Source organism: Gossypium hirsutum, chromosome A04 (assembly GCF_007990345.1).
Source record: "Gossypium hirsutum isolate 1008001.06 chromosome A04, Gossypium_hirsutum_v2.1, whole genome shotgun sequence".
Lineage (NCBI taxonomy): Eukaryota > Viridiplantae > Streptophyta > Magnoliopsida > Malvales > Malvaceae > Gossypium > Gossypium hirsutum.
The window spans coordinates 14,014,304-14,158,482 of record NC_053427.1 but is presented as its reverse complement, the minus strand read 5'-3'; the positions used below and the strand labels follow the sequence as shown (position 1 = coordinate 14,158,482).

At 35.3% G+C, this 144,179-nt stretch overlaps 5 protein-coding genes, 1 long non-coding RNA gene, 1 other non-coding gene and 1 pseudogene across 8 annotated transcripts; 1 reads left to right on the top strand and 7 right to left on the bottom strand.

Moving 5' to 3' along the window:
* Positions 1–13,001: 13,001 nt before the first annotated feature.
* On the bottom strand, positions 13,002–13,108 carry LOC121228505 (small nucleolar RNA R71). The gene has a single exon (XR_005926081.1). It is a non-coding gene; the product is annotated as a small nucleolar RNA R71 (small nucleolar RNA).
* A 74,913-nt stretch (positions 13,109–88,021) lies between these two features.
* Positions 88,022–88,802, bottom strand: LOC107948436 (ethylene-responsive transcription factor ERF070). The gene has a single exon (XM_041110987.1). It carries the CDS (start codon positions 88,624–88,626, stop codon positions 88,198–88,200), a length of 429 nt encoding a protein of 142 aa, XP_040966921.1. The 5' UTR covers positions 88,627–88,802; the 3' UTR covers positions 88,022–88,197.
* A 12,930-nt stretch (positions 88,803–101,732) lies between these two features.
* Positions 101,733–105,480, bottom strand: LOC107948435 (CMP-sialic acid transporter 2). 2 transcript variants are annotated; one of them, XM_041110985.1, is made up of 6 exons: positions 105,033–105,479; positions 104,339–104,386; positions 104,005–104,130; positions 103,107–103,155; positions 102,376–102,470; positions 101,733–102,064 (listed from the first exon to the last, which is right to left on the bottom strand). In XM_041110985.1, exons 3-6 carry the CDS (start codon positions 104,037–104,039, stop codon positions 102,010–102,012), a joined length of 234 nt encoding a protein of 77 aa, XP_040966919.1. In that variant the 5' UTR covers positions 104,040–104,130; positions 104,339–104,386; positions 105,033–105,479; the 3' UTR covers positions 101,733–102,009. The 2 variants fall into 2 exon arrangements, with proteins under 2 accessions (XP_040966919.1, XP_040966920.1); XM_041110986.1 differs by lacking the exon at positions 104,339–104,386 and having other exon boundaries at positions 101,779–102,064; positions 105,033–105,480.
* Positions 105,481–108,582: 3,102 nt separating this feature from the next.
* LOC107947843 (serum response factor) lies at positions 108,583–109,176 on the bottom strand. The gene has a single exon (XM_016882354.1). The coding sequence runs from the start codon at positions 109,174–109,176 to the stop codon at positions 108,583–108,585; it is 594 nt and encodes a 197-aa protein (XP_016737843.1).
* Positions 109,177–111,258: 2,082 nt separating this feature from the next.
* LOC121228050 (protein SEED AND ROOT HAIR PROTECTIVE PROTEIN-like) lies at positions 111,259–112,547 on the top strand (annotated as a pseudogene).
* A 22-nt stretch (positions 112,548–112,569) lies between these two features.
* On the bottom strand, positions 112,570–114,428 carry LOC107947842 (pheromone receptor transcription factor). The gene is made up of 2 exons (XM_016882353.2): positions 113,403–114,428; positions 112,570–113,306 (listed from the first exon to the last, which is right to left on the bottom strand). The coding sequence occupies exon 2, from the start codon at positions 113,302–113,304 to the stop codon at positions 112,714–112,716; it is 591 nt and encodes a 196-aa protein (XP_016737842.2). The 5' UTR covers positions 113,305–113,306; positions 113,403–114,428; the 3' UTR covers positions 112,570–112,713.
* Positions 114,429–114,851: 423 nt separating this feature from the next.
* Positions 114,852–115,572, bottom strand: LOC121227977 (uncharacterized). Its single transcript, XR_005925493.1, has 2 exons — positions 115,448–115,572; positions 114,852–115,117 (listed from the first exon to the last, which is right to left on the bottom strand). It is a non-coding gene; the product is annotated as an uncharacterized lncRNA (long non-coding RNA).
* Positions 115,573–118,532: 2,960 nt separating this feature from the next.
* Positions 118,533–122,367, bottom strand: LOC107948434 (elongation factor 2). Its single transcript, XM_016882976.2, is given in 5 exon segments — positions 118,533–120,556; positions 120,559–121,209; positions 121,558–121,645; positions 121,760–121,799; positions 122,170–122,367. Coding segments are annotated over 4 exon segments (2,529 nt in total). The 5' UTR covers positions 121,763–121,799; positions 122,170–122,367; the 3' UTR covers positions 118,533–118,769.
* Between the last annotated feature and the right edge of the window lie 21,812 nt (positions 122,368–144,179).

Below are 144,179 nucleotides of genomic sequence, written 5' to 3'. Positions count from 1 at the left end.
TTGGGGATCCTAGTTTATCATTATCATATTTTATTTTATTATTTTTAGGTTGTTGCTCCGACAACTATCCTCACAATTTATCTTGTTTCTATCTAGTTATTGCACCGACATTAATAGACAAAAGACAACCATCCATGTGGGATATATATCTAGCAGACTCACATCTATTTACTATACTTGTATCAACAATGTATGCTTGCACATTATTGCTGTGACGTTAAACAACCGACCAAGTTTTGGCGCCATTTCTGGGTATGGCATTTGTTTGATTTTTTTTTTGTTTTTGTGTGTTTTGCACTTTATTTTCCTTATATAATATTTAGTATTCACTAACTAGTTTTTCTTTATTTTTATTTCTTCAACTTCATTCTAAGTGTTTTATGACCTGAAGAAAGTCAGATTTTCTTGCCGGTTTTGATCCAAAAATTGAAAAATTTGTTCGGAGTAGACTTCAAGAACAAATAAATATGGCTCTACCAGGGGACAATGCAGCCATACCCCCGATGCAATAGCAAAATGTTAATAACCCATTGTTGCCGCAAGATGCTCACATACAAAATAGGACTATAAGAGATTTTGTAGTTCCTGTCTTGGATGGTTGACATTTGGGAGTTGTTAGGCTAGCAATCCAAGCTTGGAATTTTGAACTCAAGCCATTAATGCTTCAAATGTTGAATTCTAATGCAAATTTTGTTGGACTGCCACATGAAGATGCGAGAGAACATCTTAAATCATTTTTATTGATCTATATTTCCTTTAGTCAACAAGGCGTTCCTGATGATGCCTCGAAGATGCAGTTATTTCCTTATTCCTTACAGGGAAGAGCCCGTACTTGGTTTTTTAGGCTACTTGCCAGATCAATTACTTCTTGGAATGCACTAGCAACATAGTTTGTTTTGCAATTTAACCCGCCAACAATGAATGCTCATCTTCAAAATGATATTATAACTTATTATCAACTGGATGATGAGAATCTTCACACTACCTGGGAGCGTTATAAATCTTTGCTTGGACGTTTCCCCATGCACGGCATTTAACAGGAAATACAAATTGAGATTTTTTATAATGGGTTGAATTCACACATAAGGAATCTTGTCGGCACATCAGCCAATGGACCTTTATTGAATTGTACTTATAATGAAGCAATTGAAATTCTTGAGAGAATAGCTTAAAATAATTATCAATAACCAATTTCTAGAGCTACACAAGCAAAAGCAACTCCAGGAGTTATTGAATTGGATGCAATAATCGCACTAAGTGCTCAAGTTTCTTCTCACACAAACATGATTAAAAATATGCAAGGGACTAGTGGCGTTGCACCTATACAAGTCGCTCAGCACGTTGATGCCCCTACTTTTTGTTATAAGATTTGTAGTGACAACCGTAGCTATGAAGATTGTCCACAACATGCAGAGGATGCCTATTATATTAGTAACATCTGCAATAATTCTTATGGTAACTCTGACAACAACTCTGTACACAACCAACCATTTTAGGGAACTCAGAATACTGGACAAAATGTTGCGACATTCAGATATGGGAATACATCTACTTAAGGCAATTATAATTCAAGACAAGGGAATTATAATTCCCATTAGCAGAACTACAATCAGCATACTCAGATGTATCCACAACAAGGTCAGACACATCCACACCAAAATCTTATTCAGCCACAACACTCTTCAATACTGAATAAGCATGTTCAAGGACATCTACAGTAACTATACACTTAAACTTCTACTTCTGACCCATTAGCAACTCTTGAGACGTTAATGCGGGAGCATATTACTCACACAGAAGCTATCGTACAAGGGAATTCATCTTCCATTCGAGAATTAGAGGCACAATTAGGACAACTTGCTTCAAATCTAAATACTCGACTACCAGGCTCACTACCTAGTGACACGAAAAATCCTAGTCCGAGGGGAAAAGAACATTGTAAGGCTATCACTCTTAGAAGTGGTAAACAAACTGGCAAGCCAATTATAGAATCTACTATAACACCTCAAGATACTGGTGAAGTGATCCCTAGTGAAAAGGTTGAATCTGATAAGCTTGTCCATGCACCAGACAAAGAAGTTTCACAAATTGTCATTCATATGCCTAATGTTCAACCCTTAAAATTGTTGACGCAATCAAAGATGTCGGCACAATCAGATGTATCAATGCCTTTACCTTTCCCACAAAGATTCAAGGAAAATGAGCATAAGAAACAATACCAACAGTTACTGAAACAAATTCAGGTCAATATTCCTTTAGTTGACACTCTTGTGCAAGTTCTAAATTATGGAAAATTTATGAAGGAGCTCTTGTCTAAGAAGAAGAAGCTTAGTGACATGGAAATTATTGCACTCACAGAGGGCTATAGTGCTCTTTTGACAAATAAGTTGCCCCCTCAAAATGAAAGATCCTAGGAGCTTTACTATCTCATGTTTAATGGGCAATCATATTTAGGCAAGGCTTTATGCGACTTAGGGGCTAGTATTAACCTAATACCGCTATCAACTTTCAGAAAGTTAGGAATTGGTTACATAAAACCAATTGCAGTGATATTACAACTAGCTGATCAATCTTTGGCTTAACTTGAAAGGCAAATCAAAGATGTCTTATTGATATTTACAAAGGTGAATTAACCATGCGACTTAATGACAAGCAAGTCACTTTCAGTGTTTTTGAATCTATTCAATGCAAGGACAAAAAAGAATGCCATACTGTCGATGTGCTGGATGATCTAATGGAGGAAGAATTCAATGACCAAAGTACAATACTTTTTGAAGAGTTTGCAGTGACATTTGATGCCTAGTCCTTAGATGATTGTGACAGCATGGTTAAAGCTACTAATCTTAAACTTAAGCATGGGTAGCTGATTGAATCCTTAGACCTAGCCAATAGAACAACCCCAATTTTTAAACCATCTATTGAAGGAGCTTCTACTCTATAATTGAAACCACTACCTCCTCATCTTATGTCTTTTTAGGTGATCACAATACTCTCCCAGTTATTATCTCTGCAACACTGGATGTAACTCAAGAAGAGAAATTGGTTCATATTCTCAAGCAACATAAATGATCTATTTCTTGGAGTATTGTTGAGATCTGAGGCATTACTCCATCTTTTGGCATGCACAAGATCAAGTTGGAAGATGAAGGCAAGCAATCGATTGAGCAACAAAAAAGATTAAACGAGAAGATGAAGGAAGTTATTAAGAAAGAAATTATAAAATGGCTTGATGCTGGAATTATTTACCCTATTGTTGATAGCACTTGGGTAAGTCCAGTTCAATGCGTTGCTAAGAAAAGTGGCATCACTATGTTTAGCAACGACAAGGATGAATTAATTCCTACACACATTCCTACGGGATGTTGAGTCTATATAGATTATCGCAAACTTAATGCTGCCACAAGGAAGGACCACTTCCCACTTCCTTTCATTGACCAAATGTTGGATAAGCTTGTTAAAAAAGCCTATTACTGCTTCTTAGACAGCTATTCTAGGTACAATCAAATCACTATTGCACCAAAGGATAGAGAGAAAACAACTTTCATCTGTCATTTTAGTACTTTTGCTTTTAGTCATATGCCTTTTGGTCTTTACAATAACCAGCCACATTTCAAAGGTGCATGATGGCAATATTCTCGGACATGATTGAAGACTCTTTAGAGGTTTTTATAGATGATTTCTCAGTCTATGGGAATGATTTTGATCATTGCGCTAACAATTTCGATAAATTATTGCAGCGATGTGAAGACACACATCTTGTTTTAAATTAGGAAAAATGTCATTTCATGACAACTGAAGGCATTGTGTTAGGCCATCGTATCTCTCGTCAAGGAATTGAAGTCGACAAAACTAAAGTGGAAATTATTGAAAAATTACCTGCACCAACAAACATGAAAGGTATTCGCAGTTTTCTTGGGCATGAAGGTTTTTACCGAAGACTTATTAGAGATTTCTCGGAAATTCTTCTTTGATGATGCATGTCTAAATGCATTTATTCAATTGAAGACGCAGCTAGTAAATGCACCCATTGTTGTTGCACTTGATTGGTCTCAACCTTTTGAATTTATGTGCGATGCAAGTGACTTTACTATGGGTGCTATTCTAGGACAATGTAAGGGAAAAACATTTCACGCCATTTATTATGCTAGCAAAACTATTACAAAGGCTCAAATCAACTATACCACTACAGAGAAAGAGTTGTTGGCTATAGTCTTTGCTTTCGATAAGTTTCGCTCTTACCTTTTCGGTGCAAAGGTTACTGTATTTACTGATCACTCGGTGTTGAGGTATCTTTCTGCCAAGAAGGTTACAAAACCAAGACTGATACACTGGATCTTATTGTTGCAAGAATTCAACATCGAGATAAAAGACCGTAAGGGTTCAAAAAATCAAGTTACAGGCCATCTGTCTCAATTGGAAGTTGGCAACGAAGATGGAAACATACTTCAAATTATCAACGCATTCCTAGATGAGAAGTTATTTGCTGTAGCTACAACCTCTTGGTATGTAGATCTGGTTAATTATTTAGTATGTGGAAAACTCCCATTGGGTGCACAGGACATAAAAAAGGATTTCTTCGTGATGTAGTGAAGTATCATTGGAATGTGTCGTATTTATTCAAGGTATGCAATGACAACATCATTGGACGTTGTGTTTCAGAACAAGAGATGCTTTCAATCTTGAAACATTTCCATGATGCTCCTTATGGAGGTCATTTCGGTGGTATGAGCACTGTTGCTAAAGTTCTGCAATTAGGATTCTACTGGCCGTCATTATTCAAAGATGCCCACAATTTTGTAAATCAATGCGATAGGTGTCAGTGCACTTGTTATATATCTCGATGCAATGAAATGTTGCAGCAGCCAATTATGGAGGTTGAATTATTCGATGTTTGGGGTATGGCTTTGATGGGACCGTTTCTAAGTTCATTTGGAAATCTTTATATATTATTAGTTGTTGACTACGTCTCGAAGTAGGTTGAAGCTGTTGCAGTCCCAAAGGATGATATAAAGACAGTGCTAAAATTTTTTCACAGGCATATATTCACCTGCTTCGGTACACTAAAGGCATTAATTAATGATCAGGGTACACACTTTCATTACAACCAAGTGGCAATCGCACTGAAGAGATATGGAGTTAATCATAGAATGGCTACTACTTATTATCCGCAAACTAATGGACAAGTTGAAGTATCGAATTGACAAATTAAGAACATTCTTGTGAAGGTTGTAGACCCTTCGAGAAAAGATTGGTCTTTCCGATTGGATGACGCATTATGGGCATTGCAAACAGTATACAAAACTCCATTAGGGATGTTTCCATATCAATTGGTTTTTGGGAAAGCATGTCACTTGCCAATCAAACTGGAACACAAAGCAATATGGGCAATTAAGCAAGTGAACAGGGACTATGAAGCAGCTGGAAAGAAAAGGCTGTTGGATATCACTCAACTAGAGGAGATTAGGTGAAATGCCTATGAAAACGCTGCAATTTACAAGGAAAAAATGAAACGATGGCATGATAGGATAGAATCATTTTGCACTGACAATTTATTGTGGGTCAAAAAGTTTTATTATTCAATTCTAGACTAAAACTACACCTGGGTAAACTGCATTCTCGTTGGTATGGGCCTTTCAAAGTTATCGAAGTATTTCCCTCATGGTGTGGTCATAATCAGAGGTTTATATGATGGACACCAGTTTAAAGTGAATGGCCAGTGATTGAAACATTATTTTGGGAATATTGATCAAGAGCAGGCAGTGACCATTAAATTGGTCGAAAAATTTTAATTTTTATGGAATTTATCATTATGTAATTTTATTTTATTTTTGTTTCTATTCAAGTTTGTTTTACTCTTTTTTATTTTATCAGAATAATTAGGTACCATTGTCGATGCACTTGGGATTTATTGATAAGTCATTGGTGATAGTGATCTATACTAGACCACTAAAGGTAACCCCTCCTATACAAGAAGCAACTAATGCTGGGGCAGCGCCAGAAACTAAGGACCGACTCGAGGACCGTGCGAAGCCCAAAGAAAAGAAGAGAAAACACTTCAGAGACAAAAAGCACAAGAAGGAGAAGAAAAAGAGGAGGAAGAAGAAATATCATGCAACCACATTGCTGGCCGAGGAAAACTGAGTTAGTTTATTTTAACTTTTAGCTTTAGTATTCATGCATTGCATGCAGTTGTAATTTTCATTTTGTTAGTACACATTGTCATTGCATTCTTATTGTCATTACATTTTCATGTTATTGCATTAGGGACAATGCAAACTTTAAGTTTGGGAGAATGCACATGGAGCTTGGAAATGCACCCACATTTCAATTTTTTCCGGTAATAAAGCATGCAAGTTTTAATTATAGTTAATGAAAATTGTTCGAAAATTTTTGTTGCATTCGATGCTTAATTCTTGAATAATGTGAATTATCAATGAATGAGTTGGATAATTTTGACAGAAGGTAGTAGCTTCAATTCTTTGATGAATGGATTAGGTTGCACTAGTAATGGATGACTGCTATCATTCCTTAAATCTTGAATGAATCTAATTTTTCCAGCTACTTAAATATAAATAGTTATCAATTAGAGACACTCCAAAGTGGGTGTAGTATGGAATGTTCAAGAGGGAACACTCCAAAACAAGCATTAGAAAAATCAATCTAGCCAAAGGCTGTCGCTGCATGAGTATGTGTCGGCGCAATTATGTTGTAATGGTCCATTTTTGGTCAAATCAGAACAATGGTTTCGGGACCACAAATCTAAAGTAAAAATAATTATTTTATTATTTTAAGCTCTACAGCATGATAGTATGTTTGTGTGAGATTTTCGTTAAGAAATTTTGTCATTTGAATGCTTAATTTGAAAAAAAGGACTAAATCACGTAAAGTGGAAAACTTATGTTCTTTTGGCTAATGGTATCTAATAGCTATGAAATTAAATAGTGGAGCTCCATATTTGGTAAATATACCATTGTTAATATGAGTGGACAATTATGGACATGCATTAAGTGATTATAATGTTTTATACCTAAGGTTAATTAAGTAAATATGTAAATAAACAAAAAATAAATAAAACAAAACCACATTTTATTAGTTATCATCCTCCCTATCCAAATTTGAGAAGAATAAAACATCCATGAAAAGCCATTTAGGGTTCGATCATTGCATTGCTTAATTGGTAAGTGATTTTGACTCGGTTTTTAATGATTTCTATGTTTTTAAGATCGTTGCAGCTTAGTCTAGCTCGCCCAGGGACTATTTTGCAAAACTGTTAAAGATTTAGGATGTTTTCATTGATGAATAAACATGTATTTTAATGATTGATGATAGATTATAAATGTTTGATGATAGTTATACAAGTTTTGTTAAGTGATTTTTAATGAAAATGCAAATTAGGGATTTAATTGAGAAATATGAAAAGTTTGTGGGTAAATTGTGAAATAAATGAAAAATATGGGCTGATATGTGTATTAGGAAAATTCGGCTATCATGGGTTAGTATCAAATTGTATTAATTGGTGTTTTTATGAAATAATGACTAAATTGTAATAGTTTTGAAATATTTGGGGTAAAAGTGTAAATGTGATTAATAAGTGTTTTTGGATTAAATTGAATAGAGTGATAATTAAATAAGCTAAATTTGATATTATATAGATCAAGTAAAGTGAAATTCGAATCTAGATCTGGGGAAAAACAAAGTACTCGACTAATCGACCTATTTCATCGTTTTTGTGAACCGAGATAAGTTTGTATGATTAATAAGCTTAATGTTATATGTGTTATATGCTTAAATATTATAATTGTGATATTATAACACTACAGAATCTATTGACAAAGCATTGACACAGTAAGAATATCAATTGAACCTTAGGAATAGATAGGATACTAGTGATGTAACACCCCTTACTCGAGTCTAAGGCCGGGACTAGGCACGAGGCATTTCTAACACCCCAGATTTGTACCCTATACTGGGACAGAATACGAGATGTTATCTAGCTCAGTCGCATACAACATCCTTTTCTTAGTCATCATAATTTAGTCAAATTTAAAACTTTTCCGATTCTATATCAAGGACTTCATAACAAAGGCCTATGAGGTTCCAACTGTCATTTAAAACCATTCGGGAATGATTCGGATCTTTCCACAGACTCTGAAAAACATTACTAGATACAGGGGCACACGCCCGTGTGGAAGGGGCAACACACCTATGTGACTAATTCAACATGGTCATGCTGATGGTCCATGTGGTTCACACGGCCCAGGCAATTCATGGACATGCCTCTATCCTCCACCCGTGTTTAATAAATTCTAAATGCAGACCTACAAGGGTTTTCGCACGGCCTGGCACACGCGCGTGTCCCTGGCCTGTGTCCTTCACACGGCTATGACACGCCCGTTTGCAAAAACATGGACATCCTATTTCTGACGTCAGCATCCCCAAAATGTCACACAGCCAAGGCACACGCCAGTGTGCTGAGCTGTGTCCATCACACCGTTGAGACACACGACCGTGTCACTGCCCGTCTGTTTACTATCATGCATACTGACTTGAAATCTTTACATGCAGGGCATACATGGTCGGACCACACAGCCTAGACACGCGCCCGTGTGCCTACCCGTGTGGACAATATAAGGCTATTTACCAAGCCTCTTTGCCACCCTTATTTACACAGCCTACACATTAGGAACCAAAACCAATACAAGGCTATCTCGTGCAACCAATTCAGCCACAATAAACAACATTCCATGTGTGCATTTTACTCATCTATGAAAATAACATCTTTGTATATAAATCAAAATGAATATTAGCCATCATTCAAGGATTAATACAAATGAGGGATTTATCCCAAACAAACACATTTGGCCAAACTTATAAAGACACAAAACATAAGTCTAGTTCCCTATACATGCCATATTCAAAAATATAAATCAAACTATACCAAAAGCTTCGATTGATAGCGTGATTGATATCTCTGACTTTTGTTGATCCTTGAGCTAGATAGGCGGCTCTATAAGAAAATGAAAAAGGAGAGGGAGTAAGCATAAAGCTTAGTAAGTTGCACATAAATAAATATAAAACATAACTTTACCATTCATCAACAAGTATCATAATACACAAGTGGCATAAGAAAAACTTACTAATCAATAGTCAATACACCTTATATAGCATATATTGAGCTCACATTTTCTACATACCATATAAATACCTGTGTCATTCACAACACAGTTATACTTTCCTTGTTAACTTGAAATCATACTTTTACTGTTGGACCATTTGGAACATTATCGGATACTCATTTAGCCTCTAACATTGGTACAGATGCCGATGCCATGTCCCAGACATGGTCTTACACAAGCTCTAGCATATCTGCACCGATGCCATATCCCAGACAAGGTCTTATACTGACACATCTCGTAGCCGATGCATGTTCCAGACATGTCTTACACTGGCTTACGTCTCGAGCCCGATGCATGTCCCAGACATGTCTTACACTAGCACTCGCCTCAATGCCGATGTCATGCCCCAGACATGGTCTTACACTGGCTCTCATAATATGGTCGATGCATGTCCCAGACATGTCTTGCACTAGCTCACAATAACTCATATGTATGACATGAATATTCGATTTATTTCCTAGGTTCAAACGGGAACTCTACTATCTCTATTACCATCATGCTTTCTCAATTCCACAATCAAGAAATTCATGCTATATTAATCTCAAGTACAATTCACCACATACATTAACATTGTAGTTGTATTTTTTACATACAACTTACCTCGGATTACAAAATGTAGCGACTAGTCGATTTAGTCGATTTGCTTGGCTTTCCCCCGGTCTAGATTCGGATTCAATATTTCTTGATCTATAATAGCAACATGTACTTATTTAAAATTAGGCAAATAAAAATTTATAACTTTGGTAAAATTACCATTTTGCCCCTAGGCTTTGACAAAATGACCATTTTACCCCTAGTCCCGAATATCAATTTTTATCGAATTTCTTCACACCTTAATCCTGGCCGAACCTTTTCTACTCTTATAGAAGCTCCAAATTCCTGTTATTTCACACACTTATCATCTATTTTACAACTTATACAATATAGTCCTTTTAGGTGTTTTCATATTAACACATTTCACAAAAGTTGGTCATAAGACACCCAAGACACATTTTCTTCCATAAAAACTCAACAAAAATTACAAATCCTTTCATGGCAAAACCCTAAACTCTTAATCATTTTGTAAAATAGTACCCTCATTTGAAAGCTCATACTTCAAGTGTCTCAAAAGTACAAAAATATTCAAGAAAAGTCATAAAAATCACTTACTTGTGAAGGCTTAAAGCTGCTAAAATTTCAAGGTCTTAAAACCCCATTTCTTGCTAAAAATTTTGGTTAATAAGAAAGAATAGATGAAAAAGATGAAGGCTATGCACTTGGAGTATTATTATATTACATCTTATGTCATCAACATACCTAATGTTGACTTTTCAACATTTTTACCTCCCATGGCTGGCCAAACTATTACAATAGGGTCTAATTGCCCTTTAAAAACCTCCAATTTTTATTTTCTAGCTATTTGACACATTTAGCTATCAATTTAGGGCTTTTTCATTTTATGCGATTTAGTCCTTTTTTCCCAATTGAATTCACAAACGTCAAATTTAACTTACCAAATTTCTCATGCACTAATATAACATGCTATGACTCCAAAATAAAAAAATAAAATAATTTTCCCAACTTCGGATTTGTGGTCCCAATACCACTATTTCGGCTAGGCCCAAAATCGGGCTGTTACAACATTACTTGACTTAAACTCATGCATACAATCATTTCAAATCATAAAATTTGATCGAATTTAAAACTTTTCAATCTTAGTCTAGAAATTCTTAATATGGGTCTACGAGGCCAAAATTGAGTGATAAACCGTAATTTATACATATTTTTACCCCATGCTTAACACATTTATGGATGGTTTCTCCTTAGATTTGGTGAATTCGATGCTCATAATCCTTTAATTTCATGTTTTATACTTAGGAGAGAATAGGAGAGTAAAAAGAGCGAGAAACGGGTCGAAAATGGAGAAAATAGACCCACATGGGAAAACAACACGACCTGGACTTCCTTACATAGGCATGTCACACGGTCGTGTCAATTTGGCAGGATCGAAGCATGACTTACACGGTGGATCACACGCCCGTGCCCATTTAACAGCCTTGACCATGGCCTTCAGTAATCGCACACGGGCGTGTCCCTGCCAAACCCAAGTTTAGTCCAATTCGGAAAAGGCCAATTTTGAGGGCTCTTAGGCATTCCAAAGCCTATTTAAACACTTGAGGAGGCACTTAGGAAGGGGGACGCAAAGTAGGAAGCAAGGAATTACTCAAGGAAAGCCAACTGATCCATCTCAGGAGCCGAATTCATCATCAAGACTGGAGATCTCCCTTAAGTTCCTTCAGGAGTTTTAGGTTTTCTTATGCTTTGTTATCTTTATGCTTTTGAGATGTTTTCTTTCATAAGTATGAACTAAACCCTTAAATACCTAAGGGGAATGAAACCTAAGACAGATCTTGTTATTATTATCTGAATTGTATGATAAATATTTGACTTGTTCTTAATTATGTGTTCTTAATTCTTGTTTTGATATTCCAGGATATTGATTCAAGTTAAGCTCTTATTTAGAGGAGGAATAGACCCTGTCTAAGAGTAAATTTGCCATAATTAAGAGGATTTGATTGCGCCCCTAGAGATAAGACGACAAGATTTTGCCGGATTAGGGAGAAACCTAATAAGGGAATCCATAGATCGAGTTAATGCAATTGTAGGGTGTTAATTAGAAAGAGATTTCAATTATTCAACCTAGGGTTAGACGTTATTAGTCTCAATAGAGATAATAATATAACTTAGGGATTTTTGTAGATCAAGTCAAATGAATAAATCGTCTGATTCAGAGTCAAATAACAAGTGAAGTCTAGGTGGATTTGTCCTTAGGTATTGTCTCAATCAATCGAATTTTCCCAAAAGTATTTTCCCAAGTTTTTCTTTCTGTGCATTCTTAGTTAGTAATTAGTTTAGGCAACCAGACCTCTTAAATTTTAGGATAGATAATAAAAAGGAAGTAAATACTAGTACTCATAGTTCCTTTGGGTTCGACAATCCGGTCTTGCTCAACTATACTACTGTTCGATAGGTACACTTGCCTTAATCGTGATAATAAGTTAGCCTTAAGAACGTTTCATTCATAAATCTTTAAAACCTGTTACGAATATCGCGCATCAAGTTTTTGGTGTCGTTGCCGGGGAACTAGGATATTAGGAAAACTCGATTTTTATTACTTTAGCCACTTTAATTTTAATTATAATTTAAATTTTTATTTTATTTTCTAATTTTTCTCTTATTTCCTTCTGACAAGTTTTTCTAGTTTATGACCAGAAGAAACCCGTCAGGACCACTACTTTTTGATAGTGAGATCGACCGCATAGTTTGCAGAAACCGGAGAGAAATAAGGCAAAGCCTAAGATACACAGAGGACGACCAAGAGGACGATACTTCAACCACAACCGAGGAGATGGCTGAAACCCAAGAAAATCTGCTACTTCCTGCGATTGCTACTGATCTAGTAAATCAGAATCCTGCTCCACGCACTATGTATGATTATGCTAAACCTATTTGAATAGGAACTGAAACAACATAGTTAGACCTGCTATTGCTGCAAATAATTTTGAGCTGAAACCTAACACAATTCAAATGATACAACAGTTTTTTCAGTTTGATGGTGTGCAGGACGAGGATTCCAACGCTCACTTGGCAAATTTCCTAGAATTTTGTGATACCTTTAAAATTAATGGCGTTTCTGATGACGGTATTCGCCTTCGGTTGTTTCCCTTTTCGTTAAGAAATAAGGCTAAACAATGGTTGAACTCGTTACCACGAGGGTCAATCACTAGTTGAGAACAAATGACTGAAAAGTTTTTATTAAAACATTTTCCGCCTGCTAAAATAGCTAAATTATGTAATGATATCTCTTCTTTTGTGCAGATGGATTTAGAAACACTCTACGATGCATGGGAGAGATACAAGGACGTTTTGAGAAGGTGCCCTCACCATGGGTTACTGCTTTGGCTGCAGGTTCAAACGTTTCATAATGACCTGAATCCTTCGACTCGACAGATGATTGATGCAGCCGCTGGAAGAACTATCAATAATAAGACACTTGAGGCGGCTTACGAATTTATGGAGGAGATGTCACTAAATAACTATCAGTGGCAAGTCATGAGGACAAAGCCAATGAAAACAGTCGGCATTTATAACATCGATACTATCACCATGCTCTCTAATCAAGTAGAACTCTTGAATAAGAAAATTGATGGGTTCCTTAGTTCTTCACAGGTTCACCCAGTAATGCAATGCGAAGCAAGTGGAGGCGGATCAAGCAATTCAGAATACCCACCTTATGGCAACAACATGGAGAACGAACAGTTAAATTACATAGGTAACAATCCTCGATCTCAAAACAATCCTTATAGCAATACTTACAATGCAGGTTGGATGAACCACCCTAATTTTTTATGGGGAGGCCAAGGGAATCAGAGACCACCACCTCCAGGCTTCCAACAACCACCCTAACAACAAGAGAAAAAAACCAAACCTTGAGGAGATGCTAACAAAATTCATCTTAGTGTCAGAAACTCGTTTTCAGAATACCGAGACAGCACTCAAAAATCAACAAACATCAATCCAGGGGCTCGAAACTCAAATTGGATAGCTTGCCAAGTTGATTTCCGAATGACCACAAGGTAGCGCAACATTGAATCTAACCCAATGGAGCAACTCAACGCGATTTCCATTCAAGATGAGGAAGGGCTAGTTGCAGAACCAAGGCCAGAAACAGTGGTAAGCATAGGTAAGGATGAGGTCGGCCACAATGAGCCAAAGCCGGTGATTACAGAATATAAACCTCGCGTGCCATACCCCAATGCCACAAAGAAAGACCGCTCAGATGAACAATTTGGTAAATTCTTTAAACTTCTAAAGAAACTACATATTAACTTACCGTTTATTGAAGCCCTTTCGTAGATACCAAACGCAATCAAGTTTTTAAAAGAGTTTCTGGCAAATAAACGGAAGTTAGATGAAGCATCGTATGTGGAGCTGAATGTGGTCTGCTCAACCATTCTACAAAATAAGCTGCCTAACAAACTAAAAGATCCAGGGAGTTTTACAATTCCTTATTTAATTGCTAATTTAGATTTTAATAATGCGTTGGCTGATTTAGGGGCTAGTATCAATGTTATGCCTTACAAATTGTTTAAGCAACTTGGTTTGGGGAAACCCAAACAAACTAGGATGAGCATTCAATTAGCAGATAAAACTATGAGATTTCCTAGGGGTATTATTGAATATGTACTCGTTAAAATCGATAAATTTTTATTCTCAGTTGATTTCATTGTTCAAAGCATAGAGGAGGATAGCAACGTCCCCTTAAATTTATGAAGGCCCTTTTTAGCAACTGCCAAAACAATTATTGACGTTGGCACAGGTGAACTCACACTTCATGTGGGAGACGAAAAACTCACCCTTCAAGCCCGTAATTCGAATAACACATCAAAAATCGATGGTGACTGTACAAATCATTTAGCTAAAACTAACCATATAGTGCAACCTTCTTTGCAGAAAACAGGTTCGAAGAACATACATAAGCCAAGCAACATCAAAGAACCCATCCATGAAGAACGAAGGTTGCAAATCGAGGAGCTAGATGAATGGCAGACACATAAACTAAAAAAACACGATAAACCAAAACCACGCCATGAGGAGCCTAATTCCTCTAAAAATCAACTTAAAGTTGGAGATAAAGTACTACTAGATGCAGCAGATCCTCGAATCACCACTTCTGAACCAAATGGAGAAACCCCTCTTACGGTAATTAGTATTTTTCCATACGGTATGATCGAGGTAAATCACTCCAAATTTGGCACGTTTCAGGTAAATAGTACTCGTCTTAAACCTTATGTTGATAAAACTGATAGTAGGGATGAGGAGTGTAAACTCATTGATTCACCATGATCGTACACTAGAAAGGTAAGTCGAGCTTAGACTATGAATAAGCGCTTCTTGATAGGCAACCCGAGCACTAGCAGTATTAATTTCTTTAAAATTTAGTTTTTAACATCTAACATACTAACTGAATCATGATACACAGACTCTCTAAATTTCACATGGCCAAGCACACGGGCGTTCCTTAGGCCATGCAAAAATAGGGGAAAAATTTTTCCAACACGGGAAGCAATAAGTCGCCACGGTCGTCCGACATGGCCGTGGGTGAACCTGCCAAAACAACACTGGCTTTCGACACGCCCGTGCCTAGAAACTATGGGCGAACCTGTCAAATTAGCACGGGTGTATGACACGCCCGTGCCCATCATCCGTGGGCAAACTTGTCAAGTTAACACGGGCGTGGGAGAAGCGAACGAAGTAAGACACAGCTGTGCGACACGACCGTGTGCACTCACGCGCCAGAGCAACACGGGCGTGGGCCGAATGTCAAACGCGCCCAAATCCAAAATTCACAAAACATACGGGCAAAAATTAGGGCACACAGCCGTGGGACGGCAAAAATTAGGGCACACAGGCGTGTCCCACGGCTGTGTGCCCCAAAATCTATAAAAACCCCTCACTATTCATCATCTCCCTCCCCAAAAATCCCTAACCCTAGTCACTGTAACTCCACACGCCCTACCCCCCACGCCCGTGCGCCGCCTACAACACCGATTCTGATGCCCAAGCTCCTTCCTTTTGTGTTTGTTTACTCTTTTCTCTCTATCTCCTTTAAATATTTTGTTTATTCCATGATTTCTCTACTCTATTTGCCCATTTTAAATGAATTCTCATAGTTAGAACAATTGAATACTTTTGCTTGTTTATAAGAATTTTGTCATTTTAGTACTCCATTATGCTCTGCATTTTCATTTTTTCCTAGTTTCATGAAATTTATGCTTCCCACATACATTCATTCATATTCCTGTTACATTTTTCCAATAATACTATAACTTGATACATTTAGTAGTTTTGTTTACTTCATCCACTACGTAAGTCTCATGAAATCTTCATATTTAGTTTTGTGCCTCTGTGCTATTTTTTGGACGTATTGGTTGAGTTTCGATTTTTCAACGCAGGTACAATGTCATCATCACATGGAAAGAAGACTGCTGTTCCCGCCTCGAAGAAGCAAAAAGGAGCAACATCATCATCGGGTCCCATCTCGGAAAACTAACACCCTTTCCTCCAGTTTCCACCAAGAAATCAGGAGGAACTATTTTAGATACTTTGGGCCCGACCTTTAGGTGTGGGCCATTGCATTAACTGGACCATGCTTGAACAAGTTCAATTGGCTGATGATGTCCGAGTCCTCCTGACAACCGATCCATGGGAACTCTTCTTTGTGATCATTGAGCTGACGTACCTTGAGCTTACACTTGAACTTTGCTCGACCTTTCATGTTCAAGATGTCATGACCAACCTCAATAACCCTGGAATAGTCCTGTGATAGCCCTAAAGTGACCCTAGTCGGAAAGTGGTTTCGGAACCGCTAAACCGAGTCACCAAATTACTTGAATATGATATTTATTGTCTAAAATATGTGATTATGAATGTGTGAAAGTTTTAAGCTTCGATTTAGTAAATTGCATGTGAAATTAGTCAATAGGACTTATGTGTGACACTTTTGAAATGTGATAGGTTAATCTATAAGGATCTATTAGTGCATGTAATCAAAGGGGTGGACTTGTATGTCAATTTCCCCCATTTAATTACTAGTGGCCGGCCATGACAAAGGGTGATGGGCAAAACATGTCATAAAACATGTTGTTATAATGGTTTATGTTAGAAAAAAATAAAATAAGGAGTATGGGCAATAAAATAATAATGGGAAGGTAAATGATGATGAAAAAAGGAAAAGAAAGAAAAAAAAAAGCTCTCATGTTGTTCTTGGCCGAATAGAAGAAAGAAAAAGAAGGAAAAAGAGCTTTGAGGAAATTGGCTATGGTGGTTTGCTAGACTAAGGTATGTTTGATGATGTTCCATGAGATGCATGCATGTTTTAGTTGTTAGCTTGAGTTCTACCTAGCCCATGGTCTAAATCTTGCTATGTGATGGAGATGACACTCGGCCATGGATGTATCATTCTTGCTTGGTGTTGATGTTGTGTTGGTGAGATATCAAGTTATTTTTGTGACCCAAGTTGAGATTTGGATTTTGGAATGAGTAAGGTTTTCGGCTATGGTAATTATAAGGGTGATGGATGTTGTTTCATGCTAAATCTAGATGAACAATGTTAGTGCTTATATCTCGATATTTATGAGTTTCTTTCTTGGTTTTACCTCAAACCCATGAAGTATTCTCAATTGGTGTTGTTAGAGGTTTCGGTCATGGGATTATAAGCTTGTTAGTTTTGATGGTAAAAGTTATGCCTTGTAAGGGTAAATGGTTCAAAGGAACATTCGGCCATGATGTAAAAATTATGGTGGAGTGATGTTAAATGCTTTGAATATTGAATATTTATATTGTTATAAGTTGAATTTAAGGTTTGCTAAATTGTCTTTGTCATTGCCGAATGTGTGTATAGTTAAAGAGAATTTGTTTAAGTGCTTAATTAATTGATATTGAGTTAATGATATGTGTATTCGGTCATAAAGTTGCACATGAGGAAATGTTAGATTAATGGTATTAAATTGCTTAATGTGATTAAAAATGCGTACGACCATTTTGTATTTGAGCTAAAGGTGGCCATATGACCTATCAAATTCATTGTCATATTCGGCCATAAGCTAGCATAATGAGACTTTAATAAGTTAAATTTGTTTGAATTAGCTCAAGAGCTTAGAGGACCAAAGTTGGATAAGGGAAAGGAAAAAGTGATCGAATAGCCATCGAAATCGTTCGACAACATCCGAGGTAAGTTTTCGAGCAATGAGACTTAGTTTATGATTTGATTAAGTCATGATGTATGAGCATAACAAATATACGGTGATATGATGATTCTACTTGAATTATATGATGAGTTAATTAGTCTATACGTATGACGGGTAGCCGTATGTGCATAGAGATCGTGTCATAAAGCAAACTAAACCATGCTGTTTGTATGTGGCTAGTGAGACGAAAATGGGAGTGCTTAATACGTGACTTGTGTTTGAACTCTAATTATGAAAATGAGATATAAATGTGTCATGATTTATTGATATGTGCATGAATATTCGGATGATAACCGGGCTAAGTCCCGAAGGCATTTACGCTAGTGACTAGTTCCGGGCTAAGTCCCGAAGGCATTTGTGCGAGTTATTACATCCGGGCTAAGTCCCGAAGGCATTTGTGCGAGCTACCATATCCGGGCTAAGTCCCGAAGGCATTGGTGCGAGTTACTATATCCGGGCTACGTCCCGAAGGCATTGAGCGAGTAGCTATATCCGGTTAAATCCCGAAGGTACTTGGCTTGGGAATGAGCGACCTTGCTGTAATAGTTTCAATTAATATGCTCGTAAAATCCCAGCAATGAGGTATGTCACGTATATGCATTGATTTAGTTGATCCCTTACAATTAGTATTCGCTCAGTCGATAAATGAGCTACCGGCCTTTGGCTAAGTTGATCTTTTGTGTATGAATATAAGGGTTGGTAATGTCAAGTAAGTATGATATTGAGAATTTGTGCATATGAAATTATCTGTTTAGCCATATGAATGCTACACTTTAGTTGTGTCAAATTTTATGGCTCAAACTTACTAAGCATTAAATGCTTACTCCGTTCTTTGAATCTCTGTTTTATAGATTTTGGTTCGTCAGCTATCGGACTCGGGATTATTGAAGTCGAAGTCGCCCACACTATCAAAGCCCCTTTGGTACACTTTTGGTTGAACTTTGAAATGGCATGTATAGGACTACCCTTTTTGTTGTGGGTCATGTACCCTTTGGTTTTGTATAAATTTAGATAGCCATGCGAAAATGGCTTATATACACTTTGAGCGTAGTATTATAATCGTTTTGTATGTTGTTCATTAAGAGGTATGGAAATGTTTGGAAACGATTAGCCATTGGAATGGTTAATCATAATCATATTTTGTGCTATATATGCTAAAAGGGCTAGTTGAATCATGGAAACTATGAAATAGGTAAAGTCTACCTTAAGGGCAGATGCTGACAGCAGCAGTGATGTAAATTTGAAAATCACTAAAATTAGTAGGAATGGAATTAAATAGTTAATAAATTATTTAATCTAACCTTGATGAATCTACTTTCATATGGAAGAAACGAAACGGTCATATGATTCGGATTTTAAGAGATATGTAAGTTTTCGTGGAACAGGACCAGAGCGATTTCTGGATCCCCTGATCTGACTTTGGAAATTCATTATAAATTAACCAGAGATAATTATAAGTCATGTCATATATGTATAGATTCCTTTTCGAGTCTATTTTCTATAGAAACAAACGGTATCAGCATTGAAGCCCTGTACAGGGAGATATCCAAGTCGTAGTGCGTGAAGATCAGAGTAGTAGAACCCTGAAACAGGGGAGACTTTAACTAATAAACTGTACTAATTGGCTTGACCAAAAATTCTATAAAAAAATTTTTAGATGGATATATGAGTCTAGTTTCAGGAAAAATTTACAAAACTGGTTTTCGAGTTTTGAAACTCAAGATATGATTTTTAAGGTGACAGTGACGCAGTTAGCCAGCTCGTCTGGAAATTTAAAATTGACTGTGCAAATAAGTGATTTAAGTCTGCGAACCCCTCGTGTCTGACTCCGGCAACGGTCTCGGGTACGGGGTGTTACAAGTCCAGTTCCGTCTTGTTGGTTTAGTCTACCAGTTAAGTGTGCCCGAGTTCGGTATCACTTTGGGCCTTTATACAGAAGAATTCATGGAAGACAACGAGCTCAACACCCTCCATCGCCACATCCACTACTCCCATTCAAAGTGTTAGGATGCTTTGGTCCCTGGCTCAACTTTCTAGGATCCCAGCCACTCCAAGGCATCGTCTCTCTGTCCCTCCTTGAGGCACCTACACGCCATCTTGGCACACACTTTGACAGGTCGGTGAGAGAGCACATGCGTCGTCAACACTCACGACTCCTACTTTTTATGGAGTATGGGGAATGGGCACATCTTCGACCTCGCCTACTTCATTGCCCTTTCCATTCGCCACCAGACGGAGTGGCATCGGAGGGGGGTCATCTCCATTGGCCCCTACGTAACTCAATTGGCTCGACACTTCGGGCTCCTCAACACAGCGGCCTAATCATCCTCCCTCACTCTCATCGGCCAGATGTCTCCATAGGGCATCTCGAGCATGTTACATATGAGGATGATCGAGAAGCACCAAGGAACCCACCCTCCTCAGTACCGCCTTGCCCAGTCCAACGACGAGGAGAGCCCAGAGGACATTCCTGATGATGTCTCTCCACGTCACAAGGATCCACCAACTCAGCCACCACCCCCATCTCATCCAGTGCATGCGGCAGCTTCATACGCTGTCATCTTTGAGCGCCTTACTCGATTCGAGCAACAATGTTTTCGGCGCTTCGATGACATTGATACTACTCTCCAGCAGATTTTTCACTTCCACATCTCATCGCCACCCCCACCTCGAGAACCATCTGGCGATGAAGACGTTTAAAAACTTTTATTTATTATTTTATGTTGTTCCTTTTATTTTCATTTAAGACTACTTTTAATTTTTCTTTCACCTTATTTTTATTAGGTTTTATAATTATTATTTTACAATTTTTAATTTCAGCTAATTCATTACGAATACCTATTCTTCCTTATATATTTCCTAAAAGAGTTCCTGCCTCTATCACAGTTATAAAGAGCTCCAAAGCTCACTATTACTCAGGAACTTGAAACTCCACTGGGAAAGGTTCTCCACGACTGCCATGCCCTGTTCGACCACGACCATAGCCAACTTGAGAGATAATATTCTTTTGGCACAGCATTTGTGGAACCCAACCTCTACCACCACCGAAGTATCCTCCTTCACCCTCATCATTTCTTTGGTTGATTATTCTCCATAACCCCAATTCAAGGAGTTCATTCATCATTCAGGAAGTTTCACTTCTCTCAATATCTTATGATTATAAATCTATCTTTTTCAATATATCTATCTTTGTACATTGAGGGAAATGTACATCTTCAGTGTGGGGGTCTTTTATATGATCATTAGAAATCCCTAAATTATGTCTTATTCTCACGTAAATCACTCATATCACTATTAGAATAAATTTTTGTTAACTTATGATTTTTATTGATATGTCTTGAATTAAAACATAGGTATTTATGCATTGATTGTTTAAACTTTAAGACATTAGGGAATCAAGCATGATAAGTTGATTTTTGAAGAATTAAAAACTTTTAGGTTGTTTCCCCAAGTTTAGGTATTATCTTGAGTTGGAATTCACAGTTTTAAACATCAAAAAGCCATAATTTTTGTGAGATTTTGAGCCTTTAGAGCATCTATCATTTCTTTCATGCTCACTTTTATTGTTGCTTTAAGTGCGTCAGTATTGAATTGTTATTCTAGAACTTGCTTGATTATGCATGTCAAGACCACACCATTTGATTTCATATGTCAAAATGATAAAGGCACTTAGGTTTAACCCACTCACTCCACAAAAAGCCTACCTTCATAATTAACCCTTAGTAACCCCTTTGAGCCTAACAAGCCATTAATTGATTTACCCTTAATATTAACCCATAAATCATTATTGTTGAAATCCCCTAATTTGATCCCTATTTTTGTCGAGATTCAATTTGAACTAATTGCTTAGCTATGTTTTGCTCTTCTAGGCAGCTAACTTGTTCTTTAAAAAAAACATTCATCCTTACATATTAGTAGTAATTCGGTAGTGTTGAGCCGCAGTATCTAAATTCCATCTTCTGAGAAGAAGCTCACTTGTATTCAATTGATGTTTAATTACTTTTTCTAGTTAGGCAATTTTTCAATTCAATTTTGATTCTAACTTTTTCTTTTAGCTTGTGACCACACCCCCTAACCAAAGCCACGTTACAACCCTTTAAAGACCTTTTGATTGATGTTCATCACAATATATAGTGGTGGAGAATTGATTTTCATGCAAGCCTATGGTAATGACTTTTTATTGTTGAATATTGAGTGCTTCATGTATTGTCCTTAAACACCTCGAGTGATTTGAGTGAATCTTTAGTGAGGATGTGAAACTCTGTGATATTTTAAGTCGAAGGTAATTACTTAGATGAGGGGAGACACCTATGCTTTCATGATAAAATACTCAACTTGGAATGTTTTGAAACTTTGATTTTTTTCAGTCAAATTCTCAATGTATGATTACTTATGTATTATTTTGAGATATTATTAATAGGAATTATAAGTTAAGAAGAATTTATTTTGATTGTGAGTTGAGGGTTTTGCTTGAGGACAAGCAAATGCTTAAGGGTGGGGGTATTTGATAAACCGTAATTTATACATATTTTTACCCCATGCTTAACGCATTTATGGATGGTTTCTCCTTAGATTTGGAGAATTCGATGCTCCTAATCCTTTAATTTCATGTTTTATACTTAGGAGAGCATAGGAGACTAAAAAGAGCGAGAAACGGGCTGAAAACGGAGAAAATAGACCCCCATGGGAAAACAACACGGCCTGGACTTCCTCACACGGGCGTGTCACATGGCTGTGTCAATTTCACAGAATTAAAGTACGACTTAAACGGGTGGATCACATGCCCGTACCCATTTAACAGCCTTGACCATGGCCTTCAGTAATTGCACACGGGCGTGTCACACAAGCGTGTCCCTGCCGAACCAAAGTTTAGTCCAATTCAGAAAAGGCCAATTTTGAGGGCTCTTAGGCATTCCAAAACCTATTTAAACACCTGAGGAGACACTTAGAAAGGGGGACGCAGAGTAGGAAGCAAGGAATTACTCAAAGAAAGCTGATTGATCCATCTCAAGAGCCGGATTCATCATCAAGACTGGAGATCTCCCTTCAAGTTCCTTCAGGAGTTTTGGGTTTTCTTATGTTTTGTTATCTTTATACTTTTGAGATGTTTTCTTTCATAAGTATGAAATAAACCTCGAAATACCTAAGGGGAATGAAACCTAAGACATATCTTGTTATTATTATCTGAATTGTATGATAAATATTTGACTTGTTCTTAATTATGTGTTCTTAATTCTTGTTTTGATATTCCAGGATATTGATTCAAGTTAAGCTCTTATTTAGAAGAGGAATAAACCCTGTCTAAGAGTAAATTTTTCAGAATTAAGTGGAGTTGATTGTGCACCTAGAGATAGGGTGACAAGATTTTTCGGATTAGGGTGAAACCTAATAAGGGGATCCATAGATCGAGTTAATGCAATTGTAGGGTGTCAATTAGAAAGAGATTTCAATTATTCAACCTAGGGTTAGACGTTATTAGTCTCGAGAGAGATAATAATATAACTTAGGGATTTCTATGGATCAAGTCAAATGAATAAATCATCTGATTCAGAGTCAAATAACAAGTGAAGCCCAGGTGGATTTGTCCTTAGGTATTGTCTCAATCAATCGAATTTTACCAAAAGTATTTTCCCAAGTTTTTCTTTCTGTGCATTCTTAGTTATTAATTAGTTTAGACAACAAAACCTCTTAAATTTTAGGCTAGATAATAAAAAGGAAGTAAATACTAGTACTCATACATTCGGTCTTGCTGAACTATACTACTGTTCGATAGGTACACTTGCCTTAAGCGTGATAATAAATAGTCTCAATAACATTTCATTTATAAATCTTTAAAACCTATTATGAATATCACGCATCATTGAGCTTTTGAAACTATCTAGAATTAATTCAAACACTTTTGAAAACTTTGAAAAATGTCACTTAAAACATGGCACACGCCCGTGTGGAAGGGCAACACACCCGTGTGGCCCTGTTGACCTGGTTGTGCCACATAAAGGGACACGCCCGTGCCCCGAGCCCATGTGAATTAAATTCCAAATTTGAACCTACAGGGGTTTTCACACGGCCTGACACACGCCAGTTTCCAAAGCCCGTGTCCCTCACACGTCCATGACACGCTCGTGTCTTAGCCCGTGTCTAAAAACCTCGACATTCTGTTTCTGACATCAGCAGCCATTTAAGGGCACACGGACAAGGCACACACCTGTGGCCATAGGCCGTGTCCTCCACACGGTAAAGACACACGGTCGTGTCTCTGCCCGTGTGTTTACTACCATGCATATTGACTTGCGAATTCGAGGTACAAGGGACACACCGTCGAACAACATGCCCATGGTGCTGACCTTGTATCATACATGGATTAGACACACGCCTGTATGTCTACCCGTATGGACGATATAAGGCTATCTACCAAGCCCCTTGCCACCTTGAATCACAATCTATCATACCAAGTCTATCACTACAAGATTTCTCAACCAAGCCACCATAACTAAGGCTAATATACCTTTCATACATATTCAACCATAACAACAATTTTGCATTCACGAAAGTTTTTCTTGCATTCACATAATAACTTTCACTATCGGCCATTTTTCATGGCCTTATACAAAATGAGTCAAGTATTAAATTAAGCCAAAACATTTGGCCAATTAACAATCACACAAAACTTAAAAGTCAAGATCCTATACATGTCATAATCAAAATAAAAGAACTAACTATACCGAGTGCTTCAAGTGATTGTGTGACTGGCTTCTCCGACGTAGGCAATGATCCTGGAGCTACTTTGGCGGCTTTATAAGAAAATGGAAAAGAAAAAGGGTAAGCATAAAGTTTAGTAAGTTGCATGAAAATAAACATCAACTAATTATCATACAACAATATGCTCATAACATTTCATAGCTTGTCCATGTATACAACAAATAGACATAAGTACAATTTACTCATCACCATCCAATACAATTCATATGGCATATATTGAGCCCACATCTCATACATTTCAATTAGGTACCTGAATTACTCACCACATGGTCATAACTTTTCTCATTTCGATATAAATCATAAATCTTTCGTTTCACCGTTTGAAATATTACTAGATACTCAATGCCCCGAACATGGGATAAGATGTCGATGCCATGTTCCAGACATGGTCTTACACTGGCTAGAACATTAAAGTCAATACCGTGTCCCAGACAGGTTTTACACTGACTTTCATATATCGAGGTCGATGCCATGTCCCAGATAGGTCTTACACTGGCTCTCATCTATCGGTGTCGATGCCATGTCCCAACCAGGTCTTACACTGACACACAACAAGCTGACACCATGTCCTAGATAGGTCTTACACTAGCTTGTATATCCGAAGGCCGATGCATGTCCCAGACATATCTTACATTGGCTCTCATAACGTGGCCAATGCATGTCCCAGACATGTCTTACAGTGGCTCACATACCACCCAATGTCATGGTACAAATATCTAAGTCTATTCCAAATGTTCAACCGGAAGTCTTTACTACATTAATTTCTCGATATGCATTCTCATAATTACAATCAAATGATTTATACGATATCAATTCAATCATACATCATAGCAATATAGTTGCATTATTTACATACAACTTACCTCAGATTACAGAATGTAGGCGACTAGATGATTTAATCTACTTGCTTGGCCTTCCCTCAGTCTAGGTTCGAATTTTGTATTTCTTGATCTAAAATAATAAGAATTCACTCATTTAATCACTAAATGAATTTATACAATCAAAAACTCACATTTTTGGCAAAATAACCATTTTTCCCCTAGACTTTCACAAAATAACCATTTTACCCCTAGGCTCAAAAATTGATTTTTATCGAATTTCTTCATGCCTTAAGCCTAGCCAAACCCTTTTTTACTCTTATAGTGACCCAAAATTCCCTTTATTTCACCACATTACTATCTATTTTACAATCTTTACAAAATGATCATATTATGGTTTTCATGAGAAGTTCTTTCACAAAAGTTGTTCATTTCACAACTAAGATTTGTTTTCTTCCATCAAAGCTAGAAAACATCATATATCCTTTCATGGAAAATCCCTAGACTATCAATAATTTTGCAAAATGGTCTCTCCATTAGCTAGCTCACGCCATAAGGGTTCTAAAAGTACAAAAAATCATCAAAAATAAACATCTTAATCACTTACTTGCAAGAGGATAACCTAGATGATTTTAAAGCTTCAAAACCCTTCCCTTTTGTGAAAATTTTGGTGGTGGTGAAGAAGATGAGAGGGTGATATCATCTTCCCTTTATTTTATTTCCATTTTAATCAATTTAGCTACCTACTCACCTAATATTTGACAATTTGACCTCCCTTGTCTCCTATGGCCGGTCATGTCTCTCTAAAGGGTCTAATTTCTCTTTAAAGACCTCCAATTATGGTTCTATAGCTATGTGGTACATCTACCAAGTAAAATGGAACTTTTACCCCTTATGCGATTTAGTCCTTTTTCAAAATTAAGCTCACAAATGCTAAAATTACCTCACCAAATTTTTCATGCACTAATATAATCATGTATAACATCAAAATAATAATAAAAATAATTTCTCTAACTTCGAATTAGTGGTCTCAAAACCACTGTTCTAACTAAGCCCAAAATCAGGCTATTACAATTCTCCCCCTTAGGGATTTTCGTCCCTGAAAATCTTATTGGTGAATAGGTTCGGGTATTGATCTCTCATGGTCTCTTCGGGTTCCCATGTGGCTTCCTCGACTCCATGTCTATGCCAAAAAACTTTAACAAGTGTTATACTCTTATTCCTCAATTGTTTAACATCCTGAGCTAAAATCTTAACCGGCTCTTCACCAAAAGTCATATCCGACTGAATCTCAACCTCAGTTGGCGCGATCACATGCAAAGGATCCGATCTATATCGACACAACATGGACACATAGAACATGTCGTGAATCTTTTCCAACTGTAAAGGCAAGGTCAACCAATAGGCAATAGGCCCTACTCTCTCGGTAATTTCATAAGGTCCTATAAAACAAGGACTCAACTTGCCCTTTCTACCAAATTTGAGAACCTTCCTCCATGGGGATACTTTCAAAAACACCTTTTACAGACTTGAAACTCGATCTCTTTTCACTTCAAATCTACATAGGATTTCTGTCTATCTGAAGCGTCTCTCAAGCAATCACGAATTACCTTAACCTTCTCTTCGGTCTCTTTGACCAAATCGATCTCGTGAATCTGATTCTCTCTAAGTTCCGTTCAATACAAGGGCGTTCGACACTTGCATCCATATAAAGCCTCATAAGGCACCATTTTTAGACCTGACTGATAACTATTATTGTAGGCAAACTCTTCCAACGGTAGGTACTTTTCCCAACTACTCTGAAACCCGAGAACACAACACTGTAACATGTCTTCTAAGATCTGAATCACCCTTTCTGACTGACCGTCGGTTTGCAGGTGAAATGTCGTACTAAAATTCAGTTTTGTTCCCATTGCCTCTTGCAACTTCTTCCAAAACCGTGAGGTAAGCCTCAGATCTCTATCCAAAATAATCGACAAGGGTACTCCATGAAGTCTCACGATCTCAGAAAAATACAATTCAGCCAATTTCTCAAGGGAATAATTGGTATGCACTGGTATAAAATGTGCCGACTTGTTAATCTATCAACAACGGCCCAAACGGAATTCTTTTTCCTTGGCGTCAAAGGCAATCTTGACACAAAGTCCATGGTTACACGGTCCCATTTCCACTCGGGAACCATTACGGGTTGAAGTAAAATCGAGGCTACTTGATGTTCGGCCTTCACTTGCTGGCAAACTAGGCACTTAGAAACAAACTCTGAAATATCTCTTTTCATTCCCGACCACCAGTAATTTTCTTCAAGTCGTTATACATTTTCACACTACCCGATGGATAGACAAGCAACCACTATGTGCCTCTCTTAAAATCTTTTGAACAAGCTCATCGTCCTTAGGCACACAAATCCTGTCTCGGTACATTATACAATTGTCGGTACCAATACAAAATTCTAATTCGTTTCCCGTCTCACATTGAGTTATCTTAGCTTGCAAATTCTTATCACCTTTCTGAGCCTCACAAATCTTTTGAAGGAACATAGATTTAGCTCTCATCTCAGGTAGAATCGAACCATCATCAATCACGGTCAATTGAGTATTCACAGCCCTCAAGGCAAACAATGATTTTCTACTCAACGTATCAGCTACTAGATTTCCCTTCCCAGGGTGGTAGTTAATCACCAACTCGTAATCCTTTATCAACTCCAACTATCTTCGTTGTCTTAAATTTAGCTCATTTTGAGTCATCAAATATTTTAAACTCTTATGATTAATAAATACCCGGCATCTCTTTCCATATAAATGGTGTCTCTAAATTTTCAACATGAACACAATGGCGGCCAACTCTAAATCATGGGTCGGGTAGTTTTTCTTATGTGGCTTATGTTTTCTCAAAGCGTAAGCTATGACCTTACCTTCTTGCATAAGTATGCACCCCAATCCATTCAAAGAAGGACCGCTATATACGACAAACTCTTTTCCTGATTCTGGTTGCACTAAAACTAGGGCTTCAATTAACAAGGTCTTTAGTTTTTTGAAACTCTACTGGCATATCTCCGTCCATTCAAACTTGACACCTTTCTGTAACAACCTTGTCATCAGAGTAGCTATCATCGAGAATCCATTTACAAATCTTTGTAATACCCAGTCAAACCTAAAAGCTTCGTATCTCTGACACACTCCTCAGCGGTTTCTACTCAACGATAGCCAAGATCTTACTCAGGTCAACTTTGATCCCGTCACCTGACACAATGTGTCTCAAGAATCCGACCTCTCGTAGCAAAAATTCACTTTTACTAAACTTGGCATAAAACTGCTTATCTTTTAAGGTTTGTAAAATAGTCCTCAAATGTTCCGTGTGCTCATTCTCTTCACGAGAATAAACCAATATGTCATCGATAAAAATGACGATGAACTTATCCAAATATCGTTGGAAAATGCAGTTCATTAAGTCCATAAATATTGCAGGGGCATTTGTTAAACCAAAGGGCATGACAAGGAACTCATAATGCCCATACATTTTCCTAAACGCGGTTTTTGGTACATCTTGCTCCTTTACTTTGAGCTGGTAATAACCGGACCTCAAGTTTATCTTAGAAAACATGGTGGCTCCTTTCAATTGGTCAAACAGATCATCTACCCTTAGCTAGGGATACTTGTTCTTTACAGTCACCTTGTTAAGTTGTTTGTAGTCTATAGATAACCTCATCGACCCGTCTTTCTTTTTCACAAAAGTACTGAAGCACCCCATGGAGAGAAGCTCAGTCTTGCAAAACCTTTATCGTAAACTCTTGTAGCTGGAGTTTCAACTCCTTTAACTTCGTCAGAACCATCCTATATGGGGCAATTGAGATAGTTGTCGTGCCAAGGACTAATTTGATTCCAAATTCAACTTCCCTTACCGGAGGAAATCTGAGTAATTCCTCTGGAAACTCATTTAAGAACTCACATATCACTGGTACTGACTCGATCTTCAATTCAAATGTTTGAGTATTCAACACAAAGGCGAGGTAAGATTTGCACTCTTTCTCAATATCTCTCTACATGTAACACCCCGAACCCGAAACCGACACCGGAGTCGAACACGAGGTGTTAACTGACTTAACCCCTTATAAAATTTATTTCCAGACACTGCCAATCTGTGTACTAGTCGTTTAAAATCATATCTTGAGTTTCGTAACTCGAAATCAGTTTCGTATTTTCCCAGAAACTAGACTCATGTGCCCATCTATGTATTTTTTCTAGAATTTTGGTGGGGCCAATTAGTACAGTTTATTAGTCAAAGTCTCCCATGTTGCAGGGGTCGACTACACTGACCTTTGCCCATTACGACTTGGATATCTCCCTGCACGGGGCTTCAATACTGATGTCGTTTGTTTCTATGAAAACTAGACTCAGAGAGGAATCTATACATATATGGTACGACCCCTAATTATCTCTGGTTAATTTATAATGAATTTCCAAAGTCGGAGCAGGGAATCCAGAAACCGTTCTGGCCCTGTCCACAAAAATCTGATTATCTCTTAATATACTGCCCATATGATCTTTTCGTTACTTCCTCATGAAAACAGACTCATCGGGCTTCGATTACATAATTTATTCATCAATTAATTCCACTCCTACTATTTTTAGTGATTTTCAATCTCATGACACTGCTGCTGCCAGCATCTGTTACGAAAGTAACTAGGTCCATTTCATGCCTACCCTTGATCCAACTCAATCGAACATTCGTGCCATTTTCGCATGGCTTAAAGTTTACATGCCAAAGTTCAAACACAACGTAATAGCTTATACATGCCAAAATGTTCTTCTAAGCCAACTAAGAAGAAAGTACCAAAACTTGCTATCCGGTGTGATGACTTCGATGACGGCCCGATCACGCAAAAAGAGATGTGTCCAAGAAACCTAGAATAGGTGACAAGGAAACACCGAGTGAGTTTATAACTCAGTAAGTCATAAGCTATGCACTACCATCCATCAATAACATTATCACAAGAGAAAACAAAATGGAACGAGGCTAATTACTCCATCCATTCCGAACCATACCATAGTTCCTCCAACCTATCGATTCAATTTCATATCAATTCATGCATTCACGTTCCATATACTCATCAATAGGACATTGAAGCATTTTCATAAATCAATTTATTTTCGTTACAATCAAACGACTAAACGGCCTTTCACCCATCCTACGATAAATTTATGTACGTGACTTCAAGTATAGTTGTCACATAGGTTCAACTTACCGAGCTCAACACCAAGTATAAGCATAGCACCTATTAGCCATGTACTCAAGACACTTACCTGATCCGCTGTCCGCGATCGACTCAATAGTGTCGCACACATAGTGTCCATAATGATTCACGAATGCATATTGAGTCCGCACACTCAGTGCTATATAATCAACTCGCACACTTAGTGCTACGTAATCAAATCGCACACTTAGTGCTACATAGTCAAACTCGCACACTTAGTGCGCATGGTCAATTCGCACACTTAGTGCATCATATTCATTTCGCACACTTAGTGCAACATAGTCAAATCGCACACTTAGTGCTGTACAATTTAATCCCGCGCACTTAGCGCCAATCTCATGGTCATAAATGGTTATACCCGCACGTTTAGTGCCGAGATCAACAACTCAGTACATCTTACCTCTTTTCTTTTCATTCACAATTTCATCATCACATACGTACATGCATATATATATATATGTATATTATTCATTCCATTCAGCATCAATACATAAACATTATGACCATTTGAAATAATACCAACTACATGCTTAATGACTTACCTTGTGTTGGGTAAGACGGTTCCAACTCGACTACTCAGTGATCTTTTCTTTGCCTTTATCGGATCTAGTTCCCTTTTGCTCTTGAGCTAAGTTCAACAAAATTTAAAATAGTCATTAATCGACTATTCAAGTATTACTTTCAGAATAATATATATTGATTTGACCTTCACACACATAGATTATAGTAAGCTTTATAATAGTCAATAAATAACTCATTGGCAAATTTCATTAATGTTTACAACAAAATCACATATTCACTACGAGCTGTTTTCCTGAGCAGTAGTTGCTAAATTGTTTATAACTGGAGCTACAAAACTCCAAATCACTAGCCGTTAATTTTCCCTGAATATAGACTCGTATATCTTCCATCCATAAATTTTCAGAATTTTGGCTTGGCCAATCAATACCAGATTTTCTTAAAGTTTCCCTGTTTCACTGTTTGACTATTTAGCTAAAATCTTAACCGGCTCTTCACCAAAAGTCATATCCGACTGAATCTCAACCTCAGTTGGCGCGATCACATGCAAAGGATCCGATCTATATCGACACAACATGGACACATAGAACATGTCGTGAATCTTTTCCAACTGTAAAGGCAAGGTCAACCAATAGGCAATAGGCCCTACTCTCTCGGTAATTTCATAAGGTCCTATAAAACAAGGACTCAACTTGCCCTTTCTACCAAATTTGAGAACCTTCCTCCATGGGGATACTTTCAAAAACACCTTTTACAGACTTGAAACTCGATCTCTTTTCACTTCAAATCTACATAGGATTTCTGTCTATCTGAAGCGTCTCTCAAGCAATCACGAATTACCTTAACCTTCTCTTCGGTCTCTTTGACCAAATCGATCTCGTGAATCTGATTCTCTCTAAGTTCCGTTCAATACAAGGGCGTTCGACACTTGCATCCATATAAAGCCTCATAAGGCACCATTTTTAGACCTGACTGATAACTATTATTGTAGGCAAACTCTTCCAACGGTAGGTACTTTTCCCAACTACTCTGAAACCCGAGAACACAACACTGTAACATGTCTTCTAAGATCTGAATCACCCTTTCTGACTGACCGTCGGTTTGCAGGTGAAATGTCGTACTAAAATTCAGTTTTGTTCCCATTGCCTCTTGCAACTTCTTCCAAAACCGTGAGGTAAGCCTCAGATCTCTATCCAAAATAATCGACAAGGGTACTCCATGAAGTCTCACGATCTCAGAAAAATACAATTCAGCCAATTTCTCAAGGGAATAATTGGTATGCACTGGTATAAAATGTGCCGACTTTGTTAATCTATCAACAACGGCCCAAACGGAATTCTTTTTCCTTGGCGTCAAAGGCAATCTTGACACAAAGTCCATGGTTACACGGTCCCATTTCCACTCGGGAACCATTACGGGTTGAAGTAAAATCGAGGCTACTTGATGTTCGGCCTTCACTTGCTGGCAAACTAGGCACTTAGAAACAAACTCTGAAATATCTCTTTTCATTCCCGACCACCAGTAATTTTCTTCAAGTCGTTATACATTTTCACACTACCCGATGGATAGACAAGCAACCACTATGTGCCTCTCTTAAAATCTTTTGAACAAGCTCATCGTCCTTAGGCACACAAATCCTGTCTCGGTACATTATACAATTGTCGGTACCAATACAAAATTCTAATTCGTTTCCCGTCTCACATTGAGTTATCTTAGCTTGCAAATTCTTATCACCTTTCTGAGCCTCACAAATCTTTTGAAGGAACATAGATTTAGCTCTCATCTCAGGTAGAATCGAACCATCATCAATCACGGTCAATTGAGTATTCACAGCCCTCAAGGCAAACAATGATTTTCTACTCAACGTATCAGCTACTAGATTTCCCTTCCCAGGGTGGTAGTTAATCACCAACTCGTAATCCTTTATCAACTCCAACTATCTTCGTTGTCTTAAATTTAGCTCATTTTGAGTCATCAAATATTTTAAACTCTTATGATTAATAAATACCCGGCATCTCTTTCCATATAAATGGTGTCTCTAAATTTTCAACATGAACACAATGGCGGCCAACTCTAAATCATGGGTCGGGTAGTTTTTCTTATGTGGCTTATGTTTTCTCAAAGCGTAAGCTATGACCTTACCTTCTTGCATAAGTATGCACCCCAATCCATTCAAAGAAGGACCGCTATATACGACAAACTCTTTTCCTGATTCTGGTTGCACTAAAACTAGGGCTTCAATTAACAAGGTCTTTAGTTTTTTGAAACTCTACTGGCATATCTCCGTCCATTCAAACTTGACACCTTTCTGTAACAACCTTGTCATCAGAGTAGCTATCATCGAGAATCCATTTACAAATCTTTTGTAATACCCAGTCAAACCTAAAAAGCTTCGTATCTCTGACACACTCCTCAGCGGTTTCTACTCAACGATAGCCAAGATCTTACTCAGGTCAACTTTGATCCCGTCACCTGACACAATGTGTCTCAAGAATCCGACCTCTCGTAGCAAAAATTCACTTTTACTAAACTTGGCATAAAACTGCTTATCTTTTAAGGTTTGTAAAATAGTCCTCAAATGTTCCGTGTGCTCATTCTCTTCACGAGAATAAACCAATATGTCATCGATAAAAATGACGATGAACTTATCCAAATATCGTTGGAAAATGCAGTTCATTAAGTCCATAAATATTGCAGGGGCATTTGTTAAACCAAAGGGCATGACAAGGAACTCATAATGCCCATACATTTTCCTAAACGCGGTTTTTGGTACATCTTGCTCCTTTACTTTGAGCTGGTAATAACCGGACCTCAAGTTTATCTTAGAAAACATGGTGGCTCCTTTCAATTGGTCAAACAGATCATCTACCCTTAGCTAGGGATACTTGTTCTTTACAGTCACCTTGTTAAGTTGTTTGTAGTCTATAGATAACCTCATCGACCCGTCTTTCTTTTTCACAAAAAGTACTGAAGCACCCCATGGAGAGAAGCTCAGTCTTGCAAAACCTTTATCGTAAACTCTTGTAGCTGGAGTTTCAACTCCTTTAACTTCGTCAGAACCATCCTATATGGGGCAATTGAGATAGTTGTCGTGCCAAGGACTAATTTGATTCCAAATTCAACTTCCCTTACCGGAGGAAATCTGAGTAATTCCTCTGGAAACTCATTTAAGAACTCACATATCACTGGTACTGACTCGATCTTCAATTCAAATGTTTGAGTATTCAACACAAAGGCGAGGTAAGATTTGCACTCTTTTCTCAAATATCTCTCTACATGTAACACCCCGAACCCGAAACCGACACCGGAGTCGAACACGAGGTGTTAACTGACTTTAACCCCTTATAAAATTTATTTTCCAGACACTGCCCAATCTGTGTACTAGTCGTTTTAAAAATCATATCTTGAGTTTCGTAACTCGAAAATCAGTTTCGTAATTTTCCCAGAAACTAGACTCATGTGCCCATCTATGTATTTTTTTCTAGAATTTTTGGTGGGGCCAATTAGTACAGTTTATTAGTCAAAGTCTCCCATGTTGCAGGGGTCGACTACACTGACCTTTGCCCATTACGACTTGGATATCTCCCTGCACGGGGCTTCAATACTGATGTCGTTTGTTTCTATGAAAACTAGACTCAGAGAGGAATCTATACATATATGGTACGACCCCTAATTATCTCTGGTTAATTTATAATGAATTTCCAAAGTCGGAGCAGGGAATCCAGAAACCGTTCTGGCCCTGTCCCACAAAAATCTGATTATCTCTTAATATACTGCCCATATGATCTTTTCGTTACTTCCTCATGAAAACAGACTCATCGGGCTTCGATTACATAATTTATTCATCAATTAATTCCACTCCTACTATTTTTAGTGATTTTTCAATCTCATGACACTGCTGCTGCCAGCATCTGTTACGAAAGTAACTAGGTCCATTTCATGCCTACCCTTGATCCAACTCAATCGAACATTCGTGCCATTTTCGCATGGCTTAAAGTTTACATGCCAAAGTTCAAACACAACGTAATAGCTTATACATGCCAAAATGTTCTTCTAAGCCAACTAAGAAGAAAGTACCAAAACTTGCTATCCGGTGTGATGACTTCGATGACGGCCCGATCACGCAAAAAGAGATGTGTCCAAGAAACCTAGAATAGGTGACAAGGAAACACCGAGTGAGTTTATAACTCAGTAAGTCATAAGCTATGCACTACCATCCATCAATAACATTATCACAAGAGAAAACAAAATGGAACGAGGCTAATTACTCCATCCATTCCGAACCATACCATAGTTCCTCCAACCTATCGATTCAATTTCATATCAATTCATGCATTCACGTTCCATATACTCATCAATAGGACATTGAAGCATTTTCATAAATCAATTTATTTTCGTTACAATCAAACGACTAAACGGCCTTTCACCCATCCTACGATAAATTTTATGTACGTGACTTCAAGTATAGTTGTCACATAGGTTCAAACTTACCGAGCTCAACACCAAGTATAAGCATAGCACCTATTAGCCATGTACTCAAGACACTTACCTGATCCGCTGTCCGCGATCGACTCAATAGTGTCGCACACATAGTGTCCATAATGATTCACGAATGCATATTGAGTCCGCACACTCAGTGCTATATAATCAACTCGCACACTTAGTGCTACGTAATCAAATCGCACACTTAGTGCTACATAGTCAAACTCGCACACTTAGTGCCGCATGGTCAATTCGCACACTTAGTGCATCATATTCATTTCGCACACTTAGTGCAACATAGTCAAATCGCACACTTAGTGCTGTACAATTTAATCCCGCGCACTTAGCGCCAATCTCATGGTCATAAATGGTTATACCCGCACGTTTAGTGCCGAGATCAACAACTCAGTACATCTTACCTCTTTTCTTTTCATTCAACAATTTCATCATCACATACGTACATGCATATATATATATATGTATATTTATTCATTCCATTCAGCATCAATACATAAACATTATGACCATTTGAAATAATACCAACTACATGCTTAATGACTTACCTTGTGTTGGGTAAGACGGTTCCAACTCGACTACTCAGTGATCTTTTCTTTGCCTTTATCGGATCTAGTTCCCTTTTGCTCTTGAGCTTAAGTTCAACAAAATTTAAAATAGTCATTAATCGACTATTCAAGTATTACTTTCAGAATAATATATATTGATTTGACCTTCACACACATAGATTATAGTAAGCTTTATAATAGTCAATAAATAACTCATTGGCAAATTTTCATTAATGTTTACAACAAAATCACATATTCACTACGAGCTGTTTTCCTGAGCAGTAGTTGCTAAATTGTTTATAACTGGAGCTACAAAACTCCAAATCACTAGCCGTTAATTTTCCCTGAATATAGACTCGTATATCTTCCATCCATAAAATTTTCAGAATTTTTGGCTTGGCCAATCAATACCAGATTTTTCTTAAAGTTTCCCCTGTTTCACTGTTTGACTATTCTGACCACTCTTCACTACGAATCAAATTTCTCATTTTACAGAATTCAAAATGTGTTGTATTTGATCTCATTTGAAACTAGACTCATTAAGGAGTCTAAGAATATAAATTTTATCTTATAATCATTTTTGTACAATTTATAATGATTTCCTAAAAACAGAACAGGGAATCTAGTAGTCATTTTGACTCAGCCCCACAATACTTCAAATATCTCAAGATCGGTAACTCTTTTGTTTTTATAGTTTCTTTTGTAAGAAAATAGACTCTTCAAGCTTTAATGGCATAATTCACTCAGCTTCTAATTCAACTCCTACAAATTATGGCGATTTTCCAAAATCACCTTACTGCTGCTGTCCCCAAACAGATTATTACCAAATCAAATACTAACATTAGCATTTCACCTTAATAGCTAGCTTACCAAGCCTTAATTTAACATATTAATCTTTAACATATCTTTCACTTTTCATCAACAACTATCAAAAAGCTCAAGCACTCATCAATGGCAAAACACAAAATCATCATCAATCCACAAAATTGAACCATGGGTTTTTAGAACTCAAGTCAACTACTAAAACATGCATGCATCTCAAGAACAACATCAAACATACCTTAGTCTAGCAAACCACCATAGCCGATTTTCTCAAGCTCTTCCCCTTCCTTTCTTTCCTCTATTCGGCCAAAGGTGTTCAAGAATGAACACATTTTTTTTTGTTTTCTTTCCTCAACTCACGGCAACAAGGGGGGTATGGATGAGACCATTTTTTTTTCATCACCCTTCCTTTTCATTGTTTAATTACCATGCTCTTTATTTTATTTTTCTTAGCATACATCACTAGCATAACATGTTGGTGACATGTTTCCACCCATAGCATGGCCAGCCACTATGCTTTAATTTGGCTAATTTGACATGCAAGGACAAACACTTTCCCACATATATTAATGGGCCACTTGAACACTTGCCTAGCATATTTCTAAATTGTCTCACATAAGTCCCTACTAATAAATTCCATATACACTGACCAAATTAAAGTATGGAACTATCACACAAGCATTTACGCACATCATAAACACAGAATATAATCTTTAATTATTTATAAGACTCGGTTTTGTGGTCCCGAAACCACTTCCCGACTAGGGTCAATTTTGGGCTGTCACAACTCTCCCCCACTTAAGAAATTTTCGTCCCCGAAAATCTTACCGGTAAATAGGTTTGGATATCGTTCTTTCATCGAGCTCTCGGTTTCCCAAGTAGCTTCCTCGATCCCGTGTTTGAGCCATAACACCTTTACTAGCGGAACTCTTTTGTTTCGTAACTCCTTCACTTCACGAGCTAGGATACGCATCGGTTCTTCTTCATAACTCATATCGGCTTGAATTTCAACCTCTGATGGGCTAATTATGTGCGATGGATCAGATCTATAGCGTCGAAGCATCGAAACATGAAAGACGTCATGGATCTTTTCAAGCTCAGGGGGCAAAATCAATCTATACGCAACTGGCCCCACTCGTTCGGAGATTTCGTACGGCCCAATGAATCTCGGGCTCAACTTGCCCTTACGGCCAAACCTAAGTACCTTTTTCCAAGGCGAAACTTTAAGAAACACTTTATCTCCCACCTGATATTCAATGTCTTTTCGTTTCAAATCCGCATACGATTTCTGACGATCTGTGGCTGCTTTCAGACTTTCACGGATTACCTTTACTTTCTGTTCGGCATCTTTAATCAAATCAACTCCGAAAATTTTACTTTCACCGAGCTCGGTCCAAAACAATGGTGTACGGCATTTACGACCGTACAAAGCCTCGTAAGGTGCCATCTTAATACTTGATTGAAAACTATTGTTGTAAGCGAATTCAATCAAAGGTACATACCGTTCCCATGAACCACTAAACTCAAGGATGCAGCATCTCAGCATATCCTCGAGCATCTGAATTATCCGCTCGGATTGACCATCGGTTTGGGGATGAAAAGCGGTGCTAAAATGCAGCTCGGTACCCAAAGCTTCTTGCAATTTCTTCCAAAATCGCGAGGTGAATCTCGGATCTCTATCCGACACGATAGAAATAGGTACTCCATGTAATCTCACAATCTGAGAAACATACAATTCGGCTAGTTTATCCAATGAAAAATCCGTACGCACGGGGATAAAGTGAGCCGACTTAGTCAGCCTATCAACAACAACCCAAATCGCATCCTTCTTACTTGCGGACAATGGCAGTCCGGACACAAAGTCCATTGTGACTCGGTCCCATTTCCACTCAGGTATCATGATCGGCTGAAGTAACCCTGAAGGCACTTGATGTTCCGCTTTCACTTGTTGACATATTAAACATCTCAAAACAAAGTCGGAGATGTCTCGTTTCATACCATGCCACCAAAACCGACGTTTCAAGTCGTTGTACATTTTCGTGCTCCCCGGGTGAATTGACATTCGGCTACAATGGGCTTCGTTCAGAATCATCGGAATGAGTTCCGAATTCCTTGGAACACACAAACGAATTCTAAACCTCAAACAACCATCATCATCAATCTGAAACTCCGATTCCTTGTTCGGAATACACTCAGCTCGTTTTGCAACCAATTCATCATCGACTTCCTGAGCTTCAAGAATTTGATGAGTCAATAATGGTTTGGCTTTTAATTCAGCTACTAACACATTGTCAGGTAGAACAGACAAGTGTACATTCATCGCTCGCAAAGCAAACAGTGATTTCCGGCTTAAGGCATCCGCAACCACATTAGCCTTTCCCGGGTGGTAATCAATGACATGCTCGTAATCTTTCAACAACTCAAGCCAACGTCTTTGTCGCAGATTCAAGTCTCGTTGAGTCATCAAATATTTGAGACTTTTGTGATCCGAAAACACATGGCACTTCTCACCAAACAAATAATGTCGCCATATTTTCAATGCAAACACAATGGCGGCTAGTTCGAGATCATGGGTCGGATAATTTCTCTCGTGTGGCTTCAATTGTCTTGACGCATAGGCCACAACTCGACCTTCTTGCATCAATACGCAACCCAACCCAAGTAGGGATGCGTCACTATAAATGACAAACTCTTTACCCGATTCGGGTTGCACCAAAATTGGAGCTTCAGTCAAATGAGTTTTCAGTTGATCGAAGCTTTTCTGACATTTCTCCGTCCATTCGAACTTAACATCCTTTTGAAGTAGCTTCGTCATTGGTGTGGCTATCATCGAGAAACCTTTGACAAATCGTCGGTAATAACCGGCGAGCCCTAGAAAGCTCCGGACTTCGATAACATTTCTCGGAGGCTTCCAGTTAAGTATGGCTGAAATTTTGCTCGGGTCAACTCGAATACCCGATGCGGATACCACATGACCCAAGAAGCTAACCTCTCTTAACCAGAACTCACACTTACTGAACTTAGCATATAACTGCTTATCCCGCAAAATTTGCAACACTTGCCTCAGATGCTCAGCATGTTCGGTCTCATCTCTTAAATAGACCAAGATGTCATCAATAAACACAACTACGAACCGATCCAAATACGGCCTGAAGATCCGATTCATCAAATCCATAAACACCGCAGGGGCATTAGTGAGCCCGAACGGCATCACTAAGAACTCGTAGTGACCGTACCTCGTTCTGAAAGCAGTTTTGGGTACGTCTGAATCTCGAATCCGCAACTGATAATAACCCGATCTCAAATCTATCTTTGAAAACACCGATGCTCCATTTAATTGATCGAACAGATCATCAATACGCGGTAACGGATACTTATTCTTTATCGTCACTTTATTCAGTTGACGATAGTCAATGCACAACCTCATGGTTCCGTCCTTCTTTTTCACGAACAATACTGGTGCACCCCAAGGTGAGAAACTCGGTCGAGCGAAACCTCTATCCGTCAATTCTTGCAACTGAGCTTTCAACTCTTTTAACTCGGTTAGTGCCATACGATACGGAGTGATCAAAATTGGCGTAGTTCCAGGTACAAGCTCAATACCAAACTCTACCTCCCGAACAGGTGGCAAACCCGGTAACTCTTCAGGAAAAACATCCGGGTATTCACAAACCACCGGCACCGATTCGGGTTTCTTTTCTAACTCCTTGTCATCAAGTACATACGCGAGGTATGCTTCGCACCCTTTCCTTACATATTTCTGGGCCAACATTGCTGATATTACAGCTGGCAACCCCCTTAAGTCCGCAGACTCAACTCGGATTATTTCGTTATTTGCGCACCTCAAATCGATAGTCTTGCTTTTGCAATTCACAACCGCATCATGCGCGGTTAACCAATCCAAACCAAGAATAACATCAAACTCGTCGAACGGCAAAAGCATCAAATCGGCCGGAAAACAGGATTCTCGGATTATTAGAGGGCATCTCTTACACACTTTATCAACAAGTACGCATTGACCCAAAGGGTTTGATACTCGAATTACGAGCTCAGTAGACTCAACAGGTAGAGTCTTACTGGTTGCTAAGGTTTCGCATACATATGAATGAGTAGAACCAGGGTCAATCAATGCAATCACATTAGTATCAAAGAGAGTGAAGGTACCAGTGATGACGTCGGGGGAGGATGCCTCCTCTCGTGCGCGAATGGCATATGCTCTAGCAGGAGTACGGTTCTCGGCTCGATCGGCCGTATCAGAGGCCCCCCTCTGACTACCACCCCTGCCTCCTAAAATTCTCGGTGGTCTACCTCTAGATGTCACTCCACTAGGTCTTGCACCTTGAATCTTATTCTTCTCATCCAGCTCCGTGCAATCTCTAATGAAGTGGTCCTTCGAACCGCATCCGTAACAGGCCCTGCTAGTAGACTTGCCCCAACATTTACCTAGGTGTCGTCTTCCACATTGGGGATATTCAGGTTTCTCGTGACGATTATTGCCCACACTAGCTACCGAAGTAGCTCGGGAGCCCATCGATGGTCTTGCCCTGATGGAAATTCCCGCAGTCGCCCTCGACTTATTAATGTCCTCCCTGAACTTCTTTACAGCTGAGAACGGAGCTTTACCCGTCGATCTTTTACGATAATCTCTAGCTTCAAATTCAGCCTTCCTCTTCTCCTTTCCAAGTTCTTCCGCCTTGCAGGCTCGTTCGACTAGTGTTACGAATTCTTTTATTTCCAAAATACCCATTAGTAGCTTTAAATCTTCATTCAATCCTTCCTCGAATCTTTTGCACATAGCAACCTCATCAGCTACACACTCCCGGGCATACCTACTGAGTCTTACGAATTCATGTTCGTATTCAGATACAGTCATACGGCCTTGCTTGAGTTCCAAGAACTCCTTACGCTTCTGATCAATGAACCGTTGGCTAATAAATTTCTTTCGGAATTCCGTTTGAAAGAAGTCCCAAGTTACTCGCTCGTTCGGGACTATGGAAATCAAGGTCCTCCACCAATAGTAGGCTGAGTCTCGCAACAAAGATACAGCACATTTTAGACATTCGTCAGGTGTGCATGACAATTCATCGAACACCCGAATGGTGTTATCAAGCCAGAACTCGGCCCTTTCGGCATCATCAGTTACTATGGCCTTGAACTCCTCGGCCCCACGCTTCCTAATCAAGTCTACAGGTGGCTTACTCAGCCTCACAGGATCAGCGACTGATGGCATTACAGACTCTTGGGGTGGATTATTCAAATTTGGGAATTGTTGGACAGCCGGGTTGGTTCGGGCATATTGCGCGACCCACTCATTCATCATGGTAAAGAAGGCTTGTTTAGCCCCCTCACCTTGATTATTCGCAGATGACTGAGGTTCAACAGGCGGCGTCCCTTGTGCAGGAGCAGCCGCTACGCTCTCAACGTCATCCGCTAGGGTTCTTTCTACACCGGGATCCATTTACTAATCAAAACAAAAACATTTCAACCGTCAGAGGTCATCACCCTTTTAAACATTAACATTACGGCATGTTTAGCTAGACTCATACGTGCTATGGTAGTCCTAGAACCGACTAAACCATAGCTCTGATACCAATCAAATGTAACACCCCGAACCCGAAACCGACACCAGAGTCAAACACGAGGTGTTAACTGACTTTAACCCCTTATAAAATTTATTTTCCAGACACTGCCCAATCTGTGTACTAGTCGTTTTAAAAATCATATCTTGAGTTTCGTAACTCGAAAATCAGTTTCGTAATTTTTCCCAGAAACTAGACTCATGTGCCCATCTACGTATTTTTTTCTAGAATTTTTGGTCGGGCCAATTAGTACAGTTTATTAGTCAAAGTCTCCCATGTTGCAGGGGTCGACTACACTGACCTTTGCCCATTACGACTTGGATATCTCCCTGCACGCAGCTTCAATACTGATGCCGTTTGTTTCTATGAAAACTAGACTCAGAGAGGAATCTATACATATATGGTACGACCCCTAATTATCTCTGGTTAATTTATAATGAATTTCCAAAGTCGGAGCAGGGAATCCACAAACCGTTATGGCCCTGTCCCACAAAAATCTGATTATCTCTTAATATACTGCCCATATGATCTTTTCGTTACTTCCTCATGAAAACAGACTCATCGAGCTTCGATTACATAATTTATTCATCAATTAATTCCACTCCTACTATTTTTAGTGATTTTTCAATCTCATGACACTGCTGCTGCCAGCATCTGTTACGAAAGTAACTAGGTCCATTTCATGCCTACCCTTGATCCAACTCAATCGAACATTCGTGCCATTTTCGCATGGCTTAAAGTTTACATGCCAAAGTTCAAACACAACGTAATAGCTTATACATGCCAAAATGTTCTTCTAAGCCAACTAAGAAGAAAGTACCAAAACTTGCTATCCGGTGTGATGACTTCGATGACGGCCCGATCACGCAAAAAGAGATGTGTCCAAGAAACCTAGAATAGGTGACAAGGAAACACCGAGTGAGTTTATAACTCAGTAAGTCATAAGCTATGCACTACCATCCATCAATAACATTATCACAAGAGAAAACAAAATGGAACGAGGCTAATTACTCCATCCATTCCGAACCATACCATAGTTCCTCCAACCTATCGATTCAATTTCATATCAATTCATGCATTCACATTCCATATACTCATCAATAGGACATTGAAGCATTTTCATAAATCAATTTATTTTCGTTACAATCAAACGACTAAACGGCCTTTCACCCATCCTACGATAAATTTTATGTACGTGACTTCAAGTATAGTTGTCACATAGGTTCAAACTTACCGAGCTCAACACCAAGTATAAGCATAGCATCTATTAGCCATGTACTCAAGACACTTACCCGATCCGCTGTCCGCGATCGACTCAATAGTGTCGCACACATAGTGTCCATAATGATTCACGAATGCATATTGAGTCAGCACACTCAGTGCTATATAATCAACTTGCACACTTAGTGCTACGTAATCAAATCGCACACTTAGTGCTACATAGTCAAACTCGCAACTTAGTGCCGCATGGTCAATTCGCACACTTAGTGCATCATATTCATTTCGCACACTTAGTGCAACATAGTCAAATCGCACACTTAGTGCTGTACAATTTAATCCCGCGCACTTAGCGCCAATCTCATGGTCATAAATGGTTATACCCGCACGTTTAGTGCCGAGATCAACAACTCAGTACATCTTACCTCTTTTCTTTTCATTCAACAATTTCATCATCACATACGTACATGCATATATATATATATATGTATATTTATTCATTCCATTCAGCATCAATACATAAACATTATGACCATTTGAAATAATACCAACTACATGCTTAATGACTTACCTTGTGTTGGGTAAGACGGTTCCAACTCGACTACTCAGTGATCTTTTCTTTGCCTTTATCGGATCTAGTTCCCTTTTGCTCTTGAGCTTAAGTTCAACAAAATTTAAAATAGTCATTAATCGACTATTCAAGTATTACTTTCAGAATAATATATATATTGATTTGACCGTCACACACATAGATTATAGTAAGCTTTATAATAGTCAATAAATAACTCATTGGCAAATTTTCATTAATGTTTACAACAAAATCACATATTCACTACGAGCTGTTTTCCTGAGCAGTAGTTGCTAAATTGTTTATAACTGGAGCTACAAAACTCCAAATCACTAGCCGTTAATTTTCCCTGAATATAGACTCGTATATCTTCCATCCATAAAATTTTCAGAATTTTTTGCTTGGCCAATCAATACCATATTTTTCTTAAAGTTTCCCCTGTTTCACTGTTTGACTATTCTGACCACTCTTCGCTACGAATCAAATTTCTCATTTTACAGAATTCAAAATGTGTTGTATTTGATCTCATTTGAAACTAGACTCATTAAGGATTCTAAGAATATAAATTTTATCTTATAATCATTTTTGTACAATTTATAATGATTTCCTAAAAACAGAACAGGGAATCTAGTAGTCATTTTGACTCAGCCCCACAATACTTCAAATATCTCAAGATCGGTAACTCTTTTGTTTTTATAGTTTCTTTTGTAAGAAAATAGACTCTTCAAGCTTTAATGGCATAATTCACTCAGCTTCTAATTCAACTCCTACAAATTATGGCGATTTTCCAAAATCACCTTACTGCTGCTGTCCCCAAACAGATTATTACCAAATCAAATACTAACATTAGCATTTCACCTTAATAGCTAGCTTACCAAGCCTTAATTTAACATATTAATCTTTAACATATCTTTCACTTTTCATCAACAACTATCAAAAAGCTCAAGCACTCATCAATGGCAAAACACAAAATCATCATCAATCCACAAAATTGAACCATGGGTTTTTAGAACTCAAGTCAACTACTAAAACATGCATGCATCTCAAGAACAACATCAAACATACCTTAATCTAGCAAACCACCATAGCCGATTTTCTCAAGCTCTTCCCCTTCCTTTCTTTCCTCTATTCGGCCAAAGGTGTTCAAGAATGAACACATTTTTTTTTTGTTTTCTTTCCTCAACTCACGGCAACAAGGGGGGGTATGGATGAGACCATTTTTTTTCATCACCCTTCCTTTTCATTGTTTAATTACCATGCTCTTTATTTTATTTTTCTTAGCATACATCACTAGCATAACATGTTGGTGACATGTTTCCACCCATAGCATGGCCAGCCACTATGCTTTAATTTGGCTAATTTGACATGCAAGGACAAACACTTTCCCACATATATTAATGGGCCACTTGAACACTTGCCTAGCATATTTCTAAATTGTCTCACATAAGTCCCTACTAATAAATTCCACATACACTGACCAAATTAAAGTATGGAACTATCACACAAGCATTTACGCACATCATAAACACAGAATATAATCTTTAATTATTTATAAGACTCGGTTTTGTGGTCCCGAAACCACTTCCCGACTAGGGTCAATTTTGGGCTGTCACACTACAGTCATAGACGATATTACTACAGGTGAATTGTCTAATTCATTCATTTCAAACCAAATAACATCCCCACTCCTACATTTCAACTTGATAACTTTTCGTCCACAGTCCACTACAACACCATGAGAAGTTAGCCAATCCATCCCAAGGATTACATCAAACTCATTAAACGGCAATAACATGAGGTTAGCCAGAAAACAATGACCTTTAATCACCAAGGGACAATTTCTACACACTTGGTCCACCAACACATGTTTGCCTAAAAGGTTGGACACTTTTAGCACAAATTCAGTAGACTCGACTATCACATTCATATGGGGTGTCAATTTCATACAAATATAGGAACGGGTAGACCTCGGGTCAATCAAAGTAACAACAGATATATCATAGATAGAAAAGGTACCCGTAATCACATCGGGAGACTCTGCCTCTTAACGGGAACGTATAGCATAAGTCCTTGCAGGCGCTCTGCCCTCGAACCTCACAGTACCATCTCTAGGTGCACCTCTACTACTAGCCCCACTTCCCGGGTTCTTATGTGGTCTAACCCTTGAAGGAGCATTACCCGATCTCACGCTTTGATCCTTATCTTTCTCGACCATTTCGGGACAACTACAAATAAAATGGTCCAACGACCCATATTTAAAACAGCCTTTTTCATTTCCTTGGCACTGACCGAAATGACATCTGCCGCACTGTCAACATTCTGGTCTATTCGATCAAGTACTACCCACGCTTGCCACAGAAGTGGTTTGAGCTTTAGACGTGATGTATTGTTTGTTCTTGTTTCTGGTCGAGATTCCTACTAATGCATTTGATCGAACAGAAAACTCTCTCGATCTCTTGGATGAGGTCTGGTGTGATTTCCCCATCTGTCTTTTCTTTGAGTCACGAGACTCAATGTCAGCTTCTCTCTTCTCTTTGGTTAATTCTTCGGCCTTGGAAGCTCTCTCAACAAGTACCACAAACTCCCTCAACTCTAAAATACCAACTAATAAACGGATGTCTTCGATTAGACCATCTTCAAACCTCTTGCACATAATGGCTTCTGTAGATACGCACTCTCGCGCATATTTGCTGAGCTTCATAAATTCACGCTCGTACTCAATCACCGTCATACGGCCTTGCTTCAGCTCAAGGAATTCTTTCCTCTTTTGATCTATGAACCTTTAACTAATATACTTTTTACGGAACTTCTCCTAGAAGAAATCCCAAGTTACTCTCTCTCTTGGTACCACTGACACAACGGTATTCCACCATTGATAGGCCGAATCTCATAGTAGTGACACTACATACTTCGTGCACTCCTCTGGCTTGCACGATAATTCGTCAAATACCCTAATGGTATTTTCCAACCAAAACTCAGCCCTCTCAGGATCATCATTGATATTTTCCCGAAATTCATCGACCCCATACTTACAAATTCTGTCTACTGGAGGTTTTTCTTTTCTAGCCATTTCTGCTCCTTTAAGAGTTATATGAATGGGTTGAAGAATTGGGGGAGGTGGGAGAGGTGGAGTATTCGGATTCGCACGAATAAACTCTAAGTGCCATGAATCCACTATGTGGAGGTAAGCTTCTCTAGCCCCTCTGCCCTGACTCATCGCCACGGGCCTACTGTCTACTGGCGCGGTCCCTTCAGCGGGAGCCGACGTATTACTTTTCATGTCATCTGCCGTAGCCATGTCAAGATCCATTTACTATATATAAAAACACAATTTATTTTATCAGGAGTCGTCACACTATTAATATACAATTATAGCATCTATAGCTAGACTCATACTCACGCTAGGTTAGTTCTAGAATTGACTAAACTATAGCTCTGATACCACTAAATGTAACACCCTTTACCCAAGTCTGAGGCCGGGACTGGGCACGAGGCATTACTTGACTTAAACTCATGCATACAATCATTTCAAATCATAAAATTTGATCGAATTTAAAACTTTTCAATCTTAGTCTAGAAATTCTTAATATGGGTCTACGAGGCCCAAATTGAGTTTTTGAAATTATTTAGAATTAGTTTGAACACCTTTGAAAACTTTGGAAAATTTCACTTAAAATAGGGCACACACCCGTGTGGAAGGCCAACACACTCGTGTGGCCCTGTTGACCTGGCCGTGCCAGTGGCCCGTGTCGTTCATATGGCTTAAACATAAGGGGACACACCTGTGCCTCGAGCCTGTGTCAATTAAATTCCAAATTTGAATCTATAGGCATTTTCACACGGCCTAATACACGCTCGTGTCCATAACCCGTGTCCCTTACACAGCCATGACACGCTCGTGTCTTAGCCCGTGTCTAAAAACCTTGGCATTCCGTTTCTAACGTCAGCAACCATTTATGGGCACACAGCCAAGGCACACACTCGTGGCCATAGGTAATGTCTTCCACACGGTCGTGTCTCTGCCCGTGTGTTTACTACTATGCATACTAACTTGCGAATTCGAGGTGCAGAAGACACACGGTCGAACAACACGCCAATGGTGCTGACCTTGTATCATACTCGGCTTAGACACACACCTATGTGTTTACCCATGTGGATGATATAAGGCTATCTACCAAGCCCCTTGCCACCCTGAAACACAATCTATCACACCAAGTCTAGCACAACAAGATTTCTTAACCAAGCAACCATAACTAAGGCCTATATACCTTTCATACATATTTAACCATGCCAACAATTTTACATTCATGAAAGGTTTTCTTGCATTCACATAATAACTTTCAATATCAGTCATTTTTCATGGCCTTATACAAAATGAGTCAAGTATTAAATTAAGAGAACATATTTGGCAAATTAATAGTGCACAAAACTCAAAAGTTAAGATCCTATACATGCCATAATCAAAACAAAAGTACTAACTATACCGAGTGCTTCAAGTGATTGTGTGACTGGCTTCTCCGACGTAGGTAATGGTCCTCGAGCTACTTTGGCAGCTCTATAAGAAAATGGAAAGGAAAAGGGGTAAGCATAAATCTTAGTAAGTTGCATGAAAATAAAAATCAACTAATTATCACAAAAATATGCTCATAACATTTCATAGCTTGTCCATGTATACAATAAATAGACATAAGTACAACTTACTCATCACCATCCAATACAATTCATATGGCATATATTGAGCCCACATCTTATACATTTCAATTAGGTACCTGAATCTCTCACCACATGGTCATAACTTTTCTCATTTCGATAGAAATCATAAATCTTTCGTTGAACTGTTTGAAAAATTACCGGATACTCAATGACCCCGAACATGGGATAAGATGTCGATGCCATGTCCCACACATGGTCTTACACTGGCTAGCACATTAAATTCGATGCCGTGTCCCAGACAGGTCTTACACTGACTTTCATATATCGAGTTTGATGCAATGTCCCAGACAGGTCTTACACTGGCTCTCATCTATCAGCGTCGATGCCATGTCCCAGACAGGTCTTACACTGACACACAACAAGCTGACACCATGTCCCAAATAGGTCTTACACTAGCTTATATATCCCGAGGCAGACATGTCTTACACTGGCTCTCATACCGTGGCCATTGCATGTCCCAGACATGTCTTACACTGGCTCACATACCACCCAATGTCATGGTACAAACATCCAAGCCTATCCCAAATATTCAACCGGAAGTCTTTACTACATTAATTTCTCGATATGCATTCTCATAATTACAATCAAACGATTTATGTGATATCAATTCAATCATACATCATAGCAATATAGTTGCATTATTTACATACAACTTACCTCGGATTACAAAATGTAGGCGACTAGACGATTTAATCTATTTGTTTGGCTTTCCCACGGTCTAGGTTCGAATTTTGTATTTCTTGATCTAAAATAATAAGAATTTACTCATTTAATCACTGAATAAATTTATACAATCAAAAATTCACTTTTTTTTGCAAAATGACCATTTTGCCCCTAGACTTTCACAAAATGACCATTTTACCCCTAGGCTCAAAAATCAATTTTTATCGAATTTCTTCATGCCTTAAGCCTAGCCGAACCCTTTTTACTCTTATAGTGACCCAAAATTCCCCTTATTTCACCACATTACTAACTATTTTACAATCATTACAAAATGGTCATATTAGGGTTTTCAAGAGAAGTTCTTTCACAAAAGTTGTTTATTTCACAACTAAGATTCATTTTCTTCCATAAAAACTCAGAAAACATCATAAAGCCTTTCATGACAAATTTCTAAACTATCAACCATTTTGCAAAATGGTCCCCGCATTAGCTAGCTCATGCCATAAGGGTTCCAAAAGTACAAAAATTATCAAAAATAAGCATCTTAATCACTTACTTGCAAGAGGATAACCAAGCTAAAATTTCAAAGCTTTAAAACCCTTCCCTTTGCTAAAAATTTTGGTGGTGATGAAGAAGATGAGAAGGTGATATCATCTTCCCTTTATTTTCTTTCCATTTTAATCAATTTAGCTACATACTCGCCTAACATTTGACAATTTGACCTCCTTGCCTCCTATGGTTGGTCATGCCTCCCTAAAGGGTCTAATTGCTCTTTAAAAACCTCCAATTATGGTTCTCTATCTATGTGGTACATCTATATGGAACTTTTACCCCTTATGCAATTTAGTCCTTTTTCAAAATTAAGCTCACAAATGCTAAAATTTCCTCACCAAATTTTTCATACACTAATATAATCATGTATAACATCAAAATAATAATAAAAATAATTTCTCTGACTTTGTATTCGTGGTCTCAAAACCACTATTTTGAGTAAGCCCAAAACCGGGCAGTTACAAGTGACATGTCATTAGGGGTTTTTGTGATTATATTATCCGGGTGCTGGTCCTGTACAACCTATCGGTGGTTGAGTATACTGCCATGTGTTGTTGTTACTTGACAGTTTGTGTGAGCAGCACCCTGTAGCTACGTCTTAACTGACAACTTGTGTGAGCAGGCCCGTTGATAGCTCGAGAGGTAGCATATATGTGATATAAGATTAAGATAGCAGTGGCTATGTATGTGGAACTTTGGTACGAGATTCCTGAGTATCTAATATTATTCCAAATGGTTCAACGGGAAAAGATGCAGGTACGAGGATATAAGTAATGTTACAGATCAGTTCAGGTACTCGTGATAAGTTTGGTAAGTAAGTGAAAGTTGATGAATTTATACATGATTCATAGAAATATGAAAATGTGCAAATTTTTTAATTGAATGTGTTTCTTATATTTATTCAAGTTCTTTAAGTTGTGAATGAGTTGGCAAGTATACTTGTTAATCATATGAGCTTACCAAGCTATAAAGCTTACTCTGTTTATTTTTCTGTGTTTTATAGTGAGTTCAAAGCTAGCTCAGATTCGGGGATCGTCAAAGACTTCATCACACTATCAAGCTATCATTTTCGTACTTTTGAATCTATGTTTTTGGAATATATAGCATGTATAGGAACTTTGATCATTTTGGTATATAAGTTGATGATGAATTTAGCAATTTGAATTGGCTTGTAAATATTTAATGTTTTGTTTTATAAATAGCCATGTGAGTTGGCTTATCTTGGTGAATTTGGTGATGTATATAAGTGTTCAAATATCCTCTATTTTGAGTTTGGTAATGGTTTTATAAATGCTTATTGAGATGGGTTGTTTTTGAATTAGTAATTGGAGTATGAAGTAGTCCATGTTTGTGGAATAATATGCTTAGTAATTTAGGTAAAATAATGCATATTTGGATGTGCCCATATTGATGATTCAAGATTTTGAGTTTTGGTATGAAATTGATTGGCATGTGGTGGTTTATGTTTGCCTTGATGTTGTTGGTATTAAAATGGTATGATATATGTTTGGATGAGATTAGATGAATGCTTATAAATGTTATGCTGTGGTACCAATTGGTTTGGTGTAGGTTTGTGCAAATTGGGTGCAAAATGTCTTGGTAAATAGCCTATTTTTGTCCACACAAGCAAAGACATGGGCGTGTGTCTCAGCTGTGTGTGACACACGGTCAGGTTGCACGACCGTGTGTCCTCTGGTGTTGGATTTAATATCAAGTTAGTATGCTCCACACGGCCCAGCATACGGGCTTATGACTTGGCCATGTGGCATAAGTCAGTTTACCATACAGGTTTGGCACGGCCTGGCACATAGGCGTGTGTGGCCATTTTTAGGGCACACAGGCTTATGTGTTGGCCGTGTGACCCAAGTCAGAGAGTTACATGGGGCTGGACACGGGCTGGGACACGGCCATGTGATCCCATTTTGAATGTCCACACGGCCTGTGAACACAAGCATGTCTTTGGCCATGTGCCTCACACGGCCAGGCCACAGGGCCTTGTGTCCCCTGTTTTTTGGAAAAAAAATTTTAAGTGTTCTAAAAGTTTTCAAAGTTATCGGTTTAGTCTCGAGCCACCCCGAATGCATGTTTTGGGCCTCGTAGCTCGTATTAGGGATGATATGAATGTTATTGATTAATGATTAAATGAAATTTGAAAATATATGTGAAATGTATGTGTAATTGTATAATATGTTCAGTAATGCTCAGTAACCCTATCCCGGCATTGAATACGGGTGAGGGGTGTTACATAGTACTCCCTAGGTGTTTGTTGCACTCCATTGTTACTTCTCAAGAACAAGGGTATAGTAATGCAACCATATCCCTTATTCCAAAAATATATATACATATATATAATATATAAATACTTAGTATTGTACAATAAATGTTGTATTGGTGGATAGAACTTAAGATTTGAAGCATGATGCTAGCATTGATGAAGTTGCAACCTTATTTGTTCATGCTTATGTATTGTCGATGCAATATTCTTTCATCTGAATGTGATTCATTCATTGGGAATTTAGAGGGTACAAGTTGCTAGAATGATCATTTGCCTTGGTAAAATTTTTGTAGCCTTGCTAGTTTCTGTTTTACGTGAGGACAAGTAAAAACTAAAGTTTGGGGGTGTGATAGCACTAGAAAGAACATAGGTTTTCCTCCTTACTTATTGGTTGAAGTGTTCCCATTTAGTTATCCTTAGCATATATTTTAGCATTTTCAGTTTAGTAAATTGCATTTTATAACTCAGTGAATCCTAGCCTATTTTATCTTTAATTTTGCTAACCCTTTGTATTAATGTCACTGCATAAGTTAATTCCAAATTGCGCCCAGAATTGTCGCCACACCTGACAGATGTCTGGATAAGAACTAAAAATGCATGAGTTGTCCAGTCTAGTATAACCTACCTATACGTACAAGGACAGGAAATTCTGAGGAAATGACACTGGTACTATTGGAGGAGGACATAAAAGGTTGACGTAAGAAGAAAAATAGAGGGAGAGAGTTTTTGGATCATCTTCTTCAACCTACCTCGTGAAGCTTTCGGCTATGACAGCTTAAGCTCCGACGGGTGAACCGACGTGAAAAGGATGCAGACCAGCCCTTGACGAGGAGCCCTGAGTGTGGCACAAGAGGGAATAAATAGATTCAATTCGAGTTGTCTAGGAATAGTATTCTCCACTTGTTTCTTTTATTTTTTTTTCTTTTCTAATGCTGGTGATTACTTTTGATTTCATGTTAGTATGGAAGTACACATGATTTCTGGGTTTAATGTTATTTTATTCAATCTTACTTCTACAATTTAATCTTTGGGTTTGAATGTTTTTAGTATAGAAGTGTTATTGAAGTCACTGATACTCGAAGGTGCAGTGACAGTTCAAGCTAACAAGCATAACAACAGAAGTTGCTTGAGGATTAGAGGAATTTAATCCACTTGTTCTTAATAGTTTCATATTGCCATCATCGGAAGGTAGGGTTAAGTCTCAAATTAAATAGAGGAGTGACGCTTGGTAAATATACATTGAAATTTATTGCCTCAACAACCACCTATCCTTTTATACCTTGTGAGCACTTAGTATTCTACTGAAGATTCATGTTGCGGATCCCAGCTTGTCATTATCATATTTTATTTTATTATTTTCAAGTTTTTGCTCCAACAACTATCCTCACAATTTATCTCGTTTCTATCTAGTGATTGCACTGACATTAAAAGAAAAAAGACAACCATCCCTATGGGATCAATATCCAACAGACTCACATCTATCTACTATACTTGCATCGACAGTGTACGCTTGCACATTATTGCTGTAACATTAAATAGCCGACCAATGTGCTTGGTAATTAAGTATTATAAAATAAATTTGTATAAGAACGAAATCTTAATAGATAGAGTACGAATAAAGCTTAAAATTCCATTTAACTAATTTGGTTTAACATTAACATTTATAACCCGAACCTAATGCCCCGGTCAGGAGAAGGGTGTTACAGAAGTGTCCCAATGTCAAAGTGCCAAGGAGATTTGGGACAAGCTTGCCACAACTCATGAAGGAACAAGCCAAGTAAAGGAATCCAAGATTTGTTTACTTACACTTGGCTGTAAGTTTTTCAAGCTGAAGTTGAAAGAGAGCATCAAAGAAATGTTTGATAGATTCACCGACATCGCCAATAGGTTGAAGGCACTTGGGAAGTCTTACTCCAATAAAAAATGGCGAGTAAAGTGCTCAATAGTCTACCAAATTAATGAGAAGCTGCAATGATGACTATTGAGGAATCAAAAGACTTGGATAAGCTATCCTTTGATGAGCTTATAGGTTCACTCCTCACATATGAGATAAAGTTGGAACAAGATAAAGAAAAATCAAGACAAGTAAGAGTTGCTCTAAAGTCTTCCATCCATGAAAAAAGCAATGATGATAATGATGAGGATAATGAAGAGGTAATCATAATTCTCAATAAATTCAAAAGGTTCATGAAAATACACAAAACTAAGAGGCTTTAAAAAAATAAAATAGTTTGCTACATTTGCAAGAAGCTTGGGTACAACAAGTATGATTGCCTTTTAAGGAAAAAGCAAAAAGAAAATAAGAAACTTATAATAGTCCCTTGGAGTATAGTGATGCCTCCAATGATGATGACTCTAATGATGAGGTTTTAACAATCTTTACTTCATGAATCTTGAAAAGCAAGAGGTTTCTTCTAACTCTTTTGATTTAAATTCTTATAATTTTATGCTATATTTAGTAGGAGTATTATTTTTTACATATATTTTAGTATATGAGTTATAAATAAACTAATTCAATTAGTAATATGTAGTTAATAACTCTTTTATAATTAATGCATTTAGACTAGGTCAATTGTCTATACTTAAGTGAACTTAGTCGCATTTTAGGATATTAATTTAGCATTTTTATAACATTGCATAAGAAGCTTGGACGGTGCTTAAATATTATTATTTTTTAATTTTAATTGCATGTGGAAGGGTTGTGTTTGGTGTTTTGGCAGGTGCAGGTTGATGAACAATAAATAAAGGAATGAAGGTTTGCCGGGGCAAAAGGTTACACATTTTTTAGTACAAATGCCATCGCAATTCCAGGAAGACCGAGTCAACATTCAACGTATAACAGTTTTAGCCCAACTATACTTGTACTAGAAAAATCAGCCTAAAAAGTTGGAGAAGATAATCTTGGGCTATTGGTTTTATCCTAGAAAAAAAGAATTTAAAAAGAAGATAATCTTAGATTGTAGAAAAAAGTATTTAAAAAGAGGAGAAGATAATCTTGGATTGTTGAAAAAAGAATTTAAAAATGGAGATGATAAACTTGGGTTGTTGGATTTACAATAGGGAAAAGCCTATAAAAAGCCAAATGAGGAAACCCAAAAAGGATGAACAAAGAGGGAGAGATCTTTAGGAAAGAATAGAGGGTAGCGGCTGAGTAGAAACGGAAAGAGGAAGATGAAAGTATTCCCTCTTAGCCATCAGAGGACACTGTACTGCTGGAATGTGAACTGGACACGTGAAAGCTCTCTTCCTGAAGTCTTCTATATTTCTTACTTTGTTCTTCCATGAATTGAATGATGAAAATGGTGTTGGATATTATTTTAGTTTTGAATTTTATTTTTCAACCCATAAGCTAAATCTCACAGGGTTGGATTACATGATGAAACATTTATTTTCTTTAATGGTTGAAGCATAGATTTTAATCAATTTACTGTTTCATTCAATTATTTTATTCTTAATTGTATGCGTTCAATCCTTAGACATAGATGATTGTTCAACATGCCCGTAAACTAATTTAATTCTAAAAATGTTGGGTTAGTTGGATCGATATTGAATGATATGAGCAAGTACATGACCAATACTTGCAGTAGACTCTAGACATAGAGCAGCGTTCATACAGAAGGAAAATAGTGTTGGGTACCATATTAAAAGCTCACAGACACATGCAAGGTAACTTGAGGTTTTTGCTCTCGAAAAAAATGACCATTTTATAACTCTTCTGCGTAGTAATCTGAGTATGATTTTGCTGAGGCATTATTAACAATAAGGATAGATTCTTAGTAATCCTGACCTTCCAAATCAACATCATATATCATTTATTCTTTGCTGTCGTATCTTTACAATATCATACTTAGCTATTTATTTGTTCATTTACATAATATTCTCGTAGTAATTCTCATAATTGCCATTACATTTTTACTCTCGTTTTGCCATAGCATTCCCAAGTATTCATTAATTCCACATATTGCACACATTATTATTCCTTTAATTTCCACTATATACTTATCATTGACTTTGTAATAGCATTAATCGCATTTTATTATAATAACTTGATCACTTTTGTGCCTTAATCCAATCCTCGTAGGAACGATACTCACTCATCACTTTATTATTTGATCCGATGTGTATACTTGCACAATTTGCATATCATTTCACATGTGACAGTAGCCAATCCCATGGCTTATTTTTAGTAAAGAGAAGGAAATTTTTTTACTTATTTTGAAGATGTCTTATTTTTTACAAGAGTTTTTATTCATCTTTATAATTTCAAGTTTAAATTTGTACTAGTTATTCTTTATTTTATGTCCAACTGTTATAATACATATGTAAGAAGTAAGGTTTTTTTCATGTCATTACACTAATAATCAAATGACACATTAATGAGTTACAAGATGATTTTTATGATTCTTTTAATGAAACCCTTTTAATGAGTTACAATACGCTTTTGATGATTCTTTTAAATTTTTATTTTAAAATACTTCTTTTAATGGAACCTTTTTAATTTTAAATTTAATTTTTAAGATAAACATCTTTAATATAAATTAAAATTAAATATTTTTTATATCTTTAATTTGAAATTTCATTAAATATTTAAAAGGTTAAGTAATTAGATGAGATTTGTACGCGTAAACTTTTTAAAATATTAGATCTTATGTTTTTAAAAAAATTAATTTTAAAAGAATAAATAAATTTTTTTCTTATCCTATCTTAATTAGATAAATAAAAAATTAAATAAATTTTTATTTTTTAATTATATATTATCTATAACAATTTGTTAAGTGAATATTTTAAAAGTTTTATGTTTAAAATAAATAGTTAATTAAATTAAAATTTGAAAAGGTTAGTTTATCCATTGAATTTAACTTATATGAATAAATTATTTATTTAATTTCCTTTAAAAAAAAGAATAATAGAAGAAACATGATGTGGCACTTGTTGCAGTATTTTGCTTTTGTACCTTGTTGTATTAAATATAATATATATGATAATATGAGAACTAAAAAATTAATTACTTTTAAAATAATAATTATTTTTATCAAATAGCAGAATTATATTCAATACTTATATTTTACTTGTAACATCCCTTGCCCGTATCCGACGTCAGGACAGGGTTCGGGGTGTTACCTGACTTAAACTCAATCAACTATATAAAATCGGGCCATAAATTTTTGATCAATTTAAAACTTTTTGTTTCACAAACATTTTGTCCCTTAAACGGGTTCACGAGACCCAAAACATACATTAGAGACGGTTCAGGACTAAACCGAGAACTTAAGAAAAACTTGGAAAATTCATGCTTTAAGGCTTCACATGCCCGTGTGAATATAGACCGTATGGTCACACACGCCCATGTGGCTTGGGACACGCCCGTGCATTTAGCCCGTGTACAACACTGACTTTAAAACACGGCCATGACACACGCCCGTGTGCCTACCCGTGTGGACAAATACAAGGCATTTTCCAAGCCATTTTGTCACACTCACAACGCATGCACGCATACTTATACAATAACATACAACATGGCAAAATTAGGTACTTAAACATTCCTAACATGTCATGATTATGGTAATTTCACATGCAATAGATATCATAGATTTTACTCACATCTTTATAACATTCATGCTATAATCATTATAAACTCATCACGTAATACCATAGCACATGCATGCATAATTAAAATGGATTTACAACCCCATAATCAAAATAGGCCAACACATATGGTTAAAGCCATATCACATACTCTAATATTTAAACTCCTATACATGTCATAGACTCAAAGTACTTGAAATCACTACACCAATAGCGTTAGCTTGACAGTGTGATAATATCTCCGATGAACTCTAACCCGAGCAAACCTAGAAACCCTAGAGAACATGGGAAAGGAAGGGGGAGTAAGCTTTACACTTAATAAGTTCATATGAAAATAATAAGCAACTCATTAACAGATTTTATCAATGCTCCCAACATATTCTCAAGTTCAGATAAGTTGTCTTCTTGAACAACAGTCAATAAAATATTTATATCTGGAGCTACGAAACTCCAAATTAAGTTCTGTTAATTTTCCCTGAAATTAGACTCATATACTTTCTACCATAAAATTTCCATAACTTTTGGCTTAGCCAATTAGTACAGTTTATTCCTCAAAATTACCCCTGATTCACTATATGACAGTTTTGACCCTTCTACACTAAAGTTCAATTATCTCATAGCACAGGACTCGAATAATATTCTTGTATATTTCTCTTGAAAATAGACTCATTAATAATTCTAAACATATAAATTATAACTTATAACTATTTTTTTACAATTTATAATGATTTTATCAAATCAGAACAGGGGATTTTCGAAGTCATACTGACTCTGTCTCACACAACTTCAAATATCTCATTATAGGATGTTCTTTTGCTTACATGGTTTCTTTCGTAAGAAACTAGACTCAATAGGCTTTAACTCCATATTTTATTCAGCCTCTAATTCACTTTCTACTATTTTTGATGTATTTTCAAATTTACACCACTGCAGTAGCCCACAACTATCCAGGCTAATTTACTCCTTAACAATTATTGTTCACCAAATACTATATACATCATGAGCATGGACCCATAACCACAAGGTCATTACAAAGTCATTCTCATAAACCTGGCTTAGAAAGTTGTCGAAACCATTTTTTAAAGGGATGTTTGAAAAATGGGGATCAACTTTTGAAAAACGAAAACGGAAGTCGCCACCAACCTTTTTAGGTGTGATTGGATCACCTTATAAAACGTTTTGGTCTACAAAAATTAAGAAAATAGGTTCGGGAGTCAGTTACGTACGAGGAAGGATTAGCACCCTCGCAACACCCAAAATTGGTACCAAATTGAATAGTTTTCTGTCTTAATGTCAAAATTTTGAAAGGATTTAAAAATAGGATCCCTTTTTTAAAACCGGAATTATTTAAGTTGAAAAATCAAGATTCCTTAGCTCCGAAAGAATACAAACATCACATCCAGCATAATAGGACACGATATTCTTAAACTCTCGTAACTGAAATCATCTCGTGATTTACAAAATCTATTTAGAATGATACTTTAGGCATTTAGACAAACGGGAAATCGCAACCCAGCATGTTAGGGCACTATTTCTCGAATTCCTAAATACAAAAAACATTGCCTCATTTTAGAAAAACTTTTGGATAAAATATGACAATTAAATGAAATTTTTTTAAAATAATGATTTGAATAAAATTTAGAAAAAATAATTTACTAAGAGTAATACTAAAAAAATTATTAAAAAATGAAAGAGTTTGATATGATTCTAAAATTATTTAAAAAAATTTAAATATATAAAAAAATATCAGGGAAACATGGATTAAATCAAAATAAAAAGGGTTGAAAAACGAAGATGAACAAAGAATAAAATAAGAACGTAAGAGGGAGAGAAATTTGAGTGAAAGCTGTCAAAAAATTTTATTGTTTCCCAAAACTCCAGTGTGTTTACAATGAAGGGAGAGGCTCTATTTATAATTGAACCTCCTCAAATCCAACGGTACAGATCAATTACATCAACAGTTAAGATTAAAAGGTATCTAGAAATTAAATCTCTAAGATTACAAAATCATATCTTCTAAGATTGCATATCATATCTAATATTGCAATCATATCTAAGATTGTATCATATCTAAGATTGTATATCATATCTAAGATTGCATATCATTGAAGATTATATTTCCATATGAGTCAAGCTTGTAGATGGACCTTAAATCTTTTCAAGTAATGGACCATTCCGATCGGGCCAAATTATATTTGTAATTCTGGACTGAACTTGGACTTCATTTCTTTTTTGGGTTTATTATTTTTGGTTTTAGACTTATTTCTGGGCCCGGGCAAAATTGAGTGTCTACAGCTGCCCCTCTTTGCTCATTGTTGTGTAACAAGAATAGAGCAAAGACTATAAAAGGACCAATTTTGCCCGGGCTCGCCAAGTCTTGAGTTCTTGATCCTTGATCTTCTTTAAATGGCCTCTTGACGGCTTCAATCTGTTTCACTGCAACTCAGGAAGCCGATATCTGCTATCTTTGATCTGCTCCCCGTCTAATACAGAGACGCCAAATTTGTTATCTTCGATCTGCTCCCCGTCTAATACAGAGACACCAAATCTACTTCTTCAATCTGCTCTCCGTCTAATACAGAGATGCCAAATTTGTTATCTCTGATTTGCTCCCCGTCTAATACAGAGATGCCAAATCTGTCATCTTGGATCTGCTTCGATGTAAACACATGAAGGTCAGGTCTGCTATGTCTTCGATCTGCTCCCCATCTAATACAGAGATGCCAAATCATCTTGGATCTGCTTCAATGAAGGTCCAATCTGTTATGTCTTCGATTTACTCCCCGTCTAATACAGAGATGCCAAATCATCTTAGATTTGCTTCAATTAAGGTCAGATCTGCTGTGTCTTCAATCTACTCCCCATCTAATACAGAGATGCCAAATCATCTTGGATCTGCTGCAATGAAGGTCAGATCTGCTATGTCTTCGATATGCTCTCCGTCGAATATGGAGATGCCAAATCTGTTTCTTCGATTTGTTTTTTGACAATACAGAGATGCCAAATCATCTTAGATCTGCTTCAGCGTAAACACGTGAAAGCCAAATCTACTATGTCTTCGATTTTCTCTTGTCAACCCAAGGATGCCAAATCATCTTGGATCTACTTCGATGTGAAAACATTCGAAGGTTAGATCTACTATGTCTTCAATCTACTTTCCGTCGAATATGGAGATGCCAAATCTGTTTCTTCGATTTGTTCTCTGACAGTACAGAGATGTCAATTCATCTTAGATCTGCTTCAGCGTAAACACGTGAAACCCAAATATGATATGTCTTCGATCTGCTCCTTGTCAACGCAAGGATGCCAAATCATCTTGGATCTACTTCGATGTGAAAACATCCGAAGGTTAGATCTGCTATGTCTTCGATCTGCTCTCCGTCGAATATGGAGATGCCAAATATGTTTCTTCGATTTGTTCTCTGACAATACAGAAATGTTAAATCATCTTGGATCTGCTTCAGCGTAAACACCTGAAGGTCAAATCTACTATGCTTTAGCCTGTTACCCTACTGCTTAAGGGGTTAAGGTGCATCAATCTTCATTGTCCCTTGAAGGACATAACCTGTATAATGTGTATGAGTTCATGCCTAATGATTAGGATGCTATGATCGAAGTGAGTCAAATGCTCCTAATTAAACCTGTTATAATGCAAAATGTTTATGAATATGACCCCTATTCCAGACATCACCACTCATTCTTTTGTCGAAGTTTATCCTTATTTCTCTCGAAGTATCATTCCTACTCAGCCTGTGGGTTTGTACCATTTTTCAAACGCTATGACCCACCAAAAATGTCTGTAAGATGATCCTCTCTTAGGATCGAATCGTTTGATTTGTCCAATCATCATTTTGGACTAAAGAAAGAATTTCCTTAAGTTCTTTCAAACCTCACTTACGTGAATTCTTCGAACAATTGTTCTGTTTAGTTTCTTGTATTTTCTAGAAATTTCCAGAGTAATGAGCAAAACTTCATTTGTGAAAATTATTTAGTTCATCTATCATTATTTTAATGCAACATACTTTAAGAATAATGGAAGATGAATTTAATCTTGAGAATAATTAGATTTGAATAAATTTGTCAAAAATACAAAGGAAATTAATCTGAAAGCCTATCTTTGAGAAGAAAAAGAATCTAAAGATAGCAAACAGGACAAAATTTAGATGCCCTAGATATCGCCGCTTGAGCGTTTATATGCCAACTCCATGAAGACTTTCTTGGATTCAACATGTGTTTAAAAGATCCAAAGTACTTTGTCGATGCCCCGATATGCAACGTGCTTCACTCTTCGTTGAATCAGATATAGCAAGATTATCGTGTGCTCTTCAAAATTTGAGCTACCCTTTCGGGTTTTAACTCAAAACCCCTTTGGTCACAAGGCGCCCTTTGCGGGTTTTCACCTCGGCCTCTCCATTTTTTTTTTTGAAAACTCAAGGCGCCATTTGCAAGTTTTCACCCTGAATTCTTCTCTCCTTTAGACAAAGTACTTTTTGATTGAGTCTAAATTCACTGGATTGGGCAAACTCTTCCCATCCATTTCCGTTAAGATCAATGCACCCCCAAAGAAGGCCTTCTTCACGACGTACGGCCCTTCCCAATTTGGCATCCATTTTCCTCTAAAGTCCTTCTAAATAGGGAAGATCTTTTTTAGCACAAGATCCCCCTCATGGAATTCTCTTGGTCGCACTTTCTTGTCGTAAGCTCGCATCATTTGCTTCTGATACATCTGACCATGACGAATGGCCTTTAGCCTCTTTTCCTCAATCAAGTTCAACTAATCATATCGCGATTGTATCCATTCAACTTCATTCAGCTTCATTAAACTTTATCTCTGACAAGACTCAAAGAGACGGTATTTCCACTTCAATAGGTAACACTGCTTCCATCCCATAAACCAACAAGAAAGGAGTTGCCCCGGTAGAGGTTCTGACAGACATTCGGTAAGCTAAGAGTGCAAATGGTAACTTCTCATGCCAGTCTCTGTAGGTTTCAGTCATTTTCCCCACTATCTTCTTGATGTTTTTGTTAGCAACTTCCACTACCCCATTCATCTTTGGGCGATACGGCAAAGAGTTATGATGCTTAATCTTGAACTGACTGCAAATTTCTGCTATCGTTTTGTTGATCAAGTTCAGTGCATTGTCCGATATGATCCTTTCAGGCATCCCATACCGACAAATAATCTTTTTCTTCAAGAAACGACTTACAGTCAACTTAGTAACATTCGCATCAGAAGCAGCCTCTACCCACTTCGTGAAGTAATCAATGACCACAAAAATAAAGCGATGCCCATTTGAAGCTTTTGGTGATATTAGCCCAATGACATCCATGCCCCACATAGAAAAAGGCCATGGAGAAGTCATAACGTGTAGAGGTGAAGGTGGTACATGAATCTTGTCTCCATAAATCTGACATTTATGGCATTTTTTGGCGTAGTTGATACAATCCCCTTCCAAAGTAGACCAATAATATCCAAACATCATGATTTGTCTAGCCATTGTGAAACCATTAGCGTGGGTCCCACAAACACCCTCGTGAATTTCTTCCAAGATTAACTTAGCTTCCACGGCATCAACACATCTCAACAGTACTTGGTCCTTTCTTCTTTTGTACAAGATGTCCCCATCCAAAACGTAGTTGCAGGCTAATCTCCTTAAAGGTCGCTTATCATTTTCAGTTGTCTGTTTTGGGTATTTATGATCTCTCACATATCGCAATATATCCTGATACCAAGGGTTATCATCCTTTTCTTCTTCCTTAATGTTACAATGTGAGCTGGAGCCTTAAAGATACTCATCTGAATAGGTCTCATCTCCTCCTCTTTATTCACTTTAATCATTGAAGCCAATGTTGCTAGAGCATCTGCCATCTAGTTTTCATCTCGTGGGATATAATTGAAAGCGATGTCATCGAACTCCTCAAGTAACCCCAAAACTACCTTTCTACAATTGATCAATTTAGGATCCCTTGTCTCCCATTCACCTTTAAGCTGGTAAATTACCAACGCGGAGTCTCCATAAACTTCAAGGGTTCTTATTCTTCGCTCTATAGCTACTCGGAGTCCCATGATGCACGCTTCATACTCGGCCATATTATTTTTGCAATCAAAATCCAACTTGCACGTGAATGGATAATAATTACCATTTGGGGATACCAAGACTACCCCAATTCCATTTCCCACTGCATTGGATGCCCCAACAAAGCTCAACTTCCAAGGATATTCCTTTGTAGCTGCTACACACATCAACTCCTCATTTAGGAAATCAAAATTCAACGGCTCATAGTCTTCTAGAGCTCTACTAGCCAGAAATTCCGCTATCACACTTCCTTTTATAGCCTTCTGGCTCACATAAACTATGTCAAACTCTGAAAGTAGAATTTGCCACCTCGCCATTCTTCCATTCAAAGCTGTTGACTCCATCATATACTTCAGAGGATCAAGTTTTGAAATAAGCCAAGTAGTATGATACAACATATATTACCTCAACCTTTGAGTCGTTCAGATTAAAGCACAGCACAATTTCTCAATTGGAGAATATCTCATCTCACACTCTGTGAATTTCTTGCTGAGGTAGTATATCGCCTTCTCCTTTCTTCTCGACTCGTCATGTTGGCCAAGCACACATCCCATAGAATTGCTAAACACTGATAATTACAGAATAAATGGTCTACCTGAATTAGGTAGAGATAATACAGGAGCATTTAACAATTATTGCTTAACCTTATCGAAAGCACTCTGGCATTCCTCATCCCAAGTACCTTGGTTGTGTTTTCTAAGGAGGCGAAATATAGGGTCACATTTCTCAGCTAATTATGAAATAAACTGAGCAATACAATTCAACCTTCCAAGAAAACCCCGAACTTCTTTCTGAGTACGCGGTGAAGGCAAATCATGTTTGGCTCTAACTTTGTCTGAATCAACTTCTATTCCTTTTTCACTGACCACAAAACCTAGTAACTTCCTCGACCTGGCTCCGAAAGTGCATTTTGCTGGATTAAGTTTTAACTAAAACTTTCTTAATCTCAAGAATAATTTCTTTAAAGCCTTAATATGTTCTTCCTCTGTTCGAGATTTGGCAATCATATCATCAACATACACCTCAATTTCCTTGTGCATCATATCGTGAAATAAGGTCACCATAGCCCTTTAGTATGTTGCCCCTGCATTCTTTAGCCCAAAAGGAATTACTTGTAACAGAAAGTCCCCCACAAGGTTATGAAGGTGGTTTTGTCCATGTCTTCAGGATGCATCTTTATCTGATTGTACCCTGAAAAACCATCCATGAAGGAGAACAACGAATATCCCGCTGTGTTGTCTACCAAAGTGTCTATGTGAGGCAGAGGGAAATTATCTTTTGGGCTAGCCTTGTTCAGATCCCAGTAATCAACGCACATTCGTACCTTCCCATCCTTGTTAGGAACTGGTACAATGTTAGCTACCCATTCAGAATACTTCACCTCTTGTAAGAATCCTGCATCGAACTGTTTCTTGACTTCATCCTTTATTTTTAATACGATATCTGGTCTCATTCTTCGCAACTTCTGTTGAACAGGTTTACAATCCTATCTTATTGGAAGATGATGTACCACAATATCAGTCTTTAACCCTGGCATATCTTGATAGGACCATGCGAAGATATCCTTGAACTCACGTAACAACTCAATCAGTCATTGCCTTATATCATCAGCAATATGCGCGCCAATTTTCACCTATTTCCCTTCCTCCAGGACTACATTCTCTACTGCCTCTTTCTCATGTTACATGATTTGTTTCTCCTCCTGTTTTACCATCCTCAAAAGATATAGAGACACATCACAATCCTGGACATCTTTAAAATCCTGTGATTCCTCTAAACACATGTCTTGCTCACGAGAGAAATCAGGATTTGTAATATCAATGCTCATGTCATTGATATCTAGGGATCTGTGAAGTATAAAGAATGAATGAATTTAAGAATGATTATTTATGTGCTATGAATGAAAGAATAAGAATTGCCAAAATTTAACGGAATATTGGTTGATAAAAATGAAACAATACTCGTTGAAATTGATAAAAGTTATGCTTTATTAAAAAATAATAGATGATTGTAAGCCCATTTCACAAATAAAATCCTATTACTCCTAGGCTCTAAAATAACAAGAATGTTTCGAGAATTACTCTGAAAAATTCCTAAAGAATACAGGAAGTTCCTCCACAGTCCAATTGTTCAGAGAGCTTCCCGGTTCGTAAAGGCGAATGCCCTCAAGGTTTCCTTGCTCCGATCCTTTGTCGTGTATAGCATTAATCTGATGACCTTCTTCTAAAAGTAACCCTCCTGATATAAAGGTTTGGGATATTAGAGGGAATTTCATCAGCTCCCACTCCACTTCTCTTCTATTAAGGCGCGCCCTTATTCCTTCTTAGCGCTTCTCATCTTCCTTCCTTCTTTGCTTATAGTCTGGCTTGAAGGCCAGACCAAATCGATCTCTCTTCTCTTTTAGTTTTGGGATTTGAGTCCCTCCTTGCAGGTATTTTCCTAACCCCCTTCCTGGCAAGGCTCCCGTTCCCACTATCATTTGTAGAGCCATCCTCGTGGCTCTTGCTATCTTTAGCGCCTGTGGCTCACTCCCTTTTGAAATGAAGGTTGCATTCACAAATTCTAAAGAGCGAAAGGAACACTCAATAGACTCTTCGTTCATCTCGACATAAGGGGCCTTGCTAGTGGCTGATGGCCTCTTAGGAAGTGTCTCGGTTTGTGTAGGCACATGGGGTGGGGTGAAACCTGGAGGATGATCCTCACCCTCCTTGCCAGTAATTGCCATGGGAGCCTTTCCCTTATCAGTGGCCCTCAAAAGTTGGGCCATCTCAGTCATCATGTTCCTTTGTGCCTCCAACATTTGCTCCCTCATGTCATTTTGTATCTTTGCCAATTACTCTTGCAATTGGTCCTGCATGTCCTTCTGTAACTGTTCAAATCTTTGGTCCATGTTCTTAGTTTTTACATGAGTTCCGTAGTGATGTGTTGCTTCCAGATTTTCTTTCTCTTACTCTCTTTCTCCCTATTAATTTTAACTAATTAGGGTCTTTCTATAAACTGGAATATGCATATGATACAATGAGATGCTATGAAATGCAAATGCATGAATACAAAAAGATGTCGATTCTGATTCAATTTCATTTTAGAAAACGTTATTTAAGGAACAAAAATCTTTTCATAAAACGGATTGCAAATACGCTTTCGTTCGTAGACCTAGAGTATTAACCCTATCTAATAACAATGTTAACTCTCGTCCTCTGTCTGACGATGACTCATACATTATACTCAGCGTTCTAGCTTGTATTGCCAAATCTTGCAAGTGTTCAACAACCTCTCGAATCTGAACTAAGGCTTCTCCCATGAGATAATCCCTATTTCTAACTTGATCCTGAAGATGGTGAAGTTTTCCCTTCCACTGTTCTTCTCTTGCCTCGAGCTGCTCAATCCGTAGCTCATAGCCTTGTAATGCTGCTTCCAACCTTCCGATATCATGTTTCATTTCCTCGATCTTATTCAAGCTTGCCTTTAACTTGATTGCAAGGTTACGACTTCGAAGATGATGAAGAGATCGTCCAAGTTCAGCCACCTTAGTTTTTAATCCTTTATTTTCCTTCCTAGGGCCTGCTTACGCGACTGCATCTCTTGGAACTTCTTCTCCCAATACTTGGCTTCGGCTCTTTCTTCCTGAATCTCTTGCTACCACTGCTTTGGAGATCTCACTAATCCGACCCTTTTCAACGTTACCTGGGCCTTTTTGTAATGCGTCTTTAAATCATCTCGATCTTTCTCGATCTTTCTTTTTTTTGTTTTTCACCTTCTCGACTTCCATCTTTTGAACATCGACGTCGAGACTTAAGCACATTTTTTCCTCTTCGAGCTTCTCAATCCTCTTTTCAATCTCTGAATTCTTTCTCTCGAACTCTTGCTTCATAACCTCCAACTCTGATGGAATCACTCGTAAGCTCTCCTCTAATGATCGAACCACTCCCAAAATTGGCCTAGGGACATTATCATTGACTCTCCTACTAAACCACCCTTTATACTCAAGGATTAACGTCGAGCCTTCGGTCAAGATCTTCATACAGAAAGGCTTCTTCCAAGCCTCAGAAATCTCTCGCATCTTCTTCTTATAGTGATCTCCTTTATAAGAGAAATCACTTTGAGCTAGACCTTGTGTAACCGGTATGAACTACCTCGCTCTATATTGCCTTAGAACAAGCAATGGTGCATATCCAACAACTCCCCAAATTCCTGGCAAAGGGACCCAATCAAAACTACCACAGCGGTAAAAGACTTCACTAGGAACCAACCAAGGAGCCTTCCACATAGCATCTTCCTCTCGAAGATTCTGAAGAATGTCTATCCACCTCTCCTCTGAAATGTCATCTCTCATCGGCATGTCTACTGCTTCTTTTAAGGGAGAATAACCCTCAAAGAATACTCGGCAAGGAACCTTATCAAGCTTCCAAAAATGACTGTGGAACCAAACCAACAGCAACTGTGTACATCCAATGAATCTACCTTCACCGGCTCTCCGACATGCACTCAAAGATCTAAATGTCTCAGCTAGGATTGCTAGTACCGGTGTATTTTGCTTACCAACGCGATCGAACAAATCCGCAACTGCCTCATCTATGTGCCCCGACGCCTTTGGGAAAATCACCATGCCGTAAATACTCAAAGCCAGGACGTCGACCCTTTTCTTTACATCTGGATGCGTCAATATCAAATCCCTCAAAACGGCCCATTGAACGCACTTACTATCACCCTTTTTACCGTATACGAGCTACAGCCCACTACTCACTCATCCCAGTAATCATCACCAACTTCTTTGCAAAAGTTGGAAGACTAGCAGGCCTAACATAAAACTTGTGACCTGAATCCTCGAGCAATGTAGTAAAGTCGTATACTCCTCCAAAGTTGGTGCAAGATCAACATCACCAAATGTAAAGCAACTATAAGCAGCGTTCCAGAACTGTACCACAGCTCGAAACAAGTGCCTATCTACTTTGATGCCTACCAAATAGGGAAGGTCTCCATAATTCTGATAGAAAAGCTGCTCAGCCTCGTCATCCCATTGGGCCCAAATGTTTCTCAGCTCCTGAAACTCATTCTGCATCGAATTAATACGGGTGAAGTCCCATAACTCTGACGTATATCCCTCAGTGACACTATCTCCTTTCTCTAACTGGGTTTTCTCTGACCAGGTACAGACAAAAGCATTGTCCTCCACTCTATCAAGGTATTCATTCCTCATTACAAAACACCTTTAAATGCCAAATGACATGCAATAACAGCAAAATAAAAATAGGTCAGTATCATAAAAAAATGATAAACAAGTACTTACAAGGGTAGCTTACTAAAGGCTATAACTATCTTTCCTAAACTCTTTAAAGTTCACTATATGAGTTTTGGCTCTAAAGCCAGGGTACCTGAACTAGTAGATTCCTTGGTCTTCACCCATTATAGACTCATATAGACCAAGTTCAGTTCAAGGGGACACATTTCCCTATGGTCATACGGAGATGAAAATCTCACGAAGACATAGGTACAGTATCCCAGAAGCAATCCACTAGCTCATACGAAGGTGAAAACCTTACGAAAGCATAGCTTCTCACTCCCACTTAAGGGTGTGACCACAACGGTCATGCAAATGCAATGTACAACAATAAGGTAACGAACATATGCAGCAAACACATGTAAAAAGGATCTAATTTTAATTTTTCAAACTTCTGACATTAAGACAGAAAATACTCAATTTCTTGGCTTGACTCTCTTAAGTCCCCAGCGGAGTCGCCAAGCTGTCGAAACCATTTTTTAAAGGAATGTTTGAAAAATGGGGATCGACTTTTGAAAAATGAAAATGGGAATCGCCACCAACCTTTTTAGGTGTGATTGGATCACCTTATAAAATGTTTTTGTCTACGAAAATTAAGAAAATAGGTTCGGGAGTCGGTTACGTACGAGGAAGGATTAGCACCCTCGCAACACCCAAAATTGGTACCAAATTGAATAGTTTTCTGTCTTAATGTCAAAATTTTGAAAGGATTTAAAAATAGGATCCCTTTTTTAAAACCGGAATTATTTAAGTTGAAAAATCGAGATTCCTTAGCTCCGAAAGAATACAAACATCATATCAAGCATGATAGGACACGATATTCTTAAACTCTTGTAACTGAAATCATCTCGTAATTTACAAATTCTATTTAGAAGGATACTTTAGGCATTTACACAAACGGGAAATCGCAACCCAGCATGTTAGGGCACTATTTCTCGAATTCCTAAATACAAAAAACATTGCCTCATTTTAGAAAAACTTTTGGATAAAATATGACAATTAAATGAATTTTTTTTAAAATAATGATTTGAATAAAATTTTAAAAAAAGAATTTATTAAGAGTAATACTAAAAAAATTATTAAAAAATGAAAGAGTTTGATATGATTCTAAAATTATTAAAAAATTTAAATATATAAAAAAAATATCAGGGAAACATGGATTAAATCAAAATAAAAAGGGTTCAAAAACGAAGATGAACAAAGAATAAAATAAGAACAAACCGTAGAAAATAAGAATGTAAGAGGGAGAGTAATTTGAGTGAAAGCTCTCAAAAATTTTTATTGTTTCCCAAAACTCCAGTGTGTTTACAATGAAGGGAGAGGCCTCTATTTATAGTTGAACCTCCTCAAATCTAACGGTACAGATCAATTACATCAACAGTTAAGATTAAAAGGTATCTACAAATTAAATCTCTAAGATTACAAAATCATATCTTCTAAGATTGCATATCATATCTAAGATTGCATATCATATCTAAGATTGCATATCATTGAAGATTATACTTCCATATGAGTCAAGCTTGTAGATGGACCTTAAATCTTTTCAAGTAATGGGCCATTCCGATCGGGCCAAATTATATTTGTAATTCTGGACTGAACTTGGACTTCGTTTTTTCTTTTGGTTTATTATTTTTGTTTTTGGACTTATTTCTAGGCCCGGGCAAAATTGAGTGTCTACAAAAGTCATTCTCATAAACCTGGCTTACTTACTTGCAACCTTACCATAGATGCATCATAGACCGAATCATTTCTCATTCATACCAAATAGGCACCTGCACCACTCACAATATTATTATACTTTCTCTATTAACTCTCTTTCGTAACCTGTAACATTGAACCTTTCGGAACACTATCGGATATTCTATAAGCCTCGAGCATGGGATAAGTTGCTGACGCCATGTCCCAGACATGGTCTTACACTAGCTCTCGTATATACGTGCTGATGCATGTCCTAGACATGTCTTACACTAGCACTAATAATGTGGCTGATGCATGTCCCAGACATGTCTTACACTAGCCCTCGTCTCAACACCGATGCCATGTCCCAGACATGGTCTTACACTAGCTATCATAATGTGGCCGATGCATGTCCCAGACATGTCTTACACTGGCGCACAAATCGCCCAAATGTCTTGGCATGATTATCCAGTTTGTTTCCTAGGGTTTCAACAGGGTCTTTCTACTATCTCAATTATTACTAAGCATTCTCAATTCATAATCTAACAATTCATACTATGTCAAATCATTGAAAAATCAAATACATGCATTAACAATGAAATCATATTATTTACATACAACTTACTCATTTTCAGGGAATATCGTATTCCGTTGAATTTCTAATGTATTTTACCATTACGTGGATGTTATTAACTTTTGGCATCACTTTCATCATACTAAACAATATCAACATATAATAAATACAACCGAGGTAAGATAGATTCAAATATATTATCAATAACATGCTTATTTTATCATACGAACTTACCTTGACACCAAATTGGTAATAGAGGCCTAAACATCAATTTTTTGTTTTTCCTCGTTCTAAGCCCGAATCTCATTTTTCATCATCTATAATATCATATTGAACTTATTAACACAATATACTAATCAAATTAGTCCAATGACACATTTTGGCAAAATCCTGTACTTTGCCAAAATTACCAAATTACCCTTAGACTGGTAAAATGATTTTTATCACATTTCTTTTCTCCTTAAGCCTAGATGAACCATTTTCATAACTATAGAAACTCATAATTTCAACTATTTCACACATTTACAACCTGTTTTACAACTTTGCAAAATACCCCATTTTAAGTGTTTTCATGCAAACTTCTTTCATATAAGTTGTTTATAACACTACCAAGACTCATATTCTTCCATAAAAACTCAGAAAACAACACATATGGTTTCATGGAAAAACCCTAGACTCTTAATCATTTTGCAAAATAGTCCCCTCTTTTGAAAGCTCATGTTTTAGGGGTTCCAAAAATGTAAAATCATCAAGAAAGACATTAAAAATCACTTACTAGGATGGGAGTTTCTTTGCTGAAATTTTCCAGCTTCTAAACCCTTTTCTTGGCTGGAAAAATCACTGGAGAGAAGATGAAGAAAAGATTATATTTTCTTTTCTTTATTTTATTACTTATTTGTCAAATAAGTCACCCAACACTTACCTAACATGTTTGATCATTTAATTCCTTGTCTCATGGCCGGCCATCACTCTTTCAATGGCCTAATTTCACATTAAAAACCCCCAATTTAAGATACAAGGCAATTTAACACCTTTAGGTATTAAAATAAAACTTTTACTTTTTACGCGATTTAGTCCTTTTTCGAAATTGGACTAGAAATCGCTAAAATTAATATACCAAAATTAACATGCACTTATAAAATCACATTATAACACATAAATTAACATGAAAATACTTTTATCCAGCCTCGAAATAGTGGTTCTGAAACCACTGTTCCAACTAGGCCCAAAATCAGGCTGTTACATTTCTTCCCTCCTTTAGGGATTTTCGTCCCCGAAAATATTACCAGAAGAAGTTGCTTTCACTTTCAAGAGTCACTTTCACCTTTTCCTCACAACTTATAGTTCAACTCAGTCTCATACTCAAGATTTCCTATAGCTTTTCCATAATTGAGGTATAAACCTCGGAGCTCAATTTGAAACAGTGGAGACTGACATTCTTGGAACTATAAACTCAGAAACATGCAACTCAGTCACATCTGTCGAATAGTATATATTTACATACTAAAATAATCATGCGGACTTCCATCATCAATCTATCACAATTCAAGTTGCATCCTTCCTTTTTCCCGGGAATGAGAGATATCCCGATACGAAATTCATAACAGTCCTTTCTCATTTTCTTCCCACTGTCATCACTGACAATAATAATCTCGAATACATTTGATATTCGGCTTTACCCTATAGACAATTCGACATCCTTTGGATGAATAGACAAGATACTACTATGAACTCTATACTCAATTCTCTGTATACCCAGAGTTTCTCAGTACTGAAATCTTACTCTGAAATAATAGTAATAGAAACCAGAAATCAAATCCTCTCTGCAATTCCAAATTAAAAGTCGAATCATGTTGTACTTGTTTAATCTATCACTTATAGCCATATTTCTATACTCTGGTCATCAACTATTTAAAAATTTTACTAACATGAATCCAATGATTCCAACTTCATAGATGTGGTCTCTTTATTAATTAGGACAACTTTACTTATACAACATCTCTCGAATGAGAGAAATCCAACTAATATGTTTTCGTATCATATTTTCAAAAATACAATTTCTTCATTTTAGACTGCATGTTTACTTACCCGTAATTGCACAACATTATTCCCGAACCAGAGAATAAACTTAATGCACATGAATCAGATTTTAAATAAATCTCGACATTAAATCCCCGTACTTCTATAGTCGAGCCAGAAGTGTAATCATAACAGATTCTAATATCGCAAGTCAAAGGTTACTCTTAAAGATAAGTCAAGCCCGATAATTCTCGAAACAAGAACGAGAGAAAAACCAATATAAGAAATTCCAAGATATAAGAATATACCAGAAATTCGAGAATATAATCCAGAAGAAAAAAATAAAGATGATCCGGAAAATCCCTCAGAGAAAAACCAGAAGGAAACTACTATCTGTATGCTCTAGAATTCCTCATAACAGAGATAATATAATTCCCGCATATATAAACCATAATCAATAGAACATCATAATAATCTCACATAGATTTCTACTATCAACTTCATTCCAATATATCAGAATAGAAATCTGAAGAGATGGAGAAATGCCGATCATAACTAACTGGACCCATAGAGCTTTTCATCTAATATCATAGTCACTAGCATCTTCATGCGATAGAATTCCCACTCGAAAGGGATAATCATACATATTCCCCAGAATAGAGGAAAACATAGAATACTTAGAAGAGAAATATAGCCATAACTTTTATTTAATTGATTCCGTCATTCTCAGACATCTGTGCAAGTCCGACATTATTCCTTTAACTAATTCAATCTTCATCAATCCCATACTATTCCATTATTTTACTCTTTAGTTTCACTTTTGCAAGCTTATGCAACATATCTCTCGAGAATCTTATCGTATAACTCTATTCTGGTAAGGGAACGAAGCTTGTAAAGCCTCTAAACTTTCAACTCTCACACATATACACATTTAACAACAACATAGTATCATGCACATCAATTCAAACATTTCAAGTTTCCAACTTGTTATGAACACACTCTCACATATCTTAGTAATGCATGCAACTTTATTTCATATGAATACTAGCCAAACATCAGTGAACTTATCACAATATAAATTTTCATTTCTTTTACTTGAATCATCATTAATGTCTAATCAAGCTTCAACATTTAGCCTTATTTTACTTACCAACATTTACCAAATTAGAGAACATCTTACGGTTTTTAGTACATCATTCAATTGATGCCATAGTCCAACTATGGTCTTGTCCATCAATTTATAATCGAACGATCATACTTAATTCCAGCGTTCTACTCAATTTGATCTTTCATTTCAGCTCTCATGCTATTATAACATTTATGACATCTTTAATTCAGAGATTTAAACATAAATGTCAATCACATGTACATATTGATTACACATCATTCAATAGAAGACTCATACACACATTCTGCCATTTCGAGTAAATTTTCTTTTCATAATCACTTGGCCAAAAGAGTTAGGCACTTAACATCGTATGAATACTAATATGTATGAAAGAGCTTATCACAACTTAACTTTCACTTCATTCCACGATTCCACATTCTTTAACTTATGATTATCACATATTGAATATTAATTCATGTAAAAATCAAGAATTTCTTTTCATACCTTTCCCATTTTCAGCATATCACAAGCATGATTCAATAATCTCAACTTTACTCTTATCTCTATCAAGATTTGCTCGGTTGGAACTCTTTTCTGTCTTAACCAACAATTTTGTTAGGGCCGAAAGATATCACACTATCACGAATAATACTATGGCATGTATAGCTAGACTCTCTTACGCTAGGTTAGTCTGAGAATCAACTAAACCATGCTCTGATACCACTAAATGTAACACCTCTTGCCCGTATCTGACGTCGGGACAGGGTTCGAGGTGTTACCTGACTTAAACTTAATCAACTATATAAAATCGGGCCATAAAATTTTGATCAATTTAAAACTTTTCGTTTCACAAACATTTTGCCCCTTAAACGGGCTCACGATACCCAAAACATACATTAGAGACGGTTCGGGACTAAACCGAGAACTTAAGAAAAACTTGAAAATTCATGCTTTAATGCTCCACACGCTCGTGTGAATATAGACCATATGGTCACACATGCCCGTGTGACTTGGGACACGCCTGTGCATTTAACCCGTGTACAATAATGACTTTAAAACACGGCCATGACACACGCCTCTGTGCCTACTCGTGTGGACAAATACAAGGCTATTTTCCAAGCCATTTTGTCACACTCACAACACATGCACACATACTTATACAATAACATACAACATGGCAAAATTAGGTACTTAAACATTCCTAACATGTCATGATTATGGCAATTTCACATGCAATAGATATCATAGATTTTATTCACATCTTTACCACATTCAGGCTATAATCATTATAAACTCATCACGTAATACCATAGCACATGCATGCATAATTAAAATGGATTTAAAACCCCATAATCAAAATAGGCCAACACATATGGTTAAATTCATATCACATACTCTAATATTTAAACTCCTATACATGCCATAAACTCAAAGTACTTAAAATCACTACACCAATAGCGTTAGCTTGACAGTGTGATAATATCTCCGATGAACTCCAACCCGAGCAAACCTGGCAACCCTAGCGAACATGGGAAAGGAAGGGGGAGTAAGCTCTACGCTTAGTAAGTTCATATAAAAACAATAAGCAACTCATTAACAGATTTTATCAATGCTCCCAACATATTCTCAAGTTCAGATAAGCTATCTTCTTGAACAATAGTCAATAAAATATTTATATCTGGAGCTACAAAACTCTAAATTAAGTTCTGTTAATTTTTCCTGAAATTAGACTCATATACCTTTCTACCATAAAATTTCCAAAATTTTTGGCTTAGCCAATTAGTACAGTTTATTCCTCAAAGTTACCCCTGATTCACTGTATGACAGTTTTGACCCTTCTACACTAAAGTTCAATTATCTCATAGCACAGGGCTCGAATAATGTTCTCGTCTATTTCTCTTGAAAATAGACTCATTAATAATTCTAAACATATAAATTATAACTCATAAATATTTTTTTACTATTTATAATGATTTTATCAAATAAGAATAGGGGATTTTCGAAGTCATACTGACTCTGTCTCACACAACTTCAAATATATCATTATAGGATGTTCTTTTGCTTACATGGTTTCTTTTGTAAGAAACTAGACTCAATAGGCTTTAACTCCATATTGTATTTAGCCTCTAATTCACTTTCTACTATTTTTGATGTATTTTCAAAGTTACACCACTGTAGTAGCCTACAACTATCCAGGCTAATTTACTCCTTAACAATTATTGTTCACCAAATACTATATACATCGTGAGCATAGACCCATAACCACAAGGTCATTACAAAGTCATTCTCATAAACCTGGCTTACTTACTTGCAACCTTACCATAGATGCATCATAGACCGAATCATTTCTCATTCATACCAAATAGGCACCTGCACCACTCATAATATTATTATACTTTCTTTATTAACTCTCTTTCGTAACCTTTAACATTGAACCTTTCAGAACACTATCGGATATTCTATAAGCCTCGAACATGGGATAAGTTGCCGACGCCATGTCCCAGACATGGTCTTACACTGGCTATCATCTTCGAGTCCGATGCCATGTCTCAAACATGGTCTTACACTAGCTCTCGTATATACGTGCTGATGCATGTCCCAGACATGTCTTACACTAGCACTAATAATGTGGCTGATGAATGTCCCAGACATGTCTTACACTAGCCCTCGTCTCAACGCCGATGCCATGTCCCAGACATGGTCTTACACTGGCTATCATAATGTGGCCGATGCATGTCCCAGACATGTCTTACACTGGCGCACAAATCGCCCAAATATCTTGGCACGAATATCCAGTTTGTTTCCTAGGGTTTCAACAGGGTCTTTCTACTATCTCAATCATTACTAAGCATTCTCAATTCATAATCTAGCAATTCATACTATGTCAAATCATTGAAAAATCAAATACATGCATTAACAATGAAATCATATTATTTACGTACAACTTACTCATTTCCAGGGAATATCGTATTCCGTTGAATTTCTAATGTATTCTACCATTACGTGGATGTTATTAACTTTTGGCATCACTTTCATCATACTAAACAATATCAACATATAATAAATACAACCGAGGTAAGATAGATTCAAATATATTATCAATAACATGCTTATTTTATCATACGAACTTACCTTGACACCAAATTGGTAATAGAGGCCTAAACATCAATTTTTTGTTTTTCCTCGTTCTAAGCCCGAATCTCATTTTTCATCATCTATAATATCATATTGAACTTATTAACACAATATACTAATCAAATTAGTCCAATGACACATTTTGGCAAAATCCTGTACTTTGCCAAAATTACCAAATTACCCTTAGACTCGTAAAATGATTTTTATCACATTTCTTTTCTCCTTAAGCCTAGATGAACCATTTTCATAACTATGGAAACTCATAATTTCAACTATTTCACACATTTACAACTTGTTTTACATCTTTGCAAAATACCCCATTTTAGGTATTTTCATGCAAACTTCTTTCATAAAAGTTGTTTATAACACTACCAAGACTCATATTCTTCCATAAAAACTCAGCAAACAACACATATGGTTTCATGGAAAAACCCTAGACTCTTAATCATTTTGCAAAATAGTCCCCTCTTTTGAAAGCTCATGCTTTAGGGGTTCCGAAAATGTAAAAATCATCAAGAAAGACATTCAAAATCACTTACTAGGATGGGAGTTTCTTTGCTGAAATTTTCCAGCTTCTAAACCCTTTTCTTGGCTGGAAAAATCGCTGGAGAGAAGATGAAGAAAAGATTATATTTTCTTTTCTTTATTTTATTACTTATTTGTCAAATAAGTCACCCAACACTTACCTAACATGTTTGACCATTTAATTCCTTGTCTCATGGCCGGCCATCACTCTTTCAATGGCCTAATTTCACATTAAAAACCCCCCAATTTAAGATACAAGGCAATTTAACATCTTTAGGTATTAAAACACAACTTTTATTTTTTACGCTATTTAGTCCTTTTTCAAAATTGGACTAGAAATCGCTAAAATTAATATACCAAAATTAACATGCACTTATAAAATCACATTATAATACATAAATTAACATCAAATTAATTTTATCCAGCCTCGGAATAGTGGTTCTGAAACCACTGTTCCGACTAGGCCCAAAATCGGGCTGTTACATTACTAATTTATTGCACACTTTTTTAATATAATTCAACGGTGGCATCTACCTAAAGATCCCATTATAGTGGGATCCCATGGGATCCTTTTAAACTAACGGTTAAAATAAAAATGAAGAAAAAAAAGGAACTGGTCCACCGTTGATAATGTCATATAGGATTTGCATTGAGAAACATGTTGGGATATGATGCCTTTAGTGTAATTGTTTCGTCATTAATGCTTGTAATTTTTCAAATAGATTGGTTAATAAAATTTCATTTTTTTAAATTATTATCTTTTGTATAACTGTCCTCAATGGTTTTTTCATGAAAATAAAAATGTATAAGAAAATATTGGCTCACTAATTACTTAATGTTAAACTAATATCAAGTTGCACCATGTGGTCGGATCGTGATACAATAAGACAACTTATATTAGTAGGTAATCTAAATGGTTCATAATATGAAGAATCAAAATTGAGAAAAATGATTCAAGAGACTATTATGTTGTCTATCAAGTCTAATTAGGAGATACATTGTCTTGTGTATCGAAGTAGATGCCAAGAGGATAGAGAAAAATATGCGATAGGATTGACTATACATCAAACAAAATCCAAATTGAATTCATCCTAGATTCATTTATAAATTTTTTCACTTATAATGTTCATGGTGTTATGTACCTTAGTCTTGAATGAGTGACTAACCATGTGTATGTAACTCGTATATTTTGATATATTGAAAGCCTAAGCTCAATTGGTATCATAGCTGAATGCTGATATGTTAGGTATATAACCTATGTATGGTTTGGGTTCACTTACAATAGTGGAAATCATAGTTCAATAAAGAGTAAATTGTATCCTCTCACTAGCATTGCATGATTTATAGAAAAGGAATGTGGTCACGGGTCATTAGTCTAAGATAAATGATTTTATCACTATGTGTTAGCAATAATCTTTTTTTATTGTGGAAGATGCAATGGTTACCATGAGATAAATTAGAATCATATTAGATGAACGAATTTATAACACCTGGATTTCTAGTAACCCAAAATTAAGAATACTTAATGGACTAAATTGAAAGAAACTACAAGGTAGCAGCCTATATTAGAATAAAAAGGAAAGCTAGAAACCGAATTGTACATGGTTGAGATTCAATTCTAGTTTGGTTAGGGTGGAACCAACCGATTCTTTAGTGTGAGGCATAATAATTAGTGATGCACGACTCTCATGAGGTTGGAAGAAGCATGGGAAAGGTTATATATAGTTGGGAGATTGCTCCTAGGGATAATTTTCTTCCCAACCTTGTCTCAATTTCTCCCATTCTTCATCTTCTTTGGAAGCTCGAAAAAGGAGCAGCCATGGAAGGTTCTGCATGGAGTAAACTTCATCAGGATGAAGCTGGAAAAGGTGGGAAAATAGTAAGCGGGTAAGGTTTTTAACCTTTCTGTGTATGTAAGAGTTAAGAGATGAAGTTATGGATTTCCAAAATTGTCTTAAGGGTTCTGCATGTTTCTGGAAAATGAGTTTAAGTTGAGATATTGAGTATAACTTATGGTTTTTGGTTTGAATGCTTATCTTTTTCCAGGGGAATGGAAGCTCTGGTGTTCAAGGCTTAACTCGAGGAAGTTAAGCTATGTGGACAATAAAGGATTTAGTTGAGTTCCTAAAACTCTAAACATGTTGTTATGGTCACGTTGTTAAGTATGTCATGTTTGTATGAGCATGATAATATGATGATATGAGCATGCATTGCATTGCATGTCTATGGGAAAAACCTTCCTGGGATAAATGAAGTTAGGAAGGGAAATAGAAAGAGAACCTTTAGTTACCGTCTCGAGTAAATCTCCGGACCTTACGAAGGGAACACTGTGGTGTTCGAGCATCAAGGTTAGGTGGTGTAAAAGAGATAATGACAAGAGGATTTGGAAAAAGAAATTATAGAATGGTACTTAGCACGACGATGGTATCGATTAGTCCTTTGGGGCGACAATGTGATAATGGTGTATAGCGTAAGACCATAAATAAAAGAGGCTATGGCAGTCTAGTATAAGGTATATGGCGTAAGACCAAAAATGAAAGATGCTATGGCAGTCTGGTATGAAGTATGTAGCCTAAGGCCATAGATGAAAGATGACATGGCGGCATGATACATGATAATGATAATAGCATAAGACCATGGATGAAAGACGTCATGGAAGCAAGGTAAATGGTATGAGGTACACGGTCTAAGACCGTTGATGAAAGATGTTATGGCAGCTAGTTATGATGAGTAAGACCATGGATGAAAGGCTCCATGGCATCATGAGATAGTACGCCAGGATAACGGGTAGGTGTAAGACCATAGATGAAAGACTCTATGGCATCTATAGAGAGATAGTCCGTCGGGACATTAAACACAAAACAGAGATAGTCTGTCGAGACATTAAAGACGGAATAGAATAAGTCCATTGGGATAATAAAAACGGGTAAGTTCGTTAGGACAATAGAAAAAAAGGAAAGAGGGTATAAGACTAAAACTCAGCTACGGCACCCCATAAAGTCCACCAATAAATAGATGTGGGAAGTCTGTCAGGACCTCAAGTAAAGAGTATAGGGTCTGTGCGTCAAGTATGGGAAAACCACATAGGTGCGGGAAGAGTTTAAGAAAAGCATAAGTATGGTAAGCAGACTTTTAAGAATCCACCAAAAGTGATGGAAGCTAATAAGGCATGGCAAAAACCCAACGAGAATTAGAGAAAGTAGGCTCGTGTAAAAGTTGGTCTAGTTATGGAAATATAGGAAGTGAAATTATTCAAGGTTCATGAGCAAGGATTTGAAAAGAAGTGCCACCAGAGAAAGCTCAATAAATTTTCACGTGAGTAGCATATCTCATAGAAAGATTAGGGGATGTAATCCCAAGATAAAGGATCTATCCAAAAGACAGAATGTCTATCAAGACTATTCCTCTTTGAGGAAAGTCTAGTATGGATACATCGCAAAAAGAATAACTCTATATGAAGGAAACAAGTAAGTAATATGGCATAATCGCATAGCCGCTGGAATAATAAACTATGGGTTCTCTAGAGGGGCAAGACCTGTTGAAGGTCAGCACAAAATTGAGATGTCAACAAGTCCTTCAAGCCTACAGTATGGATAGAAAGAATCTGCCAAGGACTAGCACGATCAAGTCTGTTGATGAAAGTATGCTCTAAGAATCCTTGGTCGGATAGTTGAAAGGCTACTATAAGGGTTCCTAATAGGAAGTTGGTAAACAGCCAAGTCAGTTTAAGGTCGACAAACACCCTGTGTAAGGAAAGGCAAGACGTGAAGCATGGATAGAACTCGCTAATATGGTAAGGTATTTGGGTTATGGTCGAGTGGAGATCCTACCCAAAGGAATGCTTCAAGACGAGCTGCGTAGCTCGAATGATCAGGTAAAGTCCGCCACCCTGATGTCAAATATTCACCTTGGGTGAGCAGGAGTATTTATATTTAATTTATTTACGTTGTTTTCCCTCGTGCAATAAGGTTTATTTATGACGTAATGAAGGAATTTTCACTAAGTTCATTCGAACTTACAGAGTTGAATTATGTTCATAGGACTTGCAAGGTTGGACGAGGACTTCGAGGATGGACTAAACCAAATAGTTGAAATTAAAGGTCGCAGACAGATGAAGTCATGCACATAGGAAGGGGGTACTAATAGAGGCTTCTCCCGGGAGGTAATTGATTGTATCTAGATAACGCCCTTAGGATTTGGGCCATGGAGTTAGCCTAATAAGAGTTTTAAGTGACACATCGTAAACAAACAGTCTGATTAGCAATAGAAACAATTTGAAGGATTGAACATTCAATGGCTTAATACTTTAGTTGTAAGAACTATTATTTTAACTTTCATTATTAGATAGTTTTCATTTTTAGACTGTTTATTAGCAACTAAATTAGCCGAATTTAAGTATATTTCACTTGTAACACTCCACAAACCGGAGGACGGGTCGGGCGTGGGGTGTTACAGAATTTAACTCAAAGAGATTAATGATATCCTATGAAGATAATACTCTAATGACATGATCACTGGAGAAGAATAATTATAAGTTGCTTTTGTAATGATATATAATAAGGGAGAGTTCAATCATGGTACTTTTTGGGGATTGACTTAATGACTAAATAATATTGTAATTAATAGACGAAGAGCCAAAACTTAATTACAAATTATTTGAGTCATAATTATATATGTTTAATCTATTAATCTGCTAGCTCAACTCAACTCTGTTCAGATTGCAATTAGAACTGATATGTTGAATGAATAAAAACGAAAAAAATAGAAATAAATTGCATTATTACTATCCATAGTAAATGCACTTTCTTTGAATTATTTTTTATTTGATTATAAATAAATAATTGAGGAAAGTGAAAATTAAATTAAGTAGTCAACGCAGTTGTACAAAATGAAACAATTAAATTTATTTACTCATAAATTTTAGTACAGTAAAATCGTCATAACTTTAATGGAATTTGAAATAGGTTGAGAAAATAATTTAATTGATATAATTAATTAAATAAATAATATTTTGATAATAGAAAATTGGTTATTGGGTTGGATAAAATATATGAGTTAGTTTAAAAATAAAAAAACTCATAAAATTGTACTCAACACAAGAAAGGCCTAATAAGCCCTCTTGTATATGGGGTTGGTAGCACATTGGGTATTTTCAGTGTGTATACTGCCCACCATAAGAAATCTCAAAGGGACTCCGTATTTTCTATTAAAATATTATTATTTTATTTCTTGTTATAGTAGAATTGTTGTAGTTTTCCCTATAAATAAGGACTATGGGTTAAGTCAAATAGACACATCATCGAGCGTAGCTAGTTTGCTAAAATATAGTGACATTATTTCTTAAATAAATTCTATCTTGATATTTGATTTCTTTATCTATAGATAGAATTAACTTTTCATTGTGTGATCAATTCAAGAAATTAGAGCCCACTCTCTGAGCAACTAAGGTTTTGAGTATAAGGAAAAAGACCATGTTAGTTGAAAGTCAAGAACTAGTAAGATTTGCTATGTGAACAACACATACTAAATTTGGTAAAATTTATTTTCATAAACAACACAATGACTCGATTTTAAGAGTAATTTTAAAATTTCGCTATGCAAACATTCTTGTTTTCTATATTGAGTTTTCCAAAACATATATTTACCTTTTAACCAGTTCAACCAGTTTCAACACTAAAAAAAGAAAGAAAATGATTTCCAAATAGTAGCAACATATTCGATAACTAATTTCTAGAGAATAGCAACATATTTGATAATCAATTTAACAAGTTCTAGTCACCACCACAATTTTTTAGTTTTTGACATGGCTTTATCAGATGGCTACAATCTCTTCATTTTTATCTTTTAACCATATCCGTTGAATTAAAAAAAATATGCGACGAGATCTTACTTTAAACATGACCTAATTCAACACTTATAAATTTTACTTGGGTTTTTATCATTTAAATTCAAACCTACTAGAGCATATATTTTCCTCCCTTTCAAGGGTTTTGGGATAGCATAAAAAAGTTTTAAACCTTAATTTATATTTAAACAATCTATTATATATAAATATGCATAAAATATCTAGGTATAAAAGAATATAAGAACTTAAAAATAGTTCAAATTCAAATATATTTTAAATATTTTAGCCTTCTGAATGGATTTTAAATTGGAATACTGAACATGTTTTTAAAGTGGATGCCAAGTTGACTATCGATCTGGTAACTAATGTTAAATGTTTTAAGCAATTGTTTGTTGTCTACACTGGAGATTGACTGTAGGACTCTGCTTGAGGAGTTTGATCCGATCATCCAAAGGCTGTCAAGCATAATCTGTAGGGAGAGCAATATGCTAGTTGAAGCCAATCTTCACCGACTTAGTATGTAAGTAATCCACCCTCCAAACTGTGTTATTTCCCTTCTTTTGACTTATTTTGTAATGATCTCAGGTCTTGTAATGTCACTGGTGTTATACCTTTGAGTATGGGCAATTTGACAAAGTTTAGTATATACTTGTTGGGCAAATTCCTTCCACTCTGGATCAATTGCTCAGCCTTCTTAAATTTTTTAATTTTTTAAACAGATTGCAAGATAGAAAATTTTCAAAGAGAAGAAAAAAAAAATTCATAACTTTGATTCAAACTTCTTTTTTTTTCAAAAATCAGAATAAATCATCATCTAAATAACCAAGCAATCAAAAATCGAATAAACTAATGCATGGAATTAGAGAAAAAAGAAATTGTAAATTTAAAGAAATACCTCAAATAGAGTGCTATATTGAAACGAAAAACACCATTGGAATTTTGGTTTTTGAGAAAGAGATTGGCTGAGGTGGATGAGGTATAGATTGAGGGAATTTGCTTTTCTTCTATTCCTTGTTATATCCTGAAGGAAATTCATGAATTGCATTTATCACCTTACTTGTAATAGAAACTTAAACGACCCTTATTATAAAGGATCGCGAATTTGGACTGAATAAATGAGTAACGCATAGTCCAATCCATTACCCTCAATTGTTCTGAACACTCTTGTTTTACTTCAGTTGCCTAATAAAGCATGCTTAATTACTTAATAAAAGATGAGTATATATATTAACAGAACTCTATTCATCTTGCAATCAAACATTAAGCTTGATAATCAACATAGACGTCTCATTACTACCCAAAAACTACTATATAAAAAACTTGATTAAAATGGTAATTAAAGCCTTTATTAGGCAACTGTGTTCAAACCATCCCACCCAATTAAGAAAAATACTTGATTTAAGATATCTGCTTTAATCATGTATTGGCTCTTGAAGAACATTAGTTGCACTATTTGCGTAAATCTTCCTACCATAATTTCTTCAATAGTTTTCACTTTCCAAAGATGATGTTTAAGCATTCATTAAACATGGGAGGAGCACCGGAAATACATGAGATACTTAAATAAGAAAATATTTGCTTACACCATTATTTCAAGTATTATGAGTGAACGTATTCACCCCTTGAGAATTACATAAACACCATATCGACCTGTTTCAGTCAACCTAATTACAATTACTTGGGCACCCATTTCCATTCTGCTACAAAACAAGGCCTAACAGAGGTTTATCAAGTTATCAAATTGGTACCAACAGAGTGATCAACACGCCATATTATTGCTTCCTCGTTCAAAATTTGCATGTCTCATATTTTCTCACTCAGCTCAACTCAAAGTTACGTATCAGAGTCATACCAGATTACTCGGAATGAAGTCTGAATTGAATTCCCCTGTAAGATTTTGATTCTGATAGCCTCGGATGTTATAACTGTGCACCCAGGGATTATTAGTAGAGCTTGTTGCCACCATTTCAAGTCACTTGGATCCACAACTCTGTATCCTTGATGGTACTATCCATGAGGAGGCAGCAGAACTAGAGATTTGCCTTGATCTACAGATCATAATAAGCAAGTAAAACTCACAACATTGTCAAGATGAGCAAACCAACAACACAGAGAGCCGTAACGAGATTTAGGTGAATTCAGAAACTAGATCTCTTAATTCTCACTCAGACCAAATATATACATGAATATTTGATAATCTGTTTCTAGTAACACTTATCACGAGGATAAACCCTTGTAAGTGGTAGGTAGACAAGGTTCGATCAAAACTGCTTGTGGGGAATTCTAGATCACTTTCTTCCCCATTTGAGCCGAAAGGTTGAATGATGGCTAGTTTGTAAACAAGACTCTCCTCCAGCAGACCCTAGTTTTACAAATATGTATATATTCCACTCTATATGAGATTCTATATGTATGTTAAAAGTTATATTACATCAGAATCCATCATTAATAGTGCCTAAGGGCTTCAGCATGAGAAAACTAATATGATCAATGTGGGCATGCTGCATCCAAGAGAAATCTAAATAAACAGAATCATTACAAACACATTGCACAACATCTCAAGACATTATTAACCAACAATACTCAATCATCAATGAACGTAACCAACCTTTTGGAAGAAATGAAGACATAAGGTGTCAGGAAACAGCAGAAGTGGTATATTTACTTAGCTGAGGATGCTGTGCCCTTTGTACTACCACTTTGGCATACCTGCTCCTTTCAAAAGCACCTTAACCAAAAATGAGAACACAAGTTACAAACATCACATTTACATAAACTCCATCCATAGATCCACTCGACCAATTAAGCTTCTTGCTTTGAAATTTAACCATTTTATATCCTATAAAATTACTTCTGGTCTAAATTTCAAAAACATTCGCTGTACTCTATTAGTAATGGGGAAAGTGCATAATTACCTTAAACATCTATATTTGATAAGTACTAAGAATCCCAATTGCTTCAACTTTCACTCATTCACAAATCAATAACTATTCATTCACCTCTATATTTGAAGACAAAAATTTCCTTAAAAATCCACCGACTTTAGAAATTTAACACAAATTGATCGGTGATAGAATAAAAATTCCCAACAACAAGAGTCAAAATATGTACAAGAAAACAACTGACGTGATGGCTACCTCCAAGAACTCAAAGTAACATAAAAGAAAATAAAAACAAAAATGGTAAAGAAAATTTCAAAGAAACAAAAACCAAGTCAAAGCAAGGACATATGTACCTTTAGCAGATTGGTTTTCTTTGCTTTACATTCTTCCACCTGAGAAAAAACAAAATATGAACTAATCGCGTTGCTCGTGGCAGTTCAATTTCTGACACCATTTTTAAGGTTTACAAGAGGAGAAAGGATGGTGAAATTACCTTGGAACTTTGAACGCTTCTTCAAATTTAGTTAACAAAAATCGTTAGTTCTAGTTTACAAAGTAGGAAATGGTGTTAAAAAAGATGTACAATATCATGATCCGATGAAGGAGAAAACAAGAGGAACAAATGTTCGCAGGTTATTACATGCATAAAGTCAAAGATACAAAAACTAAAAAGCCCTAATAACATAAACATCGAGAACACCAAAGGGCAAAAGGGGATAAAGAAGGTTAATATTTACAGAAAATTCAGGACTGAACAGCGTTGCAATCAAGCAACTTAAAGTTAGTAGGAGCGTTAGGTCCACGCAGCTTAACCGCCGCTTGATCATAAGCAACGGCAGCTTCTTCCGCTGTATCGAAAGTCCCCAGCCAAAGCCTCATCCTCCTTCCGTCCCTAATCTCCGCCGCCCATCTCCCCCACGGCCTTTGTCTAACCCCTCTGTACCTCTTCACCTTGCTCTGGCTCGACCCAGCCATTACGTCGTTCTCTTTTGTCGAAACTCCGATAGTGATTTCGTTGACAAGCTTTTTCTTCGGTCGCTTTTGGATTTTCTTCGGAGAGGCCGCTTCTTCGTCGCTGGAAGAGTCGGTAGCATCGGCGTCGGTAACGGTAATTCGGACAATTCGCCGGGAAATCGGTTGTTGGGGTTTTCCGTTCGGCTGCGGCGGCGACATAATTTTAGGGTTGTTTTTTTATAATTTTTTAAATGAGAGAGAAGGTGAAATTATTTGGTTCATATTTAAATTTATTTTTTGTGTTGGAATATTCTTTTGAATTAAACCGTGCAGCGAGCCATTCCGGCACTTCCACCATACGCTCCTACATAAAAAGTGTACAAAATGCTTATAGGTTGCCGGTTAAAATAGAGTTTTTAAGAATTTTGATACAATGTTTGAGGTTTGATTATATTGATAATAAAAAAATAAAAAATAAAAAGTTTTAGGTATTTTGATAAATTAATTGTTTTGGTAAAATGTTAGATATTTTTGTAAATTTGTATAAAAATTGATAAATTGATAGAAATATTGATAAAATCTTAGATAATTTGGTAAATCTAAAAAAAATATGGGTAAATTCATACAAATTATGATAAAACCATTAGAAATATTGATAATTGTTAAGATTTGGTATACCGCTAGAAATTTTAAAAATATTAGTAAAATCTTTAAAATTTTGGTAAATCATCAAATATAATGATAAATCCTTAGAAATATTGGTAAATATTTAGAAATATTGGGAAATCATTAGACATATTGATAAGTCATTGGATATTTTGGTAAAGTTATAGAAAGTTTGGTACTTGTTGAGACTTGGTATAAGGTTTAGAAAATTTGGAAGTATTTGTAAAATTTTAGAAATTTTGGCAAATCGTTACATATTTTAGTAAAACATTAAAAATTTTGGTAAATCATTAGATGTTCAGTAAAACCTTAAAAATTTTGGTAAACCGTTAGATATATTGGTAAATCGCCAAATATTTTAGTAAATTCTTAGAAATATTGGTAAAGTTTCATAAATATTGGTAAATCGATAGAAATTTTGATATATTGTTAGATATTTTGGTAAATCCTTGGAAATATTGGTAAATTGTTAGACATATTGGTAATTCCTTATATATTTTGGTAAATCCTTAGATATTTTGGTAATTGTTAAGACTTCACATGGTGTTTAGAAAATTTTAAAATATTGGTGAAGTCTCATAAATATTGATAAAAAGATAGAAATTTTGATAAATAGTTAGATATATTGGTAAGTTCTTAGAAATATTGGTAAATCATTAGATACATTAATAAATGCTTAGAAATATTGGTAAAGTTATAGAAATTTTGGTAATTGTTAAGACTTGATGTAGAATTTAGAAAATTTGGAAATATTAGTAAAATCTTAGAAAGTATTGGTAAAATGATAGAAAATTTGGTAAATTGTTAGATATTTTAGAAAATGTAACACCTCAAACCTTGCCTAGGAGTTCAAGCCGATCTGGGCGAGTTACACCAACGTTTTGAAAATTGATTTCAGTAATTATTCAAAAAAATTCAAAACTTTACTTGACTTGTGGTGGAAACCCTTTTCAGAGTTTCACGTTTGATTTTGTAGTTTAACATTAGAAATTATCAAGTACTGATGAATTTAGCAAAAACTAAGACGAGCTTAGAAACAGATTACAAACTCAAAAGACCAAAAACGTTTTTACATTATTGCAAAATAATCTGAGCTCCCACACACCATCTGGTCTTAAGTTAGAGACTTACCTGAACACACAAAAACAAAACCAAAATGTGAGCTATAAAGCCGAGTGCATAACCAACATCAATTATAGTTAACAAAACATAGTATATAAATCAGAATAAACACAACGAATCTAATAGCAAGTGCAATATAATAGAACAACACAACCCAACCAAAACACGACAAAGCAGAACATAACAGAATAGAACAAAACAGAGCAGAGCAGAATAGGATAGAACAGAGCTACGCAGAGGATGTGTGTTATGCAGATACGATATTTTTCAAATAGATCAGAATAAAGATTTATCAGAAAACATCCTACCCAACTCCGCTACATACCAAAATAGAGTTCCTCTAGAACTCGTCCAGTCGAATCACACCAATAGATAATTATGTTCAGTGCTACTAGAATTTTGCAGTTAAAATTACCAAATCGAATACATGTGGTCCAGCCACTATAGTGTAGCCAAGCTGCTAGAACAGAATTGTGGATAAATCACCAGATAATACAGATCATTAAACTACCAAAAACTTTCTCCTTTCACATCATCCCAAATCCCGTGCAGTATGTCATGATATGCACATACAGAGTCAGTGTAATAAATATGTAGGTCATGCTATCAAACCATAATAGAATTAGTAGGCATGAGAATCCATGCTTTGTAAAACAGATTTATCAAACCTCAACAGATCACATTAGATTGTCATGAAGTCACATGCATGGTTATATATAATGAATCAATACCAATCGATTCAACATATTCAGATATCACATTTTCTTAATCAACATAGTGACGTAGAAGCATACCATCAAACTTATGTACCTAGATAGTTCGCATGCATTAAGTAAGAACACATTACGTTTTGACAGACTCTACTTATTTAGGTTCAAACATAGCAGATGTAGCGACGAAAAAAATTTCTCTTTCGGTTGGTCGCTAATTGGGGCGATTTATTAAACATTTGAAAACCAACTTTCGATTTTATTAACAAAGGGAGTCGCCACCGATCCTTTTTTGTAGGTGTGATCGGACACCTAATAAAATTATTTTAAAACAAAAAGAAGGCCAAATTTAGGTCTACGTGAAAGTCAGAGAAAAATTAGGGTTCGGGAGTCAGTTACGCGCGAGGAAGGCATTAGCACCCTCGCGACGCCCAAAATTGGTATCTCATAAACATGTGTTGACTTGATTTTCAAAAATACGAATTCAATTTGACATTTACTCATGATCCAATTGAAAAATGAGAATTTTTAGTTTTCGATTTTTTTATTAGAAAGGGTGTCCCGTTTTTTAACACAAGCCGACAAATTTCACCCAACATAGCGATGAAATCGATGGCTTAATATTAAATCGGTACATTGCCTTATTTTTGAAATTAATTAAAACATGAGAAAAAAATATTCCTAAAGTGAGAAATTAAAAATGGATAAAGGACGCAAAAAAAATGATATCATTAATGAAAAATATTAACACGGAATACTAGAATATTAGAATAACAATAATAATGATATTTGCAATAAAAATAAAAATAAAAACAAATCATGTACTAATAATAAAATAGGAAAAATGATATATTTGGTAATAATAATATAAAATAATAATATGTACAAAAAAATACATATATATATATGCATATAATAAAAGTATGTGATAATAATAATAATATCTACAATAAAAGAAAATATTAGGAAACGTACATAAAAAATATATACATAAAAAGTTTACTACAATAATATAAAATAATGATATGTACAAAAAAATATATATATACATATGTACATAAAATATATACTAATATAATAATAGTTGTAATAATACTAGCAATAGTAATAATTTGTAATAATAATATATACACAATATGGTATTTTAAAAATATATATATGTATATATAATAGTACTTGAGAATATATACATAAGATGATATAAAATACATACATGGAATAGTATAAGAAATATATAACGAATGGCATTAAAAAAAATATATACATAATATATATAAAATACATATAGTATATATATACGTATTAGAAATGATAAAAAATTATTAACACACTACATAAGTAAATAAAATATGATAATAATACTAAAATAATTAATTTAAATACTAAAGTAACTAAAAAGAATTAAATTGAACTAAAAACAAAATATTTGGGGCAAAATTGAAATAAAAATAAAAGGAAAGGATTATATTGAACATGCGTGGAAATAGTGGGGGGCCAAAACAACAAATATTCCTTCCCATCAAAACTCAGCACATCAGCGGGGACTAAATTGAAAATCGCAACAAATTTCGGGGCCAAATTAAAAAAATGAATAATGACTTAATTGCAAAACAATAAAAAGCGGAAGGGCTAAAAGCACAATTAGCCCTTCCTTAAAAAAAAGCGGATCCTAGGCGGGTCGGGTTGGGTCGAACTGGACCAAGTCAAAACGACGTCGTTTTGGGGCTTAAGTGTAGCCCCCAAAACGACGTCGTTTTGGAGGGCTATATAAGGCCTAAAATAACCAAAAAAATTCATTTGGTGAGAGGGAAAGAAAAAAGAGAAGAGAGAGGGAAGAGAGAAGGGAAGGGGAATTCGGCCAGGGGCCGGTCACCAGCCGACCGTCGGCCGCCATCCGTCGCCGGCGCAGGCCACCGCACGCGGTGGCCGGAAAAGGTAATTTTTTTATATTTGTTTTGTATATATATATTTTATTATATATTTTTATTATGATGTATATATATAGATTAATAGATTCGAAAAAGGGAAAAAATAAAATAAAAGTAAAAATAAGAGTAAAATAATAAAGAAGATAAAATCACCTTTAGATATTTTTTAGCTTTCGATTTCTGAGATTTTTGGTTTGTATTCTACGCTATCCACTTTCTTTCTTGGTTTTAATCTGCTAATATTGATGCAAAAATGAAGATAAATTCTTTGTATTGATCCAAAATTCCCCCCCTTACATGATTTTTGAATAGCTTTTTATAGCCATCTTTTACATGATTTTCTATTATCTTTTTTTTATTTTGTAGGTGATGGTGGCAGACAATGGATATCAAAAATGGGAGGAAAAATAGGGCAAGTGGGAAAGTGGCTAGGTGGCTAGGGTTTCTTGGTTTTTTTTGGGGGTTAGGTTTTTTTGGGGGGGCTTAATGGGCTTTTGAATTGGGTTTAATATTTGGGTTTTGTAATGGGTTTGGGTAGATGTAAATGGGTCATGGGTTAAGGGTTTTAGTGGGTTTAGAGGTTTGGTTGGGTTTTGATGTAATCGGGCCCGGGCAATTTGGGCTTCTACAGCAGATATATGTACAGATCACAAGTTGTTCATCATCAGTGTAACAGTTTATTTTCAGTGAAATCAGAACAGTGGTTTTGGGACCACAAATTCGAAATTGATAAATTTAGTTCAATATTATTTTATGATCTACAGTATGATAGAAATATTGTATAAAAATTTCGTTTAGAAATTTTACCGTTTATATGCCTAAATTGATAAAAAGGACTAAATTGCATAAAGTGCCCCTGTATCTTTTAAATTGCGTAAGTTAACATGCTCACACGGCCTAGCACACGGGCGTGTGGCTTGGCCGTGTGATCCAAGCCAGGGAGTTACAAGAACACGGGCTGAGACACGACTGTATTTCCCTATTTCGAATACCCACACGGCCTAAGACACGAGTGTGTCTCTTGACCCTGTAATTAACACGGCCTGGCCACACAGCCGTGTGATCCCTGCACCTTTGAAAATTTTTAATATTTTCTGAAAAATTCTTTGAGTACCCGATTTAGTCCCGACATTTTTTTAATGCATATTTTGGGCCTCGAAGACTCATATAAGGAACAGTATGTTTGATTTTGATTGGTTTTTAATATGAATATTATATGATGTGAAATATTTGAAATTTCTGTCTATTTGTTCTGTAAACTCTAGTAATGCTCTGTAACCTTGTTTCGACGATGGATACGGGTTAGGGGTGTTACAAACAGATTATCAGATATCAAGTTATATAGCCTAATTCAGATCATACGGAACCTATAGTAGGCCTGTGTTCACTTCGAACGACATTTGTAGCCTGAGGGAAAATTTCTAAATATTGGTCCACACACCCGTGTGGTTTCACACGGCTTGGATAGTTGGCCCGTGTGCCTCCACAAGTCTAGCACATGCCCGTGTACTTGCCCTTGTCACCTACTCGTGTGGTCCTAATTCGCAATTAGTGAGTTACACGACCTGAACACACGCCCGTGTCATTGGCCTGTATGAACCCTGCATAACACATAACCACACACGGCCTAGGCATATGCTTGTGTCACCTGCCTGTGTGGTCCTAATCCGCAAACAGTGAGTTACATGGTATGCCACATGGCCTGGTACACGACCGTGTGGTTCATACGGCCTGCTACACTGCTTAGCACACGATTGTGTGGTTCACACGGCCTACCACACAACCTGGCACATGGCCATATGACTTCAAAAATTTTATTTTTTGATGACTAAAACTCGAAGAAGAAGGGGTTTTTGGTACCCACCTAATAACAAATCATTAAGATTAGCATCCAATCCTGAAATTATGTAGAAAAAGTTCAACATGAAATCTCAAAACGAAAACCAACGCTTACCCTCGCACGAAATCAACAGTACAAACTTAGAATGTTAAAGAACATTTCTCTTGAGAACTTCGTCTAACAAAGACTTACAGAAATCAGAAATCCATTCCAGACGAAAAGAATATAACTTCAACCATCATCAACTCAAGCAAAGAAAATTGAATCAAGATCACTTACAATTTGCCTGAAAACTAAAAGCATGGAGGGACTTGACATAATGAATATGGAAAGAGTCAATGACAAAATGTCGAAGCAAAAGAAAAGAAAAGTATAGTTGGTTGGAACAAAAGCAAAAACAAAAAGAGAACTTGAATGGAGAAGAACATCCCAGGAAAAAAATGAAAAAGAAATTGCTTAACTTACCTTCTTTTAAAGCAACCAAACAAACTAAATTGCAGAATAGCACGAAGTATTTCCTTATTGCTTACGCAGAGACTCAAACACAAGACCAAATGGTATACTAAAGCTTAACATTGAACCAACAGGCTTATTATTGTCATCAGTTGATCGGAAATAGAACTTATGCCAGATGGTCAATAATAGGGGTTTGATCAAATAGAAAATTTTAAATAAACATGATTCAAACCTAGAACCTCACACACATAACTAGAACTTTTAACCACTGATCCAAATCAATTTTCTTATTCAAAATTTCTAAAATCTTAACTCAAAATCGAGGGATGACTACTCTTGGCTTCACAACTCAATTTCTTCTACAGTTTATAGTATATTATAGTAAATCATTAGAAATTTTGTTAAGTTGTTAGATATATTGGTAAAACTGTAATATCTTGATTTTGGGCCTAGTCGGAATAGTGGTTTCGTGACCACAAAATCTGAGATAGAAATAATTATTTTATGATTATTTTGAGGTCTATGATATGATTTCATGATTGTGTGAAAATTTCGTGAAGAAATTTTATGCATAAAGTGCTTAAATTGAAATTAAGGACTAAATCGAATAATTTGCAAAACTTGCATTCTAGAAGTTTCTAGTATGAATTTGTTTTGAAATATTAATTAGGAGGTCTTAAATAGCAATTTTACCAATTTCTAAGTCTATGGACAAAAATTGGACATGGATGGAATTTTGGAAAGTTTAGTAGTAAGGGCATTTTGGTCATTTAGGGGTAAAATGAATTAAAATACAAAATTAAAAGCCAATTTTGCTCATCTTCAACCCCATGGCCGAATGTAGCAAGGAGAAACCATGGCTAGGGTTTTTCAAGCTTCCAAGCTCGATTTTAAGTCCGTTCTAGCCTCGTTTTTAATGATTTTTACGTTTTTAGAGTCCGGTAGCTCGATTTAGCTTATGCTAGCAATAATTCAACCTAGGGTTCATATTTGGAAAAATACCCATAGGTGAAATTTGTGTATTTTGGTGTTTTATGACAGAATATGAGGTTTTAAATTATGTTAGACAACTTGTGCTACTCGGTTTTAAGTGAAAACGAGCAAAAGGGCTTAATCGGTAAAAATACCTAATAGTCATAAGTACATGTTAGAGTGAGAATTTGATGTTTCCATAGAAGGGAAAAATGATCAGCATGTCATAAAACATAAGAAAATAGGCTGAAGTTTAATTTACGAGCTTTGGGACAAAAGTGTAGATACGCAAAAGTTTAGGGGCAAAATTGTAATTTTTCCAAAATATGATTTTGGGTCAATTTGAATAATGTGAGTTCTAATTAGACTATATTTTAAATGATAGAGCAAGGAAAACTGAAATTTGGGCTAAAATGGGGAAAATACCAAGTTGTGGACGAAATGGTAAAAGTAGCCATTTTCGCATACGATGTAAGTTTATATGTAAATGTTGGTGACATAGTTATTATTTTAAATGTTTTAATGTTATTTAAATGATATGATAATTATTATGAAATATTATACTGTGATAATTGTTTGTTAATATGTCAAATTATGTGATATACATGAAAAATGTGAAATACTACCAAGTATCGGTAACAGCATTCCGTAGAAGATGGTTGAGACACATGATTGGGAAAAAGGCCCCGTTGAACCTTAGGAATGGATTAGGATACAAGTGACATATCACTGGGATATTTGGGCATCCGAACTCGTTGAGTTGAGTCCGAGTTCACATATGGATGCGAATGTCCGAACTCGTTAAGTTGAGTCCGAGTTCGAGAGATGTAACTAGGCATCCGAGCTCGTTGAGTTGAGTCTGAGTTCACTTATGGATGCGAACGCCCGAGCTCGTTGGGTTGAGTCCGAGTTCACTTATGGGCGGGTTACATGGTAGCTTGGCTACATATGTGGCACTTATGTGCAAACTTTCCATGTATCCGAATTATATTCCGATGTGTTCAACGGGTAAAGTTCTACTCAAATGGAGGAATACTCGAGATGAAAGGGACGTATTGGTAAGTGTTGTGAAATGAATACTTTGAACAGGTATGTACTTAACCCTCGGGTTGAAAACTCGATATAACAACAATATGGTAAGATGATAAATGAAAATATGATATGAATGTCTTGGTGATGATTATGCAAATGATGTTTTATGTTTGCTTATATGGTTATGTTACTTGCTATTTGCATGTGAACTTATTAAGCATTTATGCTTACTCCCTCCTTTTCATTCCTTGTATTTTGACAAGCCAGCTCAGAAATCGGGAACGGTCGGAGGCTCGCTCACACTATCTGTATACCATCTTGGCATAATGGCTTGTATATTTTGAGTATGGCATGTATAGCATTATAATCATTTTGTATATATGGTCTTATGATATGGTTATTGAGTGGTATGGAAATGCTTGGTAATGATTAGCCATTGGAATGGCTAATCATGATCATATTTGGTGTTATGTATGTCAAATTGCTAGCTAATCCATGGAAACCATGAAATAGGTAAAATTTACCATAAAATAGATTCAGACAGCAGTAATGACGTGAATTTGAAAATTCACTAAAAATAGTAGAAATGGAATTAAATAATGAATAAGTTATGGAATCGAAGCTTGATGAGTCTATTTTTATATGGAAGAAGCGAAACAGGTATATGAGCTATATTTTATGAGATGTTTAAATTTTTGTGAAACAGGGCCAGAGCAATTTCTGGATCCCCTGTTCTGACTTTGGAAATTCACCATAAATTTTACAAAGATAATTAGAAGTCATGCTTTATATGTACAGATTTATTATTGAGTCTAGTTTTATTAGAGACAAACGGCATAGTCATTGAATCTCTGTACAGGGAGATATATTATTCGTAATACACAGAGGTCAGAGTAGTTGAACCCTGAAACAGGGGAGACTTTAACTAATAAACTGTACTAATTGGCCTGACCAAAAATTCTAGAAAAAAAATAGTAGATAGATATATGAGTCTAGTTTCAGGAAAAATTTACGGAATTGGATTTTTAGTTTCGGAACTCGAGATATGATTTTTAAAGCGACTGTGATGCAGTTAGCCAGCTTGTCTGGAAATTTTAAAATGAATTGTATGAGCTGTTTAATTAATGAATTAAGTCCGTTAACACCTTGTGTTCGATTCCGGCAACGATCTCGGGTACGGGGCGTTACAAAAACGATAGAAATTTTGGTAAATCATTAGATATTTTGGTAAATCCTTAGAAATTTCGGTAAATCGTTAGATATTTTAGGGAATTCTTAGAAATATTGGTAAATCCTTAGAAATTTTGGTAATTGTTAATATTTAGTATAGGGTTTAAAATTTTTTAAATATTGGTAAATATTATAAATTTTGAAAAAGTCTCATAAATATTGACAAATTGTTAGATATTTTGGTAAAACAATAAAAAATTTGGTAAATCGTTAGATATATTGGTAAATTATTAGATATTTTGATAAAGCGATTGAACTTTTTGTAATTTTTAAGATTTGGTTGTTTAGAAAATTAGGAAATATTGGTAAAAATTTAAAAATTTTGGTAAAATCTCATAAATATGGTAAACGATTGAAATGGATCTATTGACAGTCTTGGTGAGTTTCAATTTTCCCACATATTCTTGATTTCTTCTATTATGTATGATGAAAAATCATTAATCTCTATGTCAGCTATCTTTTTTAATAGTTGCACGGATTCTTTGTCTCTATCATCCTGAGTGTTTCCAGTATCGTATTTAAGCAACTAATTTAAAGAAATCTTATCTGAAGTTAATAATAAATTAGAACAAGTTCTTATTAATAAAAATATAGAACAAGAAATAGATTTAGGATCTTTATATTATGAAAATAGTAATATAATATTAACTTTGTCAGAAGAAGAAGATACTTCCTCTAAAGAATCATCTTCTACAAACAAAAGACATAAAAAAAAACTTGAAAAATAGAAAAGAAGATATACCCATTAACAAAAATATGATTTTCAATCCTATAAACAACTTATAGAACATTGGAAGAAGAAATTTACTAAGACATGTGATAAAAATGAAAGAATAGAATATTAAAACTAATAGAACAACTTTATGAAAAACATAAAGATCTGTTTACATTATTTAATTATCATTATATGTTAAATTATGATACTACAGACAGTAGTAGTTCTAAAAATTCTTAGAAATTTTTAGTAAATCTTTAAATATATCGGTAAAACAATAGAAATTTTGTAATTGTTAAGACTTGGTATGAGGTTTAGAAAATTTGAAAATATTGATAAAATCTTATAAATTTTTGGTAAAGTCTTATAAATATTGGTAAATCGATATTTTTGTTAAATCATTATATAATTTATTAATTTATAGTATAGAGATTTCTAAATGCATTCATTCATCTTAACTTCTTAGCCATTTGGATGGCATTATGAATGTTGTGTGAAGAAAATACAAGTCCTTACTTCTTTGAATTTGACTATACTTTATTGACTTTGCATAAAAAATATATTAGATTATATTATGTAATCCATATCTAAAAGAAAAGAAAAATTAGAATAAGAACTAAGATAAAAAAAAAATAGTAAGAGTTTAACATCCATAATTAGACAAAGTACTAAGATTTAACATTAATAATTAGACAAAAGGTTTAGCGGTAAAAGTGCATCACCCATATGTACCTATCATCATCCCTTACATTTGTAAACAATAATTGAGACTCGTGGCCCCAAGTCCTTATTCCAATTGGGACCACGAATCCGTGCAACTATTAGAAAGAAAGAAGAAAAATCTAATTAATAAAACTGAATTTTAATCAGTTCCAAAAACCAAAATCAATTATTCTTTCAAATCAAGTCATTAACAATGCCTCTTCCCTTGCAATAAAGTTAATATTGCAAAAAATATTAAGAGAAACCAAGAGGGTGTCAAACAAATGACATTAATCAAACTTTATTAATAAAACAATTTCTATATGTTAAGAAATATCCTGGCTGAAAGTTAAATGAATAGGCTTAAACTTAAGAAGCAGCAATGGAAAGTCTTTTGTGAATTAATCCAATATGCATCAATGAAAAAAAAATATTAGTCCATCATCAATGTTATAACTGAAAATGCATATCCTTGTATTGTTAACATGATCATGAGAATGTGAAACAAGTAACTCTTTATAGTTGAAGGGATAATGGAAATTAAAACTAAATAAAAAAATGATATAACAAAAATACATTTTTGTAACAAAAAAATGCTTAAAAATAAATTCCCATCAACCGATTGTTATAAAAGAATGCACCAAATGAATAAAGAAAAAACATTAAAACACCAAGAAATATATTTATTTATTTTTAAAAAATAAAGAAATATATATATGTTCGCGCACGCGTGTATGTAAAAATCCTAATAATCCCAATTACAAGATCAAGGGAGAAAAAATGGATACTTTTAATATTGTTGAAAAAAATGAGGTGGGGGTGGGTTTCCACAATGATGAACGGCGAGAGGGGAGGGGATAGGTCAACAATGATGAACGTCAAGTCGGGAGGCACTAGCGATGATGAATGGCGGCAGGGGAGGGGAGGAACATTTGTTTTTCACGATGGGAGTGGATGAGTTGGCGATGTTGAATGGCGGCGGGATGGGGATGAAAGGGGTCAACAATGATGAACGGTCATAGAAGAGGGAGGGGAACAACGGCAGGAGTTTATCATATATTAATAATAAATACCAATAATTATATTTAATATAATTAAATATTAATTAACTATTATAATTAAATACTAATATTAATAATATTAAGTTATTGCTTATTAGTCCAGTGTTTATTTTTCCTTAAATTTAAATCATTATAATACTAATGAAAACATAATTTAAATTTAAATTTAAATTTAAAATCTCAAGTATTTATTTATAATGAATTATTATTTAATTATATTTAAATAAAATTATTAGTACTTATTCACAATGAAGTGTCACATAATGTTATCGTTTGGAATATAAGGCTAAAACCTGTGTGATTGCATGATATTTGGTGTACATGACCTTAGTGGTAACCAAGTCTGCAATCGCATGGTATGAATCGTGTTAGCAGTTCCTACATTTTTCATGAGTCATTGGAAATAACTTATGGCTTTGTTACACCAAATATTTTCCCTTATAAAAGCCTGCCGTAATGGCTTTGTCTCGTCGTCTTTGCTTGCCATTCTTATGGCTTCTCCTCCTATCATCGCTTGTGCTTGCTTTTGCTGATTCATCTAAATCTGATCATTATGATGCCGGCAGTCTTCAGCCACTACAAGAAAATAGACTTTTAACGGCTTTTTTTGTCTTTAGCGGCGCTTTCTTAAAAGCGCCGCAAAAAACGTTGCAGCGCCACAAAAATTAGCAGTGTTTTTTAACAAACGGCGCTAAAGATCATGACCTTTAGCGGCGCTTTTCCAAAAAACGCCACTAAAGAAAATAACTTTTAGCGGCGCTTTTCTCACAAACGCCGCTAAAAATCATGAACTTTAAAAAAATTATTTTATTTTAATTAAATAATATTTATTTCTATGTTAAATATTATATTATGTTTAATTTTTGAAATTTGAACTTTAAACAAATTTGAACTTTTATGGATAAATAAAAATATTAATTAAATTAAATTTTCCATTAAAATTTAAACTTCAAAACTAAATATAAAAATTAATGAAATTAAATTTAATACATAAACATTGATTCAATATGTAATTTAATACATAAAAAAACACACACACAGAGACACAAAGTATTACAATTTCTAAAATAAAATTCATCCTGGTGAGAATATAATGCCAAATCATCATCACCTCTCATTGCAATGCCTGCATATATAACTTGGTGAAGTACTTTGATCTTGATCTTGGTTAAGACTTGTTCCAGCAATAAAGAAAATTGTTAAACTGAATCTCGGTCACCTGACTGAGCAAAACAAGGAAATTAGCTATACCATCTACTGTAATGAAAGTGAAATCAGTAAAAAGTAAACCCATAATAAAAAAACTGATGCTAGGATAATCGTAAATGCTACTGTAGTGAAAGTGAAATACAGAAATTATACATAATTGCTACATGTTTTGATCCAGACGAAATGCTATCCTCCCTATATGTATGTGCAGGACCAATTACCAGGCGGTGATGCTCTGAATTATGCTAGATGCCAGATTTGAAGCTTCAATACAAGAGAGACTATCTATTGTATGGATATTAAAATGTGGCCAGAGATAACTTACGTAGCACCGAGGAAGAAAGCAAGGGTAAGATTGAAGCCGAACAGAAACACTGAAACAACGGCAGTGAGAAGCATTGCCACTGAAGTAGAATAGACCTGCACCACATTGAATAGACAATGGAACTTCAACTGAAGGATTCAAAATGGTTACTAATATGCTATGAATGTACCATTTGATCCCTTTTATCCCTTCTCTAAATAGGCTGATGTTTACTTTATGTTAAAAAGTTAATTTGCATAAGATTTGATCCATCGAAATAATTTTAGTTTCGAGTGTGGTTAAATAATTCACTGGACACGTGGAGTATATCATTAGGAAGCCACAAAGTCATTCCTTAGCTTCAATTTCTTTCGAGGAGGCTTCTAGTATGCAGCTAAAGATTCTTAAAATATTATTAAACCGCATACCACTTAGCTTGGGTTGCAGCAACGTTGTAAATAGTATAATCAAAAGACAGAAGATGACATTCTTGCTCAATAAAATAAATCACCTTACTTACAGGTTTCAGCAGCAAGAAAACTGGATATTACATATAGTGGAAGCAGAGGAATAAACAAGTAACCCAATCAACTTAAGAAAGAGAAGCAACTTCCTTCATTATGCCATGCAAATGCATGAACATTACTGATAACCATGACATGCCTAACAAGTTTCTTAAAAAATCAGAGAGATGGATGTAAATGCAGACAAATCAATGATTGACTAACATGAAATTTTGGGTCATATCTTACCTTCACAACATTGTCTGCATATTTCATTACCATTGATATAGCAATTCCACTGCAAATGAAACAAATATAAGCATATTTCAGAAAGCAAAATATGGAAATTAAAAGGTCTTTAAAATAGTACTTCACTAGGAAAACATTAGCAAGCTTGCAAGCAGTCAACAAAGCATCTTGAACTCTAGCAATCTGGTAAGTTTTTGAAGTTAAATACATTAGCTTAAGCCATCAATATTTTTGAGGTATTGAGAAGGAAATAAAAGGAAAGCTTTCGATGGTGCAAACACTAACAATGAAAATGAAGGAGGCCATATAACAATGATTTTAGGAAGACTTAAAAAAAAACTTTCTTTATAAAATGATTTTCAGAAATAATTCAATATAAAATGATTAAACGATTTTCAATCATTTAGGTTGTTCCTTGACAGCAAGTTTAGAGAGTTAAGAGGAAATAATTGACTGAGGGTGGAAATGCTATGAAATATAAGAATGTCACATGATGCATTCTAATAGGCTTCATGTGTCTGGGTTTCAAGTATCAAAGTGGACAAAAAAATGATATAATTAACTAATTAAGGGTCAAACCATCAATAAAGCCTAGAAGTTAAGATTCAATCTAATATCTTTTGCCATTTGCTGTTCAAATACATTCATTATTATCATTAACAGGTGTAAGGAATGCTTTATAACATCCTATCAAAAGGTTCACAGACAACTTGTAATGCCAAACTTAACCAAACCAAAAGCATTATTGCAATTAAGGATGAAATGTGTTTTGACTGAAGCACTTGTGTTTTAGAGTTGACATGTAAACTAAATAATAAAAATTTAAAATTGAAAAAATGTCAGTCAACTTTCTGCAATCCCAACAGTTATCAAGCTGTGTAATGAATTCATGACTTACAAGTTCAACTTTATATCAGCTTCTTCTACTATCATGTTCAAGAGCTAGAGTTGGTAAATTGCCATGGCCTCACCATCAAGAATAAGAAGCTTGCCATTCTTGAAGCACTTTGTTGATAGTTTTGCTCTGAACCGTGTAATAACACCGAAAGCATTAAGTCAAACACTACAATCTGTTGTTAAATTTTAAAAAATATAAAGGAGAAGTGAAAGTGTTTATGAGCAAAACTATCAACAAAGTGCTTTCGATGTATGCAACTTATCTGTTGTTATATTTTTTTACTCAATTCAGGAGCAAAAATGTAAAAAGTGTTTATGAGCAGAAGAATGCTTACATTTAAGGCAATGATGAATTGATACAGACACTGTGCTTTTGAATTTATCTGTCAAATGGAAAGCAGGAAACATTAAACAGAGGATACAGACACTGTTTAAGGTGATGTATATATATATGATACAGAAGATTCATAATCATGAGCAACAGAACTGCATCACCAACATACAAGCACCACTTTTGGTTTCATGTACCAGATAATTTTATGCCACAGAAGTGCAGATGACAGTCGATTGATGAGACAAACCGTTTGCAGGCAATCGCATGAAATATAATAAAATTAGCATCCAAGAGGTAACAATTCTAGGTTCATAATACCATAGAACAAAGATGCAATCGTAACACAATCAAAGATAGGTCAATAAGAAACTAAAAATAAGCTTAAAATGTTGTATGAAGGCTTTAGATCGACATCACATAGAATGACAAAAGATGAAAGCATATTAGAATAAAGCAAGCAGCAAATAGCGTCCAGAGTAATACAATAACAGTACAAGTGCTTGGATTGCATATTACATATTTTAAAAAAAGAAACTTTAAATAAAATGAAAAGTCATAGACAGACATAGACATGATTTACCGAAGTACTGAACAATCAAATCGAGAACTTATTTAAATAATTAATAACAACTATGGCATTTGATCAAAGGGCTTCCTTAACGTTAACAGCAGGATTCGCAGGAATATTAACATACCCTATTTTTTTAGGGCTAAATTCTTCGTCAGACTCATCATCCTCATGGTACTCGCAACGGGCCGTGAAGATAATCTAGACCAAGTAAATGGCGGCGGCAGTGAGAGAGCCGCGGAGAGATATATTATGTAACGAAACTGATAGCAGAAAGAGAAATTTTAGGTGATTTTTTCTTTTTCAATATACTTGACAGTAGATGTCGACAGAGATACAGCAGCGGGCTACCGACGGAGATGCAGAGGGCTGCCGATTTGGGGAAATTAGGGGAAAAATAAAGGGAATCGGGGTAGGGGAGAAATGGTTTGGGAAAAATAAAATGAGAAAGAAAAGAGAAGAAATTTGAGTGAAATTTTAGGATTTCTTTGGGGATGGGGGAGGGAACCGATTTTGGGGAAAGAAAGGAGGGAAGAAAGAAAGATTTCTTGTCAAATTTTGGGATTTCGGGGGGAAGGGGGGAATGAAAAAGTCTAATGCATTTTGGGTAACAAGACGGCACCGTTTTGTGTAAAAAATTTTGCGGCGTTTTTTATAAAAAATGCCACTATTACTTACTTTTTGCAGCATTTTTAATAAAAACGCCACAAAAAGTCATTTTCCCGTTTTTAAAGGCATTTTTAATAAACTTTATCATTATCTCTTAAATAATTTAAACTATATTTAATTATATGTATACACTTAAATTTTGATAGAGATACATTTCAGAATTATATATGAATTTCGGTTTAATGTGTAATTGTAGACTTGAAATTCTAATTGTGCGTTAAATGTATAGTTAAAACTTTAATTTTGATTTAATCATACACGTTTTAAAAAAAATACATCAATATATTTTTATATTGAATAAATATAAATATTTATGTATGCAATATATAAATATAAAATGATGTTATATCAATAATTGTGTTCATAATTTATGCTTTTGGGATTTAACCCATTTTGATATATATATTTTTAAAATAATAATTTATATTTATCTTATTTAGATTTATATTATAAAAAAATCCAAGATACACAAGTTAAGTAGTTCACTATATTAACCCCTAAACCCCAACCCTTAAACCCAAAACCCTAAATCATAAATCCTAAACCATAAACCCTAAATATTAACCTATTATTTAAACTATAATCATAATTTTAATATATTAAAATTAATCTTATCTCTTTTACAATTATATAATAAATTATTTAATATATAATTTAAAAAACATTAATTAATCTAAGCCTTAAACCTCTAATCCTTACCCCTTAAACCCTAACTCATAAACATAGTCTGTAAACCCTAAAAACCAAACACTTAACCCCTAACCCCTAAGTCTTAAACCCCAGCCCTTAAACCATAAACCATAATCACTAAACTCATAATTCATAAACCTTAAAATAGTAACTCATAAACATTAAACCCTTAACCAAATACCGTAAAACCTAAACTATAATGATAATTAATTCAATATTTTAAAATTAATATTATCTCTTTTACAATTATATAAGAAAATATTTAACATATAAATTAAAAAAAATTACTCATATACCAAAAATATTTAAAATATAAACTAAACCCTAAACTCTTAATCCTTAATCCTTAGACCCTAAATCCTAAATCATAAAATATAAACTCTTAATCCTAGACCCCTAACCCTTAAACCATAATCCATAAACCCATAATCTATAAAACTTAAAATAATAACTCGTAAACCTTAAACCCTTAACCATATGCCCTAAATCATAAACCTTAAACTATAATGATAATTAATTCAATATTTTAAAATTAATACTATCTCTTTTAAAATTATATAAGAAAATATTTAACATATGATGTACATCAACATCCATGTGATGTTTTTTGGGGTTTAGTATTTTAGGAGTTATAGTTTAGGGTTTAAGATTTTTTAAGGTTTAGGAGTTTAGTGTTTTAAGGATTATAGATTAGTGTTTATGATTTTTTGGTGGGTTTAGGTTTTTAGGGGTTATATGACTTTTAGTGGCGTTTTACCGAAAGCGCCGCTAATGCTTCGATTTTTAGCGGCGTTTTACCAAAAGCGCCGCTATTGCTCTGTTTTTAGCGGCGTTTTAACAAAAAACGCCGCTATTACTCTGTTTTTAGCGACATTTTTGGTAAAACGCCGCTATTGCTCTATGTTTTACAATTTTTGTGGTGTTTTTTGATAAAACGCCGCTAAAGCCCTGTTTTCCTCACCAAAGCCCAACTATGGTGAAAAACCAAGCCTTTACAACATGGTGCAAAGTCGGAAGAAGGAGAAGCAAAGCCAGGCACTGGTTACAATAAGCCACGGCCAGAAGGAGAAACAAAGCCTGAGTATGGTGAAAAACAAGGCGTTTACATGCCTAAACTAGAAGTAGAAGTAGAAGCAGAGGTTGTGAATGGTGCAACTTCAAAGCGCAGCCAATATGATGCAAATCCAAGCACTGATTACAAGCCAAAGCCACAAGGAGAAGCAAAACCAATCCCTGATTACAAGCCAAAGCCAGAAGGTGAAGTAAAACCAGTGTATGGTTCAAAGCTAGAAGGAGAAGCAAAGCCCTACTATGATGGCAAACCAAGCACTAATTACAAGCCTAATTATGAAGCAAAAAAATACACTTACAAGCCCAAGCTAGAAGAAGAGAAAGGGAAGGCTGAATATGAGAGAAAACCATATTTTGTTCAAACAAAACCAGAAGAAGAAAAGCCTGAAGAGAAAGAACAGCTACTCCCCATCGGTGTTGAAGGGATCGTTTTATGCAAATCAGATTCTAATTACTATCCCATAGCAGGTAATGCAGCTTTGAACATTGTGTATATAGTATTTACTTTGGTTCAATTCTATTTCACGGTTTTTACTAACAGAAATTTTCTTATTTAATATATTCCATGATTGCAGGGGCTTCAGCAAAAGTAAGATGTGTAGCAGCTGACGAGGTTGGGCAGGAGAAAACTGTCCCAATATGCAGTGTAGTAACTGATGCAAAGGGTTACTTCTTTACAACAATATCTGCTTTAAACCTTAAAGATTGCAAGGCGTTCCTTGAAAAGTCTCCATTAGAAAGCTGCAATGTTCCGACAGATGTAAACAAAGGGATAAGTGGTGCTCCTTTTTCAGGCTATCGTGTTTTGAATCAGAAGCATACCAAGTTGTATTCATTGCGGCCTTTCTTCTTCACCTCTGAACCTAAATCAGTTCCTAATGGTTACTAGGATTTGATTGAAGGATGCAACTGCAGTTGATTTCTGGGTTTATTTTTTCCTTTTCTGAGTGATGTTTTTTTTTTCTTTTTTTTTTATTTAATTTTTTGGTCGGTGTGTGACGACCTTTACTTACGCATATCAATACGTACTCTTTTATTATCAATGGAAGGTTAAGCATAAAAGAATTCGAAACAGAAGGAAATAATCTGTAATTTCTCAAAGACCTATAGGTAAGAAAATTTCAATATCACAAACCCTTTACTACTTTCAAAGAAGTGTTTAAATCAAACTAGCCTTCAATTTCTAAAAGAGTACAATAAAAAGAAAACAAAAGAAAAAATCAAATATTAAAAGCCTTATACTGCTCTCAAAGAAAATGGATCATCGTATCATCATCAGCACCACCGTCATCATCATCATGGTGAGGAGATTTATTTAGATCCATGAAACAATTCTCACCCTTTATCTCCCCATCATTGATCTTCCAAACATTATCCCACTGGTTCAAGTTCAACCCTTGCTTATCCATCACTCTTCCATTCCCAAATCTCCCATCATCATTATGATCATCATCTTGACCAATTTCCTGAGGAAAAAGACGAAGAGTAACACCATCATCAAGACCATCACCATCATAGGTATTATCATCTTCAACAATTCCTTGATTAGAAGTACCGGCATCATCTTTACGACCATCAACATTATTATCTTTACCAGCTTCTATCGACAGATAACGATCAATAACTGCATCGGCGTTATCGGAAGTATAAAACCTACCTTGCTCTGAAATAATGACAACTCCAATGTCTTCCCCAGTGATCGATGACAATCGAGCAGCTTTGCTTAGTAAACCCTTTTTCCGCTTCGAAAAAGCCACCCATCGTTTCTTTTGGTTCGGTATTCGCTTAATCTCAATCCTTCTTCGACCGGCCCCTCTTCTTCCTGGTCTTGCTTCATCCATTGCTCACACCAAGAAAACCCAAAAATTAAACACTTAATAAAAATAAATTTAAATATCATCAAAAAGCATTTAGAGGATATATAACATGCACACACACCTAAATAGATAAACCTTAAAAAACGTAAATAAAAGTTGATGATTAGCTTTAAAAGGAAAGACTGTTTTAGTTGTCTTTTAGTACCTCTTTATTTTATTTAAAAACTGTAAGAAAAATTAGGAAATATATTTTACTTTCATAAATAATAATAAGGAAAATTATTATTTTTGGGTTTTTTTTCTTTGATAAGCAAGAAAATTAAAAGTTATATTCCTACCCAAAGAGTTACCGAAAATATTAATATATAAAATCCGGATGTATATAATTTGAATTCCTAAACTTATATTACTCGTCACCATCATTAAAGAAAAATATATGCATTTTTGGTTGAAACTTAATTTTTACTTGTAGTGGTAATTAATTCTTTTGTGACGGATGCTTCTAAAAATATAACAGTTAATCATAAAAAAAATTATATTTTAATTCAATGGCATTGGAGAATATAAAAACTAAAATAATAACCTCGAAAACCCAAGAATTAAACACTTAAAAAGGACAAAAAAAACTTTAAGATCATTAAAGAGGATATATATAATATGCACTCACGTACCAAAATTGATAAAAATAGAAAAGCTTTAGGTCTTTACTTGTTTTATTAGAAGTTGATGATTAGCTTTGGAAAGGAAAGACTATTTTACTTGCCTTTTAATACCTCCTTACCTTACTTAAAAACCGCAAGAAAGTTTAGGAAATATATTTTATTTCGATAAATGATAATACGAAAATTTTTTACTTTTTGGCTCTTTTGCTTTGGTACGCAATTAAATTTAAAGTTATAATCGTACCCAAAAATATTAATAAATAAAATTCAGATGTATATAATTAAACTTATATTAATCATTACCATCAGCAAAAAAAAGTCTATTTGTGACAGATATTATCTAAAAAGGTAAACAGTTAAACATTGGAAAAAAAAATTATTTTGGTTCAACGGCATTGGAGAATCTAAGAGAGACTTAAATAACAGCCTCGAGACGTAGATGGAACTTGTTCAAGAAAGCTGCTAAACTTTCAACGTTATGTGCGGCAAGAGTCGCCATTGTTGTCACCTCTAAGAAGGGGAAAGTATCCATGTTTCAAGATTCGGATACCGTAATCCATCGTTATATTAGCAGAAAAAATTATTTCAAAATATCTTATTCCTGCAAGGAGGAGGAGTTGATGAACAATAAAGTCGCGGAGGAAAGTGTTGATAGTTTGTTGCGTGATCTAAATTAATCTCTAACTTTGCCTTTTGATTGAATTAATTAGTGAAAAGTTGCCTGCTAATTTAGACAAGTTTTTCTACTTGGATTGGAATATTTGAGATCTAAGATAAAAAAGAGTTCTTTTTCATGGTATAATTCGGGTTTATGGAGGTGAAAGTACTCTTATTTTATTTTTTTAATTTTCTTTTTCATTGTAATTAATCTAATATTAAATGTTATTCTTATAAATAATAATATTATAAATCATTATTATTACATAAAATAAAAATTATAAATGATTTATAAATTAATATCTATAATTCTATTTAATATAATTAAATATTAATTAATTATAACTATTATAATTAAATATTAATATTAGTTATTATTATTTAATTATAATACTAAAAAAAACATAGTTTAAATTTAAAATCTCGAGTATTTATTTTTAATAATTTTTTATTTAATTATATTTAAATAAAATTATTAGTGCTTATTCCACAATGAATGTGTCACACAATGTCATTGATTGGAATGTAAGGCTAAAATCTGTGTGATTGCCTGATATTTGGTGTACATGGCCTTTGTAATGTTGGCAATTATGCACGTTAGTTAGTGGTAACCAAGTCCACAATCGCATGGTATGAATCGTGCTAGGAATTTCTACAGTTTTCATGAGTCATTGGCAGTAACTTATGGCTTTGTTACACCAAATATTTTCCCTAATAAAAGCCGCTATGTAGGATAGCCTGCAATATTCTCTTGGTCTACACATTTGCAGGGTAAATAGTTTCAGTCATGGCTTTGTCTCGTCGTCTTTGCTTGCCATTATTATGGGTTCTCCTCCTGTCATTGGGTCATTGCTTGTGCTTGCTTTTGCTGATTCATCTTGTTATAGTATCTAATACGTGTGCATGTGCTTAATATGTAGTCTAGCTGTGTGGTTAGGCAGTCAGTTACAAAAGTTAGTAATCTGTTATATTCTGTTGACAGCAGTTTTAGACTTCATCTTTCTATATAAGCATACGTTGTAAACAGATTAATCATGTATGATAATTCATTACCTTGTGAGTATCGTTTCTTCTTGTGTATTCTTTCACATCTAAATAGGATCATTCTGATGCTGCCAGTCCTCAGCCAAAGCCCAACTATGGTGAAAAACCAAGCCTTTACAAGACGGAACTAGAAGTAGAAGCAGAGCTTGAGCATGGTGCAAAGTCGGAAGAAGGAGAAGCAAAGCCAAGCACTGGTTACAGTAAACCACGACCAGAAGGAGAAACAAAGCCTGAGTATGGTGAAAAACAAGGCGTTTACATGCCTAAACTAGAAGTAGAAGTAGAAGCAGAGGTTGAGTATGGTTCAACTTCAAAGCACAGCCAGTATGAAAGCACTAATTACTAGCCAAAGTCAGATGGTGAAGTGAAGTAAAACCCTACCATGATGCCAAACCAAGCACTAATTACAAAATTAATTATGAAGAAAAAAAATACACCTGCAAGCCCAAGCTAGAAGAAGAGAAAGGGAAGGCTGAATATGAGAGAAAACCATACGTTGTTCAAACAAAACCAGAAGAAGAAAAGCCTGAAGAGAAAGAACGGCTAGCTACTCTCCATTGGTGTTGAAGGGATCGTTTTATGCAAATCAGGTTCTAATTACTATCCCATGGCAGGTAATGCAGCTTTGAACATTGTGTATATAGTACGAACTTTGGTTCAATTCTGTTTCATGCTTTTTACCAACAGAAAATTTCTTATAATATAATCCACGATTGCAGGGGCTTCAGCAAAAGTAAAGTGTGTAGCAGTTGATGAGGTTGGGCTGGAGAAAACTGTCCCAATATGCAGTGTAGTAACTGATGCAAAGGGTTACTTCTTTACAACAGTATCTGCTTTAAACCTTAAAGATTGTAAGGCTTTCCTTGAAAAGTCTCCATTAGGAAGCTGCAATGTTCAAACAGATGTGAACAAAGGGATAAGTGGTGTTCCTTTTCAGGCTATCGTGTTTTGAATCAGAAGCATACCAAGTTGTATTCATTGGGGCCTTTCTTCTTCACCTCTGGACCTAAATCAGTCCCTAATGGTTACTAGGAGTAGGATTTGATTGAAGGATGCAACTTCAGGTAAGAAAACTCAATATCACAAACCCTTTACTACTTTCAAAGAATTGTTTAAATCAGACTAGCCTTCAATTTCTAAAAGATTACAAGAAAAAGATAACAAAAGGAAACTCAATATTAAAAGCCCTATACTGTTCTCAAAGAAAATGGATCATCGTATCATCACCACCACCATCATCGTCATCATTGTGAGGAGGTTTATTTAGATCAATGAAACAATTCTCACCCTTAATCTCCCCATCATTAATCTTCCAAACATTATCCCACTGGTTCAAGTTCAACCCTTGCGTATCCATCACTCTTCCATTCCCAAATCTCCCATCATCATTATGATCATCATCTTGACCAATTTCTTGAGGAAAAAGACGAAGAGTAACACCATCATCAAGACCATCATCATCATAGTTATTATCATCTTCAACAATTCCTTGATTAGAAGTACCAGCATCATCGTTACGACCATCACCATTATTATCTTTACGAGCTTCTATCGACAGATAACGATCAATAACTGCATCGGCGTTATCGGAAGTATGAAACCTACCTTGCTCTGAAATAATGACAACACCAATGTCTTCCCCAGTGATCGATGACAATCGAGCAGCTTTGCTTAGTAAACCCTTTTTCCGCTTCGAAAAAGTCACCCATCGTTTCTTTTGGTTCGGTATTCGCTTAAGCTCAATCCTTCTTCGACTGGCCCCTCTTCTTCCTGGTCTTGCTTCATCCATTGCTAACACCAAGAAAACCCAAGAATTAAACAGTTAAAGAAAATAAACTTTAATATCATCAAAAGCATTTAGAGGATATATAAGATGCACACGCCTACCTAAATAGATAAACCTTGAAAAATAATTACTTGTTTTATTAGAAGTTGATGATTAGCTTTAGAAAGGAAAGACTGTTTTAGTTACCTTTTAATACCTCTTTATTTTACCTAAAAAATAACAAGAAAATTTAGAAAATATATTTTATTGTTATAAATAATAATAAGGAAAATTATTATTTTTTGGTTTTTTTTGCTTTGATAAGCAAGTAAATTAAAAGTCATAATCCTACCCAAACAGTTACCAAAAATATTAATATATAAAAGTCGGATGTATGTAATTTAGAAGCCTAACCCTATATTATTTATTACCATAAGTAAAGAAAAATTTATAATTTTTTTTGGTTGAAACTAGGTTTTCACTTGTAGTCGTAATTGATTCTTTTGTGATGGATGTTTTCTAAAACAATAAGCGACTGATCATCGAAAAAAAACTTATATTTTGGTTCGATGGCATCCGAGAATTTAAGAGGGACTAAAATAGCAACCTCAAGACGTAGATGTTCCTTGTTCAAGAAAGCTGCTGAACTTTCAACGTTATGTGGGGCAAGAGTCGCCATTGTTGTCATCTCTAAGAAGGGGAAAGTATCCATGTTTCCGGATTCGGATACCGTTATCCATCGTTATATTAACAGAAAAAATAATTTCAAAACATCTTATTCCAGCAAGGAGGAGGAGTCTATGAACAACGAAGTCGCAGAGGAAAGTGTTGATCAATCGTTGAGTGATCAAAATCCATCTCTAACTTTACCTGCTAATTACAGATAAGTTTTTGGGTTTTATTAACTCGGACTCGAATATTTGATCTGAAAAGAGTTCTTTCTCATGGTATATTCAAGTTTATAGAGGTGAAAAGACTCTTATTTTATTGTATTTTTATTTTATTTTTTATTGTAATTAATTAAATGTTAAATGTTATTGTTTAGTAATTTTCATATTTTAATTTTTTAAGTAATCTAAATTATAGGTTGAGTGTAAAAGAATTGTGATTATCAAACATGTTGACAGAAAATGGGATTTCTTAATGAACAATGATTGATGAGTCTAGTTAATTGGTTATAATCTCTTCAATGTTATTCATATCAGTTTAATTTGGTAGTATTCATATGTTTATAGTTATGGTGTAAATAAGAAACCAATTAACTGTGATTTGTTGTTTTACTTCACAGTTTCACCATAAGAAACCAATTAACTGTGATTTGTTGTTTTACTTCACAGTTTCATCGTTGTTCTATTTCTACATATTTTCCTATCGTCTTTCCATATATATTTTCATATTTGTTGTAGTGAGTGAGTATCAATCCCAATCTTTATCCAATTAGAAGAGTTAAATTGTAAGAGTTAATAAACATAATTAAATTACTGAAAAATAAAATAAAATCTTAAATTTTGGAAAATTAACCTTGTTTGACTAAAATTATTTAATACAAATAAAGAAGTTAATATAAAATATTAGTCAATTATCTTATTTCAGATTAATACCTTCTAAAACAAGTTTTTATCTTTTTAACATACAAAACTAAATTAATGCTTGTGTACAAGCTCATTTTTGCCCAGTCCATTAAACCAAAAATGACCCAAACCCAATTGGCTCAGTAGTCAAACTAGGGTTTTAGAAAGGCTAAAACCCTAACTAATTTGAAGCCACCAGCCGCACTTGCCCATTGCCACCTCTGCACCGCCACCTGCTCCACCACCCAAGTTTGCCTCCACTTGCACTTGCAAATTAAATGGAGAAGAGACAGATAATAATAAAAAATCATGTAAAATGGCTTTAAAAAGCTAAGCAAAAATCAATTTGGAGATTCGGCAATATTGATCAATACAAAAAGTATTAGATTTTAAAGCAAAACAATATCCAAATAAGAAAGAAAAATAGCAAGCAAGGAGATCGAAAACAAATCCATCGTGATTTTTTCAGTTTACTTTTCCCTTTATTTTTTCTTTTGAATATATATACATATTTCCTACATTTTTTCTTTTTTAAAATAAAAAAAACAATATATATACATAGATATATATAAAAATAAAAATAAAACAAAAAAAACCTTCTTTATTTTCCGGGAACCGTGTGCGGTGGCTGACGAAGGCGGCCGACGCGGTGGCGAGGGGCCGGACCTCTCACCGGAGTAGAATCCCCTGCAGAGAAAAAAAGAAGAAAAGATGATTTTTTTTTAAAACAGATGAGAGAATGAAATTTAAAAAAAAAAATCTAACTTATATAGGCCCCCAAAACGACGTCGTTTTGGGGTTGGCCTTAAACACTGGTCGACTAGTATCCGACCTGACCCGCCTCAAGATTTGCGTGTTTTTAAGTGGAAGGGCTAATTGCACTTTTAGCCCTTCCGCTTTTTTATTGTTTTGAAATTAAATTTTTCATTATTTCTAATTTTACCCCGTAATTTATTTTCCTTCAATTTGGTCCCTTTTGGTGTTGTGCGTTTTGGGAAGGAGGGATATTGTCCATTTTGGTCCTCCCTTGTTATCTGTGTGCCCAAATTGGTCCTTTTCTTTGTATTTTTATTCTGAATTCGCCCCAAACTTCTATTTTAGGTTCAATTTTGTCTTTTATGTTATTTTTTCTATTTTACCATTATTATTATTATTACTATTATCATTATTATTATGTTTATCATATATTACCTAAAGTTCATATTTATTTATACGTTTTACATAATACTTATTTGTATTACTATTATAATAATAATTATTATTGTTATTATTACTATTATATTACTATTATTATTTTTGCTATTTTCATTATTATTATTACTATTATTATTTTTATTTACTACTACTATTTATTATTATTATTATTTTATTATTACTATTATTCTTATTAATGTATTATTACTACTACCACTTTCTACCTATTATTATCTTATTTAAAATATTGTTATTATTATAGCTATTATTTTTATGGTATTATACTATTACGTTTATTAGTAGTATTAGCATTAACTATTATTATTACCATTATATTTATTACTATTATTAGTATTATTATTTTATTTAGTACTATCGTTATTATTAAATTGTTTGTCTTATTAATGTACTATTATTATTTCTTACTTAACTATTATTATTATTAACCTTTTATTTTTCTTGTACATAGCTTGTTCGTTTTATTTCTCCATTTCTGTTCTCATCATTCTTATTATGTGTTTATCTTTATTCTGTTATATTTGTTAATATCGAAATTTTTATTTGCTTGTTCATTCTTCATTATTTTATTTTATTGCGAATTTATGTTATATTAACCTTAATAATTCTTTCATAAAAGCAATTTTGGTATTTGGAAATTCGAGAAAATTGTGCCCTAACTTATTGGGTTTCGATTTTTCTCATTTAACCTAAATAACGGAATATTCTTTTAAATCGCAGTATGAGTTTTGAATAAAATGCTTACTCTCAGAGATGCGAGGTGTTGTGTCCTAACTTACTGGATATGGCATCTTGTTACCTCGAGATAAGATTTTTTTTATAAATAAAGGCACTATTCGGTATTTGGAAGTTCGAGAAATCATGTCCTAGCTTACAGGGTTTCGATCTTTCTCATTTGCCCTGAACAACTGATTATCCTTTTAAAAAAGGGTTAGAATACATAAATTTTAAATAAAAGGCAAGCTCATTCTCAAAAAGCTCAAGATGTTGTGTCCTAACTTACTAGGTGTGATATTTTATTACTTTGAGATGAGAAGGTCTTTAACATCCGTTTCAATTTATTCGATCATTTTTAAATTAGCATTAATATAAAGAGGGATCTATTTCAAATTCTTTCAAGTTTTCAAATCTTCGACACTAAGACACTAATTAATCAACTAGGTACCAATTTTGAGCGTATCGAGGGTGCTAATCCTTCCTCGTGCGTAACCGACTCCCGAACCTGTTTTCTTGATTTGCGTGGACTAAAATCGTTGTTTAAATAAATCAAACCATTTATTAAAAACAACCACTTTTACGAGGTGACCCGATCACACCTCATCAAAAAAGATTGGTGGCGACTCCCGTTTTTTTATTTTCATTTTCAAAATCCAAGTCGATCCCTTTTTTTTCAAAAAAATAGTTTCGACAGTTTAATTTTTAGGTTATAATGTATGGATGCATACATCATCATTATTAAATAAAATAAAAATTATAAATAATTTATCAATAGTTTTATTTAATATAATTAAATATAATTATTACAAATAAATACTAATATTAGAAGCTTTAAATTATGGTCTGAGTGTTCACTTTTTTCTTGAGTACAAATCATTATTATACATAAAAAAAACATCTTAAAATCTCATGTTTTTATTTATAATTAATTATTATTTAATTAAATTATTAGTGTTTATTCCACAATGAAGTGTCACACAATGCCATTGTTTGGAATGTAAGGCTAAAACCTATGTGATTGCGTGATATTTGGTGTACATGGCCTTTGTAATGTTGGCAATTATGCACGTTACTTGGTGGTAGCCAAGTCCACAATTGCATGGCATGAATCATGCTGGCAGTTTCTACATTTTTCATGAGTCATTGGCAATAACTTATGGCTTTGTTACACCAATTTTTTTCCCTTATAAAAGCCGTTCTGTAGGAGATAGCCTGCAATATTCTCCTACTCTACACATTTGCAGGGTAAGTAGTTTCAGTCATGGCTTTGTCTCGTCGTCTTTGCTTGCCATTCTTATGGTTTCTCCTCCTGTGCTTGCTTTTGCTAATTCATTTAAATATCATCACTGTGATGCCCGCAATAACACAATCAAAACCGGTTTAGTTAACAAAAATTTTAATCATCACTTTATACAAATAAAGACTAATTTAATAATTTTTATATTTAAACTTTATTTATTATAAAATTCTGTTGTTACGATTGAAAAGTTTTTAGATATTATTATTTATTATTTTAATTAACTATGAATAAATCATATATATACAGTAAATATTAATTGAAGTTCATTCGTATATATAATATATCAAATTATGATCAGTTATTATTCGAATAAAAAATTATTTTAATAATTTATAAATTTATGTAAATTAAAGTTTTTTTTTTAAATTTATTAAAGTAAAACATAGTAACCGCGATCAGCAGTGTATGTAAATGGATATCAAAACAGTTATGAAGGTAAAGAAAAATATAGGTTTAAGACGATCAATGTTGACTCAAATACATTTCATCAAAACAATAAAAATTAACAACACAGATGGAGAGCGAAGTACATTGTAAAAACCGTCTGAAAAGGACTGAAATGACCTTGCATGATAAGACAGTATGGGTGAAGGCACCCAAAACTACTAACAAGAACATTAAGAGACAGACACCGAAAACAAAAAATTGCAGCAGAAAATATAGCGGCAGAAGCTGAGTTATTCTCAACCTTACAGTTTGTCCTCGTACTCAGAAAGTGGGGTCATCTGCTCCTTCAATCCCTTCCTCTTACGGATCTCAGCAACATGGGCTGCTGCTTGGGAACCAGGTTCCAATGGATCTGATGACATCATATCCCAGTGATCAAACACACATTGTGGGAAAGCCTGTCCGGAGGTTGCAGCCCTCAGAGTGCTGGAGAATCCAAAAGACTCAATAACTGGAAGGTAGGCCTTGATGTTGTAAAGTGGAGTACCAGGCCTCTGCATCTCCTCAAACACATGTCCACGCTTCTGGTTAAGAACACTGTAAATACCACCAAGTGCCTGCTCAGGGGCTTGAATCTCAACCAAGTAAACAGGCTCCAGAAGCCTTGGTTTGGCCGTAAGCTGAGAAGCATAGAAAACCCTCCTGGCAGTCGGAATGATTTGACCACCACCTCTGTGGATAGCATCAGCATGGAGAACCACATCACAGACTTCAAAGCAGATACCCCTCATGTTCTCCTCAGCCATCGCACCTTCCTTTGATGCCCACTGGAACCCCGCAACTACAGAGTCCTTGATTTCATTAAGGTATTGAACTCCTTTACACATATCAACCACCATGTTAGGACCAGTTGTCTCAGGGCCAAAACACCAAATCTTCTTAGCAAGATCTTTGTCCCAACCATACTCCTCGGCCAAAATCTTGGAACGAACCTTGGGATCATCTCTTGGACCAATACGACCTTCGTCAATGGCCTCAGCAAGACCTTCCTCCAAGGGTCGAGCTTCCATGTACAGACGGTTGTGCTTGTTAGGAGACTTGCTCATCACAGTCCTGCAAGACCTCTCAAGGACAGTCTCACGGAAGGACACAACGGGGTCTGACTTGATGATCTCAGCACCACCCATGAAATCTTCTTGTAAATCCTTGAGACAGATCTCAAGGTGGAGCTCTCCAGCACCAGCAACAATGTGTTCACCAGACTCTTCAATGGTACAGACAACCATAGGATCAGACTTGGCCAAACGCTTCAACCCTTCAACAAGTTTGGGAAGATCTGATGCAACCTTGCACTGAACAGCAACACGGACAACAGGTGAGACAGAAAACTTCATGGCACGTATTGGGTGGGCATCAACTTCCTTCTCATTGGTCAATGTAGCATTCTTGGTGATGAACTGATCCAAACCAACCATGGCAACTGTATTACCACAAGGAACGTCCTCAACTGTCTCCTGCTTCTTTCCCATCCAAATCACAGTTCTCTGTACACTCTTTACATACAAGTCTTTCTTCTCCCCAGGTACATAGTTTGGACCCATGATTCTGACCTTCAAACCAGTTGCAACTCTGCCAGAAAAGACACGACCGAAAGCAAAGAACCTACCCTTATCAGAAGCGGGAATCATCTTTGAAACATAAAGCATAAGAGGACCCTCAGGATCACAGTTCCTAATAGCATTAGCATAGATATCATCAAGAGGACCCTCATACAAGTTCTCAACACGATATTTCTGAGCCACGCTAGGAGAGGGTAGGTGAAAGATCATCATTTCCAGGAGAGCACTGCTTGCAGGAAGCCAGGTCTGCATAACACGCTTCATGAGGGCCTTACCCATCAAGTCCTTCTCTTCAGACTTCATGGTGACACCAAGCTTTTGTAGCATGGGCCAGAGCTTATCTTTCTGGTCATTCATACAAGTGTTGATGATCTGCTTGATGGGCTCATAACAGAATTGAACAAAACCACGCTTGCAGGTGGCAGTGCCAGTGTTCTTGGTGGTCCATTTCCTGGTAGCTGGATCAAAAAGTTCTCACCCCAAAGTCTTTCCATCATTTTGGACTCATCGACTCCAAACTTTGAGGCATACATTTTAGCGAAGTTGGTCAAGGTAAAAGCCCAACCATGCAAACCAGCAGAGAAGGCAACTGTTCCCTTCTCAGGGTAGACTTGAACATCACCAAGAAGAGGATCTTCATAGGTGGCCATGATGACATTAGCATTTTCGATCACTCTCTGGAATGTCTGGTAAGCCTCCTCTCCATCAACCTGAAGCTCAAGGAAGCACCTGTCCATCTTGTTAACAGTCAAGACAGGCCTGATCCTTTCTCCAAGAGCCTGACGGAGGACAGTCTCTGTTTGGACACAGACACCTTCAATACAGTCAACGACCACAAGGGCACCATCAGTAATACGAAGTGCAGCTGTGACCTCAGATGAAAAGTCAACGTGCCCAGGGGAATCAATAAGATTGATGAGGTACTCATTCCCTTGCCTCTCTCCTTTGTAGCTCTTCAAAGAATCATCACTCATTTCATAATACAGAGAGATACCAGTAGACTTAATTGTGATCCCACGCTCAGCCTCATCGGCACGGGTATCTGTCATACGAACATCACCAGCAACTTCTTGTGCAATGATACCAGCAGCAGCCACAAGTGAATCAGTAAGAGTAGATTTCCCTGCATATCACAACAAATAAATCAAAAATGAAGCCCAAAAAATTCAACACCTTAAAACAGCACAATAACATATTAATAATTTCTATTATCAAGACCTCAAATACTTCCACGCTAACAAATTAAACTGGATCTCATTTGTAACTATTCTAGCATAACTTTTAAAGCTTACTTGTTCATTTTACCATTACTGATCTTTTGAAAAAGCTTACCCAGATGAAATTTAATAAATGAAGTGATGACACATGGACAAAAACAGCATTAACCAAAACATTAAAGTATACTAACAAGTTTGACATTTTACATCAGATTCAGTGATAAACTGACAATACACATGAATTAAAAACATACCATGATCCACATGGGCAATAACAGACATATTACGGATGTTGTGCTTCCGGTCCATGATAGCACGAAGCTCCTCAGCTGTAAACTTCACCTGTAACATATCCAACATAAATCGAATTAAACAACATACACAGCAAAAACTTAAACTAAAACTAAACAGAAACTCAGCTAAAGAAGAAACACGTATTATATTGAGAGAGCTCACCATCTTGACTTGTCTTCAAATTACACTTAACAATCAAAACCTGCCCATCAAACAAAAACAAAGTTCTTAATCTTCCAAGCTGAATGAAAACATGAGGAATCAGCAAAATCTCAAAACCCCAAAACTCATCCAAAGGAAAAAACGAATATCTCGAGATCTAAGTTCATATTAGCTAGTATAGCCAATACACAGAAAATATGAAAAAGAAATGGAAAGAAAATACCATAGAAGTACAACCGTTTTCCTAAGAGCGAAGTAAGTGCATAGTTTACTACTAAACAGATTCAAAATGAAAATGAAAACAGGATCTAAGACTAGAAACGATTAAAAAACCAATAACAGATGAACAGTTAGGATCTAAATGGAGAGTAGAGACAGATCTCAAAGAAGATGGAGAGAGAAGAGCAAACCTTAGAGTTAGGCGGCGAGAGAAAAGGGATGAAGATTGCAAGAAAAACTCTCCTTCTCTCGAATGAGAGGTAGACAAAGAAGGATAGGCTTTATTTATATTCAACGAGGTGCCGACTAAAGTCTGTTTGAGAGTGGCCATGTAAGGGCGTCTCAGCTAGGGTTATCTTCGACTTTCGAAACCTTCGTAAGATATTTTCAACTCTTTTTCATTTAATACTTAATTGGTTAAAATATACTTTAAGTTTGTGTACTTTTTATATATTTTAAATTTAGTCCTCTTACTTTTAATTACAGAATTTTAGTACCCTTACTTTTAGATTTTAAAATTCAAGTCTAATTTTTTGCAATGTAAAAATCTTCTATTAAATTTTCTGGTGCAACATTTTAAAATAATAAAATATTTACTTGGTAGTCATTTAACAAGAAAAAAAAGCTTTATAATAAACTTAAATTTTGATAGAATAAGTTTATCAGTGGTAACAATTAGACTTGCATTTTGAAATTTGAAAAGTAGAGGATTAAAATCCTTAAAATAAAATAAAAGACTAAATTTCAAATGTACGAAAAGTATAAAGAATTGAAGCATATTCTAATTTGCTCTCTCATTTTTTTTCCTTTTTAGTAGAAATTTTAGTAGAAAATATAGATTCGATATTTATTCTTGATCGATTTCATCACACTTCTTAAATATATATACATTCAATTTCCAAATCTCCAAAGAATTTATTCTTTTATAACTCCTAAAGAATTTATAGGATATCTTAATTTTCTTATTTATATATTTATAACATATAGTGATTAACACCCTATGCTTATGTATCATAACTAAAAGTTGAATTATACTATAATTTTTTGTGTTTATTTTTTTGTATTGTTGTTATTATAAAATATGCATAGATAAGATTATGTTTATCAAATCTTAGTTTATTATTTTTCCTTCATTTATTTTAATCTTGTTTACATAAGTGAAATATTTTATTTTTAATTTTTGATGTTTTAATAATTGTTTTCAAACTTGCATTGTTTTTAAAGGCGTTTTAATAGTTTAGCCATTTGATTAAATTGTTAATTTAATTAAAAGGGTAATATATTTATTTTATAATATTGATGTCACATAGTATATATTTTTGAATATGTATGTTGATTCCGTATTAGACAAAAATTGAAATAGCAATTTATGCATGTTGATTTTTTCATAATTAGTATGATGTATATGTTGGGATCTAGTGTCTTTAGTGTAGAGATATCGTTAAATGTACTTGTAATTTTTTGAATAAAATAGTTTAGTAAAATTCTATCATTCTCATTAATATTTTTTTGTATAATGTCCTCAATGGTTTTTTGCATGCAAAGCAAAATGAAAGAAAATATCAGTTTATTAATTATCTAAGGTTTAACTAATATTAAGTTGCATTATGTGGTTTGGATCATAATGCGAAAATGCAACTAATACTAGTAGATAATCTAAATGGTCTATAGTCTAATCGATCTTAAACAAGTCAATTAAAAGATTATTATGTCATCTTTTAAGTCCAATTAGAGAGATATCCTGTTTTGAGTATCGGAGCAGATGACCTATAAAAGACAAGTCTATCAACTCTATTCTATCGAGCACCAGCTGGATCTACGTTAGGTGCCTTGATCCCAATTCTATTCTCACCTTTGGCGGAGTGATCACTACTGTAATTATCACCATTAACAGCGTTTCTCGATTCCCTGAACGTTTTCAGCTATAAAATAGAGGAATTAATAATCAACATCCAAATATAGACTCAAACTCGACTCAACTTTGGCATATATCTCTAGACTCAATTTCGAGCTCAATTTAGTCTGAGAATTAACTAAACTTATAGTTCTAATGCCATTAAATATATCACCCAATACCAAACCTAATCGCCAAGTTTGAGCTATAGGATGTCACGTTCGTGTAGGAGAAACTACGATCAATTATATTCAAATTCCAGCATGAAACACTTAGATATGAGTATTACATGCTTAAAACACGCTATATGATCATTTTTAGGTCATATACGAGCTTACGAAAGCTCAATACTATCCCAAGGTCGAACAAGGACTAAACTACAACATTTTTAAAACTTTCTAGACTGGTGTCATGATTTCTAAGGCTCAGTGATATGACCTTGAATATAGTAAACAAGCTTCCCAACCCTTAGGACCAAATTGTAAAATTTCCAAAACATAACAAGGTCGACGTCACGACATCAAACAAGGGACGTCGTGATGCTAGACGAGGAGAGCTAGCGTCACGACATTCTCGATAGTCCACTATGTTTTAAATTTTATTTGATTTAACCTAACATATGACAACAATGTTTGACCTTAATGCCCCAATCATCCATTCAACACAAATAGACATGCTCAAAATACCATTTTCAAGCCACTAACACCTTTACCATAAATAAACATTAGCCATTTCATTTCATTTCATTCACAACATCATTCCTAAAATTGACCATTTACAATTTGAAACAAGATAACCCTAAGTACATGCCATTTGAAAAAATGAAAGGAACTTTACAAACTATATTGAGTCAATGGCTATAAACCAAAAGTTGACTTTACCTTTCAGGCTTAAGGAATTACCTAAACCTACGCATGAAATAAACAAACTGTACACTGAGCGATGAAGCTCAGTGGTACTTTCATGATTCAAGATATTATAACTTATAAATTAGCAATTTGACATAATGCACATATTCTCAATATCTACCAATACATATCCCATAATACAACTCAATTCATCTATTATACATTTATAAGCCTTTTTATAAAAAAAGACAATTCAAACTACTCAATATAGCATCATATTTAACCAATTCAATTCATTTACCTATATGTCTATCATTAAGCCATTTAGCATTCATTATCAATCAGGAATTCAACATCTATACATATTTACTATTGATATTAATTTATCTAATTTCATGATCAAATCGTATCATTTTCCTTTTTGCTTACCATTCAATATTTTTCTAGAGTTTATCGACTCATTCGTATTCATTTCGGCTTTAAGGCTCGTTTTCAAATGATTTTCATAATAAGATATATATACTTTCTTTATCAATTTGGTTTTATAGCATCATATATGTAACGCCCCAATTTTCGGGTTTTCTGTGTTTCTGTGATTTTTTAAAATTTGTGTGTGTACTGGTTGGTTAAAATATATATTTTAGTAGGTTAGTGGGCCTTTGGAAGGCCCAAACTTAAGTTAAATCCGTGGTAGTCTTCGGAATTTTAATTTTATGAACAAGTGATGCAATTGGCGTTTGGGCTTTTAAGAGTAAAGGGGTAAAAGATGACACAAAAAGGAGTGTGGTGTAGTGGCAAGGTGGCGCCACTTAGGGGACAAGGAAGTGACACCATAGAGGAAGCAAGGGGTCCAAGGTTTAAGTCTTGGCTCTTGCAATATATTTTGGTTTTTCTTTTCAATAAATCTGGAAGCAAGTAGGTGTGCTTTAAAGTTTAATGTGTTGGATTTATGACACAAATGAGTTGATGGCCTAGTGGTGGTGGCGTGAGTTGGCATGTGAGAGGACTTTAGTTCAAATCCCTTGGCACGCAAAGGTTGATTATTTTGCTATGTTGGGACGACAAGAGTTGCTGTTAGTTTTAAACTCTGGTGATAGAGGGATCCTACATCGGGAAGTTAACATAAGAGTAGATGGAGAGCTGGCTTTAAATAGAGCAAACCATGAGAAGAGTAGGCATACCCTTCTTGGCTGATCCCTTTCGCGTTGTGACGTGCTCGTTTGGGTTGGGTGTCAGCTAAGAGTGTTTGAAGCGTGGATTAACTGCAGTCTCCTAACAGGTGTGTATTTCTCATTACTCTAGCAGTAGGACGGCTATTTCGGGTCGCGATGGGCTGAAATGGGCCATGTGGTCCCAATGAGTCCGTAGGCCCAAGTGGATAAGTTGTAGAATTACTAAAATACCCCTGTAGGGTAGGACTACCGATTTACCCTTAGAGGGTAAAATGACTATTTTGCCCCTCGTGCGTAAATGACTAACTTATATGATGATTGGGTTAGTTGACATGGATTTATGTTAGTTATCGTTAATTCGTAAGTCTAATGTGTTAGTGATCGATTGTAGGATTATCGCGTGGGAGATATCGTCATCAATCGTCATCAACCAGGTGTGTATACGACACCCTCCCTTAGACTGAATCGGTAAAAGCTAAAATACTGAAACATTGGTATTTTGTGAACTCGCGAGCGTGCGAATGCTCGTGAGACAGTTGTTAATGAATATGGTGCATTTGGATGACTAGAGTGCAGAATGTGCATTTTCGTGCACAACGGTATTTTTAGGCTTAATGGGCCGAAAAAGGGCCAATAGGCCAACGGGCCCACTTTGGTAAAAAGACGAGGTAAGTACTTCTGATTACTTGGTAAATGTTAGAATAGCATGAAACCTTAGCAATAGGTAATAATTACTGAAATACCCTTATGCATGCAAAATTACGATTTTACCCCTAGGGTTATTTTTTTCTGAAAAGCATGATGTTCTGTTTCTGTATACGTATGCCATGACATATTATTTCTGTTGCATGGGACATGGGTTTATATTGATGGAGGAAACGTTCTGGCAGCCTCGCTGTAATCTGGTGGCCTCGCCACATATATCTGTTCTGGTGACTTCGTCACAATATCTGGCAGCCTCGCTGCAATCTAGTGGCTTTGCCACACACACACACACATATATATATATATGTTCTGGTGGCCTAGCCACAATATCTGTATCTGGTGACTTCGTCACAATATCTGGCAGCCTCGCTGCAATTTCTGTGGTGTGTAGCGGTTGGGTGGGTCGAGTAGTCTCCCCACATGGTGTAAGGTTTGTACGGGGGTGTTAAGGATGGCTCTGGGTTGGGATTTCTACATTCATGATATATTTGTTCTGTATCTGCTATGGGCCTATGGGTTTCATTCTGATTTCTGTATTGGGCCAAGGCCCGGATAAGTCTGACTCTGAGGTTTGATCTGTTTTGGGCTATGGTTGGGTTATGTTACACACTGAGTTTACCGAACTCACCCTTTATTTTCATCTCTGCAGGAAATCCCCAACCATAGTGGGCTTGGAGCTGTAAGGCATTTGGAGTGGCCACATTATCTGCAAAGTTGGTTTTTCTAAGTTAGTTTATTTTTATTATTTTTATATTTTGATTTAATTTTAGGTTTTAAGTTGTAATAAGGCCGTTATTTAAATTTCTTTTTCCCGCTATGGTTTTATTTTCTGATTATATTTATACTATGACGAAACTGCTAGTGTTAGGCTGCGTGGGTTTTCAGAATTAATGAACGTTTTCAAGATTTAACAAGCACAACAAATGGATAGCCTAAAGATTGATAAACCGGTTTTTCATTCAACCGTTGTTTTTACAAAGACCACCCCAATCACTTAAACCAACGAATGCATACTAAGTCATAAGTCCATGTGACACGTCAGATCTGGCCATTACGTCTGGGCCGAGTTTGGGGTGTTACAATATAATTTCACTTCGGTGATAACTTACTATATGTGCCAATTTCCCCTACTTTGGTTTACAATTTAATACATATATCATTTCTCAATCATATTCATAATCACAATCCGATTCATCATTGATTCACATGTATTTCATGTCATACAACACATATATCTATCCAATTTTCATATCACATATCATATTCTAAGTAATTAATGTCATTTTCCATATTATTCATTTTAGTCCTTTAACTCTATATTACTTGTCAAACTCAATTAAAATAATTCCTACTATCACCATATACTCACATTGATATTCAATCATTCAATTAACTGTATATGCAAGCAAATATTTCTATCTTGAATCATAAAAGTACAAACTGAGATTTCGTATCACTCGTCAACAACTTTCACTTTTCCTTTCCCTATTGATGATTCGGCGTTGACGTTAGCTACGTATTATGAAACAACATAATAAAAAATATCAATTTCCATCAATTCACATTCAAACACAAAACTAAGCATAATTTTTAATTTATTCAATTTAGTCTATCAACTCGGTACAAACATGATTTTCAGTATAAAGCTTCAGATTAGAATCCAATTTCACATTTACTCACTAAAGACCTTATATCTTTTATTCCTAGCTTAATTTCATGACATATTTTCATTTTATTCAATTTGGTCCGTAATGTAACAAAGTTAACAATCAAGCTTGTTAAGTTTTACAAATTAGTCCTTTTAAAATCTAAGCTTAATTTATATAAATTTCAAGCGTAATTCTTCAATTTATCAACAATGCTAACTTATCAAAATTTCACCAATTGAACAAATTGATACATGGGCTAGCTAAATCAAGCTTTCATGATCATAAATCTATAAAAGTAAAAGAAAAACAGCTAGAGACTTGGAAATGATAATCGAATGTCAAATAAGTTTTTGAAGCTTTCTTCCTTAGTGTTTTAATGGTGGACGGAAATAATTGGAGAAGATGATAGCTTTCTCAACTAAATTTTGGTTTATATAGTTGGTTTAATTTGTAATTAAGCACAATTAATTAGTTTAACCTTAGTTAATTATCCTTTAATCCTTAATTAATTAATACAAACCACTATCATCCATTTAAGATTGGTCTATTAGCTATTTTAGTCCCTTGGATAATAGCTATCTAATTCCTTAAGCCTTTTCCTAATTAAAAATCTACAACAATTGAACTTTTACAATTTAGTCCTAAGCCTTAATTAATCACATTTTTAGCTAAATTCATTAACCAAATTTCAATTTATTTATGTGTTAACTCTGTAAATATCCTTATTTAATATTTACATACTTGTTTTATGGAAATGAGGTTTCGGAACCACATTTTTCGACACCACTAGGAATTAAGTCATTACAATTCTCCCCCGTAAGAAATTTCATCCCCGAAATTTACTTGGAAAGAGGTGGGGATACTAGGATCTCATTGTCTCTTCCATTTCCCAGGTCGCTTCTTTCGTGCCGTCACTGCGCCATAGAATTTTCACCAATGGTACACACTTATTTCTCAATTTTTTTGTTGATAGTTGCCTCGACATGCATGTTTCGGGGTTGTAAATACTACAGATAAACTACAAGAATAAAGTGGTGTATGCAAGTTTACAATTAGGTTGTAATATAGATTTATGTTTACAATGGAACACGAAAAGTATTTTAAGGATCGTACCCAAGGGAGGCCAAATTAAATTTTCACACAAACAGGTCTAAACAGTAATAATCCAAATACTATAGTATGATACGCATATAATAGAAGTTTATATAAATAACATGAAATAAAATCTAATAAAAACAATCAAAATCAATCAATTAGGCAACTAAAAGATCAACTCGTTTTCGTGTTCGTAATTAACTTCAAATTTTGATTTTATTGAATTAGCTAGCAATTAAACTAATTATTACCTTTTGTACTTTAACTAAATTAATTGGCCGGCTTAATCTACTTATCTTTCAACCTCATAACTTAAATCGAGATTGATTAAGTGGGTGCTTGATCTGTCGTAATTTAGATTAGCTGCTTAAACCAGTTTTCACATTTAAGTAGCTTGAATACAAGCATTTTTGTTATGTTTTAGTTAAGTTTTCATAGTTTTATTCACATTTAATAAAATGTGCAAATTGAGTCTTTTATTGACCTTAAGGGTTGAATGAGGCCTAAGGGTGAGTTAACACACTTTGTGAATGTGTAGGAGACCATTAGAAGGTGCACTAAATAGATACTGGTCGCTATGTCGCAACACAGATGACTCGATGTCACAACATAGGGAGAAGAATAGAGAAAACTCAAGACAGCCTTTGATGTCGCGACATACCCCTGAAGATAGTTGTAGAGGAGTATACTGATTGCTATGTCGCGACACAGGTCCTGGTGCGTTGTGACAAAAATCAAACACGAAGTAGGGGTTTTTTGGTATGCACAATCAAACTTTAAGCTCGGGAACATCGACTAACCTAGGGTTAAGGACGATAACCACTTGAAGGTTATAAATAGGCGCATTTGCCACCTGTTATGGACATCATTCTTTTAAGCCTAGATTCTCTCTTGTAAATTTAGTTTAGCCTTCTTTATTTCTTATGGTTGTAGATTTATTTCAATTGTTCTTGTTGATTTCAAGAGATCTAAATTGTGGAAGTATTCAAACTCTATGGATTCGTGCTTAATTTCAATACAATCAGGCTTTTTCATTTTCTCTATCTTGTTGATTTAATTAGCATGTTTTCTCTTTACATCGATTATATATTGTCTATGGAAGCCATGAAGAACTAACCCCTCTATGGGGGATTAACGAGTGGAGGTATAGTCTGTTAACTATTTTGTAGGGTTACTTAATAGATTAGTTGTTCGAGAAAGGAAGAACGTGAAACAAACCTTAGGCCTAACAACCCCTGAAAGTCATCAATGTGGTAATTAACCCAAAATTGGTATTGCCCATCCGTAAACACCTTAACCCAAACCAGCTTAAACTGTGAGGTCGAAAGATAAGTAGTTATTGCTGACTCATTATGTTAGTGGAAGATCGGAAGATCTTACTAGAGTGATGACTAGTTAATTGACGGGGAATCCGAAATGATTGTTGACGGAGATAACCAAAGAAAGCTAATCACCCATAATCAGATTTGATTTATTCTCCCTTTTTAATCTCTTGAATTTTATCTTTTTATGTTATTTTGTTTTTATTACTATTATATAAAACCCCCAAAATCCTTTATTTCATAGTTTTCGTACTAAAACTGATTTAAAAGTATTAATTAGATCTTTTAGTGTTTAGGTTAGATTTGATTTGGCACTTGCCTTTCTTAGGTATAATCCTCGGAGTACTTACCTACCTCGTTGTAAAACTATATTACAACTCGACCTGTATACTTACGGATGCCGCCTTGTCTTTCTATATTTTATTGCAGTATTTACACTTTGGATGTTAGTATGTCTAGAGGCGGTCAATGCTTGATAGATTATTCTTTTGGCCTCATCTATGTAAGTTACTTCCTAAGGTCATCAGTCTTAGGGTTTAATCACACTTAACATAATCTAACTGATTTTGGGTAAATCTTAAACCTTCAGTTAACTACTACCATTTCTGCTTGTTTATCTTCCTAGGGTTCTTAGTTCTATATGATTCTAAATACCATTATCCCTAATCGAATATGAAACATTCAAGTAAATATTAAAACTAAGAAAAGGTAAAAGAGAGTTATATCTGTAGATATGTGTTAAATAGTAATTGTAAAAACCTATAGAATGATATGATTGAGAATCAATCGAAGTAGAAAAGACGATGATAAACTTAATTGCTGAATAAAAGAAGAAAAAAACTTGAATTAAAAATAAAAGTAAATAAATAAAAAACCCCTAAAATAAAACCCTAATTTAAGAAGAAGAAATTAAACTAATCAAAGAGGTCTCAAAATAATCCCTAATTAGGTCTTGAGCACTAATATTTATAGTAGTGTGTTAGATGACCATATTAGATCAATTATATATGACTAAGTATGCTAATTAAGTTTGTACAGACGAAAAACTCCTTAAGTGGTTGAATGGGCCTCATTAAACCAGTGTGGTGACATCGAAAGAGTGTTTTCGTGACATCGGCAACGTAATGCTCCCTGCTAGCTTCAGAGTTGGTTGTCGCGACATTAAATATCTAGTGCCACAATATCGATGGTAGACTACTCCCTACTAGCCTCAAAGTTGGGTGTTGAGACATTCTAGGTAGTCCATTGACTCTTCAGCCTAAAACAATTTTCTGTTGAGACATTCTAGGTAGTCCATTGACTCTTCAGCCTAAAATGATTTTCTGCACACTCAATCAACACATTAGTTTTCCTTTAGGCCCAGATTGGCCTAATAGGTCATAAAACACACTAAATTGCTCATTTTATTCAATTAAGCTATAAAATTACTAAAGCAAGAAATGAACTAAAAAGATAACAAGTTGCTTGAATAAAAGCTCACTAAGTGTCGAAAAGAGCTTAATTTGCCACAACGATTTGTGACAGATCAAATTCCCCCAAACTTAACTCATTGTTTGTCCTCAAGTAATCAAAACACTCAAATGCAACAAGAAAAAAAATTAAAAAGACATCCATTGAGCATGAAAATGCTTCATACAAGTAACTAATTTGAAACATAAATAACAAAAAGGTTTGTTAAACAAGTAACCTTGACATGATATATAAACTACTCTTGATTCTTAAATTCAGACACGAGAGTTCGTTAAATTACAAAGTGAACAAGTAATGATGAACTAAGCATATGACTCTATCAAAACGACTACACAAGTATGACATTTATGTTGGAAGAACATAAATAAATTACAATTTCACATACTCACATAATTTTCATCCACAAATAGAGTTACCTAAGTCACATAAGGCATTTTTACTTTTAATGTTCTAAGGCTTAAGGTTGGTTTGGAATTCAAGTACAAGGCACTACAAAACTGTTCAAGCACGATAGTAGTTTGGCACATGATATTTTTCTTTATGCACCCCTGATATAACTTTCGACTCACCTCCTTTTATCCCATTCTCCCACCTTCCTTTTCTCTCCATATGTAAGACACGGTATAATATATACAAGTACAATCAGCTTAGTGAGTTTTGTCCAAGATGAATGAAAATTTCCTAAGTATTTGTGATTTTTGTATTGAATCACTTTTATTTTTCTCTTCTTCACTTACATTGCTTGTAGCTCATTCCATGCTTTTATTTCTTTTGCTTAGCTTTTAATCCTCACAATACTTTTGTTCTCTCACTATTTTTCCTTTAGGCACATTAATTGCAAGAATCCTATATTTAATGTATCATATTATTTCTTACTATTTCGCTCAAATTTTTTTTTCTTTTGAAACCTCCTTAATGTATCTACCTAGCCCTTAATATATTTGACCTGACAACTAAATCCATGCATTGGTTCAAGGACTAAGAAAAAGGGTAACTAGATTTTCTTTAAGTTCATGGTTTCATGTAAAGGCTCATCAAGAAGTGGATTAGGCAAAAACATAGGTACTAGAGTATATATGCATATGGTTAGCTTTTTGGCACCAAGTTTGACCAAAAAATGCCTTAGGTCATCCCTAGGCACTTCAACATTCATGGATTCAATCATAAAAGTTATAAAATTATAAATACCTATAATTCAACTAACATACATGCTTCCCTATGTACTCCTTTATCATTTAGTATGCTCAATTACTTTGACCATTTACATTGTAAAATGAACTAACTAGTCTATTTTTTAACAACCTAGAATAAATTACTATCACGCCAAGTTTACAAGTTTTATACACACCAATCTTTTAACATGTTCCTAACCAATCACTTGCATTATTGCAAGCTCAAGAACACTTCACATAGAAAACAAAAAAAATTCAATGAAAAGATAGTAGATATAAGCAAAAACTATAGCCAAAATAATTTAAAAATTCCTATGTAACCTCCACACTTTGGATTGCATATTGTCCCTAATGTGTCTTAATCTAAGGATAAGAGATAGAACTACTAATTTTTTTCATGATCGTGCCACGAGGTGTATTTGGGTTGTTCTCCTCTTGCATGTTCAGCTCGATAATGTTGTGCATCTTCTGTATGGGTTACCTACATAGAAATAACAAATTTTTTTGCTAAATATTAATAGTACTAGTGGTAATAGTATTAATAGGAGGAGTAGTAGTAATAGTAATAGTAGTAGTAGTCGTCTAACCTAAAATAAAAATAAATTCTAACGTAAAGTAGAAAAAAATCATCCAAGTTTTAATAATTATAGCCCTAAAATAAAAAATTAAAGTATTCTAATCGTCAGACTTAAACTCTAAGGATTCTTTAATCCGTATCTTCCCTTTGTCCATTCCGGTAGCCATTTTTTATGTTTTTCCACCCGAAGAGTGGCCTGGGTCGTCACAAGTTGGCTTACGGAGCTTTACACCTTTCATTGAAAGCTTTCTGATCGAAATGCCTCCTCAAAATTGTAAATAGGTAGGAAGTCTTCTTCCATCTCTTCTCCTGCTCCTTTTAGATCCTCTTCCTCCTCAGACTATCCTTGAAACTAGATAAGTGCATATTTGGTGAGCGAGAATTGGCATCCGTAAGCCATGCCTCGTTGCATAGTCCTAATAACATGGTTGCACCTCCTGCATCCATCTTATCATTCATTCCAAGTCGGGCATCTCCCTTTGCCCTTGAGCTTTTATTTTGCTTTTTGTCTTCAGGGATGGTGGAACACCCATGTTTTACTTTCTCTGTTAGTTCCGATGTAAAAGTTTCCTTCTCTAGAGCTCTTTATACTACACAATAATGGATTCTCTGATAGTGTAACACCCCTAACCCGTATCCGTCGTCGAAATAGGGTTAAATGCATTACTAGACAAATCGGAACATTTAACTTTCATTTTATAATCATCAAAGCACCAGAGATCAACATTAACATAGAGTCCCTTATATAAGTCATCAAGACCTTAAACATGCTTTAGAAAGGGATTGGGACTAAACCGAACATATATAGAATTTTTCTAAAACTTAAACATGCTTTAGAAAGGTCACACGTCCGTGTGAACATGCCGTGTGCCTTACACAGCATTAGACACGCCCGTGTGTCTAGGACATGTCAAAACAGGGCATACCTATTGACTTGCTCATACAGCCACAAGACATGCCCGTGTACCTTGGCCATGGTAGAATCTGACTAAGGCCACGTGACTAACAACACACCTGTGTGCCTTGGCTGTGCTCAAGCCTGACTTACAATTATAGGGTACCATAGGGGGCACACGATCGTGCAACATAGTCGTGTGTCGCACACAGCTGAGACACACGTCCGTGTCTCTACCCGTGTGGACAAAAATAGGCCATTTGAATAGCCAATTTGCCACTCCAATTTGGGTTAACCTACAAACACCAAACCAAGCATATTTAAACAATAATTTTAGCCAATATCTATACCAAACCATACATAATTCATGCTATAACATTATCAACCATTTACATGCATATAAACTCAACTCAATTGTGCCAAAACATAAGATCAAATCGCATACTAAAATTTCCAAACTTACCATTTCTTATAGCTATTCATGAACACATCAAATAGATCATTTTGCATCACATTTCATATAACAAAATCAAAACATAAACACAACCATATCAAGCCATATCACATATCTAAATATAAACATTACAAATTCTATCCAAAGTACTTCTAGCCTATACATGCCATACTTTACTATATACTTTTTCAAAAGGTACCAAAATGAGATTCGATAGTGTGGTAACGATCCTTGACGACCCCCGAGCTCACGGTAGCTTCGATATCTATAAAACAATACAAACATACACAAAGTAAGCTTTCAAAAGCTTAGTAAGCCATATACAAATAAACTTATCATTTAAGGCATATAAACATAATCAAATTACTTATACTTTAGAGCCAAATACCAACACAAACTTCATATTCATATACTTGGATCATAGATCATCATTTGCACATATACTTACCTTTTTTTTCAAATATAGAACACAATTCGAACGTACTTGAATTGGATATATATTCACTTATTCATTCATTTTCTCAGAATGCCCGTTAAACCATTCGGAAACGTAAGGATATGCGGATAGCTCAGAAAACATATACAATGTCAACGTCCCAGACGTGGTCTTACATGTAATCAAACATTGATGCAATTGTTCCAGACAGGGTCTTGCACGAAATCAGATATGATGCCGATGCCCCAGACATAGTCTTACATGTAAAATAGAAGTCGATGCCAACATCCCAGACGTGGTCTTTCACGAATTCACATATCAGATCTTATGTCATGACATATGTATCCTAACTATTCCTAGGGTTCATACGGGGCTTTTCGGACTTCAGAACTTTGTTGATACTTTCTCAGATAGCAAATATTTATCTCGGACATTCATTCATCACAATTCAATATCATATGGATAATAAAAATTCAATTCAAACATGTTTATTGTATATCAACTTACCTCGTACGGATTCAGATAAACTGAATCGGTTACTCGACGATTTTAGACTTTCCCCGATCTAATTCCGTATTCTTTAATTCCCAATCTAAATCAATTCAAATTTAATTTATTCAATCACACATTCATTCAAAACAATCCATATAAGCACAATTAGGGCATTTTGCAAACTAGCCCTCACATATTTACATTTTGACACTTTAGTCCCTAATTCGCAAAATCACAAAATACACATAATTTGCTTGTACACAAGCTTAGTCGAATTTTCATAGCTCTCATACAAATCCATACATTTCATTTATTTCACATTTTAGTCTCTCAAAATAAAATTTTCACAATTTAGCCCAAATTGCTCAAATTAATCAAAAATCCAAATACAAAACATGTAAACCCAACATCAAGCTCCCATATTTCACCATTTAACAACACAAAACTCATGAATTTATCCATGGTATATTTCAAAATCATCATCAAAATCAGAAATTGAGACATGGGCTTGATAGTATACAAAGCAACGATTACAAAAATGTAAAAATTATAAAAAACTGAGTCAAAACCGTACCTCAATCAAGTAATCAAAGTGCCGAACCCTAGCAAGCTTATTTCTTTTCCTTTTCCTTTGAATTTTCGGCAAAGATGAGTGAAAAAATGGATGAACAAAATGTTTTTATTTTATTTAATAAACATTAATGCACATTTTACCATTCTACCCCTTTAATAAACCATTTAAAACCATCATTTTAATGCCCATTTATGTCCATTCCCACTATCAATGGACTAATTACAACTTAAAGACCTTTCTTTTAATAAGACAAATCAAATAGGCACTCTTAACATATAGCATGCAACTTTTACATTTTACGCGATTAGGTCCTTTTATCAAATTGAGCACACAAACGATTAAATTTTCATACGAAATTTTCACACATACTAATTCACGTATAATAAACATGAAAAATAATATTAAAATATTTTTTGACGCTGATATGTGGTCCTAAAACCACTGTTCTGACTAGGGTCTAAATCGTACTATTACAATTCTCCCCCCTTTAGGGATTTTTGTCCCCGAAAATCTTACCCTTAAACAGATTCGGATATTGTCGTCTCATAGCATCTTCAGGCTCCCACGTGGCCTCTTCAATACCGTGTCGATGCCACATCACTTTTACTAATAGAATTTTCTTATTTCACAGTTCTTTAACCTCGCGAGCTAAGATACAGATCGGCTTTTCTTCGTAAGTCATATTAGACTGAATTTCAACCTTAGACGAGGAAATCACATGCGACGGATCAGATCTGTATCATCGAAGCATCAATACTTGAAACACATCATGAATCTTTTCTAACTCTCGTGGCAACAATAATCTATATGCTACCGGCCCAATACGCTAGGTAATCTTATACGGCCTAATGAACCTCAGACTTAATTTGCCTTTTCTACTGAACCGAAGTAATTTCTTCCACGAAGACACCTTCAAAAACACTCTGTTCCCAATCTCAAACTCAATATCTTTTCTTTTCAGATCCGCATAAGATTCCTGACGATCAGAAGCGGCTTTTAAGCTATCTCAGATTACTTTTACTTTCTGTTCAATTTCTTTTATCAAATCAATTCTGTGAATCTTATTTTCGTTGAGCTCAGTCCAATACAAAGGTGTACGGCATTTGCGACCATATAAAGCTTCGTAAGGTGCCATTTTAATGTTCGACTAAAAACTATTATTATAAGCGAATTCAATCAAGGGTAAATACTATTCCCACGTACCTTCAAATTCAAGAATGCAACATCTCAACATATCCTCGAGTATCTGAATAATCTGCTCGGATTGACCATCTGTTTGTGGGTGAAAAGCAGTGTTAAAGTGCAACCTAGTACCCAGAGCATCTTGCAATTGCTTCCGAAACTGATTTGTAAATATCGGATCTCTATCCGAAACAATAAAAATAGGCACACTGTGTAATCTCACAATCTGAGAAACATATAACTCAGCAAACTTGTCAAGCGAATAACCTGTACGAATCGGAACAAAGTGAGTCGATTTAGTCAATCTATCTACAATAATCTAGATTGTATCTTTTTTGCTCGGTGTCAATGGTAGACCAGATACAAAATCCATTGTGATTCTGTCCCACTTCTACTCAGGTATCATGATCGGTTGAAGCAACCCAAAAGGTATCTGATGTTCAGCTTTTATTTGTTGACAGACTAAACATTTTGAAACAAAGTCAGAAATGCCTCGTTTCATACCTTGTCACCAATAAAGTTGTTTCAGATCATTATACATTTTCCTACTACCCATATGAACATATAATAGACTGTTGTGAGCTTCATTCAAAATTATTTGAATTAACTCTGGATTTCTCGGAACACAAATTCAATCTCGGAATATCAGACAATCATCTTTATCAATTCTGAATTCTGAATCAAACTTTAAATCACACTAACCTCGTGTAGTTAAAATCTCATTATCAATCTTCTGAGCTTCGATAATTTGTTGTAAGAACAAAGGTCTTGCTTTCAATTCAGCTAAAATTGAACCATCATCGGACAGAACCAAATGAGCATTCATCGTACACAGAGCAAATAATGATTTTCGACTCAAAGCATCAGCAACAACATTTGCCTTGCCCAGATGAGAATCTATGACAAGTTCATAGTCTTTTAGCAGTTCTAATCATCTTCTTTGCTGTAGATTCAAATCTTTCTGCATCATCAGATATTTCAAACTCTTATGATCAGAATATACATGACATTTCTCACCGAATAAATAGTGACCCAAATCTTTTGAGCAAACACAATCGCGGCTAACTCAAGATCGTGTGTCGGATAGTTCTTACAATGTGGCTTCAACTGTCTTGAAACATAAGCAATGAATTTTCCTTCTTGCATCAAAACACATCCCAGTCTGATCAATGAAGCATCACTGTAGATCACAAATTCTTTACACGATTCAGGTTGTACCAATATCGGAGCTTAAGTCAATAAAGTTTTCAACTAATGAAAGCTATTCTGACACTTTTCAGACCATTCAAACTTCACATCTTTCTAAAATAACTTCATTAACGGAGTTGCAATCATAGAAAAGCCTTTTATGAACCTTCTATAGTAACCGGAAAGTCCCAGAAAACTGCGGACTTCAGAGACATTCCTCGGAGGTTTCCAATCTAGAATAGCCGAAATCTTGTTTGGGTCAACTCGAATACCAGATGCTGATACAATATGACCTAGAAAACCAACTTCTCACAACCAGAATTCACATTTATTGAACTTTGCATATAACTATTTATCTCATAGAATCTGTAGCACTAATCTCAAATGCTCAGCGTGTTCGGATTCATCACTTGAATAAATGAATATGTTATCAATGAATACAACAACAAATGGATCTAGATACGGTTTAAAAATTCAATTCATCAAATCCATAAAAATAACAGGTGCGTTAGTCAATCCGAAAGGCATAACTAAAAATTCATAGTGACCGTACCTCGTTCTGAAAGCAGTTTTCAGAATGTCTGAGTCTTTCACTCGCAACTGATAATATCCTGATCTCGAATCTACCTTTGAAAGCATAGCAGCTTCTTTCAATTGATCAAACAAATCATTAATTCGAGGTAGAGGATACTTATTCTTGATAGTCACTTTGTTCAACTGATGATAATCTATATACATTCTCATCGTACCATCTTTCTTTTTCACAAATAGAACCGGAGCACCCCAAGGTGAAATCGGAGCACCCCAATTGGTCAATTCTTGCATTTGAGACTTTAATTCTTTTAATTCAGTCAGAGCCATTCTATAGAGCTATCGAAATTGGAGTAGTACTAGGTATCAATTCAATGCCAAATTCTACTTCTCTAATCGGAGGTAATCCCAGAAGTTCTTCAGGAAACACATCAGGAAATTCGCATACAACAGACACTGATTCAACTTTCTTTTTTGTTACTTTTGAATCAATTACATAAGAAAAGTAGGCTTCACAACCCTTTCTCACAATACTCAAAGCTTTCATTAAAGATATCATAGCAGGCAATCCATTCAAATCATTAGATTCAATTCTGACTATTTCATCATTTTTGCATCTCAAATCAATAGTTTTTGGTTTGCAGTTCACAATAGCATCATGCAAAGTTAACCAATCCATGCCCAAAATTATATCAAATTTATTGAATAGTAAGACTTTACCTATAGAGTCTACTGAATTTATTCGATATGTAGGTCGAGCACCCCAAATCTTTAATTGGTTTATTCGACTTTCTACCGTTCTACAATTTGTATGGATTTTTCAATACTGCCTTAGTTGGCACATTATTCAGAATATAGAAAATCATTTGTACCGCATATCCCCAAAAAGAGATTGAAAGCTTCAAATAACTTAACATTGAACATACTATGTCTAACAACGTTTGATTCTTTCTCTCTACCACACCATTCTTTCGAGTAACTTGTAGACGATCTCATTGACGCTTAAATTGCATTGTTAGCCCTTGAAAATGGCCCAATGACCAATGGTTTCATCATTATTAGTTGCATACTTAAAATTGACCCACGAAAGCTTGGCCTTATTAGAACTTGAATACATATACTAGTTGATGATTCACATGATAAGAATAAGCTCGCATAAACCAGTTGGCAATCCTCGAATGGCCTTAATTGAGAGATGAACATAATAAGAATAAACTAGTTGATGATTCACATGATAAGAATAAGCTCTCATAAACTAGTTGGAAATCCTCGAATGGCCTTAATTAAAGTGTCAAAGATGTCACACAAGCTTCATTTCGAGGGTGTAACTGGTTACCCGAAAATGCATTTGTAATTTGCCTACGGGCAATTTGAACAAAAATTGTAAATAATTGGATGATTTGAGCATAAAATCCTTTTAATTTTCTTATTTAAGTTTAGGTTTAAATTTGTTGCATGTTGAATTTTTAGACTTGGTAGGGTTTAATTTTGTGTAGATAGGAGTGAGAATGAAATTTGGGAGAAATTTGGGGTACGACCTAGTAGAATTACGATATCTATGGGTGGATATCGTGATACCCCGAGCAGACTCGAGAGGAGGCCAGAACTTTGATGGGTATCGCGACACAGGTCCCTTAGTATCATTATATCCTAGACAGTTTCAAAAATTAAAAATTTTCCAATACACAGTGGTATCACAATACCCGAAACAGTTTCAAAGTTGAGGGTCCAAAATTATAGGGATATCATGATACCCAATTGACTGCCTCCGAAAATACCAATGTCCAGAGTGTGAATATTGCAACTAAAAATGTGGAATTGAGGCAGTGGCCACAAGTATATGGTTCAAGTTGTAATATAGTTTTTACAACGAAGTAGGTGAGTACTTCGAGGATCTTCCCCAATGGAGGCAAGTACTAAATCATAGTTAACCTAATCACAAATAGAATTAATTAGTAAAATAAATAAATAAATTATATTAAGACAAAATATAAAGAAAAGTTTTTTCGGTTTTTATAAATAAAGAATATAAATTCCATAAATAAAGTGAACTTCAAATAACTAAAATCTAAACTCTTTCAAATCTAAATGTTAGTGAGTAGCTTTCTTTAGTGGTCATAACTTATTCCTAGTTTAGGTTTCTATTCAATCAACTAGTCGTTACCCTAGCAGGATCTCTTGATCTTCCACTAAACTAACGAGTCAGTACGAACTATTTATCTCTCAACCTCATAATCCAGACCAGTTCAGGGTTAAAGTGTTCACGAATAGGCCATATCAATTTTGCGTTAATTTCCACCTAAATGACTTCCTAGGGTCGTCAAGCCTAGGGTTCTAGTTCTTCCTCTCCCAGATAGCAGATCCACTAAGAAAACCCTATATAGCAACTCAATCACACCTCCATTTGCTAATCCCCAATAAAAGGATTAGTTCCACATGGAACCCATAAACATGATAAACTTGTGATAAAGGTATACATGAGAAATAAATCAATAATAAGGTTTAGAGAATCCTGATTGTATTCGATTGATGAAGTGCAAAAATCCTTAAATGTTTAATTGCATTCACAAACCAAGTTCTCCGAATAACACAAATGAAAATAATTGAAAAGAAATCTAAAACCTAAAAAAAAGAAAAAAAAACTAAATTATAAGAAAAAACTTAAAATAGGAAAAATTGTACCTAAAGAAGTGTTTGAAGAGCCTATTTATAGAGTTAGGGTTGGCCATCGTCCTCAACCTAGGTCAGTTGACGTTTTTGTGTTTATTTCCATTATGTGGACCAAAATGCCTTTTACTTGTTATTGTTCCTGTACAGGGTCGGTGTCGCAACACTGAAGGTAGTATGCCTTGTTCAGATTTGGCTTCACGGGTCTGTCGCGACATCTTATATATGTGTCATGACACCAAAGATAATATTTGAATTCTTGTATTTTGCTCCCTATGTTGCGAAATTAGACTTCTTGTGTTGTAAGATAACGACCAAACTTGAGCTATTTTTCTTTTGCATGATGGCCCGCACACTCACTTAGTACGTTAGCTCACCCTTAGTCCTCATTCAACCCCTAAGGTCATAAAATGACCCAAAATAAAATTTTTATTGAATTTAAAGCTAAGATGGAAAACATAACTAAAACATGCCAAATTTGCTCGTCTTCAAGCTCCTTCAGTGTGAAAACTAGTTTAATCTGCTACATTGAATTACAGTAGATTAAACTCCCCAACACTTAAGTTGTTGCTTGTCCTTAAGTAAGGTAAAATAAAAATAAAAAGTAAAAGATGACCCTTGAACAAGTATATAACAGTCTGATTTAGGGCCTAGTTGGAACAGTGGTCTTGGAACCACAAATTCAAAGATAGAAGAATTATTTTTGTTACTTTTATGAGGTTATAGTACGATTATATTAGTGCATGAAAAGTTTGGTGAGCTAATTTTAATATTTTCAAGCCCGATTGCGAAAGAGGACTAAATCGCATAAAAAGGAAAAAGTTACATTTTAGTACCTAAAAGTGCCAAGTAGCTAGAGAATTAAAATTAGGAGTATTTAAAGGTCATTTAGACCCTATTGGAATAGGTTGGCCGGCCATAAGACAAGAAAATAGGTGGTCAACATGTTAGGTATTTTGATGACCTCATATGTAATAAATTAATGCCTAAAAGCCTAGTTTTTATTTTTCCCTCACTCCTTCCTTATTGGCCAAAAACATAATCAAATATTGAGGTTTGAAAGCTCAAAAATCTGCAGCAACTTAAAGCACTCATAAGTAAGTGATTTTAATTAGTTTTCTTCAAGATTTTTACACTTTTGAGACCCTTGAAGCATGAGCTTTCAAATGAGGGTGTTATCTTACAAAATGGTCAAGAGTTTAAGATTTTTCCATGGATGTGTTTGTGGTATATACTGAGTTTTTGTGGAGGACTATGAGTCCTAGTTGTGTTATAAACAACTTTTATGAAAGTTGTTATTATGAAAACACCTAAATGAACTATTTTGCATAAGTCACAAATTAAGTAATAAGTGTGTGAAATAGTGAGAATTTGGGGTTTCTCTAGTAGTAAAAAGAGTTTAGATAGGCTTGAAATACGAGAAAATTCAATAAAAATCAAATTTTGAGCATGAGGGTAAAATGGTCATTTTGCTAAAGTCTAGGGGCAAAATGGTTATTTTACCAAAGATGTAAATTTTAGATAACCTAATTGTGTTTAATGACTGAATGAGTGCATTTTGTTATTATAGATCAAGATTTTCCAAAATCGAGCCTAGTCCGGGGCAAAGCCAAGCAATCCGATTAAGCCGACTAGTCAAGTACTTTTTGTAAACCGAGGTAAGTTGTATGTAAATAATACAACTATATCGTTAAATGCATGTATTCGATTGTTATTGATTTGATATAGTATGAGTTTTCAGAATTTGAACTAAGTGTATGTATTTATGATTGAGAAAGTCGAATGATCCAGTAAGAACCCCAGGAAACAAACCGGATATTCATGCCATGCCATTGGGTTATGTGAGAGCCAATATAAGACCATGTCTAGGACGTGGCA

Coding starts and splice junctions, on each gene's coding strand:
- LOC107947842 (XM_016882353.2), bottom strand. CDS start 113,304: ATGGATGAAGCAAGACCAGGAAGAAGAGGGGCCAGTCGAAGAAGGATT.
- LOC107948435 (XM_041110986.1), bottom strand. CDS start 104,039: ATGATAGTAGAAGAAGCTGATATAAAGTTGAACTT. Junction 103,156..104,004: donor GCTGATATAAAGTTGAACTT/GTAAGTCATGAA, acceptor TTTCATTTGCAG/TGGAATTGCTATATCAATGG. Junction 102,471..103,106: donor ATGCAGACAATGTTGTGAAG/GTAAGATATGAC, acceptor AATGTGGTGCAG/GTCTATTCTACTTCAGTGGC.
- LOC107947843 (XM_016882354.1), bottom strand. CDS start 109,176: ATGGATGAAGCAAGACCAGGAAGAAGAGGGGCCGGTCGAAGAAGGATT.
- LOC107948436 (XM_041110987.1), bottom strand. CDS start 88,626: ATGTCGCCGCCGCAGCCGAACGGAAAACCCCAACAACCGATTTCCCGG.